At 36.0% G+C, this 127228-nt stretch overlaps 4 protein-coding genes and 2 long non-coding RNA genes across 7 annotated transcripts; 3 read left to right on the top strand and 3 right to left on the bottom strand.

The window, feature by feature from the left end:
• Positions 1 to 17144: 17144 nt before the first annotated feature.
• On the top strand, positions 17145 to 39623 carry LOC121422842 (protein N-terminal asparagine amidohydrolase-like). The gene is made up of 10 exons (XM_041618053.1): positions 17145 to 17177; positions 28878 to 29011; positions 31354 to 31456; positions 33462 to 33636; positions 34410 to 34483; positions 35204 to 35257; positions 35730 to 35783; positions 36256 to 36356; positions 37144 to 37257; positions 39224 to 39623. Exons 2-10 carry the CDS (start codon positions 28931 to 28933, stop codon positions 39443 to 39445), a joined length of 978 nt encoding a protein of 325 aa, XP_041473987.1. The 5' UTR covers positions 17145 to 17177; positions 28878 to 28930; the 3' UTR covers positions 39446 to 39623.
• A 6908-nt stretch (positions 39624 to 46531) lies between these two features.
• LOC121422430 (2-oxoglutarate and iron-dependent oxygenase domain-containing protein 3-like) lies at positions 46532 to 61587 on the bottom strand. Of its 2 annotated transcripts, XM_041617468.1 has the most exons (9): positions 61405 to 61587; positions 57373 to 57584; positions 56512 to 56587; positions 56176 to 56218; positions 55155 to 55219; positions 53116 to 53175; positions 51323 to 51476; positions 50311 to 50434; positions 46532 to 49527 (listed from the first exon to the last, which is right to left on the bottom strand). In XM_041617468.1, the coding sequence occupies exons 1-9, from the start codon at positions 61530 to 61532 to the stop codon at positions 49388 to 49390; spliced, it is 1002 nt and encodes a 333-aa protein (XP_041473402.1). In that variant the 5' UTR covers positions 61533 to 61587; the 3' UTR covers positions 46532 to 49387. The 2 variants fall into 2 exon arrangements, with proteins under 2 accessions (XP_041473402.1, XP_041473403.1); XM_041617469.1 differs by lacking the exons at positions 55155 to 55219; positions 56512 to 56587.
• A 256-nt stretch (positions 61588 to 61843) lies between these two features.
• LOC121422433 lies at positions 61844 to 68267 on the bottom strand. Its single transcript, XR_005971164.1, has 3 exons — positions 68179 to 68267; positions 67462 to 67463; positions 61844 to 61916 (listed from the first exon to the last, which is right to left on the bottom strand). It is a non-coding gene; the product is annotated as an uncharacterized LOC121422433 (long non-coding RNA).
• LOC121422434 lies at positions 64958 to 67210 on the bottom strand. Its single transcript, XR_005971165.1, has 2 exons — positions 65704 to 67210; positions 64958 to 65096 (listed from the first exon to the last, which is right to left on the bottom strand). It is a non-coding gene; the product is annotated as an uncharacterized LOC121422434 (long non-coding RNA).
• On the top strand, positions 68194 to 70268 carry LOC121422432 (probable thioredoxin-2). The gene is made up of 3 exons (XM_041617470.1): positions 68194 to 68330; positions 68831 to 68980; positions 69790 to 70268. The coding sequence occupies exons 1-3, from the start codon at positions 68194 to 68196 to the stop codon at positions 70025 to 70027; spliced, it is 525 nt and encodes a 174-aa protein (XP_041473404.1). The 3' UTR covers positions 70028 to 70268.
• A 15182-nt stretch (positions 70269 to 85450) lies between these two features.
• Positions 85451 to 109416, top strand: LOC445814 (guanine nucleotide-binding protein G(12) alpha). The gene is made up of 3 exons (XM_041618367.1): positions 85451 to 86165; positions 102295 to 102345; positions 106929 to 109416. The coding sequence occupies exons 1-3, from the start codon at positions 85701 to 85703 to the stop codon at positions 107499 to 107501; spliced, it is 1089 nt and encodes a 362-aa protein (XP_041474301.1). The 5' UTR covers positions 85451 to 85700; the 3' UTR covers positions 107502 to 109416.
• The last annotated feature ends 17812 nt before the right edge of the window (positions 109417 to 127228 follow it).

Here is a 127228-nt window from a genome sequence, read left to right as displayed (position 1 = left end):
TGTAGGTATGAGAGGTGGAAGAAAGGAAAATGTTCTCACAATTAAAAATTAATAAAGCAACCGTCTCTTCACCACCCCCCCTTCCCCCTCGATAAAAAAGTTCTTAATAATTTTGTCGGGACACTCCTCTCTCTCGGTCAGGTACTACGCAAGTGTTATGGTGTAAGAGCCTGCCCTGAATCCGATTCTCACTTGTTATGGGGTACGTCCACCCAGGCGCGGATCCATGGGGGGGCCGAGGGGGCCTCGGCCCCCCCCCCCCTTCGGCTAAAAAAAAGAGAGAAGGAAAGAAAGAGAAAAAGAGGGGAAGAGGGGAAAGAAAAGAAGAAAAAGAAGAAAGGAAGAAGGGAAGAAAAAAAGAGAGGAAAAGGGGGGAAAGAAAAGAGGAAAGGAGAGAGAGGAGAGGGGAAAAGAAGAGGGGAAAAGAGAGAGGAAGAGGGGAAGGAGGAAGAGGGAAAAAAAGAGAGAGGAAAGGGGGGAAGAAAAAGGAAAGAGGGGGAAGGAAGGGAAGGAGAGAAAAAGGGGAAAGAAAGAGAAGGAAAAAGAGAGGGAAAGGAAAAGGAGAAAAAAAAAGAGAGAGGAAAAAGAGGAAAGAAAAGGAGGAAGAGAAGAAAAGAAAGGGAGAGGGAGGAAAGAAGAGAAGAAAAAAGAGAGGGAAAAGAAGAAGGGAAAGAAAAAAGGAGAAGAAGAGGGGAAAGAAAGAGAAAAAAGAGGAAGAGGGGGAAGGAAGAGAAGAAAAAGGGAGGGGAGGGAGAAGAAAAAAGAGGAAGAGGGGGAAAGAGAGAGGAAGAGGGGAAAAGGAAAAGGAGAAAAAAGGAAAGAGAGGAAGAGGGAAGAAAAAAGAGAGAGAAGGGGAAAAAAGGGGGAAAGGAAGAGAAGAAAAGGGGAAAGGAAGAGAAGAAAAGGGGAAAGAAAGAGAAGAAAAGGGAGGGGGAGAGGGGGAAGAAAAAAGAGGAAGAGGGGAAAGAAAAGGAGAAAGGGGAAGAGGGAGGAAAGAAAAAAAAGAGAGGGGAAATAAAAGAAGAAAAAAGGGAAAAAGAAGAGGGGAAAGAAAGAGGAAGAGGGGAAGGAAGAGAAGAAAAGGGAGGGGAGGGGGAGAAAAAAAGAGGAAGAGGGGGGGAGGGGAGAGAGAGGAAGAGAGGAAAAGGAGAAAAAATGAAGAAAGAGGAAGAGGGAAGAAAAGAGGGATGAAAAAAGAAAGAGAGAAAGGGGGAAAGAAGAGAAGAAAAGGGGAGAGGAAGACGGGGAAAGAAAATGATGTTCGAACCAAAAGGGCGCTGAAATAATGTTCGAAGAAATGTCAAAATGCTGTTCGAACTGGGGGCAGAATTGATGTTTGAACGGGGGGGGGGGGGGCGAATTGATGTTCGACGTAGGGGCGCCAAATTGATGTTGGACCTACATATAGGAGCGCCGAATCGATATTCGAACTAGAAGGGCGTCAAAATGATGTTCGAATGGATGCCAAAATGATGTTCGAACTGGGGGCCAAATTGATGTTCGAACGGGGGGGGGGGGGGGGGCCGAAGTGATGATCGACCTATATTTAGGGGCGCCGAATTGATATTCGAACTAGGAGGGCGCCGAAATGATGTTCGAAGTGGGGACGCCAAATTGATACTCGAACTAGGGAGGGGGCCGAATTGATGTTCGACGTAGGGGCGCCAAATTGATGTTGGACCTACATGTAGGGGCGCCGAATCGATATTCGAACTAGAAGGGCGTCAAAATGATGTTCGAATGGATGCCAAAATGATGTTCGAACTGGGGGCCAAATTGATGTTCGAACGGGGGGGGGGCCGAAGTGATGATCGACCTATATTTAGGGGCGCCGAATTGATATTCGAACTAGGAGGGCGCCGAAATGATGTTCGAAGTGGGGACGCCAAATTGATACTCGAACTAGGGAGGGGGCCGAATTGATGTTCGACGTAGGGGCGCCAAGTTGATGTAGGGGGCGCCAAATTGATACTCGAGCTAGGGGGGGTGGCGAAATGGTATTCGAACTAAGGGCGCCAAATTGATGTTGGACCTACATGTAGGGGCGCCGAATCGATATTCGAACTAGGAGGGCGCCGAAATGATGTTCGAAGGGATGCGGCCAAAATGATGTTCGAACTGGGGGCCAAATTGATGTTCGAACGGGGGGGGGGGGGCGAAGTGATGATCGACCTACATGTAGGGGCGCCGAATTGATATTCGAACGAGGAGGGCGCCGAAATAAAGTTCGAAGGGATGTTAAAATAATGTTCGAACTGGGGGCGCAAAAATAATACTCGAACTGGGGAGGGGGGCCGAATCGATGTTCGAGCTAGGGGGGCGCCAATTGATACTCAAACTAGGGGGGCACCGAATTGATGTTCGAACTAGGGGGACGCCGAAATGATGTTCGAAGTGGGGGCGCCAAATTGATACTCAAACTAGGGGACGCCGAATTGATGTTCAAACTAGGGGGGGGGGGGGCGCGCAAAATTGATACTCGAGCTAGGGGGGCGAAATGATATTCGAACTAGGGAAGGTAAATTGAGTTCGAAGGGATGTCAAAATGATGTTCGAACTGGGCGCCGAATTAATGTTCGAACGGGGGGGGGGCACATTGATGATCGACCTACATGTAGGGGCGCCAAACTGATATTCGAACTAGGAGGGCGCCGAAATGATGTTCGAAGTGGGGGCGCCAAATTGATACTCAAACTAGGGGGCGCCGAATCGATGTTCAAACTAGGGGGGGGGCGCAAAATTGATACTCGAGCTGGGGGGGGGGGGCGAAATGATATTCGAACTAGGGAAGGTAAATTGAGTTCGAAGGGATGCCAAAATGATGTTCGAACTGGGGGCCGAATTGATGTTCGAACGGGGGGGGGGGCAAATTGATGATCGACTTACATGTAGGGGCGCCGCGCCGTACTGATATTTGAACTGCCGCCTTGTTGTTGGCTCATTGTTCCATATATTGAAAGTTTTTAAATGCCTTGGCCTTGAGGTTTTTAGGCCTTGGGGTTCCATGCCTTGGCCTTGGGGATTGAAGCCTTGGTCTTGGGTATTAAAGCCTTGGCCTTGGAGGTTTGAGCCTTGTCTACAACACTGATGGATATATTGATAGATATTATTTACAGAAATTTTGAAGTTTACTTGCACACACTAAGAAATAAAGGTTTAGAATTGAACCCCAAAAGGTTGATGCAAAATCAGCACCCTATGGGTTCAAAAATTGAACCCCTGATTTGGGGTTCAAAAATTGAACCCTGCGGTTGGGGTTCATTTTTGCACCCTGCGGGTTCAAAACTGCACCCCTAGGTTTCAATTTGAAATTTAGGGGTGCAGTTTTGAACCCGCAGGGTGCAAAAATGAACCCCAACCGCAGGGTTCAATTTTTGAACCCCAAATCAGGGGTTCAAATTTTTAACCCATAGGGTGCTGATTTTGCATCAACCTTTCGGGGTTCAATTTTGAACCTTTATTTCTTGGTGTGCAATATGTAAAAGAATAAATGAAACATTCATTGTAAAGGTGAAAGTTTCGGATGCGTGTTTTATTTTTTGACGAATCGTCAAATACTCAAATAACTGAAATAACTGTATGGTTTTTATTGTTCCTATATTGTTGTTTCATGTAGTAATGCGTAAAAGACAGCTATATACAGTTCATGATACGACACCTTTTCGTTTCCAACCTACAGTGGGAAATCACGTTTTATTATTTTTTAACGAATTCCACTGAAACTATACACAACAAAAAAGTGAGTCCCCCTTAAACAAACATCAATAATTTCCGAACCAGTGCGAGTTTTTAATATATTTTTACATGAGCGTGTAAGTAATTTTATAAGCTTTCCTCTGAGTAAATGTTATGGACGTATTTTACGTCATGCTTTAGTGAGCACCGTCAGAAGGCAAAAATGTCACTTTTCAAAAGTCACAAGCCAAATATCATTACTTTGATTCCATTTTATTGGAGCTAATTCCACATTCTCATCATGAAAAATGGTCAGAAGGCTTGTAAAAGGTACTTTCTAAAAGATGATACAACTTTTCTGACTAAATTTTACGGTTGAATAAACACAAGTCCAAAATTCAATAATTGAATTTTGTACACATTCCTATCAATAAAAATGATAGAATATGATGACAGTTATTTTGGGGGAGAGCATCTTCAACAATAACCATCGTTTCACGGTTCAATGAATATTTATTGAAAACAAAAATACGATTTTATAAATATCATAGGCATGTATTGTTTCATTTTGGTAACTGAAAATTATCTTTTCTCAACATTTTCGTTATGTTCATGACCAATTAACATGCTTCAATGATTCAAAGGCGTTTAATTACACATTCACGCTTGAATGAACATGTGGAATGTGATCAGCTCGTTTTTACGTTATTAGAAAAATGCAATTTGTAACTCTGTATATCTTTCACAAACCTCCTTGCATAGTTCATTTGATTTGATTCTTATGAAAATCCCGATGTTTAATGCATCAGTGAGCACACAATATTCGAAAATTATGCAAATGAGAAAAAAGTTCTAGGCCTTAGCCCCACTCTGTGCCGTATCGAATGATTCTTTTGGTGTGCGCGGCTTTTAGATAGTGTTACCTTGAAGCCATGTGCGAAGTTTCATGAAATATTTGTTGGCAGAAGTAACAAAAACCGTCCATGACACAAACCCTCATTTCATATTTGTTAAAATTTTGACTTCCTCTCTCATAGACTTGTGTACATTAAAGGTGCATATATTTAAGAATAAGTAAGCCCTTATTCAATATGGTGGAACTTTTTTCACGGCTGTCTTTAGCGATGTCACTTGGCAGTAATGTTTATCAACCTATGGGCAGTCTTTCTGTGCAAAAATGAAATCGATTTGTATATTCATGGATGAGCGAGCACGCATCAAAGTGGGAAAATTTGTATTTTCAATGTCAAAGACTCATTTTAAAGGGTAATAAAGTGAATATTAGGGGGCAAATTCGGTTTCAAATGTGACTTTAATTGCTGTTGTCTTATCATCCATCATTTCTATCACTACACACGTTCCGAACTTTAAATATTTTCATGGTTGAGCGAGCACATTCGAAAACTTAGGTATGAATACTCTTTATACTGCATAAATGCATACTTCCCTAACAATTTCTCATAATCAGTTTAATTTATGGACAAATCAGTCTGTCAGTGGTGGATCCAGAATTTCGAAATGGGGGAGGGGCCTATAATCGGGGAAGACATCAACATTTCCAAATTTTAACATGATCTAACAAGTTTTAGAGGATACTACCATAAACCCCTATGATGATACGTCACAATACAGGGGCCGCGGAACGGTTTTGAAAGTGGGAAGGGGGCTGACCATCCAGAAAATCACAATCGTATGATCATTTTTACATTTGTGTACATGCTTTTGGAAAAAAGTGAGGGGCTGAAGCCCCCAGCAACCCCCCCCCCCGCGGCCCCTGCAATACACTGTGCTCACTCAACCATGAACATACAATATCAAAATTGTGTGTGGAGTGGCTAAATGGATAGTAAAACAGCATAACACCATGAAATTCACCTAAAAACAATTTTTGCCCAACTTTGCATATGCACAATCTGAAAATCGATTCTTGTGACTTTCAAAAATAGTAATTTTCAATTCAATCTTTAATCACTCATGCATGACACAACCGATCAATCTCATTTTTCACCAGGAGTTGCTTAATGAGTGTAGAAAACCACCTACGAAATATCATATCTCAAAATAATTCTGTTCAAAAGTTACAGCAATTTGATTTAGGGGGGACTTACTTTTTTTGTTGTGTATTTACTCAGGCCTAAACTGCATTGCTATCATTTACATTTATTGTTACATCTTGAACTAGTTGATGTATACAAGATACATGGGACCTTGGAATTCATGTTTCGCTAGTATCGTATGAAAGAGAGAGATTAGAACTTATCGTCCAAAATGATGCGAACTTAAGAGCATTGTTTTCATATTTATAAAGACACTGATAATAAAGAATATTTTTACAGTATATTTATCTTTAGTATCTTATTTTCTATTTATATACACCGTTTACACGCATTCTGTTTCTTTTGAAAATCTATTTGGAGTATATAAAATTTGAGCAAGATTATAAGATACATAACCTTTTGATACTTTATATGATTTTTGCAAGAGCGGAAGAGCCAATGTTTGTTGATTAGGATTGACAAGACAACTCACTGTTTTGAATGGATTTCAAGCGAATAACAAACGATTATATAATAAATCCAAACACAGATCTAAGTAGGCAGTGCACTCCCAATTAGTAAATGCTGAGTGCTGACTTCGGAGTCTACCTCAACTATATAATAAAAAGCATGTTAATTTATATCTTTTGAAGAATATCTTACCCAAAATAAAATATTAATTTTCTTTCATGCAGAATATGCAATTTAGTTATTGCACAACCAGTTTTCATACGTGGCGATACAGGGGTGTCATCCCCCTAAGATTTTTCAACCCTGAAACAAAAAGTAGAAAAAAAATGGGAGTACCCACAGGAACGAAGAATGCCTACAATGCAAGAGAGGTTTCTGTTAGAATTAACTGAACTAGACATTACCCATTCGGCAATGGGAGTCAATATTTCGGCACGATTATTACTTGACTTGAAATTAGGGCCCCCTAAGAAATCCTGGATCCGCGCCTGGCTCCCGCTCACATAATTCTAGCAGGGCCTACTCTGATGAGAAATTAAACGAAATTGAAAGCATCAAATGATTAAAATGCAAATCGCTCGAGTTTCCCGCTCGCATTGATTATTTTTATAAGTGATATTACATTTATTCATGAACACATTATAAATCCATTATTCATTTGCCTCTTCTTCATGCATAGGCGGATCCATTAACATTTTCCAATTGCGCTGTGCGTTCGCGAATTTGATTTATCAGGTACCTATTATTTTCATGTATTCCATAAAGTTTTCAAAATATCCCTTTTCAGGTCTGATTATCAAAACGCATCAGCTAGCGCCGCTATGCTTGCATTTTTGATTGGCGGGTTATGTATGTCTCAATATTGATTGTATAACAAACTACCTAAAATCCCCTTTTCATGACAGTTTATCAAAAATTTCGGCTCGCGATTTGCGCTCGCATTTATGGTTAAAAATATATCAACTAATTAATGATGCATCCTATTCATAATAAAAAGGTGCTTGAATGTACAGTGTTCAGGCCATAATATCATCAGATTCCGCGCCCTCATTATGCATGTATACTAAGATATCAATTTAATAATTAATTAATCCCTTTTTTAATCTCGCGCTTAGCAAGATGAATAGGAAGATATATAGTCATCATATTCATATGATAACATGTCCTAAGGATGGCAAGGTCCTATGTCTCAAAATTAAAGTAATAATGAAACATATCCGCTCTTTATCAAGTGCGATTTATATCCACCTTACAAGTTTCCTATAAAGTGTTTGAAATATCAGATCGGAATATCAAATATTTTAAGCTCGCTTCGCGCTCGCTTTTATTTTCATGATAAAAGATTATGTAGAATGCCTAGATTATAGGTCTAAATCTGAAACACGCGCGCGCATTTTCATTCACTTATCCAGTTTTAGATCACAATATAAAAAAATTCCGCTCGCCCTTTGTGCTCGAATTATTAATGTAGGAAGATCCCCTTTCTCATCCCTTTCATGATTTAAACATGAATAGAGTATCCCGTTCAAGGTCGAAATCACGATTTTTTTTTACGCTCGCACTTTGCGCTCGCATTATTAATATAGGAAGATTCCATTTTATTCATCTTTTTCATGATTTAGGAAACAAATCTAGAATTTTTCCGCTCGCACATCAATTGATTTGATTTGATTTATTGTTTTCTTCTGCATCCATAACATTCGTATAATACATTTTTCATAACATAATAAACATAATATTAGCATTTTTGGCATGAATCATAAATAAAGAGTACTAAAAAAATAATTCCAGACAAAATTATTAACTATATGATATTCACAATTTGCAGGAGAAGGATTGTCATCATAAGCAGATTGCTTGAAAAAATGACAATCCCAAACTTATACTAATTGAATTAATACATTTATAAAGCAGAATGGGCATATATTTTCAAATACGAAACATGAATTCATGCAATATCATAGTGTGAAGATGAAGATGATAAAGCTGAGGGTGACGGTGATATGATGATGTTGTTGTTGTTGATGATGATGATGATTATGATGATGATGATGATGATAATGAAGGCCATGGAGATGATGGTGGTCATGATGAAGATATTGGTGATGACTAAATCGAAGGAGGAATAAATTCACGATAAAAAGGATACGACACAGAAATTTTACTTCAAATATTCTGATAATAACATAGATTTAACGTTAGCCTTAAATGAGTGAAGAGACGAAGATTGTTTTACAGACTCTGCTGGTAGAGAGTTCCACATATCTGGACCATGGTGTCTGGATCTCTGCGCAATAAGCAGTTTGGGGTTGATTAAATGGAAATTTGAAGTGTAACGGGTAGGGTATGAATGAATAGATGTATTAAGAGTATAAAAATTGTGAAATGAAGGTGGGAGCATGTTATTTACGTACTTAAACATAAGTAGTAAACTTTGAAGTGTATTATGTCAAATACTGTTAGAGTCTTTAGTTTATGTGATAATGGATTTGTGTGTGATAAATATTGGGAATCAGTACAGATTCGAATTGCTTTTTCTGTAATAAGTATATTGTATTAAAGTTTTCCATTCTTTATGTAGAAATGTCAAAAATTTTCAGCTCGCGCTTCGCGCTCGCATTATTTGATTGTTGAAATATGTAATGTCTTCAGGGCTAAATGCAAGCAGTCCTTAAAAGGCACCTTTCGATCAGTTCAAAACGTATACAAACATTTTCTGCTCGCGCTTTGCGCTCGCATTCTAGAATTCGAGATCGCAAATCTAGAATTTTTCCGCCCGGACTTCGCTCTCGCATCACTTGTTAAAGGGGAATCCAACCCAAATCAAAACTTGTTTTTATAAGGAAAAGAAAAATCAGACAAGTTGATAGGTGAAAGTTTGAACAATATAGGACAAACAACAAGAAAGTTATGAATTTTTAAATGTTGTAAATATTGGTAATCACTATACCCATGGAGACTTCAAATTGGCCGCATATGGGATGTAATAGTGATGTAAGGCAAGGACTACTCTTCCATATACTCCAATACATATTATGGCTAAAATGTCATTTTTCCCAAAAGTTTTATTTCAAATTATATTTTTCTTTCATGAGGACATACTACAATATACTACCTGGGTTGTATTTAGATTACTGCCCCAGGGGAATGGGTACTTAGGAGAAAACCACAAATCCCTGATAATAAAGTACATGGCCTATGGGAAAGTTGTCCTTGCCCCTTGTCATAATTTACTTACATAGTTGCCAATTTGAAATCTACATAGTATTAGTGATCTCAATCTTAAAGCAGCTATAACTTTCTCATTGTTTGTCCGATTTCTTTCAAACTTTCACCATTCTGTTTAATTTATTTTTCTCCTTCCCAACATAACATTTTATGACCAAGGCTGGATTCCCCTTTAAGTAATACTGTATAGCAATCCTGTTCATGATTACAAAAAAATAATTAAAATTTTTTATGTAGAAATGTCAAAAATTTTCAGCTCGCGTTTCGCGCTCGCATTATTTGATTGTTGAAATATATCACGTTTTCGTGGCTAACTGTATGCAGTCTTTAACAGGACTGGTAGGCCTACCTTTCCGATCATTTCAAAACGTTTATCACAAATTTCTACTCGCGCTTCGCGTTCGCAGTAATTATTGCAGGCACATCTTTTTTTCAAAAAGTTCAAATTTTAGGAAAAAATTCATGCAATTTAAAAAAAAATTGCTCGCGCTTCGCACAGGCATTATAAAATAAGGATTATGATATTATACATTTATGTTGATTTAAAGAATAAAGCTAAGATGTGACTTGTAAGACTACCCCCTTCAAAGAAACAAACCCAAAAAAAATCTTCGAGCGGCCGATCGGGGAAAATATGGCTGAAAAAAAAAATTGGGGCCCCTTTATTGGCGAAAGCTGGATCCGCCCCTGATTCATGTGCCTATGAAATATAATAATTTAACATGCATTTAAGGCACTTATGATTGCCTGGGGAGGGAGGGGCCGCCATTTTTCCGAAAAGTACACAGGGGCGCCAAAATCAGGTCGAATTTGGGCCCCCCTCCCTACGAAATCCTGGATCCGCGCCTGCGTCCACCAACTATATTTTTTCGAGACCTGCCTAACATGATTTGTTTCGCAATGTGTTCTACACAGTGGCGTAACTAGGGGGGGGGGACGTGCCCCCAATCGGCTGGCAAAAGGGGGGGGGGGTAGAAAAAGAAGGAGAAAGAAACTTGGGGGAAGAATAAATTATTGTATATTATATTATATTTCATATATTCATATCATATTACAGAAAAAAAATGTCATCACTGTATGAAACATATATTTGCCTAGGGCGTTTATAGGGCCTATGTGTTCATCATTCTTGGTGCTCGCATTGTCTAATTAATGAGATAATCCGGTTTACTAAAACGTCCCGTTTTTGTCTCACCTCCATAGCAGAGGGAGACTATAGGCGCCGCTTTTCCGACGGCGGCGGCGTTAACATCAAATCTTAACCTAAGATTAAGTTTTTGAAATGACATAACTTAGAAAGTATATGGACCTAGTTCATGAAACTTGGCCATAAGGTTAATCAAGTATTACTGAACATCCTATTAGAGTTTCATGTCACATGATCAAGGTCAAAGGTCATTTAGGGTCAATGAACTTAGACCATATTGGGGGAATCAACATCAAAATCTTAACCTGAGGTTAAGTTTTTGAAATGTCATCATAACTTGGAAAATATATGGACCTAGTTCATTAGACTTGGACATAAGGTTAATCAAGTATCATCAAACATCCTGCATGAGTTGCACGTCACATGACCGAGGTCAAATGTCATTTAGGGTCAATGAACTTTGGCCGATTTGGGGGTATCTGTTGAATTACAATCAAAACTCTAAAAGTTTTTGGATCTGATTCATGGAACTTGGACATAATAGTAATCAAGTATCACTGAACATCCTGTACAAGTTTCAGGTCACATGATCAAGGTCAAAGGTCATTTAGGGTCAATGAACTTTGGCCGAATCGGGGGTATTTTTTGTATTACCATAAGTTTGAAAGTATGTTGGTCTAGTTCAATAAACTTGGACATAAGAATAATCAAGTATCACTGAACATCATGTGCGCATTTTAGGTCACATGACCAAGGTCAAACGTCAATTAACTTTGGCCATAATGGGGGTATCTGTTGAATTACCATCATCACTTTGCAAGTTTATTGATCTGACTTTTGAAACTTGGACATAAGAGTAATCAAGTATCATGAAATATCCTGTGCAAGTTTCAGGTCACATGATCAAGGTCAAAGGTCATGTGAGGTCAATGAATTTTGGCCACATTTGTATTTGTTGAATTACCATCCTATCTCTGTAAGTGTATTGGTCTAGATCATATAGAACGTGAAAATAACCAAGTATCACTAAACATCTAAATTGTGCGAGTTATAGTAGTTTTCAAAGTCAGCACTGCTGCTATGTTGAATTGCGTGATGCATGTGAGACGGCCAGAGGCATTCCACTTGTCAAGTTTTCAAGACAAATATATTTCCACTTAATTCGAGTTATTATTGTTTTATGTAGTCACATCTGCTTTTTTCATGACTATATAGGCCTACTTAAAGTGATTACGCCCCTTTTAAGGTCTGAATATAGAACATTTCAAGTCCGTGCTTACGCAATTACGTTCGCATTAGTGGACTGGTGAGATATGTCTGCTCTTCATGAATTCCTAAAAATAGTCCTTAAAATGTCCCCGTTTCTATAGTTAGAATATCAAAAAATCTGAGCTCGCGCTTGCATCATTTCGTTAGTGAAATACGTATGGTCTAAGTGAATTCTTACAAACAAGCCTAAGAATGCTCCTCCTGATTCTTCGGGTCTGATTTTCAATTTTTTTCATCTTGCGCTTCGCGCTCGCAATATTTGATTTGTGATGATCATGTTCAGATTACAATGGCTACAAAAGGTGTTTCATGGGTTAAGTGTAATTCTAACAAAATCAGCAAACGCCTGCAAGGCGCTCGCATTTGATGACTATGGTGAGATATGTATGCTCTTTATGAATTTCTAACAAAAAAATCTTTAAAATGTCCCTGTTTAGGGTCAATGTATAAAACATTCAGATCGCGCTTCGCGGTTACATTGTTTGTTTTGTGAGAAAGTTGCATATCATGATGTGTTTATAATGTCCTTGTTTAGGTCTGAATATTTTTTTTGCCCGCGCTTCGCGCTCGAATTAATTGATCAGTGAGATATTATAGAGTCTATCCGTTTAATGGCACAGTCCTTAAAATATCTCCATTAGGTCAGTATACCTGGCAATTGAGCGCGCCTAGTAAGTGGCTCAAAATTTTTCTGGTGCCCCCCCCCCCCCCATGCGGTGACCCACGCCACTGGTTCTACATATTATTAGTTGTAGAATTGATGTTTTCCGAAATCACCATGCTTGACTAGTGTTGGTCTTGGAGTAAGTTAAAAACGGAGAAAATGGGAGTCGGACGTACAAATATGTTTATTACGACCTTATAGGGATGGTCCAGGCTGAGGATATTTATATCTCAATTGATTAATAGAATGAAATTCACAAAGCAAAATGCTGAAAAATTATCGAAATCGGATAAGAAATATCAAAGTTATTGAATTTTTAAGATGTGCATTATTCAGGTGAAAAAGTTCTAGCCATGTCACTTGTTATTTTTATTTTATTATATGAAACTAGGTTAATTTTAAAAAAATTTCTACCAAGACTGCATGAACTAAAATAATTGAGTTGACAACTGATTAGATGCATTAGTTATTTATTGTCGCAATTGATTTTATCGTAATGGAGACACATCATTTCTACATGTATGAAAAAATGAAACATTATTTCATGTAATAACATTAAAAAAAACGAAAGTGGGGATGTGACATCATCATCCCACCTAAAGAATATTCATGACGATGTGCATATTTGTTTTCACAAAATATTTATAAACTTTATAATTCAATAACTTCATTATTTGTTATCCGATTTTGATGAAATTTTCAGCATTGTGCTCGGTGAATTTTACTCAATTTATTTAGATATAAATAGAGACGTCCTTGTAACCAATTAAAAGTGCGATAACGTCCAGGGCTCTGTGGGAGGGATGAAACTTCTTGCACTAGCGCTTCGCGCGCAATAAAAGGGCCTACGTATCGGGTATGAATCCCACATTCTTTCATGGGCCCCGTGCCCACCCCGATCCCGCTCCCGATGAAGATATAATCGATTAGAAAAAGAGTGCTTTACTTTGTTTTCTTTTAACTTTTTCCCTCTTTCTTCCTTTCTTTCTTTCTTTCTTTCTTTCTTTCTTTCTTTCTTTCTTTCTTTCTTTCTTCCTTCCTTCCTTCCTTCCTCCCTTTCTTTCTTTCTTTCTTTTTTCTGCTCTTTCTTTGTTTCTGCTCTTTCTCCTATTTTCTCTTTTCTGGGGTGCGAGCACATTGTACACCTTTGCCACCTCGGTCGATTTTTAAAGGGCAAATCCTCCCGAACAGAAAAGTTCATCTGAATAAAACTAGACAAAATAGCATAATCATGATAATGCTGGCAATGCCAATGAAATCGAATTTGAAATAAAAACGTTATCACATTCACATGTTTCGCCTTATTATTTATTCTAAAATCTGCGCAAAAGTATTCTTTATTTCGTAACTATGTAAAAAAAAAAAACCCCGATCCGTCATTTGCGAGATCAGCGTTTCAAAAAATGCTAATGACACTCTCTAAATGAGTATAAATTGAAAATTATCGAATCATATTTTGTATAAATTTATAATCGTAAACTAGCCGGGAAACTAGTGTTTATGTTTTTACAATGGGCTTAAATTCCATGCGATATTTAAAGTAGGCCAAGTTTTGTGCTTTACGTTGAATAAAGATCCTAACTGGGCCAATAACGTCTTTACTTACCTTTAGAGGACAAGATAATCACGAGATTTTGCCATTAAAAAATTGAAAGAAAACGAGAAGATTTAAAAAGAAGATAAAAAGGGGGAACGATTACTCGGGGACAAGGGCGCCGGAAGCGGGGGGGCAGGGGGGGCACTTGCCCCCCCAAAGAAAATTTTGGGGGGGGCAAAACGAGATTTTGCCCCCCCCCCCAATGTGCCCCCCTAAAAGTAGAAAAAATATATTATTTAAGGACATATGTAAACGATGAAGGCACTTTTCTGCCTAAGAATTGTCATTTCTTTTGTCAAAAATGAAAAAATTTCGCCCCTGACGGGGCAATTACACATCTTAGTAAGCCTTGCGTCTTTTGACGAACATGTCCCTCTGTGAAACATACCTTTGATAAGCCCCTTTTCCATCTTATTACAGTGTGATAACGTTTAACCTTTTAAACCCCCATTCCACAGAGAACAAGACCGCTGGAAGACCTTTGAAAGACCATGAATTTTGGTTGATCTTTCAGAGGTCTCTAAATGAACCTACAATGGTCTTTGAGGTCTTACACGAGTCCTGACCAATCTTTCAGTGGTCTTCGTGGGCTCCAAAACTTTTTGAAACGGTTCAAAACACTCTTACAGCGGTCTTACAGGAAAATTGTCTTTCAGTGGTCTTTCAGCAGTCTTTCAGCGGTCTTTCGATGAACTTTCAAAGGTCTTCATAGTCTTTCATTGATCTTTCGGCAGTCTCTCAAGATTTTTGCGGATCATTGAAAGACCATTGAAAGACCAGGCAAAGTCCATGGAAAGAATTCAGAAAGATCACTTATTGCATAAAAGATCTCTGAAAGACCATTGAAAGATCTCGAGAGGACAAGTCTAAGACCAGTACGACAAGAAATATCCATCATTCTTTCAGAGTTCTTTGAGGGGTCTTTCTGAGCCATTCCACAGAGATGACAAATTTCATTGATCTTGAAAACCGCTGTAAGACCTCACCAATTTTAAGTCTTTCAGTGGTCTTTCAATGGTCTCCGTTCTGTGGAATGGGGGCCTATTAATGAATACATTTCAGACTAAAAAATTTGCATGCTGGCTGTGTCGGCTAACAAACGCGCGGTCGCCCAGAAACGCTCAGACCGGGGTGGTGTTTCATCAATATTTTCGTCCGACAAGTTGTAAGATCTGACAAGTTTCCTGTATTCTGATTGGTTGAGAAGCATTGTTACCATAGTAACTGTCGGATAAAACATGACTTGTCGGATAAAACGTCCTACAAGTCATGAAACGCTCCCCGGACCCGATATCACCAACGCCCGTGAACGCTAGTTACTCGAGCAACATATGGAATCTGGAAATAGCTGTAAAACCGAATAGTTTAAAGAGTTATAGAGGATTGAGTAGTTGCTTATTGGATAAATGAGAAGATGCTAGCTTGAGTCGGCGAATGGAGTGCAGAGCAGGAGTACCTCTATCAACTAATCAAGCCTCTTCTTCAACCTTTTCTGGTTTACTGTCTTTATCAGGACTACGCTCGTTTGAACAAAAAATTACTCGACTATCAACTGTCTACTTCCTCCTATCAATTTCACTTCTTCCTCTATCCACTTTTTTTTCGAAAACTCCATATGGTGTACCGTCAACCACATCCGCTGTTGGAATGTAATTGTTTTCTTCTAAATAATGTTACATAATGTACATTATGAACTGCCGTAGTTTGTTAGTTCATGATTATTTACAAATGAATATTTCCTGGAATTTGATATTCATCATTTCCTAGTTATGGTCACATTTTCCCCAGAAAATATGTAAAGAAAAAAGAAGATTTTGAAGGGGTCATCCAAAAGTGCTTCCCAGCCATACAAAACATGCCAAAGGAAACACATAAATCGAGTAATGTTTTCAATTTTCAGAAAAGTTTTAAATTGTTAGACAATAATTAAGCAGGTCATATTTCTTTTTCCTCCAGTTACAAAATATGAAACGTTTTGCCTATGCATGGATAATCAGGGACTCTCTCCAATGCTGAGGTCAGAAATGATTTAAATAGAATGGGGATTTAAGCGCTTATCGTCGTCTGCCACGTCAGAACAGTATGACATTTTGAATTTAAAAAGACATTCATTAGAATGTATTTTGTTTCTGTTGTTACGCTTCTTCTGCTTAATACACTCCTTGAAACTTATGATAATTGTGCTCTCTCGCGTCGTCCGTGTATGTAAATGTACATAAATAAATATTTCTGAAAGGATATTGCATGAAAAATGTAATTTCTGGTATTTTGAGTCAATATAAGCGTATTACGTAATTTAATTGATCAGACACGAAAACCACATTCCGAATTAAGCGATCGTTTTGCGCGTAGATTTTATAGGTTCTCATAAACTCTGAGTATAGTCTTTCGTAGTGAATTCTATGTTTAATTCTCAAGAAATTTATTTTTGAATTCTCTTAGAAACGCAACTTTTAAACTCCATTTTTACACAAAGTCCTTATCGTACGGGGGGGGGGGTCCCACGCCCTCTCCCCCTCGATCGCTTCGGTATCTCACGCTGTCAAAAATATTGTGCCCCCTTCGGGATTTTGCCCCCCCAAAACTGAAAGTGTTCCGGCGCGCCTGCTCGGGGAGAGTGTTTTCATTCTAAATACACAGTGATATGCATATATCCCACCCCCCCCCCAAAAAAAAAAAATTAATTAATTAAAAAAATAAAATAAAATGAATAAATAAATAAATAAAACATTCATAAATAAATAAATAAAAAATAATAAATAAATAAATAAATAAATAGATAAATAAATAAATTAATAAATAAATGAAAATAAAAGATTAAAAAATGGGGAGGAGAGCCCTCTAGGTCACCTAGATTCTCGCCACATCTGGGGCTATTCATAGAGAATAGAGATGTATACTAGTCATAGAGAGGTATACTAATTAGGCGTTTATTAGTATATATCTCTATGATACTAGTATATATCTCTTGGGGCTATTCCGGGGGCTACTTCAGTTATAAGAGTTTACCTTTTTTAGAATAATCCTGCACAGTTGGCACTCCATAAGATTCTGATATTTCTGATCCTTCCTTTATCATCTCGGGCAAATGTGAGTGTAAATTGATTTTTTTTTATTATTTTAAGGTGTTTTTTTAAAGGTTTTACTTTACCTAAAACGAATTAGAACTTGCATTGTGTTTTACTCTTGGCTTACTTTTTATAATTGGTGTGAGATGAATTTTTTTAGCTGTGAGAATGCGTGAGAATTGATGCAGCATAAATAGGAATCCAGCGATACACTCAGTCATACTCATACAGTCCCATCCGCTCAACGTGGTGTTTGGGGAGGGGGGGGGGGGGGGGGGGGGCATTACATCACACACTGCCACTGGCACTGGATTAAGGCAGAGATGCCAAGTTCAAAGACCAGCTATGCGTGAGATTTTCTGTGAATCTGAGGGAGATCACAGACATTGTGTACAATGTATATGGGGATAGGCTGTGAAGTGTGATACTATCACTGATAGTTGCGTGAGACAGAGATTTGAGTAGCTATGTGCGAATACGGGGCATCGCGAGCGCTGGTTTTGGTGGCACGGTTTTCGCGCGGGTTTTGCTACGAGTGGCATCGCCTCCGTCTGGGGCGGCTCATTGGAAATGGGGTTTAATGCGCATGCGCACATAGTAGGTGCAATCTCGTGCCTTTTAACAGACAGCTGAAGATGTGCTCTTTCTGTACATATAAGTTTCAATGTGGATACTCGCCTGTAAAGTGTGGATATCGGAGCTTGAAAGTTCATCAAATTTTTGGACGCGGAAATGTTCGAAATTTTAAAATGGTAAGTAAAACAAGAATCCGATTAGGTATACAATTTGACTGGAAATATATTTGAATTATCAAAAAATCCAAACTTACGCGATTCTGACGCTGCGCAGTCCAGATATAAGAGATGCCAGCTACCCTTGTCACAGCCGGTCTCTCGGCAGTCGAGCTGCCCGATGCGCCTGCGGTTGGCAGGGCGATGCTACCCTTGTCACAGCCGGTCTCTCGGCAGTCGAGCTGCCCGATGCGCCTGCGGTTGGCAGGGTGATGGGAGCGGTCGATAGTGAGTCGTTCATGCTGGATTGAACTAGATCGTAAATTGCTTACTTGATGATTATGTTGTGCCTTTTTTGGGAAATCTCTGTCATTATACCGTAGATAATTATTCTGATATTGATTTTAATACATACATTTGTCACAGAAAGATTTTATCATCCCAAGGTTATGTGACTCAAGTCAAGAGTCTAGTGTAGGTGGTTGATTATCGTTTCATTTGGAAACTGGATTTGCTTTTGACAGTGGAATATCAATGTTGACTTTTCTAAAATTAAATTCATGGGTGGAAATCCCAGGGGGACACGTCCCCCTACCCAAAATAATAGGGGGACATGTAACAATAATACATTTTTTTTTCTTTTTTGGTCAAACTTTTTGGGGTTAAAATGACCTTACAACAGTTTGGGGATAAACTTTTTTTTTAACTTGTCAGAGTTGCCGGCATCCATAGGCGGCGAAAGCTGGGGGAAGTGTACCCCCCCCCCGCCCTTAATTTGAGGTGGGGGACGATCCCCCCCACCTCAATTTTTTTTTTTTGATAACCTTTTTTTTTTCTTTTCTTTTTTTTTTTGCTTGTCAAATTTAGTTTTCTGCGTCCCCCTATAATTTTTGGTTGATAACCTTTGGTGTATTTTTTTGATTATCAAAATAATTTGGTGGTCCCCCCTAAAATTGTTGGCTTTCGCCGCCGATGCCAGCGTCCCCCTACCTTTGGGGCCAATTTCCGCCCATGATTAAAATGCAAAAAATTTGTTGTTTAATTTTTCACTCTCAGAGGAAATATTTCACTTCCACATGGCTCTATTGTCTATTTTTTTTTCTATGTTATTCATTTTTTTTCTATTTTATTATAATTATTATTTTTTTTTTCAAGAAGGGTGCAGGGGGGGTTGTGTTCATAAGTTGAAATGGGGATGGGATTTGTATAAATTTTTGTGTCACTTTTGTTCTCTTGTTTTGAGTGTTGGAGCTTTGATGCCTGTTTTTGTTGCTGTTCAGAGCTTTATTTATGTGCAGTGATTTCACGCTAGAATATGAACTTATTTTTCATAAAAAAAGGAGTGCTCGAACATGGCCTTTGTTGTAATCATACATATCTAAGAAATGCATATATTAAAGCTTAATTTTTATGTTTCCTTCTTGATACTTGAATTACATGCAATGCTACATCTTTACACCCTCAGACTCTGCTGCTCATCCTTCCTAAAAAAAATTGTAATCGAATGCCCACGGTCTCCAAAATGAAAGCTACATTATCCATCTATAAACAAATTGTTGAAACAATAAAATACATAAAGAATTGGTGAAACAATCAAATACATCAGAAAAGCACACTTGTATTTTTATACCATACAAAGTACATGTACAAAAGGAATGATATTTTTCATTTGTAAAAAAAAGACCCCATACATACATGTACACAATACTAAAGTTGAAAAAGAGCTAATTGTAATTTATATCAGAAAAACAAGGAAATACATTAATAATTACAAAAACAATACTTTAAACTAATTTATTTAGGAAATTATCTACATGATGCTGTTTTGATGCCAACTAAATTATATACAAATTATCTCTCATTATCACCTTCATTTGGCAAAAAAAAGAGGCGAGTAATTGTAATTTGCATAATTAATTAGAATTAATTAAAAGAAATTATTTTACACATAATAAGAAGAAAAATTACCAAGTGAAATGATTACACATCAATTGAGTTTTCTTTCACCTTTCCATTGATACCTAAATTACTTCAAAGGGCTCAAAAACAAAGAAGTTAGAGCCTGTTGAAGACTTGGGTTCAAAATGGTCACAAAATGGTCACAAAAATCGGTTATGCACTCCATTGACTTTACATTAAGACAATGACCACAAATTTGGATAAATATGCGCGACTTAAACTGGAATAACTTTATAATTTCTTGATGAAAATTTGAGTTCTTGGTATCATTTGAAAGGTCTTTTTAAGGGCTTTCAAATGATACCAAATTCATTGAGATTTGAGGATTTTCATTTTTTTTGTCACATACCTAATTTGAGAGGATGAACAAGCGCAAGCACGACAAGAGTCCAAAGGCAAAGCCTTGAATCGGGGACGGGACAACTCGGACCACGGGACATCTCGGACCGCGGGCCGAGTTGTCCCACCCATTACGATATTTTTTTTCTCACAAATTTGCGTCTATTTTTCCGTCATTTCGAAATTTCTTGTAAAGATTTTCTAGAGATATGGTCTGATGGTAATGTTCTTCACTTTCTTTTACTTTTTTTTCGCTGTAATTAAAAAAAAGTGTAATTTTAGGCGTTTTTTCGACAGCTCGCGATTCCCATAGGCGCGCGTGTATTAACTGTGTCGGTGCTCGGCTCGGCCCCGCTCAATAACTGACTTGATTTTGTGATCATTTCTCCTCAAAGTACCACTTTTATCGCAGAAGATGGACTTTGTTGTATTCCATTACCTCCATTTTCTCATCACAAGGATAAAATTTGGTGTATTTGTATGATTTTGTTCAAGTTTTCACCTTTTTCTCTCTGGACGCAAGAAGCGAACAACCGATGAACGGTCCGCTGCTCTTCATCGTAATTCTCCGTAGCTCGGCCGCCTAAACTGGCGGGCTGGGATTCAGCCCGAATCCACAATGGAAGTGGGCGTGCACAGTCAAAGAGCTGAGCTTGACTGAGTGAGAGATAGTGAACTAGAGTTTGAAGCTTGGCAGTGTCGTATAGTCACAAAGGCTCTGCCTTTTTTTTTTGCAAATATATATTTTTCAATTTTTTCTATATTGATTTTCCCTGGTTTCGAGCTCTAGATTGTAATGATATAATATGCTTCAATTTCTTTGACTGAGTGTGACTGTGGTGTGGATGTTTGAGTCGCTCAAAAATATTTTTACGTGGGTGGGGGCTCGGGGCGATTTCACTCTTGCCCCCGAAATGCGAAAAAATATTCGGGGTGTAGCTGTGTGGGCATGCCGGGCTGAGGCTAGCCATCAATAAAAAAATGTTTTGTTTTTTTTGGGGGGGCTTAATTTTTCACTTTAAATTTATTATTTTTAGGGCTATTTTTTTTACATTTTATTTTTTATATTGAATTTCCATGGTGTAGAGTTGAGTTTTAAGTTGCAATAATCAATATGCTTTAATTTCTTTGACTTTGAGTGTGACTGTGGTGTGGATGTTTGAGTCAAACAAAAAATACTTTTACGTGGGTGGGGGCTAGGGGCGATTTCACTCCTGCCCCCGAAATGCGAAAAAATATTCGGGGTGTAGCTGTGTGGGCATGCCGGGCTGAGGCTAGCCATCAATAAAAAAATGTTGGGTTTTTTTTGGGGGGGGCTTAATTTTTCACTTTGAATGTATTATTTTTAGGGCTATTTTTTTTCATTTTATTTTTTATATTGAATTTCCATGGTGTAGAGTTGAGTTTTAAGTTGCAATAATCAATATGCTTTAATTTCTTTGACTTTGAGTGTGACTGTGGTGTGGATGTTTGAGTCAAACAAAAAATACTTTTACGTGGGTGGGGGCTAGGGGTGATTTCACTCCTGCCCCCGAAATGCGAAAAAATATTTGGGGTGTAGCTGTGTGGGCATGCCAATTTCATTTTCAATGTTTATATTGAGTTTCCCTTGTGTAGAGAGCCAAGTTTTGGATAGGGTAAAAGGGACGATGATGTGAGGGATGGCGATGATGGCATACCAGCGATAACGAGGGGTGGGCCTTGATGATGAGAGGGACGAAAGGTTAGTGATGGTGATAAGAGGGATGAAGATCTTTGATGACTCTTGATGAGGGGGGGGGGATGATGAGAGGGACGAAGGGAAAGAGATGGAGATGAGGATGTGAGGGATGGCGATGATAAGGGGTGGGCCTTGATGAGAGGGAAGAGGAGGTGCATGAGGGATATAAATAAGAGAGATGATGATGATGATGAGATGGTGAGAAGGACCAGGATGTGAGGGATGATTATGGGAGGAAATCCGGGGGGGGACGTGTCCCCCTACCATAAATAGGGGGACACAATATCAAATGTCCTCCTACTATTTTTCTTCATGGAAAAAAAAATCATTCACAATTGAAATGATACATGTATTTAGGACTAAATGACCTTATATTATTGAAAACCCCCTCTTTTTTCTTGAAAATTGTTTTTGGGTTAAAAAATTACCCTACATTTGGGCGATAACCTTTATTAAATGTTTGTCAAATTTTCCAGCCTGTGGTCCCCTCTACCTTTGGGGGCAGTTTTGCGCCCAAGGGGATGATGATAGGGACGAGGATGATGGGGAGGGTTTGGGATAATAAGGTGAATAGCCGGCAGAGATAGATTTAAGAAGAAAAATCCGTCCCACGAATGCCGCCATGTAGATTCTGTCCCACATAACCCAAAAATATGGCTTGATTTTTGATCAAAATCATGTCATATGATGAAAAATCATACTAGACCCTACAAGTATTTTGGTTATATTGAAAGAAAATAGGGGTAATCCTTTTTTCCAATTATCAATAAATTAAATTCTTCATTCAATAAAAATGACGAATTTATGATTTTAAATTTCATTTCTTTTACATAGCATGTGGTTTTTCTTTTTTATTAAATTCATTTTATTGCTTTATTTTTTATCACTGTGTCATGATTTTTGTCTCACCTGGATAGCAGAGTGAGACTATAGGCGCCGCTTTTCCGACGGCAGCATCAACATCAAATCTTAACCGAAGGTTATTAAATGACAGCATAACTTAGAAAGTATTTGGACATAGTTCATGAAACTTGTACATAAGACTGAAACTTGTACATAAGACTGAACATCCTGCAGCGAGTTCCAGGTCACATTATCAAGGTCAAGGGTCATTAAGGTCAATGAACTTTGGCCACATTGGGGGCATTTGTTGAATTACCATCATATCTCTTTAATTGTATTGGTATATTATTTCATAAGACATGGAAATAAAAGTAACCCAGTATCACTGAACATCTTGTGCGAGTTATAGTATTTTTCAAAGTCAGCACTATTCTGCTTTATTGAATCACGTGATGCAGGTGAGACCGCCAGAGGCATTCCACTTGTTTTATTGTAGAGACTACTCTTTCTCAAGAAAAAGAAATAATAAATGAAAATATTTATATATAAATAATGTAGACATAGTAACGTTCACATATCAAAGAGCTTATTTCATAAAAATCTGAAAACAAATAGAGGGTTTTTTTAATTCAACGTTTAAAAAATTAATCTAATTTCACATAATAAAATACAAAGAACAAGTGAGGATATGACATCATGTTATTTGTATGAGGTTGCTGATTGAATATCCATGAAGAAACGCCAGACCTGTTTCACCAGAAAAATACAAATCATTCTTTAAAATGCAGCGATATTGTTATTCCTTATCCGATTTTTATCAATTTTTTATTGTTTTCTTTGCTCAAATCATATCATTATCAGCCTGGAGTACCCCATTGTCACTTATATATAACTCATTAATATTGCCACAATTGGGTCCAGTTGTTCAAATTATCTAGTAAATACAATATATTTTGTTAATTGCAGAAGCTTGTCTTAAGAGTCATTGAGAAGGTGATCGTATACCTGCAACTTGCATAATTAGTGTAAATATATATACCAAATGTCAACCATTTTCTAACTGGTACACCTTAAATGATTTCATCCATACATGATACAAGGAACTAGAAAATGTAGATTGGAAAACAACACTAGGGCAACTTAGTGTTAGATACAAAGTTCAGTTTTCTAGAATGGGTGAAACAAAAACAACATCACTCAAAAGGAACTGCAAAAATTATTTGATAAAAACGAAACCCTCTTCATAGTTCCTATTTGCAATATTGTATTGACGACTCTTCTCCTGTTTTCAAACCAAGACAAGAATGACTTGTTTTTACCCCCCCCCCCTCCATGTACCTGTCATTTCTTTGTATTTTCCCTCTTTTTCTTTGTTTTTTTTCTATTGATCGATGTTTCAGTGTTGAGTATTGTCATTTTTTATTCCAGTAATAGAATATAAATTTAATTGAAATGAGAGTGGTGAACATAATGAGAAAGGGAGATAAGAATGGAGATAAAATATGATTTGAAAGTATGACAATTTACAGAATATAACATATATATTTCTATTTATTCAAAGTTCATAATTCATTTTTATTTAGGTTTGCATTTTAAATTCAAACAAGGTAATTAAGTGATGCATTTTGGAACAATACTAAATTAAATACATTTTACTAGTATAAACAATAATTGGTAAAAATGCAAAACATAAAACTTATTTAATTTAGTATTCTTTCCTCCTGTAAAAATTAAAACTAAATAAAATGGACATAAGTTAAAGTGGCAAATCGAGGTAGGGGGCACATTCCCCCCCCCCCCCTTAAAAAGTGCTCTAAAGGCAACTTAGAACCTTTTTTTTCTTTGCTTGTCAAATTTTTCCTGAGAAAAAAATTACTGTGATTTGGCAGTAAAGACCTTTTGTCAAAAATTCCTAGACAAAATGCCCCCGGCCCTTTAGGGAAACTTTAGATCCGCCCCTGATTATATTTCAAATGGGAATAAGACTGAGTGGCCTAAAACTTGATTTAAAAAAAATATTCTGAGCTGTATAGGGCAAGGCTTCAGTCTCCAAGCTCACGACTTTACAAGTACGTCCACTTCCATTGGCAATTCTGGCTGAATTCCATCCTGGCAGCCTGACATCCACCCTTGAGACCAAGAAATGAAATTAAAGATAGTAAATCAGGGGAAAACAAGGAATGGAAAGGGGCACAATGAATTACATCATTTTATTTTAAATCCTGTAAAAAATAAAAATAATAATTCAATTAAAAATCAAGCCCCAAAATAAAACACTTTTTATTGATGGCTAGCCTCAGCCCGGCATGCCCACACAACTACACCCCGAATATATTTTTTTCGCATTTCGGGGGCAGGAGTGAAATCACCCCTAGCCCCCACCCACGTAAAAGTATTTTTTGTTTGACTCAAACATCCACACCACAGTCACACTCAAAGTCAAAGAAATTAAAGCATATTGATTATTGCAACTTAAAACTCAACTCTACACCATGGAAATTCAATATAAAAAATAAAATAAAAAAAAATAGCCCTAAAAATAATAAATTTAAAGTGAAAAATTAAGCCCCCCCCCAAAAAAAAAAAATTTTTTATTGATGGCTAGCCTCAGCCCGGCATGCCCACACAGCTACACCCCGAATATATTTTTTTCGCATTTCGGGGGCAGGAGTGAAATCGCCCCTAGCCCCCACCCACGTAAAAGTATTTTTTGTTTGACTCAAACATCCACACCACAGTCACACTCAAAGTCAAAGAAATCAAAGCATATTGATTATTGCAACTTAAAACTCAACTCTACGCCACGGAAATTCAATATAAAAAATAAAATTAAAAAAAATAGCCCTAAAAATAATAAATTTAAAGTGAAAAATTAAGCCCCCCCCAAAAAAAAAAATTTTTTTTTTATTGATGGCTAGCCTCAGCCCGGCATGCCCACACAGCTACACCCCGAATATATTTTTTTCGCATTTCGGGGGCAAGAGTGAAATCGCCCCGAGCCCCCACCCACGTAAAAATATTTTTGAGCGACTCAAACATCCACACCACAGTCACACTCAGTCAAAGAAATTGAAGCATATCATTACAATCTAGACTAGAGCTCGAAACCAGGGAAAATCAATATAGAAAAAATTGAAAAATATATATTTGCAAAAAAAAAAGGCAGAGCCTTTGTGACTATACGACACTGCCAAGCTTCAAACTCTAGTTCACTATCTCTCACTCAGTCAAGCTCAGCTCTTTGACTGTGCACGCCCACTTCCATTGTGGATTCGGGCTGAATCCCAGCCCGCCAGTTTAGGCGGCCGAGCTACGGAGAATTACGATAAAGAGCAGCGGACCGTTCATCGGTTGTTCGCTTCTTGCGTCCAGAGAGAAAAAGGTGAAAACTTGAACAAAATCATACAAATACACCAAATTTTATCCTTGTGATGAGAAAATGGAGGTAATGGAATACAACAAAGTCCATCTTCTGCGATAAAAGTGGTACTTTGAGGAGAAATGATCACAAAATCAAGTCAGTTATTGAGCGGGGCCGAGCCGAGCACCGACACAGTTAATACACGCGCGCCTATGGGAATCGCGAGCTGTCGAAAAAACGCCTAAAATTACACTTTTTTTTAATTTCAGCGAAAAAAAAGTAAAAGAAAGTGAAGAACATTACCATCAGACCATATCTCTAGAAAATCTTTACAAGAAATTTCGAAATGACGGAAAAATAGACGCAAATTTGTGAGAAAAAAATCTCGTAATGGGTGGGACAACTCGGCCCGCGGTCCGAGATGTCCCGTGGTCCGAGTTGTCCCTGATTCCTTGAATCTCACGCATAATGCGTGAGACTTGGAGCTCTGTTAAGGAAAAAGAAAACTTTTTACTTTTTGAAAGGTAGGTCGGTATTATCCTGGTGCTGTTTATTTCTTCAGGGCTGGTGACTTTTTAAACTCCATTATATTTGGCTTTGTGATTGATTGTAGTTTTTTATACACATTGACATGTACGATAACACAGAGAGGGTAGATTGTGGTCACAAAAGCTAGGAAACAAAACTGTGAAAACAGAAATTATGCACTTACTGTACCACCATTATATGGATGAAGGTCTATTGTGGATCGTGTGGCAGTATCCTGACATGGAGGCACAGACTGGAACCTCAAAAAACGAAAAGTTCTGTTGCGGTAGCTCTTCTTTCAGAATTCATAGCAAAAAAGTGGCCGATCGAGAAAGGTACCGAGGGTGTAGGGCACATACACCAATATGACCAAGTCTATAAGCGCTAGTTCTATAGCCTCGGTCTCGATCTGCCGTTTTGTTTTGAGTTTTGAAAGAAGGAGAGGTATCGCAACAGAAATTTTCGTTTTTTTGACGTTCCAGTCTGCACGTCTGTGCCTCAATGTCAGGATACTGCCACGCGATAGACCTTCATCCATATAATCATGGTAAGTGCATAATTTCTGTTTTCGCAATTTTGTTTCCTAGCTTTTATGACCACAATCTACCCTAGTCCCGTGCGTATGAGTAAGTGCATGGTGAGCTTCTGGACTCCTCCCCGCGAAGCGCGCCGGAGCTCTCTGGGTTATGAGTACGAGTGCGCACACACAAGTAGACCAAAATTAAAAAGCTTCAGTCTCTGTATTTAGTTGTTCCGCTGAACAGCGTTAACATTGGCTCCACTCACCAATACATAGACTGAAGTATTGTTGGCCCGTACATAAATAAAACAACATATTTTTATTGGAAGTAAAAGTTAGAGCTAGACCAAAAGCAAATTGGCATTGCTAATCCCCTAATGGTGGCTGCACATTAGCAGCCGTCTGTGTACGAGGAGAAATAAAAGAAAAATGTTTAAAAACTCCTCAAAACAGACAGCTGCCAGCTGTCTATGTTAAATCTAACATTTGGCAGAAACCTTTCAGATTAATTTTTGTACATAAAATGTCACATTATGAAAAATAAATTACATTTAACTTGACAAGAAAATATAAAATTCAGAAATATCATACCTTAGATTGCACTTACCACTAATTTCTTTAAATTCACTTAATATAATCAATCATTTTTGTGAATTCTGAAAAAATGTTGAATATAAGTTTTGTCTCGAAAACAGAATAAATATCAGGTACGGTATTGTAACCAGATATTTTATATTACTATTGGAAACCTGTTTTTCTTTCAAATATCAATCACATTGAGTTGTACGCCGTGATCAATGTCGGCAGTTGAATTAGTGCTCTTAACTAGGGATGTTTCATAGACAAAATGTTTTTTTTTTTTACTGGTTCTCACCAGTCAAATGTTTAATATTTAATATATATCACCAATGACTGAATATTGACCACTTTAAAGGTAAATGCCAGTTTTGGTGACGATATCAAAATGAGTTCGTACAGAATTCAATGAAATGACCACCAAAGTATATGTTTGTATAAATAAAACATATGTGCCAAAGGATTCTGGAAGGAATTGTGTAATTGCTGAGAAATCAGCAAATAAGCACAGGATTCGGGTCAAGCGTCGGGCCCAACATTCAAAGCAATAATTATACACTGTCCCACATGCGCTTATCTGTGTTGGTGATCTTCAGCATGATTTTTCAGCGTAGATTTCAAGATTTCACAAAGTTCAGTTTATGTGACTGTACCAGATCTAGATCCTCGATGATACTGACAATTAACCCTTGTTTTACAGACTTTCTCATGAAATCAGTGTTTACTGCAACTACTGGCATTTCTCTTTAAGACCTATCTTTCCCTTATCTTTATTAAATCTATCACATGATATTGATTTTCTAACCTTTAACCAACCAAGTAAGAATATGGAAATTAGATAACCATGCAGAGCATCATACCATAATATCATAACTTTATTCACTATAAATAAGTTTGCTTGCCTCATCAGCTCATAACATTACATGGCCATTTTGTTAATGACTCTTGGTTGATCAGCTGCTGTTATACAGTATAACTGCTGTTATACAGTATAACTGCAGCGGATTAACTCTGACAAATTTGTGCAACATTAATGTAAGACCATTGTTGTTCTGAACCTGATTTCAACTTCAGAATAGAGTCAAAGAAATCTAGAATTAGAGGACTAACACAATTCTCTAATAATTTTTTCTTGTACCTTGCAGTGAGAACATAGGAGGTTCAGGTGGATTTGCTGGTTTCCTCCACTCTCTTCATCATGCCTCTCATGATTGATGGACAGCTTTATCATCCCAAGGAGAATGTCATGCAATTGGTTGAAGATTATCCAAAATTTAAGGTACTTTATTTAAGTCTTGAGTAGAATAGCACTAAATGGTGGGTTTCTTTCATGGCTTTATAATCTGCATTGCAATCCCGTGTAGAGAAAGGTAGATGATACTGAAATCCTTTAAGAAACAAGTTAAAGACAGATTTACTGAACAAATACTTAGATCAGTAAACGAATCCCTGCTGGTTATATCTTGTCTAACTTGATAAATTGTATTGTTCCCATAATTATCTATGCAAAAATAGAGCTCTACTACTAATTTTCTTTATTTTTCCTCTTTTCTTTCTTCTTTTTTTAATTTCAGATTCTTATACTTTAGGTCTAATAGAATTTGTTTGCATTCTGCATTTAATTTTTTTTTTTCATTTTGCTTTATAGTGTATCTTTGTAAATATATTTATCAGTACTTTGGTTACTTCAAATTGTTTCAATAACATTCTGGTGGCCTATGGCCCACAAGCTAAGCTTTTTAGTAGGTCACCACATTTCAACCGCGTAGCCAGGATTTCATTTTGGAGGGGGCGGTATAAATGCACGCAAAGCGTGCCAACACTTACAGAGCGCGCGAAGCGCGCTCCCTAGGGGGCGGGTGCAGGGAGGGGGAGTTTCCCCCTCCCGCGCGAAGCTTTTAGTATTTCATAAATTGAAATGAAAAGGAGCCGTTTCTCTTGTCTCTAGTACCTCCAATTTGGTTGACTATATTGCGATTTTGAACCTTGTTTTCAAAAGTGATTGTGAACGCACAAAAGAGGTATACAATGGATGAAATCAAAATTATAACTCCGCGCGAAGCGCGGAAGCTAAAGCGTTTTATCAATTTTTCTTGCCATAAAAAGGGTCCCGAGAAAAGGGTATTCTCAAAGATATATTGAATACTTTCCTTGGAAAGATCAGATTTGATTGCAACTAATTTAGCAACAGTGCATATTTTTAACTCGCAAAACAGAGGAGAAGAAGTGTAGCAGAAGATATTCCTCCCCGCGCAGAGCAATGAAACTCTGAAATTTCCAAGGGCGGACGTTTCATCAAATGTAGATATCTCTAATACCCAATCGGCTCTAATTCAATTGATTTTCTAACATTATTGAACTTAATTACAAGGAAAATATTGCGCAAAAAGTTGAAACTTCTGTGATTTATTGAAATTATCTTTCTATATAAAAAAAGGATCCTGAAGCGCTTCATTTTTAATATAAAGAAACTTAAGTGTCATTCAAAATTTCAAACTGAGGGCGCAAAACAGGACAGGAGATAAATGTATACAGGGAAATGACATGAAATTTAATACAATTTGATAAAAAATATTGTACTTTTTTATTTAATACGACACGAATTTCATACCTTCCTCTTTTTATATTAGGAACCTAATTGCTCCAAAATTATGATTGTTTAGTAATGAGCTGAAAAGCGGGAGAAGTTGACTTTATGGAGGTGACGGCAGAAACTGATATAAAGATTTTACCCGCTCGGAGCCGACCAGACCAGAAGTTGCGCGATCAATTGAAAAAAAAAAAGATAACTTCATATATTTACTTCGGCCTAACCTTACTCAAATTCATGCCCTAATGTATACAATTTTAACTCTAACTGGCAAGAAGCACATAGCTGAGGTGGAAAAACAGGGTTAGAGAAAAGGTGGGGGAAACAATGGCGAACTTCAATATTGTCATTTAACCGCGCACAGCGCGGAAGCAAAATTCATATATAAATTTAGATCAAGAAGAGTGAAGGAGTTTCTCTTTTGAGAAAAAAAAGAATAAAAAGAAAAAAAACACAAAGCTACCTTTCTTCCCTTTCCTCCCTTCCCTTTTCCTTTTCTCTCTTTTTTCCCTTCTTTTTTTTTTCTTTTTGGGGGCATTTTGGGGGGGGGGGCGACCGCCCCCACCGCCCCCCCCCCCTGGCTACGCTCCTGCCACATTTCATTTCCATCTTGTCTGATGGATGTTGCTATATTCCATAAAAAGTAGTGCATGTATTATGTATATTATTCTGTAATTATTTACTTTTGTTCTTTTCTATTTACTTGAATTGCAAAGATTTACTATTGATGTAGTGTAATGTCGGTATTGAAACAAAATAAAGATTAATTAATTCATTTATTCATCCATCCATCCATTCATTCATTCACTATTTCCTCCAAGGAGAGTGAGGGAGGGAGGGGGACTGGTTTGTGGGTTTCACAACGTACTTGGATCAATTACATGTCAACTTTAGGTTCCATAAATAACTCACAGGTCTTCTACTGTAATTGATTGCAAAGTTGCAATGGAGTGCTTCCCTGTTTCTTTTGTTGTTGCTGTTTTTTCGCTCTTTCCTCATTACTCTCCAAATTTAAATGTCATTTCTTGAAGGATGAAGCAGCAGCTTTCTGCACCAAACCAGTGCACCATTGTGAAGCTATAGATCTTCTCTATGTTAATCAGAGGGAATATGCTGTGACTATTCCAAGTGATAGTGAGTATTACATACCTAAGATTGTTATCTCTGATTGGTCAAAACTGCATCATGTGATGCGGTGCTATTCCATCTACTAGTATCATCGTCTAAGGGGTATGACTTACTGTACATTTCTTCCATCAAACCCTCTGATAGTACTCGTAATCCCTGAGAGCAGGACCACAAGTTGTGTTGCTACATGCATATCAAGCTGGCTTGAGCTAACTGGCTGCACTGCTGCTTGGTTATGTACATGTAGCAAACACTGAGCTGGCTGGCCAACTGGATTTATTGGTTGTCCTGGCCAGCAGCAGAGCAGCCCTGGGAGTGCAGCTCATTTGAATTACATCTTACATGATTTAGCAAATCAAAATGAGATTAAAGTTACACTAGCAGTCCTGAAATTTAATCGAATTAGGATAGAGTTATGTGTTATTATTGATGAGTTATATAAAACAAATGTTGATTGCTCTGTATTTCAGATGACAGTGAAAATCATCACTCCCTCTGCTTTTCATACGGGCCCTTGATTCTATCACCCCTCTGCCATGGCTTCGGGGTGATAGAATGGCGGATATGAAATGCACCTCGGGAATGATAATTTACACAGTCATCCTCATGCACACTTTATATTTGTATACTGTTTACCAACATTTCTTCTTAAATTGGCTCTCATGAAACCCAAACTTTTCTCTGCATTTCTTTATCACCTTGGCCCTGAAACACAAAGCTTAGTGACTGATCACACTATTTTTTTTTTATTACCATGAGATAAATTTTGTAGAAAATAATTGGGATGAAAGAGTTGAGGTGATTTAGACCCTGGAATGCTCGAAAGAGCACTGGAAGTGTTGAAACTTATCCACTGTTGCCGATTTAGGCAGTAAGTCGTGAAAGTAGCCCCTGAAATTAAAAGAATTTTTTTTTTGCCTGGTGGAAAGTGAGGCAAGGTGAAAATAAGACTCCATGTTGTAATTTTTTTTTTTTGGGGGGGGTTTACACATGAAGTAGGAATAGATGAAATTAGTGATTACATTACCAGTTGGAATTAGTTTTGACCAGTTGTTGAATTGTAAACTATTATTGAGCACTTTTAGAAATGCACGTCGACATAGTCATCTGGTACGAGATGACGTCATTTTTTAGCGTTCCATACGCCTCAGGTCCTCACACACGTCCACTATCAGAATCGAGAACCTCGCCACATCCATTTTGCGGTTCTCCTAAATCATAGTCGACGTGCACGTGAGTGACGTCATTTAACCAATCAAGCTCAGCATGAAGTTCAACCTTTCCCTTTTAAAACACAGTTTTCAGTAACTTTTTCACAAAATTAATGTAAGTTGTACGATGCATTATGTTTATCATATTTGAAATTGCTTTCTGATCTCCAAAATCTATATCGATATATATCCTACCTCGCGTAAAAAGGAATCAAAGCAAGTGAAAGGGCAAGTGTGCACAAGTCGCACCTTCGCATCACCCGACCGGGTCGCCAGGCGATGGTACGCCCAGATCTTCCGGGTCGGGCAGCGTGTCATGACCCGCTGGTTATCGCGCTGTTTCAAGTGGACGTACGTACACGTACAAGTCGAGTGAAATCTAAAGTCATCCGATCTGTAGTGAACGAGGGCAGACGACGACGTTGACTCGAGCGATCAGAGGACTGCTACGACGTTCTCGTTCACTACTCCTAAAAGTCTCTATTCATCACGAAACTGGTCCTAAAAAGAGGGTCATGGGTTCAAATCCTAACCATGGCATTTTTTCCTTCAGCAAGAAATTTATCCGCACTGCTGCACTCGACCCAGGTTAGGTGAATGGGTACCTGGCAGGATTAATTCCTTACATGCACTGAGAGCCGGTGATTGTAGTTCGAGCTAAAGCCGGGGTAATAATAGCAGCGCTTTGTATCCTCAGGCAAAAGGCGCTTTATAAATACAGCTATTATGATTAAAATGATATTTTTTAATGTATGTTCGACTCCTCTGATGTGTGTCTATCCTTTTTTTGTACCATATAGATATTGTTAAGATCCTTGGTTCTGATGATGCCACTACTTGTCACATCATTGTCCTGCGTCATTCAGGGAGTGGAGCCACAGCTATGGCCCACCTTGATGGCCATGGTATAGAGGGTGGTATCACCAATATGCTTGCTTCAATCTTAACACTCAGTACTGGATGCAGTGAGGGCAGGTTAGTGCTTTACTTATTGGTTAGTGTGGTGTTATACATTTAGAGTGTATGCTATATAAGTTTTAGAATTAAAGACATGTTAAAGGTCAAGTCCACCCCAGAAAAGTCTTAATTTTAATCAATAGAGAAAAATCTAACAAGAATAATGCTCAAAATTTCATCAAAATCTGATGTAACATAAGTAAGTTACGACAATTTAAAGCATTGCTAATTTTTCACAGAACAGTTATATGCACAACCCAGTTACATAGGATGTGAATATACATTAACTGTTCTGTAAAATTAAGTGAATCTTAGAAATGTTATAACTTTCTAGATGAAATTTTCAGTGTTATGATTGTTCGATTTTTCTCTTTTTGTTCAAGTCAAATTTTTGTTGGGGTAGACTTGTCCTTTAAAACATTGTATGCCTTTATATATATCATGAAGATGTCAAGCACTATTTATTACGCCTGGTGCCTTCTTAAAATGGATGATTCTTGTTACAATGTTTACAAACCTATGGAAATGATGAAATTCTGTTTTCACTGGGTGACTAGTTTCCGTAGCAATTAGGGATATTTGACAGCTCATAGGCATGTAACACAATAGATCTACAATTGTGCAATTAAGCTTATGAATAAGTGTATCAGAAAACATGAACCAAAAGTATGTGTATTAATAATTGATGATTCTTTCCCCCTCCTTTCTCCATCTCTCTATCTCTTTGCCCCCTCCCCTGCTCGCTGTCTCCCTTCCGCCTTCCTCCCCATTATTTTTTTTATTTATTATAGACTAGAATTACACATATTTGGTGGCTTCTGTGATAGCCGAGGAGAATCAATAGAGATTTCAGCAAATGTTTTCAGTGAGTATACACATTTTAATATTCTAAACTTGGGTTCGATTCAACTCTGCTCTAAATCTTTGCATTGTTACTCTGGATAGCCAAGCGTGACACAATTATCTAACAAGAGGAGGTTCAATATATGTATATCAACACTCAAATCATTCATTCGTGTCTGGGAATACTTGATTTCTTGATCATTACAGCATGGGAAAAGAATGCAGTAAACATGCAACATAAAGTTTTGACATTCAGGGTTTCCCAAAATTTTCCCACAGATTTAACCATTGCCTAAGTCAAACCAGTTTTCAGAATACAGGCCATACTTTAATAGCCAGAATATATTTTCACAGGTATTTCAAGATCATATGTTAAGTGATATTCAAATCTTGGTCTTTATTGGGGTGGAAAAGTTATGTACAGATGTGGATTTTTCTGATAATATAATATTATGTACATGTTTTGGTCATTTAGTTCTCAGTTTCTCAAAACAAATTCCAGAAAAATGTGTGTGAATCGGGTCAATTTTTCTTACAAATCCAGTCACTCAGTATGAAGTCAGAAATCTTCAATAGTCGTGACATAAGTCACAAAAATAAAAGTATATATGTATAGTCAATACCTTGACCAATAAGTCCAATTATGTAGGTTTACATTCATCTTATCTATAACTGTTCAGTTTTGATATATAACACATCAATTTCATCATTATAAAAGATATATTTCTTGGTTTCTTTGCAGGTATATTTCACAAATGTGTACATGACATTCACCTTGTTACAGCTTGCATGTCAGGTAATATCATGGGGAAGATTCTCCCAATGTTTCAAATTCATATCTGTCAAATCACTTGTGTCACTCTCCCTTTACACACTAATCTCATCTACACTCAGTTTATATCTACTAATGCACAATCTACTGGTGTTAAAAAAAAATCACTTTTTAATTTTGTATTTTTTAGTATAAGAATGTGTGGAATTATCATCAAGGACTCTCTTTTTCATTATGGGAGTGTCAATTTGTAATGTTCTAAGCTGATTGAGTGTTTGACTTTGGAATCACACCAATTTTTCCCAGTATTGTCAATTGCATCAAAACTAACAATTGATAATAATTGTGGCTGTTTTATTGATTTTTCCTATTTCCTTTTTCCCAGATTGTCAATTTTCTACTCATATTCTCTTAGCCTGTAATAGATTGGTAAATAGATTGGTACATTACTTGATATTCAGTTATAAAGTATGTGGAATGTGTTATCTTTTTATAGAATTAAATGATACAGTGAAGGATGGGATACATTGGCCAATACTTTATGGTGTGGGTAAGTTAAAGGGCCACTTTCACTATTTTTTTTTGGCGGAGGGAGAGGAGGAGCAATAAAAGAGCAGCATTTCCTCTCAGATTTGCGCCTATTAACATCTCTTTAAAAAAGTTTTTATATTGAGCATTGAAATGAATATATAATCACAACAAATATTGTTATCTTGGAGAGCCATTCATCAATTTCTGTGTAGCTCACCCAGATATTGAATAAAGTTTTTATTTTGGTTATTTTAGTACCCTGAAAAATACAACAATGCTGTCACAATTAAATTGGCCACCAGGCGACAAGAGTGCTTCTCAGCCAATCAAAATCAAGGAAAGTTGTAGAATCTGACAACTTGTCAGACCAAAAATGATGATGAAACTCTCCCAGAACTAATCATAATCTTTTTGCCCGGAATTAATTTTTATCCTAGACGACCATATTCAACCCAGGATTCATACTCAGATTTTTAAATCCCTTTATACAGCTGTTAATGTCAATAGCGGGGAAATCTTCCCAGCATCCTTTGCTGACAAAGGTCCTGACAAGCCACTTAGAAGCGTCTACACGCTGTTTGGTAACCATCATGTAAGTTTAAAAAATGTCTTCCAGGGTAGGAAATAAGTTTCGAATTTTTTTCTATTGAAAATTATTTGACTTCCTGCTGAAATGGTATAAAACATTGTATGAGAGCTTTGGCAAATATTCATGAGAGAGGGCATATCACTTTATTATGATCATACAAATGATGATTATGAAAATGCCCAAATACGCTATAGCATGCAGTTGTATACTAGTACTTGAACAATTCCTAAAAATTAATACTCTTAAAAAACAAATTAAAAGACGAAATTTCTATATTTATTGAATCAAATCAAATAACAATATTTGCAGGAAATGGGAATGATTGAAATATAGCATTTATGAATAATAGCACAGAATCAGAATTACTCTTGATATACCAAAGCAAGTTATTAAAATGATATACAAGGGCAAGAACTGCAAGGTCTAATAGACAATGTGTGTTAACCTGTGCTCTACCATTGACCATAGAGAGAAAGTGGCAATTGAATCAATGAGGTGTCTTTGAAATTATCCAAGGCATGCAAGAAATAGTACTTCTGGCATTTGTGTGATGTGTTGCCAGTGTGAGGGGCAAAGAGATACTAAAGTAATGCAATCTCAGAACTTGAGCTTTGGTGGCAACACATTTGTGAAGTATTTGTAGAAGACCCTAAAACTGATAAGAGAACACATGTATTGATCTTTATAACATTTCAAACACATTCTGAATCATTTATATTCTGAATGAAAATCATAACTTTCATGAATTTATTCATCATTTCCATTGTGATTCCCCTTTTTACCCTCATAGATGCGTAATGTTTATGATCACACTAGTGGACTCCATGTGATCACTCCGTTCACCTACAGGGCTATGCCTTACATCAGTAACTGGCTGCTACAACCAGATTCATTTATCCGTGAGGTGAGTTCATATCATAAAAGACAGTAACTTTTTCCGGGATTCAAAATAAAGATCCAGCTACTAATTTGTAATTTCAAACTGCTCAGGGCATACAAGAATCGCCTAAGCTTTACAGACTAAGTAGTCAAAGGGGTATTTCATAAAGGGAGTAAAATGTTCGCAGAAGAATGATTCAAAGTCACAATTAAAGAGAAATGCCAGTAGTTGCAGAAAACACTGATTTCATGAGAAAGTCTGTAAAACAAGGCTTAATCGTCAGTATATCATTGAGGATCTAGATCTGGTACAGTCACATTAACTGAACTTTGTGAAATCTTGAAATCTACCTGAAAAATATTCACACTGAAGATCACCAACACAGATAAGCGCACATGGGACAATGTATTATTATTGCTTTAAATGTCGTGCCCGACGTTTGACCCGAATCCTGTGCTTATTTGCTAATTTCTCAGCAATTACACAATTTCTTCCAGAATCCTTTGGCACATATTCTTCATTTATACGAACAGACACTTTGGTGGGCATTGGATTCTGTGCGAACTCAATTTGATATCGTTACCAAAACTAGACTTTACCTTTAAATTAGTGTTGCATGTGGTACATAGCACATCATGTATCCTTTCAGACTCACTGCTGTACATATTTGCGACCAGAAAAATATATTCAAAATAGTTGCTATTGCTATGTAAGGTACGATACATGTATGGCGCACGTATGGTGTCAAGGACTCAAAAACAATAAACACAAAGGTGGTTTTGAAAACCCACCGTTGAGTCCACGGTTTATGCAGATTTTCGATATAAATTACGCTTAATTTAGCCCGTATCGGGTGCATGTATAAAAAATGTCCAATGCTGATGTGCACTTTTGTCTCATTGCGCCAAATTGATGCCTGTTAACATGGTTAGATACGCCATTTATTCATGAGTTCACTCTTTGAAGAGTGGCCTCATGAATAAAAACAATGGACTCGTGAATAAAGTAGCGTGGATAACCACGGCAACAGGCGTCAAGTTGGTGCACTGACAAAAGCAGCGTTGAAATTTTTTATTCATTCACCTGATGCGCGCTAAATTAAGCGTAATTTTTCTAGGAAATCTGCATAAACCATGGACTCAACCGTGGGTTCTCTAAAAACCACCTTTTTGAATTCGGGCAAATGGAGGCAAAAGCGTATTTTCATTACCATTTAGGGGCAACTGTATATTCCATCGACTGGTCTAGATTTCCATAAAGTTCCTTGATTCGGGACGTGTTTTATGCACTTGTTTTAGGGAGTAAAATGTTGACAGAAAGCATGTGGAAACATGCAAATAAGCCTTATTTTTACCAATGGAATAAGGGTTTAGGTTAGGATTTATATGCCTATGGTCATATATCCTTCATAATACAGGTAAGTCTGCCCAAGTCAAATCTCTCGGGACCAGATAAATCAGTTCAACGTAGGAGATGTGTATAACACATGTATAATCTGGTCTAAGATATTGCTTCGTCTTTAATAGGCTATTATTTGACTTAAGGAAGGTTGACTTAGGCAGAGTTACCTGATTTTTTTTTATTCTTCCAAGTGGGTGTTTCATAAAGTTGTTCGTAAGTTAAGAGCGACTTTAAGAACAACTGGTGATCCTTTCTTGTGGTTAGTAGTATACAACATTGGCAATGGTTTAGCACGGAAGAAAGGTTCACCAGTTGTTCTTAAAGTCGCTCTTAAGTTACGAACACCTTTATGAAACGACCCCCCAGGCCTTTTATTTTGAATGTTAAGGCCAGACCAATTTTTAGAAGGCCCATTTTTATATAACATAAAAAAGAGGGCAGGTTAATATCCAAAGCCAGAGAAAAGGATCATTCAAGCCAATCAAGAGGGCATCCATTTAAGCCCTGGCCTCCACCTTACCCTCCCCATCCCAGGACTTGGTCCCATTGATGTTCTTACGATCTTCTGCCACTTTCTTGTTCCTCTCAGCATCTGTCGACATCACCGGAGGTTGAGCCTCCATACTTTGAGGAAGGTATCCGTGATGCCATCCGATGGGTCATGAATCACCCCCACCCCACCCTCACTGTCTTCCCTGGTAATAAACCCAGGGTATATACCAAGAACCAAAATGGATTATGGGTAGATTACTCCCAGGCCCCTGATGATCGGTCATCATCGATGTCCACATCGTCATCGATGTCGTCTTGATAGCAATGGAATTAGTCGGCTGCCACAAACATCTCATAGAATTATGTAAACCTGTAATTTGTCTGATAAAAGGTGTATTTATTGAAATATGTATATTTAATAATGTATTTGAATATAAACCAAAGTTATTTTATTTTTATGTGTTGGATGTCGATAGTTATGTTCATTATTGGGTAGGTAGACACAAATATAATCGAACATGAGTTAACTTGATCATTTTGTCGCAATAGAATATAATTCAGTGGACAAAATACTTTCAACAATGAATTATGATTTCATTCTTGAAAAACGTTCAATAACAATGGACATTCGTTGAATGTATGATAATTCAAAGAAAATGCATTCATGTTTACCCATTTTGAAAGAACTGTTGTAAGTTCTAATGCGTGTTGATAACTTGCATGTGAAAATATATTTAGGCGTAGTCATAAATTGTGAATTATGTGAAATATATATATGTACGCTATGTGACCATTGCAACTTATATGTGCAGAGAGAAAAAGATTTGACAGAAAATAATTATATATGTACATCGAAATACGACAGTATATGACTAAGAAAATTTAGTAATAATGGCTCAATGTGTGTGGAATAATAGGTAATACGTGTAAGTATAGTGTGTGATCATAAAGGAAGGAAAGAAATAACTGCATGTACTCATTACCAAAAACATCTGATTGTTGTAACAATAATCTACAAAGCTGCCAATCAGTGTTATGAATATTATTGTCGTGTTAGACTGTGTGAAACACATGCTGGAGCTGTTATTTGTGATGGATGTTTGTATATCTTGCCTCATCTATTCAGAATGACAAAGAAAGAAATTGTATAACGGGATATGTGATTTATGTCTGTGTATGTTGTTAGACACAGTCAAACTGTGGATAAGATACAGTAAAAACACTAGATGCTGCCTTCTTTATGATAAATTTCATGTAATGTTTTAAGATATAACACAGGAGTAAGGACAGTTGTTCTTAAGGCACCGGATGTACTCATTACAAAGGGCTCGACATCAGTAGGTACCCAGGGTAACTGGGACCCCAAAAGTGGGTCCAAGTGCCCAAGATTGAACATCTTAAACGTAAAGTTCAATTTCTAAGGAGATTTTGGCCAATTACAGAAACAGTTGCTATTGAATGCAACTATGAAAATCACATGAAATATAGCAATTCTTTAATGAAGCAAGTTTGATTTTTTTGGTTACATTTAAATGCAACTCTTATGCAAAAGACCTCGACCCCTGACCGATTGGCTGACATTTCTGACCACTTGTTTGACAAGAGGATTTGCATGCTCCTGGCTACATACAGTGTCTCCCACAAAATTGGAAACATGTTTTCAGAACTAGATTTCACAATTATTTAAAAATGTTTTTACTATAAATTTGATACTTATGATTAATAGTGGAATCTCTTCTATATTTTGAGACCAACAGCTTAGCATGTTAGATTACAAACAATAATATTGAGGCACATCCGAAATGATTTGTGCAGAAACTCCTGTGTGAAGCTGAATCCACTCTCAGTGAGAGGAGCTTATCAAAGAATACAAAAGAAATGCAAATGAGCTAATCGTAGAAAAAGCACAGTTGTCATATCTTGAACCGATCTTGTTCAACTCTTCTGCGCAACCTGATTTTTTGACATCAAACTTTCAAACTCATCTTACTCATTAATGCATGGTATTCGTCTCCTATTGCATGATGTCAATCATAGTTTATTTGCCTTTGAAGAAAAAAAGACATGGGAATCCAAGATTCCTTTTTTTCTGGGACGCACTGTATAGCTTGGCATTGATAACATTATTCATGAAATGTACTAGATATATTTTATACCTATGCTGCTGGTAGGGATCTTGTCTGGTCCATTTCAAAGACAAAAGTTATAGTTTTCTCTTTTTAAAGACTGGTATTGGTAGTAGTAATCTTCCAAATTTAGAAATATCTTTGCCAATTTATGGTGACCTGTGCAACAACTTTGCAAGTAACAATATTTTACAGAATGATTTTTACAATCAACATCAGTTGTAAAGTCTATGGGAATCATGTACTTAAGAATGATATTTGACTGTGTTGATAGTATCAGTTTATGAAACAGGACGTAGATCTTTCAGATTTCTGCAACTTTTAAATCTGTGTACGTTTTCTCTCAGGCCTAAAGTGAACTATTTCTGATTTTATTACTTTCTTTTAGTGATATGTTATTTTGATGTGGCTACTTGATTGGAAAGAATAATGTTTATTCCATACTAACTGTACTTAGTATTAATGATTGCGCAAATAATTTACTCAGACATTGAGTTTACTTACTACCAAATTTATTTACTGGTGCTTTTAGTAGCTAACTTGCTTCACATTTTTGAAAACTCTTCCTCTGTGATGTACTGCCATCAAATATGTAGATGTCTTTTTTTTTCTTCACAATTTTTATGTGGATGAAAGTGATTGTTCATCTTATATCTTCATTTGTTTAAGCATTTTTATTTTCAATGCTATATGATCAACCTCTTTTGTAGAATAGTGTACTCTTGTAGAACTCAACCCAGGTGATGTAAATGGGTACCTGGCAGGAATTTATTCCTTGAAACGCAGCGCGCATAACAGCTGCACTGCTAAAGCCTGGGTAATTATGCTGCATATACTGTAGAGCGCTTAGAGACTTCTGACAAAGTAAGTATTAAGCGCTATATAAGCAAGTATAATTATATGAGATACATGTATTTAGTTGTGTAATCATACAGATGAAGACCTTGCAAATTTTAGTATAATGAAAATGAAATTATAGTTACTTATGACTGCCTTCCATGCTTGCCTTTATACTTACATATATTTTGCTTCTCTTAATAGTTTATTTTTTTACTCTTCAAATGCAAATTGATCCATTTTATAGAAAATTTACATTTTTTATAGTGTTATTAAGTACTATACAAAATTTTGCATACCACATATGTCCACATATGTTCATCTATGTTGATGCCCGATTATTTTTTTTTCTACTGAACTACATGATGCAGCTGGCGTCACTTATTTTGAACTTACATGTGTAAAGCCAGTATACCATGGATACTGTGAAGAGCCAAATCTCAAGACCCAGTCTACTCATAGGCCCAAATTCACAGAGGTGGTTTTGAAAACCCACAGTTGAGTCCATGGTTTATGCAGATTTCCTGTATAAATAACACTATTTTACTGCTTATTTAAAAAAAAATTCCAATGTTGATGCACGCTTTTGTCACAGTGTGCCAAATTGACGCCTGTTGCCACTATTTTTAATAAATGAATCCAGTCTTTAAACGATGGATTTATGTATAAAATAGCGTATCTAACCATGGTAACAGGCTTCAATTTGGCGCACAGTGACAAGATCATGCAACAGCACTGGACATTTTTTTATACACACGCCCGATACGCGGTATATTAAGCATAATTTATACAGGAAATCTGCATAAACCATGGATTCAACCGTGGGTTTTCAAAACCACCTTTGTGAATTTGGGCCATAGGGTTCCTGGAACTTTACCCAGGATTCAACTTTTGATTATTAAGTCTTATGATACATACCTACCAAACAAATTTAATTATTTTCAGTTAATTTTAACAACCTTCATAACACCATATTTGCCAAGAAATTGTTTTCAGTATGCTTTCGAGCATTCCTTAGTTTTTAATAATGACAGAATTAACATAATTTCAACACCAAAATTCACAATACATTTATTTTGTTTTGTGAAAGGGTATATATATATCAAGACTATCCTAATGCACATGTTCTTATGGTAAGGTTCTTGGAGCTAGTTCCACTTGAATTGAAATAGATCATGGTTACAAATACCGATAAGGTGTAACTTGATCTTATTAAAACAGTCACATACTTCATTTGAACTTTTTGCTTCTTAGGTAATCATGTACATTGTACTAATCTTTGTCACATTCGGCTTCTTTAAATAAACTTTGGGAGTGAATTGATCATATGATTATCATCAGTAATATGATGAATGATTTGAGTACACAATTCATTTGAAATTGGTTACTTCAAACCATTGTTGGATCTTCCAACTATTTGTAGATTTACCTACTTATTTTTGCAAACTGCTTATTTGTAGAATTATAAGGGGTGTGTGTAAGTTTCCAAGATAATGGACCAAACCTCTCGTAATTAATGTGGGATGTTTCGTAAAAGGTTGGTTTACGTGATAATATAACCCAATGTGATAACCAAATGGTTTTAAGTGCATGTAAGTAAAGGGTCCCTTGTAACTGAAGGAAAGTGACAATTGTCATGTAATGCATGCTCACTCATCAATGATTTGACTCAGAAATTATGCAACAATTTTTTTTCTAAATTATTTTATTTGAAGGTAAAAAAGCTATTTTGCTCTTGGGTGAAAATACTTATTTTTTTTTTTGACAAGGGAAACAAATCTTCATTTTGCAAATTTAAAATCTAGACAAACATTTGACAAATGAAAAGGTAATGGATTTTTATTAGTTGAATGAGAGTTTCTTTGTCTTTCAGCATTGATATTCAAATGAATAAAGGTATGAATAGCTATTGCATATTATCTTGCCTCATGTGTTTATGTTGTGATAACCCATTTGCTGTACCTGTATCTTCTTTTCTGAAACTATCTTACTCTCCTTCCTTTTCCATCTCTTGGGGTCCCCTCATCAAATCACCCACCTCAAACTTAAAAAGCCTGTCATCCCTCCTCTGCACATGCCCATACCAGTGTACCCCATTCTTCTTCTCCAACTGGTCCACCTATTTCAAACCCAACATCTGCATCATGTCCCCAGGGGGGGGGGCAGTCAAATGTATTGCTGTATACATGCGTGACCAGGTAATTTCCAAACACCATAAATGATTTTTTTCTGTGTGCAAAATAACCCCCTAAACAAGTTTTTCACAGGCTTTATTTACATATTTTGGTCCCTAAACAAGTTGTCGCCAAAATATGACCTCGGGGGGGAGGGAGCATTAAGCTTGGGGGAAAAACATACCTTAATCACGTTTGGCTAGTCTTTAAAAAAAAAAAATTTGGGGAAAGAAACATACCCTAAATGCATTTGACCCAGCAATTGACCAGTTTTTAAAAACCACCCTTTTTCTTTAAACTCTGTGTTTGATACCCATAACGAGTCCACGTGTGGACCGCATCCAAAACTAAAAAAAACCACCCCTTTAAATGCGTTTTTGGGTGACGCACGTGTACAGCAATATGTTGGACCCCCCCCCCCCCCGATCATGTCCTCCATCTTCCATATAACCTCATTGTACAAATTGCTCTTTACCTTGCTCAGTCTGTTTTCCAGTCCCCATCTCATCATTACTGATCTCACACAACTCTTCACCATTCCTCAAAGGAAATCTAAATCTCATCACCCTAACCTCCACCCACCCAAACCTTACTCTAGCTGTCTCGTATCCACTGCTTGCAATCCCCAGGTATGAGAACTCTTTCATTCTTTTCTACCCCAAATTTGCGTCTACCTTCTTCCCACACATGATCCATTATATTTCACCAACAATAGTTCACCCCTTCTATCCCACTCACCATTTTTTTTCCTCTCCAAGACTTGTTACTGTCATATGCTTTCTTCCATTTTCGAAATTGCCTTTATCTCTCCATTGTGCCACTCATTAAAATCAAGTAATAAGCAAATGACTTTGCCAGAACAGTATACACCTATCTCATTATGGTCATGTCAGTCACCTGGAAAACATATTCTATTTTAAAGCACAGGTTGTAAATGTTTATATTACATAGGCTATGTAGATTCGAATCAGTGATAGGTCAATACGCCATCACGTGACCATAGCTGCGAGGATCGCATTTGTTATATTTTAGGTTTTGACGTCACCTCAGGGAATATACTGCGTAGTATTTTCAATTGCGGCGTTATATCACCTAAGGTGACGTCACTCGCTGCATACAAGTTGCGCAACAAGATAGTTTATTTGATGTACGCGCTAGTGTTAAGGCGTCGATTGCATGAAGAACGCGGTTGATGTATTTTCAAAAAAAAAATCTATTATGACGTAGACGGATCAGAGATGTAGCAAGAATTTCGCTCTTGAACCAGATGATGAATGCAATTTCTGATGGCGAATCCACATATACTATATAATATAACAGATATTGCCTGGTCTATCGTTTTAATAAATAACATTTCAACTCCCCTCCGAAGCTATATTTTTCCCTCGGGATAATATTTTCCCTCAGCGCTGCGCGCTTCGGGCAAAATATATTCCCTTGGGAAAAATATAACTCCATCGGGGAGAGGAAATGTTATATTCAAACTCTAGGTAGGCAATATCTGTATAATATCAAACACTTAATAGCACAATATACATGTAAAGTCTGAACGATTTTAGCCCACAAACCAGCAAAAAATATGCGACACCACAGATTACCAGGCAAGCAATAGCATAGAATATAATTTGTACTGATCATAATTTATTCATATCAAAATATACAAAATTAACAGTGAAACAAAACATTTTGATGTAACCAGTAGAATAAAATTTCAATGGATATCAGATTCTTCAACCCAAACATATTCTTTCTTAAAGATCAAGTCCACCTCAGAAAAATGTTGATTAGAATCAATAGAGAAAAATCAGACAAGCATTATGCTGAATATTTCATCAAAATCGGATGTAAAATAAGAAAGTTATGACATTTTAAAGTTTCGCATATTTTTTCACAAAACAGTTATATGCACAATTTAGTCACATGCAAACGAGAGAATTGATGATGTCCCTCACTATTTCTTTTGTTTTTTATTGTGCAAATTATATATTATTACAATTTTTGCAGATTTGACAATGACTAACTTGACTGAACCAAAAAAATGTTAATGGTAATTCAACATGTTCAGGGAGAAAGAAAACTTTGTTTCACAGGACAATGAGAAAGTTAGAATATTTCATATAATAAAATACAAAAAAATAGTGAGTGATGTCATCAGTTCCCTCATTTGCATGCCGGCTGGGATGTGCATAATATAACTGTTTTGTGAAATTAAGCAAAACTTTAAAATGTCATAACTTTCTTATTTTACATCCGATTTTGATGAAATTTTCTGTGTTATGCTTGTTGGATTTTTCTCTTTTTATTCAAATCAACTTTATGTTGGGGTGGACTTTTCCTTTCATCATGTCTTTGGCTAGTCAAATCAATACACATTAACAATGTATGTCATATTCGACCCTTAGCGATTGCATGTATTGCACAATAATATTTGCATGACAAACAGAAAAAAGATGGATAGTACTATCATCCACAATTCAATGGCAAAACAAGTGTAGATCAATAAATGTCAATTATACCTATACATACACAATTATAAAGATGTATTTTTTCTCCATGTTTGTGATTGGTCAATTTAGTTCGAAACCAACATGGTACACTGTATGAAATCTTCTATTTCATGAAATTACAACATTTTTCAATTTCTTTTAAAAAGTACACGGCCTAGTAAAGGACTTCTCAATGTCTCAATGTTAAAATAAACATATTTCCCAAGATTACATTTTATAAGGGAAAAGACAAATATACTTACACCATTAAATATACATGTATATTTTAAAAAGTTTTACTTTCTTTACTTCTCTCACTATCCCAGATTGTCCATATAAGGGAATACAATGTTGTACATCATAAAAGTCAATGGAAAATTTATAAAAGAGCTGTATAATCCACTTCCTCACAACCAATCTTAACTTTCATAGGTAAATATGAGTACTCTCAGGGAATGATGATTTTGAGAGAAAGGCTTTGTTAAAATACAGAACTAATAATGGGAGTCTAGTCTGAAACCCAGGTACGCTGGAAATCATGAATATGGATTAGCACACAATCATGTTCAAGAGTATCACAACTACTTCGAAAAACAACTATTCAACCTGACAAGAATGCCAAGCTTAGTTTGCTTGTTTCTCAGCAAATAATTTCCTCCGATTTATTTGGCACATATTTTCTTATTCAAGCATAGAAGCACAGCTGCTGGTACTTTGTTGAGTTCTGTTTAAATTCATTTTATGATCGTTATTCTGCAATCAAAAAATGGTACTCAATATCAAATCAAAACATGCAACAGCTTTACGTAAGGCACAGAAAGATAATGACGTCATTTCACATTGACACTATGCTGGCAGACAAGATCAGTTTCCAAGCCATCTGTCAACTGTTTTTACTGTTTCAAATACTAGCCACTAATTCAACTCATCAAGAGGTTAGCAGAAAGTTCAATGATAGTGATTTAATGAATGCACTGAACACTCCAGCTGAAGCCTGGGTTAATAATAGTGCAAAATGGAATAGAGGATATTTAGAGGGTTCCATGACATTTGCTCCAGCGACAAGCCATATCTAAAAACTAACCTCCAAAACTAAATAAACTTGAATCCTTATCTTCACATTATTCTGAACCAAAAACTCTATTACAATCCTAATTTACTCTAAACCCTATACTCTCAGATATGACCTGAGTAAATATAGCGGGAGCAAATATTGTCACCAGATAGATGATACCTATAACATACATTTTGGGGGAATTAATCACACCATCAATCATGGATAAAAAAAAATCTATTCAAAGTAATCATGGATAAAAAAGCTATCCAAAGTTCCTTACTGAAATATCTGATTACAAAATGTCCAATTGTCTATTTTTCCCCAGAGGACATAATACTGTTATGCACTGTAACTGACCAAAACATTGTTGACCTTACACAGCCCCTCAGAATGACAGAAATCAATAAATAGGATGGATGAAAAGAAGGGATAGTAACAATTAGGCAATATCACAACATTTCAAAGAAATCATGAACATGGGGCAATTAACTATCAAAATATAACAGAAATATTAATAAACCAAAAATTCATCAAAAAAATGAGCATCACCTTTAAATTGAAATATCGTGCATAAAACTTGCTTTTAATTTATTAAACAGAAAATGGAGACTTATATATCAAGGTAAATGGTATTTTGCCTATGTTGTCTACATATTTATTGTTACCTGGTCATCTAGGTTCCGTTCAGATGAAGTAATCTGGCTAGACTTGTTTGCTCAGTGGCTAAATCACCTGATTTAAGACAAAGTCATTTGTTTGATTTCTTTCTAAATCATACCAATGGCCCTACACTCTAGGACCCTCTGCCTTGGACACTCAGCATAGTTTGGAATGGATAAATGCAATTATGTATAGAGGAGTCACCCCTAGACAGCATTTTGATATTTGAAGCAGGGAAAGGCCTAAGCTACACATGGCATTTTGTCCCAATAAATTATGGTGAGCCACAAACACTTCAAATCATTTTAAACGTGTCACTTCAATAATCACCTGGAATGCCACTATATTAAACATTTTTTTAACGAAAGTACATTTTTACCCAATCTAATCTAGATTATCAGAAATACCATTTTTTTGTTATTTCAGCAATTATTTACGGAATCAAATTTAGTGCTCCATACTCCAAGTTTTAATAAAACCATTTATAACTTCACAAAAAGATTTAATAAGAAACACCCCCTTGGTAAATTATTAATTTAATAGCCAGCTGCAAGTGCCCCAAGGAAGTCATTCACATGGCTATTAGTAATTTATAAATGATTGGATTATGAAGTGCTTAGTTCTTTATACTGAGTGTTACTGCGATCAAACTGTGGCAAAAAAATTTGAATTCTACATCCAAATATTTTATTATTGCTGTGATTGAAAAAAAAATGTTTAAACCCACTTGGCCTACCAGTCAATTCATTCACTTTTTGGTGATGTGAATGAATTCATTATTTTTTACTGATGTGATTGAATACAATTCAAAATCTCACATGGCTTGTCATAGTCAATTCATTAGTGAAGGCAATGTATCTCCTGGTGATTTATTGCTCGCTTTGAGATGCTTGGTCACATGACTGATCAGGTGATTATATGTTAGCTGCCCATTTTAGGATACTGGATGGCATGTTTCTTGTCACAGGTAAAAGAGACGGTGATGGCGTATCGGGTTCCACTTGAGACTTTCTCCACAAAATGGGTGTTCTCAGAGCCAGAGGTAAAGAATGACAAGCGACCTGGGTGATTAATGTACAAAAGGAATCATATTCAATATTAATGCACTTGGAGGCTACCAGCCTGGGCTCCATTGCATAAAAGTTTAATACCATTATGGCAACTTTGCCAAGCAATGGTAACTTGCATGGCATCCTTGATTTTGATTGGCTGTTGATCATCATTACCATATTAGTTACAATTGGATAGCAAAGTTACCAGAATAGTAACTTGTATGCAATTGGGCCCTGGTCATATATTATACTGGATCAAAACTATATATTTGAACAAAAACTTCTCATAGAAACATCATCACTTCTAACAAGCAAGAGAAAGATTTGTCCACTGATGGATTTCAAGACATTGCTGAATGAAAATCTCAGTTACAATTCATTAGTGCTCATATGTGTATTCAGTTTAATTGAAAATGCCATAAACACAAGCAGATTGAGAAGTACAGTATGGACAATTCATTTCTTTATTCAGTTATTCCTTCAATGAGCAGACTCTCTTTCTGAACACTTGTAACCCACCATCCCTTTACCCTGATTACACAAAAATAACATTCCATAATTTCTTGCAATGCCCCACAAAACTTGAGAATCCACATCTAGTCAGAGTTTCCAAGCCTACATATTATAATATAATAACAATTTTATTTACCGCAAATTGCCTCTAAGCGGTTAAGACTAACTTAAGAGAAAGGAAATATGAAGTATGAAGGAAATAGAAATAAATATTATCAAATCTGTATCATTCAGTCAGCAAAATATCAGGATTGGCACATCATGCTAACAACACCTCACCTAATTTTGGTTCTACCGTTGAATTTGCTTTTTCATCAATGAAGACAAAGCGTCCTCCTTTAAAATCTACTCCATAGTTGGTCAGATAGAGCAAAGATGTGTAGTCAAATGTCTCATATGTTTTCTGTTTCAAAGAGGGAGAAGACAAACAATTACAGTCGGAAATTCAATTTATATTACAATTATTTCAAATTTCAAATTTTCCATACATTTCATTCCCAGGAAATACAACACAAAAATAATGATTTATGTGTATATAAAGCAATCAACTACAAGTAAATTGGGATTACCATAATTAATCCTTTTAAACAGGCATGATATTCCCCTCTGCAAAAAAATCTGAAAAATAGTCAAGGATCGCTAAGTCACCGCCACGGTCGGGGTTACAAGGTCTTGCATAGTAAAGAAATCGAAACTGATTTTTCAAGGTGAGTCTGCATAATAGTGTTATCATTTGACTTCAAAGAGCAGTAAACACAGCATGAGAATATTCTTGGGCAAAGGAAAGCACGTAAAAACAAAAAGTGGGTCTCCTCTGAAGACCCACTTAAATTAACATATCCAACAAAAAGAAAACAGACTGGAGATAGAACATTCACTGTTGCATCCTCTATGGAATGGAAACAAGCTCCCTCTTGCAATAAGACAATCCCCAACAATCAAGTCTTTTAAGAAAGTCACTTAAAACTCTCTTGTTCTAGGCAATTGCCTTTATTTAATATGTCATTCTGATTTTTTGTTTGTATCTTTTATATGTTAATTGAAATTGTGAGCGCTTTGGGCCATTTGGGAAAAGCGCGTTATAAATATTGAGTATTATTATTATTATTATTATTATTAAATTATCTAAAAAATCGAAATTCGGGTATAAATCAGGAGAATATCATGACTGTTTTAAAATAGACTTGCTTTTCAGCAGTTGTAATCAAGAGTGACCGGGGCCCTATTTCATTAACAGAATATGCCCCAGTGTAAAGATGGAAAATGCAAAATTTCAGCAGTCATTTCTCACCTTATCAACATGTGAATGCCAGTATTCATCATGTATTGTTTTAGCTTTCTTGTTGTTCATCCTTGAGAAGAATGTTGGATGGGTCAGGTAGAGTTTCTGAGCAGGGATCTGGAACCGAGCTGCTATGGCCCTTTTGATCGTATCTGCTACTTTCCTGTGGTAAGGGGGAGAAATAGAAACCGTCCATTTTGAAAGAGCAGTGTTGGTTGATCACATGACCAAGTCAACTGCTGGTCCCTGTAAAACAAAGACTTGCGATGGATTGCAGATAGGAAAGCAACATTCCGAATGGTTCCTGGGCAGTATTTTGGACAAAATATGTATACATTGATGTTCTGGATTTCATTTTGAAATCTCAATTTAGCAATAAGTGATTGATTATAAACTTTTATGTTGCATAGGATGATAAACTCAAACTTTTCTTCATTTTTTTCCAAAATGAAATGGTAGGCCTATCAGATTTAGTATTATCATGATTATGTTTGGAATTATTCAGGATTTTTCGCTTACGCTTTAGAGATTGGCCCCAACCTAATATTTGTAAACTTGTGCATGTATGAATAACTCTTTTTCTTTTTTTTCTCTAATATCTACCCCAACGTTGTCTGTTATCATTTCATATTTCTTTTTTTTATATTTTATATGTCTATGTTATGTACCTGTTGCATCAAATTTGTATATTAAGTTTTACACGGGGTTTTACACTTCTGCCCTGCATCGACAGTTATGCGTCATGATCTGGGCGTATCTTAATTTTTTTTATTATGTTTTGTATTGACTTTGTAAATTTCTTTCCTTTATTGTGATTTCAATAAAATGATATCAAATCAAATCATTTTCTTTTAGAAATGAAAGCAAACTCCAGGGGTGGTATTCTGTAACTCTGTCATAACTTTTGTCATAAATTTTGTCATTTCTCTCCGAGATGTGACACCGCTATGATTGTCACAAATCGGTATTCTGAACATTGTCTTTTCCCTGTCATATCTCTCAAAGTTCCCACCCATCTTTTCGGAAGCAAACCAATCAAAATCATCGTTAGTTCCCAGTTGGAGCCCTTCTAGCCAATAGGAAAGCCCCGTGGCCAGTAGGGCGTATCCCCAAAACAGTTGCTGGCATCGCGCAACTACGCGAATGTTGATGCGCTTAATTACAAAGAGAGACAGGGAGCTGTGAAGAATTTTAAAGGAGAAGTAGAAAAGTAAGGAAAACAGAGAAAAAGAGGAGGAATAAATATGTAGGGCCTAACTAATTGTAGCATGAAAAAATAATTTTGAAAATTGTCATGGAAGATGAGTGAAACTAATACCACAAGCTAATCTAAATTATATAATTATTTGCTTGACATTCAGTCGGAAGGGTATCGGGATATTTGGTACTAAAAGATATGACAAAATTTATGACTGCTACCCCCCTGTCATAACTTTTGTCACATCTTTTGCTTGTATAAAAGGATTACGCGCATTTAAAGCCGCGTATTTTTGCTGCGCGCTAAAGAGAAGAGACAAAATTTATGACAATTTTTGTGACAAAAGTTATGACATCCACCAGAATACCGATTTTGTCATATCTCTGAGATAAGATAAAATATGGAGAAAAGACAATGTTCAGAATACCGCCCCAGGTGTTTCACTATGCAATTCATTGCACCGAAAAGCATGAGAGTGAAAAAAATATAAAACCTCTAAAATGAATAATTTTTTATTTTCAAAATGCAGAACAAATTCAGGATACAAAGCATCATAGCAAATGGATAAATTAAAGCAAACTGATACATTAAAACAAAATCATACCTGTATAGCTTGATATCCTCAGAACTAAAAACATTTCCTAGATTGTTGTGTTCAAGGTATCTGTGGAGACAGAGAAAATGAGAGGGAGAAAAGGGGAGAGGGGGGAAGGAGATTGGAAGGGAGATCAGGGGGAAGGGGGAGAAAGAAGGGGAAGGGGAGAGTAGGGTGATAGAGGGAGAAGGGAGTGATTGAGAGAAAGAGAGAGTTAAATGTATTCAAATATGCCAATACTATCTTTTTTTTAAAAGGACAAGTCCACCCAAACAAAAATTTGATTTGAATAAAAAAAAAAATCCAACAAGCATAAAAATTTCATCAAGCATGAAAATTTCATCAAACTCAGATGTAAAATAAGAAAGGTATGACATTTTAAAATTTCGCTTAATTTCACAAAGTAGCTATATGCACATCCCTGTCACTGTCAGTATGCAAATGTGGGAACTGATGAATTCACTCCCTCACTATTTCTTTGCATTTTATCATATGAAATATTCTTTTTTTTTTTTGCTTGTCCTGTAAAATAAAGTTTTATTTCTTCCTGAATATTTGGAATTATCATTCTTTAATATTTTATGGTTCAGTCAAGTTGATCCTTACTGTCAAATCTGTAAAAATTGAAATATTGTTTAATTCAAACAATAAAAAACAAATGAAATATTGAGTGAGGGAAATCATTGATTCTCTCATTTGCATGTGACTAAATTGTGCATATATAACTATTTTGTGAAAAATAAGCGAAACTTTAAAATGTCATAACTTTCTAATGTTACATCTGATTTTGATGAAATTTTTAGCATTATGCTTGTCTGATTTTTCTATATTGATTTAAATCACCATTTTTCTGAGGTGGACTTGACCTTTCATTAAAATTCATGTCTTAATTTTTTCAGTTTGTATTCATTACATGTTGCATCTTGCTAACTCTGGCAAGTTTTCAAAACAACTTCAATTAAAATGAGTACTTGCGGCATAAGATTTAAATATGTAATAAAATGGTTCATGTGGAAATGAAAATAGAAATACAATTCAAATACCCAAGTGCATCTTAAAATCAGGGTGAAATTGCTTCTCATCACATTAATCCTCTACAATGTTCCAACATATATCACAATGTGATTACATTCTGCATTTGCATCATGCAAAATATTCATTACATTTCCCGAAATACAGTTTTTTCATGATTCTAGTCAGATATAGTTCATCTGAATTGTAATATCTTGTTTAAGAATTATATGATGAATTTCTTGAGATTTGATATAGGTCAGTTTCAAAATTGAAACTTTATTTGAAATTGAGTGGCATAAATGAGACCCATCACTGTAAAACAACCAATAAAACTAGAGAGTTAATATTCTTTCTCCTGAAAGCAGACATTTCAAGCTTTCCAATAATCCTCCACCAGAGTTCCTAGCATGATCACATCAATTACTACCTTTCAAAAGAAAAGCCATTGATCTTCAGAACAATTGAAAGCTGGTAAAAAGTTGCCTTTCTTCAACCAAGCAAAACAGGATGTGCCATTGTTAATAGAAAATGGCATGAATAAGGGATGACCATTAATTGGGTCACAACTAAAGAATGAGACTTCCTTGTATTCAGAGACTTTAACAGGAGGCAACAAGGTGTTTCATACATATTGCAAATACAAATAAAGCCATTCTAAAGGTGACTAATCCTTTGAATGTGGTAGAATTCTAACATAACTACATTTCTATACAAACAAAAAAATCAACTAACTCCATCATTTTTTTCATCATGATATACCTGACATTTTCATCAACTAAAAGGTCATTGTAAAAGAAGTCAAATTAGTTAATCAAGTTAGGTTTGGTGCTGTTCCAATACACAATCTCATTGCCTCTCCCCTAGTCTAAAATTCAGAATGTGCAGCATGGTAACATTACCTTTTTTTGCTACATATGGCAATTTTTCAGTTATCATAAAGAGACCATAGCTTAAATTTTTGGGTGCTGTTCCAGTACACTATTCAAATACCTCTCTCAAACTATGATCTATAAATGAAATGATTATACACTTACTGATAGATATTGATAAAAGAATCTCCTTTTGATAAGGCACCGGAATGAAGGTCAAGAATAGATGCCTGAAGAGAAAAAAAAGCATAGTAATGCAAGCTTCTCAATAAATCCAATGATCTATTAACAGGGTTGTGAGTGGTCACAAATAAAAAGATCTGAAAAAGCTGAAAAGTGTTGAAAAGGTCTAAATCAGAAAGAGCTCCCATACTGTTTGTACAGAGAAAAGCTACAAATAAGAAAATCAAAACAAAAAATCTGAAATCATCTAAAAATCTGAACTCTCACACCCCTGTATAAAGTGCTAAATAAAACCCCAGCTTTAGCATGACTGTGAAAGTATCCCCTACTTACACATTAACCCAAAAGCATTAATGATAGCAAATGTGAATTTCCTTGTTATTTGCTGAGAGGGAAAAGTGAGATGATAAACTTTAAAATTTTGTGTAATGTACCTGTTTTTTGTGTTTTTTTTTTGCTAACCTCCTGCCCCCTCCCCAAAAGAAAACACTTTCAAATAAAATTAAATGTGATAAAGACAGAAAGGTAACTTTTCAGAATAAGGAAGAATTAGGGCCTCAAAGAACAAGGTTAACTACTTGACTGTTCCAACTCGATAATTTCAAAAATAATCTGACCAAAATCAATCATTCCCATATTCTAAAACAGTAACAGATACTTCACTACAAAAGCAATTGTTGCTCTAAATTCTGACCATGACAAGAATGCAATGCTGAACCAAATGCCCATACATCTTTATTGTTATTTTAGTAACATGAAAGTTCAGTCTAAATATATATATATATATACACACATTCCTAATCTTAACAGCATTGCAAACAATTCTACATTGAACGTCTGGCACTTTTCTTAAAGGTTCATTTGGAATAATAGTATGCAGACTCTTTGATTCCTGATTAATGTAAGTGCGATCTCACTAATATTGAAACTAGAATTTTCATTATACAATAAGATGATAAATAAAATCAAATACATATCAAATAAACATTCAATATTCACTCACCCCTCCATTAGACCCTCCATATGATAATCCTTTCTTAGCAACTCTGTCAATGAACAAAATATAATACAGAGAACAATAAAAGTATCTAATAGACAGAATGAAATAAAATAAGAGTTCATAAAAGAGAAGGGGTATAGGAAAAGAAGGAAGAAAGAGAGACAGACAGCTAGAGGATGGACAGACAGTAAGAGAATGGGAGTAGGTATCTTGAAAAATAGATATAATTATAGATATCCATTATAAATGATATTATCATAGAGTTACACGATCAGCTGATATTTTTATTTTAGACTTCTACTGTTTAAACATGGCATTGAATCAATGATTTATACTTACTCTACTAACTGTCTAGCTTCTTTTTCTGAAACAATAGTATCCATGACACCTCGCCCACATACCTTTGGAGCACATTCTATTAAAGGGGGAAAAACAAGAAATGATAAAACTAGGATTATGAGTTATAAATACTCCTGGACGTTTGATTGTACTTCATGGAATTGAGAAACGATAAAGAGATCATGGCCTGTGACACAAAGGTTAGCAATTAATTGCAGATTTGAAAGAACAATTCTGATTGGTTCCTAGTCAGTCTACGGAACAAAATTTGCATGTAATCATAATCTTGATAGGCCATTTCATTCAGCGATTAATCGCTATTAAAACTTTATTACAAGGGGCCATATCATTGCAAAATATATATTTCAGAAGAAATGTACATGGACAAGTTTAACTTGTATCTTAATTTATTTGTTGAAGCATATTAATATTGGAGAGCAGCAAGTAAAGTGCGTAGAGCATTTCTAATTGATTACGCGCAATATAATGCTGGAGCCAGGCTTGCCTATATCCCTTACAAATGCCCTAACTTTTCAGAGCAGAACAAAATATGATTCCAACATCTCTATCTAAGTGCTGTCTATTCTGAGCCGATCTGCACATGAATTTGCTAATGGTAATGTACAGAATGCTTAACGATAAAAAAATATATTAATTTTGTTCCCAAAAATGTGAGAATAAATTATATGTCACACTCTCCTTGATATAAGTTCCCGACTTGCCTCAGAAAAAGTTCCAAATTCTCAAAAGGTTTACAGAAATAATTTACAAATATTATTTCATTTACACAAATAATTAAAAGTACTCTATAATGAGTTACCCACATGAACTCTTAAAAAGCGGACCATGTTATCTGTTTACCTGGAAAACTTGTCCTGTCTGCCTCAAAATCGTCTGAACACTTGACGTAGATGAATTTAGCAGGTAGAGTCTCGGTCTGCTTGGCAAATGGTTTCAAGGTGCTCTGATCTTGGCCAAAGTAAAGATGAGCCCCTACCAGAAGCGCCGCAATGGTTGAGAGCCTGATGAGAATCCTACGACCAGTAGACCTGTACTTGGATGGAGGATCATTCCTGAATGTGAACAATTGAAGAAAAAAAAGTAGCCTCAGAGTTTAACAACTTGTCAATATCAGCTGAGGACTACAGATACACTTATGGTACTTTGTAATATGAATATCAGCAGCCACAACATCTAACATACACAGTAAGTCTGCTAAAATAAAACTTGTTAAACTTTAAATATGATGTATAGCCATGCATTATTGCTTTGACAATTCAGTGTTCTTTACTTTATTATAACACTGATGGACTTCCAAAGTTGAGGTAGATTGGTATTTGGTACAACTCTTTGGAAGACATGATGGTCCAGGTGGAGCAATGCTGGAGAGTAGGCTGTCAAAACTGGTCGATTTCAGACAACCAGTTTCTTGCTCTGCAGCTATTATTGGGGAATGGGTTTAAGTTTCTGAGAGTGAGAGAAACTTTAGTATCAGGCATGCATCCCCTGCCACAGAATAGTAGAGAGAAGCTGTTGGTCAAGAGAAGTAGCATTGGTTCCTCAGGAGAATTTTCTAGCTTCTACAACAAGGGTTATTCCAAAATTTTCAAAAATTTAAAAACTTTAGTATAAATAATTATTATCATAATCAAGATCCAAATTTTATTATTTGTTTAATAATTATTCTTATCTATAAATTGTTCTTCAAGACGGCATTTTGTAACATCGCTAATCACCAAGCTACGTCATAACAAAAACTTCAAGGGTCAAGCCTAAATTTGCGGTGTTTACGAATGGATCAAGGGATCCAGATCTACAGCTACACGAGATGGGTCTGGTAAGAAACCTCTCATTTTTCATATTCATACTAACAATATTTTAACCCATACGCATTAGGCATATGAAGGTTCATAGATAAACAAAATCAAGAGAAACAAACCAATTTCACCCTCTAATTCTAAATATGGATTTCCTAGGGAAATCCAGCCTTGTATACAAGTCTCGCTTAAGCTAATATGGCAACCATTTCAAGGCTCCATGATGAAAAAGTATATGTAAAAATATTTCAAAATATCATCACCGAGTCCTTTTAAGTTTTAAGGCTAGATCCGCCAGATATAAATCCCTGGCTGTCAAGGGCGGAAATCTCTCCCCAAAGGACCAGTTTAAAAGGTAGGGGGGCCAGGGCCAGGAAAAACTTGACAAGCAAAAGAAAGAAAAAAGGTTATAATGTCATGTAATGTAAGGTCATTTCGACCAAAATTAATTTGATAAGCAGAAAAAAAAAGGTTATCACCCCCAAAGTTGCCAAAAATAAGGTTATCTCACCTAGCCTGGAGGCGTCTGGGGAGTGAAAGTCATATACTGTACGTATGGTCACTCCCCTAACGCCTGGCGCTCGAATACGTAGGCTCCCACGTACCGAGGGAAAAGGCAACTATACAAATGCACCGATCTGCTAGTTACGTTTAGAATCTGAGGTTAACACTTCTGTACATGGGTAAAAATATTGGTGGGCAACGTTTGGCAAAAAATGTATAGTTATGGTTAAAAAATATTGCAGAAATGAGATAGAAAATACGTATTTCAGTGGTTGAAGCGGGACATTTTAGCACTTTTCAATCTAGCACCGCTCATGATTTTGCCGCCCTCTATACGCATCACGTAACTAGTTTGCATTAACAATGGATCAAAGATTGCAATGACAACAAATGTGAGTAAACTCTCTTCTACTTTTATTTTTCTATCTCATTTCTGCAATATTATTTAACCATAACTATCCATTTTTGCCAAACGTTGCCAACCGATATGTTTACCCATGTAGTGATGTACAGGTACAGAAGTGTTAACCTCAGATTCTAAACATAACTAGCAATGGCAGTTTGGTGCATTTGTATAGCTGCATTTTCCCTCGGTACGGTCGTGGAAGCCTCTGTTTCGAGCGCCAGGCGTTAGGCCAAGTAAAATAAGAAAGTAGTTGATTGTCGTCGCGCGCATCACTTTTGGCCGCCGCATGAAAATTTTTGCTACTTACTATTTTCTTAAAAAAATAAATAAATAAAAAAAAATTGGGTTGCTTCTCGTCCGCGCCATCTTCCCTTTTTGATTGCAGCATCAATTTTCTTGTTATTAACTATTTCTATGGCTGCTGAATAACAAAAAAATTCACAAGATTACTCTGGGATCCGTCTCTCGCAACTTCAAAAACAATTGCAAAGTCCGATATCGCCGTAATTGCAAGAAAGAAAAAAATTCTGATTTGGTTTTTTATTGGAATTTTGAAGATACCTTCATATATTAGCCAGGAAATAATGTTTGCAAGTGACGCTACGGTCTGCTGACTCTGGCGCGGAGTCACATGGAAAGACGTGATTGGCGTTCATTCGCCTGATGAAGCCAACAGCGGTTGGTGAAACGTCGCGACGACAGAGAATTGTAAGTTAATACTTTCAATTTTCAACAAATTCCAGTAGATGATTCAATTTTTGACTGTTATTTCAAGATTACTGGATGAATCATAATATTAATGAATGTTTGCAAACTCGGATAAGATCACAGATTTCTTCATTTTTAGTGCATTTTCGGGGACCCCGCTTACTGAATCTGAACTAATCCGTCGCGTGCTCTGGAAATATGGCGCAGATAAATCAATTCTAATGACGTAATTTGTATTTCAGCTGGGTTTTTTGGTGAGTGATAGCGCCTGTACTTAGATGTGTGTTACGGTGATTGTGTGCTTGTGACTCTGTTGGGTGAACTGCATGTGTGCTAGGATGAAGTGATTGACTGTGCTGGCGTGACATGTGAAATGCATTGAATTTTCTGGTGAGTTTTCTAATATCAGGAGGCAATGCATCGAATATTCAATGAGGGATTTAATATTCAATATCAATTTTAAAAATGAATAAAAATTGAACAGTAGTATTAAACATTATGTAAACGAACAAGCAGCTGAAAACTGCGATGCGAAACCATGCCCAGAGGCAGAGCTAAAAATGAGATTGGCTCTGGAAAATTGAACAAGACTCCATGGTAATAAAAAGAGACCCCCCATGCATTTTTTTACCCTTACATAAATTAAAATGTTTAAATTATTCACTTGACATTAACATTCTGTTTGGCAATACAGTATCAGTAAACATCAGTAATTAATAGATTTTTATCGCACAATACATTTTCCATAGATTTCCAATTGTAGATATTTATACATATATAATAATTAATATATATATATTTCTACTCATTTATTATTAATATTGAGTATACATCGATCACATAATTCGAGCTTGAGATGGCCTGACAATCATTTGAATTAAAAATAGCAAAAAAAATAGTAAATAGTAAGGACCTCCCTCATCACTGATGTCAAAAATCGGGCCGAGAAAATGCCTCCTTGTTCTTAAAAAAAATAGTAAGATAGCAAATAGCAAGGACCTCCCTCATCACCACTCTCAAAAAACCCGGGCGATCAACTACTTTCTTTTTTTACTTGGCCTTAGGGGAGTGACGTAGAAGACTTCACTCCCCAAAGGCCAAACGCCTCCAGGCTAATCTCACCCCAAAAAATACCTGTTTTAACTTTTATTTCGATTTTGAATGTTATTGATGTATTTCTATTTCTTCCCATCATAAAAGAACAAAAATTGTAGGGGGATATTGTGTCGCCCCTACTATTTTGGGTAGGGAGGACGCGTACGCGTCCCCTCTGCCCTCGGATTTCCGAGTACCGGCTGTTCAGTGCCGCTTTGCAGCGGAACTCGGAGGTAGAGCGGAGCCCCACATGAGCCCCGGCCGCGCCGCCATGCAGACCAACAACCAATAAACTAGACACGAAAGCAATCAGGTGGGTCAATGGTTGAGTTCTGCCAACATGGTACGGCAGTCTATACTCGCCTTTTATCTTGTAATTCTCCGTGCGCATCCACATCAGGATTCAAATTTTTGTCATTCGAATCATTTTTCTTTTTTCCCTTTGGGTCTTGTTGCTTTTTGGAGCTCACTTTCCGCTTTTCAGCAGGCATTATTGACTTCTGTTCTTATCTACTTTAATAATAATAGTTTCCCTTCCTCTGGCTCTGCTCTACTGTCGAGATTAGACGTGAGATCCAGGCACTGAACTGATATGATAAGCATGATCAAATTCAAATATCGAATACACGTGTACGTATTCACTAGATTTATGGACTGGTACTTTACGTCAATATAGACTGGATTTAAGTCTATACAGTTACCAATATTGCATAATCACTAGCCAGGGTGGTATTTGTGAGTCGAGTTGGATCTGAGCTAGATTTGCTTTCAAAAACTTCTTCTAAAAATCTTTTTCTAGATATTCGACTTAGTCTTTGGACTGGGCTCTGAGTGAACGATTAGAAGAACGACCAGAACTAGAAGATCTCAAGGAACTTAATAAGGTAGATTCGAAGTGAAGATTAAGTAGCATATTCATTCAATTTCAATGAACAACTTCATGTTATGACAACATTGTTCTCGACTCAAGTCTATGTTTGGCAAAATAAGGTTGACAATGTTTGGAATATTTTCTCTTTTTCTTTTGGACAGAAGCTTGATTTTTTTACACTGTCAGTTTCCATTTCAGCTTTTCATCATATAACTTGGCTCTTAAGTAAATTCAATTTAAATTATTTTTTCTTTGTTAAAAATAGACTATAACTAGTAAAACTAGATCTAGAGCTTGAAAAATGAAATTTCTCTACTAAAGTACTTTCCACCAATAGGGGGCGTACACAAAAATATGCCCCAAATTTAAGTTTTTGAGTGCTCTGGTCAATACAAAAATTATTCTAAGTTACTAAATGAAAATTGAATTGCAACTGTATGGAAATTAATGATTTTTGTTACAAAAGAAATATTTTATTTTTAATGATTTTTTAAAGTGTGTGCTCAATACCTGTAACGTTAGATTCTCCACAGGCAGGATGGTAGCAGGGTCATTCCACGGGGTTGGGGCAACAGCACTTTTTTGTGTTCCTTATGAATTGTTAGCTTTATCCTGAAAATGTGTTTGGTGTTTTGATGTTGCAATGTGGTTTTGTTGGAAGGCAGTTATGTAAGCAATTACTTGATGCAGAAATAAAAATGTTGAACTGCAAGAATTATTGATGGTGGGACTTTAAATGATGATGTCCAGACTCTTTTTTGGGGTACCAAGTGTGACATCCAAAATGGTCATTTTCAGTTGAAGATATCTAATCAAAAGATAAACTTAGTCAAATTCAAATGGCCATAATTGATAAAGCAACATTTGTTTAATAACAAAACAGTAATGGGATAGCAAATGAAAAGAGGCTTCATATCATAAATCATTCCTACAACTCGGCATACCACCGTTACATGCGATGTCCGCGTTTATTTTTTTCTGTAACGGCGGTAAAGTGGTAAATAACTAAAAGTCAGGTTTCATTTTTTCCAAAGTTATGTGTCAGAAATAAAGGGCAGGCAGTAAGCAACTTTTCATCAAAAGATTAGCTTTGAAAACCTATGATAATGTCATTTAAATTAATCGATTGTCGCCGATGTTTTGGGCGATGTCCGGGTCAAATTTGTAACGGTGGATCACATTTCATCGCGTATGTAAGAAGGAGACACCGGAGAAGAGACCGTCGTTGTATCAGACGGACGGGATGTTAGCCGCGATCCACATGCACATGAACAGCCACGATGTCGGGCGTTTTGAAGCATCGCAGTTGGGAATCTTCCTGCGATGTCCGTGAAACGGTGGATTGGATCTCCACGATGTTTTCCCTTTCAAAGCAACGTAAGTACGGAGATTTATCCCGATACTCGTATTTTGAAATTAGTTAAACCTTATCTTTAAAATGTGGAACTATATTACCATGCAGAAAGTGTTTTTAAGTTTGAAAAATCTCGCTAATATTCCATTATCTTTCACTTCGGTCCCACATGTAGCTTCTTGTGTAAGTAAAATATGTAAATTAAGACATCGCCGTGTTTGTTTCCAGATTTGCTGAATGGTTCCAAAGAAAATGTTTTTATCACTGTGATTCCGTGCAAACATGTTTTGAATGCTAGCTGACATGATTCAATCGTAATTTATTTGATTTTTTTTCACCGAAATATGTTGATTCAATAGGCCAATGGATACTCAGAAACAGCTCTTTCACTGGTGATCATGACGATCACGATGACATCTCAATTTGGTACAAAATTTCTCCTTGTTTAAATTGGCTCCTACTGATTCTAGGAAATATGGGTATCAAAGACCTGAGGATCAAATTTGAATTTGCAAAAAAAATGAGAATTTAGAACCAGTGGCAGCGCCACGGGGGAGGCAGACCCCCCCCAAAAAAAAAAAAAAAAAAATTTCTGCTTGTCAGCTGATCCCAGCCCGAAAGGAGGGGGGGGGGGGGGCAAAATAATTTTTCTGTTACTACCCCCTACACATAGTAGATGTGCTTTGTGTATGATGAAGCATGGGAATAATTCAATTACTAGTAATTCTTAGCTGTAGGCCTAACCTTCCCAAAACGTTTCATCTTGTTGAATGTTGGTATACTTTTCAGCACTTATTCTTTTTCCCTCATTTCTTTCTCCGTTTTTTCAATTGTATTTTTTTTATTTCTATATATTCAATTGTTAGGGACTTTTTCAATCGTATTTTAATTTCTATTTATTCAATTGCTAGGAGAGGGGGTGGGTATTTGTTTTATCAAAAAGCAAAAGCCTGTGTGATTGTTTTCAATGTGATTTTTTTTATTGCAATATAACGACATTTTAAAAACATGTACAAGTGAACAAAAGAAAATGTGACACAATCAAGTTTGTTTCACAAGAGTTTATTTGCTGTATCAAAAGGTAAATTGCAGATTTGAATTCCATTTATTCATTTAATTCCAATAAAACATGAATATATTATGTAATTGCTTGAACAATAAAACTTCAGAGATGAAAATTAAATAGGATGGTCATACAGAACTAAATGGAATTGTCAAGAACCACCCTTGATTATAATGCAGAATAAAATTAGATTAAATTCATCCATTGAGAAACGAAATTGAAGTAAAGATAATTTATGAAAAGGTACAGGTAATGGGCAAGTAATTGTATTGTCAAAACAAAGTAGAACACAAAAGCAAATAAAAAATCCTTGTATAAAACATAACTTTATATTTAATTTATGAACTATGAAATGATGAATTCTATTTGCTATGAAAAAATACAAAGTGAGGGTTCTTGTGTATTTTGCAAGAACAGATCAGATTCCTTGTCATTGCCCTAGTAATCCACCCCCCTTACTTTAATGAGAAAATGTCAAGACATGTACATGAGTAAATGATTTCATATAATATAAAATATCATGGAAACAATCCAGCAAGTTTTGTTGATTAAAATGTAATAATTTGAATTGTGTAAAAAAAATAGTCAAACTTCCAAATACTATTTTTCTCAAATAACTACAGGTAGCCTCTGTTGAAGGTTAAAATGTATATCTTCAGTACATGAAGTGTCAATCTGGTGACCTGTACTCCTGGCCTGATGGCGAGGCACAATTCTACCTCTATCCATTTGGTCACCGATCTTCTTGAAGTTCATAAACTTGTAACCTGAATGCAGAGAGAAATATTGCATGTTATTTCTAATAGTCAGGTTTAGTGTACAGTGTAATACATTTTTTACATTTGCCAGTAAGAAGTTTACCATATAGTTTTTAACTAAAGGAAAAGATTGTACTTTGCAGTTTTATACTTGAACATTTATTAGAATAGCTTAGTAGAAATAGTACATTTTACTCTCTCATTCACAACTCTATGTTCAAACAACAGGTGTAAGTTTTTTTTTATTCAATTTGTCCACTAAGTACTTTACAATTGTCCTTTTGGCATGCTGGAACTTAATGTTTTATCCAATGCATTTATTCCAGTGATGACATGATTATATTTTAATTAATGTCACTTAGAACTACATTACCATGTAACTGAGGTAAAATAAGTTAGAGTAAACAAATTGAACAAGTTATATATGTGTAAGTTATTAATGCATTGTCCATGAATTGCATGCCAACTTTGTCTTGTTTTGTCTTGAAAAACCATACATGTAGCTTAGAAGAACTAAATTAGTACCTTTTCCCTACATCTTTTTCACCCGAGTATTGTATCAAAGGTATCAAAATTATAATCGTGTACATGTATGAATAAAAAAAAAACATTTTACCTGTTCATTGATGCATTTTAGAAGCTTGCCTGTAGATGTTGTATTTCTACACTTGAGTAAGATGAGTTAACTCGCATTTAGTGTGTTGATACTAAAAGAATGGCAAATACATGTTATACTATTCAATATGATCATTACAAGGACATGATGTCCATGTAACGGAGGTATGTACATTTGAAAGTAATATTGTGAAGGAGATATTTTAAAGTAATAAAGATTTGGAGATCATAAGCTAGCACTCTTGTTTTTCCCCTTTAGACAGAAACATTTGTTTCCAGAGATAGACGGAAGTGGAACCTTGAGGATTACCTTAGTATTATTTTAAATATAAATTTATCAATAATTTTTGTACATTTTTCCTTTGTTTAAACTCTTATTTAAATTGCTTTTATTTGCAAAGAATTTGACATGAAAAATGTTTTTTAGTATAATCAATTGATCTTGTGCAAATATTCTAAGGCATGAAGTGGAATTTGGTGTTTAATGGCCATTAATGGACCTTAACTTAGCAATGCTTCAAAGTATACCTCTGTTACTGAGACATGATGTCCATGTAACGGTGGTACGTACATTTGAAAGTAATATCTTGAAGGAGTTATTTTAAAGTAAAAAGAATTGGAGATCATAAGATAGCACTGTTTCATATTTTTTCCTTTAGGCAGAAACATAAATGTTTCCAGAGGTAGACGGAAGTGGAAACTTGAGGATTATCGTAGTATGATTTTAAATATAATTTGTCAATAATTTTGTACATTTTTCCTTGTTTAAACTCTAACTTAATTTGCGTTTATTAGCAAAGAATTTGACACTCAAATGTTTTTCTTTAGTGTAATCAATTGATCTTGTGCAAATATTCTAAGGCATGAAGTGGAATTTGGTGTGTAATGGCCATTAATGGACATTAACTTAACATTGCTTCTAAGTATACCTCTGTTACTGAGACATGATGTCCATGTAACGGTGGTAACACCAAAAATAGAAGGTTAGGCCAGAAAAAGTAGTTTAGTTTTTCCAAAGAGAATATTCCATTCTGTTGAGGCATGACTTCTCTCAACTATTTAGTTCTACATGCCATCATAAATTCAATTTTCTAGACTGGTGAGAAAAAAGAAAGACACAGAACATGGCACTGGTATACACACAGAGCATCAAGTTCCATTTATTGATGCTAAATCTTTCAAAATATATATGCCATGTTGGAAAGTGTGGAATAAAGTGACTAACAATGTTGTTAGCAAAATATTTATCAAGAGTAATGGAGATCAACCCCTTTATTTTGACAGTGGGAGAGCATAGTCTTAGTAAGGATGATAAATGATGTCCATGTAACGGTGGTATTTTGTCAAATCTTATTTCTCACTTTACTCCAATATGCAGGGTGGTATGAAATGCCTGTAAGTGGATTTAGTTGAAGGATTGTCCCATGAAACATATAAGAAATAAAACATTTCATTTATTACATTTCTATTTTTTGACCCTGATGTCACAATTTTTGCCCCAACCCCATGGAATGACCCAGCAGTGAACAAGTGATAAGTTGTGTTGAATTGCCACAGCATATATGGTATAGCCTATGGAATTTAGCGTAGCTAGCCATACTAACCTATGCGCCTAGGGAGGCAGCGTAGCTCAGTCGGTTAGACCGCATGTTTCGGATAAGATCGTAGATCTCAACGTGAGGGGTTCGAGTCCCGCTCATGCCGAAACGCGTCTAACAAAAAATCTGATGCTATAGCATTGTGTGTTAGCATGCCTCACTACTTTATTCAGTGCAGGTGTGAATGCAGTTGGAAAACACTCCGTCCATCGGAAAGGACGCAAATGTTGGTCCCGTGTATAGGAGAGTTACAACCTATGCACTTTAAAACCAATACACTATTCGTCAAAGAGTAGGGTGTTCACCCGGTGTATTGCACCTGCCGGTCCTGGCAAAATTCAAGTCAATCTTGATGTTCATATGCCATAATAATCAAATAATGATTGTGGGCATTAACGGAAAGACAAAGACAGGTCCTAGGATAGCCCAGGCCCAATTAACGTATGTTAACTTGAGGAGGGGAATATAACCAGGCATGCACTGCATTGCACTACCACTGGCACTAAACTGTTTCAAATGTTAGCAATGTCATCATGGTCATCTTCTCTTCTGTGTAGTGAAGCAGCAGTTCTGTCAATAATTGGTGGGTTAATGTCAGTCTTACTAGAGTTAGATCTACATGTCTAACGATGTTGTTCATTAATAATTTGAGTTTAAAATTATGCTCAGTCTTTTCTGATTCTGATGAGTGATAAAAGAATCGTCTATAGGGCCTACCTAAATCACAAACTGAACTGGTATTCATGGTATTCATTGATTTTATAAGCCAAATCTAGCTCTAGATGTACAGGAACTGGATAATTTCTAGTATTTCTACCCTTCACTATAATAAGCTTCATTAGTGTGATAATTTTTTGCATTTTGTAATACAACCTTACAGGACAATTTGAAGAATGGCAGCAAGACTGTTCCTGAACAGAGGGCTAGTAATGAGACCAACAGCTTGGACCTTTGCGAGAAAGGCTTCTCATGGACCAGGACCAATGATACTTGGTCTCAAACCTGCATCAATAGCACCGGCCGTACAGAGGTATTTTTAGTGTCCTGTACTGTAGTCTGTAGATTACCATATAAGTTATTATATGGTAATCTACAGACTTATAACCCATTTTTGTGTTATGATTATTGTTTTATATGAGGGCATTATTTCTGAAGCACAAGTTTGAATAGTAAAACAAGCTTTGTTCTTTATTCTGAAATTTTTTAAATTTTGAAGTCTAAAATTACATACATTCTAGGCCTAGATGTCTACTTCTTGATTGAAAGATTAAGCAACGAGAGTGAATGTAACTTATTGGATTATTTATTGATCATCTTAATTCAAACTTCATTCTGCCAAAGTAATAGGGCCATATGACTGAGTTTTATACCTATTTTGATTTTGATATTCTCATTATTTTTGTTTATTAATCATTTAATTTGATTCAAATCACTTACAAATAGAGCTTACAAGATATCAATTTCATGTGAGTTGTGTTGTAAGATGTATAATTTTTTACTAACGGTCTATTATCTATCAACCCTGTACAGATTCCCTCAGATTCTTGTCAATTCTTCAGCGCCATTTCACAACAGCAGCCATCTCCTTGATGAGAATAACTTCATCATCCAAGATAGGGATGACTTCCAGAAGAAGGTTCTTGAGAGTGAATGTGTGGTCATTGTTGACTTCCATGCAGAGTAAGCATCCTGGGGAGGGAACATATATGCATAATTCAGTTTTCATGGGAGTAGACAGCAGTTGCTGCACCATGGCATACATACAGTTGTACAGATAATATGGTATGGGTTATTATCCCACCGCTGCCACAATGCAATACTTAGGATGTGACCCTTCAAAAATTAGAATCTCTTTAAAGAATAAATGATGAAATTTGAATGATACCACAATTAGTTTCTTAGACAATTTAAAACTTACACCATCAAGTAGGCAAAACAGTAAGAGGTTCCCGACTTTTCTTCCACTGCGCATTGAATACCTGTAGTAGGTGAACTGTCAGTAAGATATGTGTCTGTAAATCAATGCCATTGTGAGCAATGCTTCATTTATGTTGCTTCGGTTAAAGAAATTGTGTGAAATGCTTTAGGTCTGGCATTTGCTAAATAATGCTCTTTTAGAGTAGGAGGTTATCAGATGAAGAAAAACAACCATACTGTGAAACAGAAGCATTGGGTTTTGTTTTGCTATCTCATTTTTTCCTTATTCATGGTGTAATGTATTGAGCTTGTAAGTGGTGAAGTGAACATCCAACAATGTTGAATAATATTTTCAGATCATTGTTGCTCAGTGATGCATGGTATCAAAGTATCCTTAATAATGAGTTGTGCTTTTAGGACATCAAACTTTAATTATGACTCAATTATTTGGTTTCAGCACACTCATGGAACAACATGGAAGTTGAAGGTCAGGGTTTATGTAATTTTAAAATGATGAAGTTATGTTTCCTGTTCCTGACGCACCCTGTACAATGATCATTATCCACCCACAGATGGTGCAACCCCTGCAAGGCTCTCGCTCCAGTCCTTGACACAGTCCTGCAGAACACCAAGGGTCAGGTCAAGCTAGCCAAGGTTGACATTGATGAACTCCAAGACCTCGCCATCGGCTTTGGAGTGGACTCCGTACCCACAGTGATGGCCTTTAAGGGGGGTCAGAAGGTGTCTAAGTTCATTGGTTATCAGAGCCAGGACAAGGTGGAGGCTTTTGTAGAAAAACTACTCACATGAAAAAGGACATCCATTGAGACTGGCTTTCATGAACTGGTAAAATTCTCTTTGACAATTGAAGAAGAGAAAATTATCTTGACTTGACTATTATAGATGATTTTGCAAGATTGTGATAGGATAGTTATAATTTTGCCAAAGAGCGGATTATGAACAACAGTCAAATTTGATTCAGTGAACTGTATACTCGGTATTTATAGATTATAAAATGAAGACTATTCTTGAAAATTAAAGAAATTACTGACAAATATTTGAAAAAGACAAGCTCAAGAGATGATCTGAACCACTTTATATAAAAGTAGATATTCGAATAGCCTTCCTGGTGTTATGTCATCTGGAAATAAGACAAAATGGGTTTACGCCAAGTAGTTAAAAACTTTACCAGCTTTCCTTTCTGAATGGCCCTATTCTTATCTTAATCAATGAAGTGGCAAAATCGTGCAAAATAAACATTAAAATATGTTGATTAAAGATATGTTGATGTATGTAACAGGCATCACGCATACAGATTTGTGTCTCAGTTGACAGCTGAGATGGAAGCCTGGGACAGAGTCAAATTAAAATGAAAGGTCCCAATTAGTTTAGCAGATCTGAAGTCTGTGATTTGTAACAGATTTTTTTCCTTTATTTGCTATGTGGATGGATCTAACCTTGCACAAAACTCGTATGCAGTCAGTGTGTTGATGCCATTGAACAGAACATGTATCTTTATTATAAAAATTTATATGACACCTATATAGATCCTTGTGATTTGATTGGTTGTTCGATATCGTTCATTCAGCCCATTTTGCAATGACGTCATCAACCGTGCAATTTCGGATCCATTCATTTTGCAATTTTGGATCCATACGGTTTTGTCCATTGCACGCGTGCACCGAGGCTGCTGCAGCTGCAGGCACCGGCAGTGCGCATGTTGTAATGACATAACAACAGACAGAACTCGCACTGCATGAGCATGTACTGTATCGAAATTCATAAATTTTATATGAAAGAAAATATCAATTTTTAGGTGTCATATAAACCAAATAATGATTTTTTTTTTCATTCATGCAATGGACAGAATATTTAGTCAGTGAAAGATGAAGTAATGATCCATTCAACTCGGCTATGCCTTGTTGAATGGATTGTTTCATCTTTCACCTCATGAAGTATTAAGTCCATTGCACTCATAAACATTCATTATTTGTATACTAGTGGTCTTTGAAAAAAAAAAATTCCCTTGATTCAGTGCCAGTATAATTTACCATCTACTTCCGATGGATCATATAGTGTTCAGAGTCCGCGGAACAGTTTTCAAAGTGGGGGGGGGGCTGACCATGCAAGAAATCACAATCTTATGGTCATTTTTATGTTTTTGTACAGGTTTGGGAAAAAAAGTGGGGGTGGCTGAAGCCCCTCCAGCCCCCACCCCCCACTTCCGCGGCCCCTGGTGTTGACTATGTTGAAATGGGACTTTTACTGTTTCATGAGCAATGACTATTTACCAGTGATATTTCCAGAAATTTCTTTTTTTCAGTCTGACATGTCCAGTTGTTAAATTTTATGGTAAATAGACTCAAATTTGTTTGAAGAAAATCTCCCTCACTTGCCCTATACATAACCTGTATGAGAATCTGCTTCAAGCGAATGTTAGATATAATGATTAAAATCTATTCACTATTTTATACACTTTTATTGTGAGCATATTTCTATAAAGATTTCTGTAAAGAATTCATATGTTGATTATTTTTGTCTATGATATGAATTCTGTATGATAATTTTCAGATGATGAATATCTAAAATCCATTCTTTTTCACATTATTTGTAAGGTGTTAAATGAATTTGAATGCTTTATTGTTATAATGATAGTGTATGATTGGTATGAAAACAGCATTAAAGGGATGGTCCGGGCTGAAAGTATTTATAGCTTATAAATAGAGTAGAATTCACTGAGCAAAATGCCAAAATTTCATCATAATCGGATAACAAATAACATTATTAAATTGTAAAGTTAAGCAATATTTTGTGAAAACAGTCTTCATGAATATTCATAAGGTGGGCTGATGATGTCACATCCCCACTTGTTCTTATGTATTTTATTATATGAAATTAGGTTTATTCAAATTTTTTCCTCCCAGAACTAGAAAATTTGGATTGACAACTGATTTATTGCATTAGATATTTATTGCTGCAACTTCTTTCATTATAAGGGAGACATTATTCACACTAGGTCATTTTCAAACAAAAGTGGACATGAGGGTGAAAATTAAAACTTGGTAGAAATCATTAGGCATCAATGTTTTTTTAAACTAGACATCTTAAAGTATATTTTTCCATTTCATTTACATAAAAGTATCAATTATGTCTTGAGATACAGTGAATTTTATGCAAGGGAAATTAAATGTTACAAAATGTTGATTTTTGCATTAAAATTCACATATTGCCTATCACAATATAAAATTTGTATTAGAAGCACATTTGTTGGCAAGATACAAGCTGTGTATTGTATCTAACTCCTAAATAGCAAAAAAAAAATTCTGTGAAGTGTTTTTCTGAAAAAAAATTTGTTTCGAAGTTTTCAAAACTGGTTGTCGTGTCACTCACGTTTTAAATGCATAAAGTTTTCTAGAGCTGTGTATTCTGATAATCAATTTATCCCAGTACTGGAGCAAATACAGTTTATCTGTACCTTATTGTATATAAAGTTACTTGGTCCAATGTGTTAAGGTAAAGCTAAAATTAACTGTTAAAGTTGTGTCGTGTCACTCACAATGTCGTGTCACTCACGAAATGTTGTGTCACTCACGGTATTATATTGTGTATAAAAAAGGACATCCAGTAATTTTTGAAGCGCTTTACCAGGGATACAGTCAAAATGTTGTTCCTGACATCATTTAGGCCTATTTTAGGCTAATAATTTCCTCCATCTTCCTAATTTTACTCTTTTTTATGGAAATATTGAATTTGACATTTGAGTTCATCTATTTTCTCTCCTCTCCGTGGTTGCCTTGGTTTAAAAATCCTGACAATTTTCCATTGGTGTGAAGACTCGGATCCTAATTCATATTATGGTGAATGTACTGTGATTAAGAATATAACAACATAATCAATCAACACAAAATTATGAATGTATCAAGAGAAAAACCACTATACTTTAGCAAAGGACATATTTACAATGCATAAAGGGTTGGTGATGGTGACGTTTCAAGTCATACCTACATGTAGGTATTACTCGAACATTCTCTGTCTCCATTTACAGAAATGAACAGAAAGTTCACCTTTCTTTTGAGCAATGTTATTTCTTTGTTATACTCATAGAGCTTTAGAAAAGTCAGGGATCCTTTTTTTAAATTTGAAGAAATTTAGTGGTAAAGTAGTGTACATGAGATATAAGAGATCACCATGAACACCAAACATTTTTTCAAATTCGGAAAAGAAAATATTTTTCTTTTCCTTCTGATTGATTAAATCAACCTTTTCATTTGCCATAAAGCTGGTATTCCAGGACATGAAATAAACAAATTTGCAAGAAAACATAAACATTTCAGGTGAGAATGTACTGAGATTTGATAGAACATTTTGGATATTGCTTGAAGCAGCTACATGTACATGCCAAGTTCAAAATCATTATTTGTTCGGCCACCATTCATACCGCTAGTGATTAACTACATGTAGGGTCTGAACAGCAAATTACCGTAAGCGGGCCAATGTGTGTTCAGAGCAGGTTTGCATTTACACATATTCATTACAACAAAATGATGCATGTTCATGTAGGTCCCAACAAGTCCCAACCAATTTGAGCAACTTTGGATGGGTTGCCATGTACCCGTAGATCAATTTTTTTTTGGGGGGGGGGTACCCTGGTAAGAACAGAGCTGGACCTCGAGGGGAAAAAGCTATTGAGGTATAAAGGGAGCCTGGTTCGGATGCTGAATTGGATTTTAGTGTGACATCCAAGGGCTTAGAAAAGGAAAGGCTAATAACTTGTAGTTGTTATGTAATAGTAGCAGACTGCAAGAATCAGGTACTGACTGCGTCTTTCACCTTGTGGCTTTCCCTGGATTCCCGTGGTATGGTATATGATCAAATAATTAGCAATGAAAAGGTGCTTACAAGATTCCAGCTAAAAGCATAGCTCTGAATTTTGGTACAGTGCCTACAGTACATGTACTGCCTTGGGAGGGTCCACATACAAGCAGTGTTCAGGAGAAAACCTATGCTTGTTGAGATGAATTCCCAAGTTTCTCAAGGATTTGCTGATAGTCCATCTGAAGTGTGCAGCAACGTGATTGGGGTTTGGTACCAAAAAAACATTGAAACTGCCATGTCCTATTTGGACAATGCCTAAAATATTAAAGGAGGATAATATTGTAATCCAATATTTCAAGAAAAAGGAGTCATACATGACATCATTGGCTACCAGACCATGCCAGATGATGTGACTATTGAGAATACCTTTCTTACAAGGAAAAATTATTCCGTCCGTTGTGGATGCTGAATTGTATGAACCTGTAAACTTTCAGAAAGAGTTAAAGTTTTGAATGATATCAGGCCACAAAAAGAATGTTTGAGTTGATGTCAATGCCAAGACCTCATAACACCTCCTTCAAGTGTCCCCTCCTCCTCTAAAGAGGAGAGTGGTAGAAGCCCTAGTGTGACAATGTCGTATGGTATAGGGAATGTTAGTTGATGGGCAAATATGACCATAAACCAAGAATAAAAATCAGGATGACATATTATGAACTTTAAAGAAAGCAGTTATTATGTAATTAAGCTTGTTTTTTGGTTAATGGTATTTTACTCTTCTAGATCATGCAAAAAATACTTTCAATGTTGAGATAAATGTTGTATTTTTGCACTTGTCGTGTCACTCACGTTTTGGATGTCGTGTCACTCACGGTATATAGGAAGGTACCATTTTCCATAGAGAAGGTTTGACTGATTTTGACTATATGTGTTAGATAGGTACACTATTTATGTAGATTTACTGGTACTCACAGTACTCCATGACAACTACTTGGGCACGAATCCAACCATATGTCTTAGTGGTCAGAAACCCATGTCCAAAATTTGTCGTGTCACTCACGCACCGTTTTTTAATCATATCTACTAAACGAATTGTTGAATTCAAATCAAAATCGCAGTGGCCCATGCCAGTCCTACATTGTATATAATATAGTAGTCATGATTGATTCATAACCTTTAAGTTTGAAGATATGAGCCCTTAAACCTCTCCGATTGTCGTGTCACTCACGTTTGAAAATGACCACAAGTATGAAATAATGAAAAAATTATGTAATAACATAAGAAAACGGAAAGTGGGGATGTGACATCATCAGCCCACCTAATGAATATTCATGACAACTGTTTCAACAAAATATTGCTAAACAATAACTTTGTTATACGATTTTTGTCATTTTGGGCATTTTGCTCAGTGAATTCTTCTCTATGTATTAAGATATAAATATTTTCAGCCTGGACCATCCCTTTAATTTAAGAAATTTAGGTCTGATGACACTTTTAAAAGAGAGAAGGAGGGAGAGAAATGAAGAGAGGGGATGACAGGGAGTGAAAGAGGGAGTGAAAAATAAGGGAGGTAAGGAGCAGAATGATGAAACGAGTGAAGAAAATGAAACTGTCTCAATTTTCAAAATGATTGGTCACTGAGGGAACATTGTTCTGTCCAGATAATGTATATTCTTTTGATAAAGTAAGGAGCCTGAAGTTTTTAAAAATGATGGGGGGATGTGCGGCTGAATGTTCAAAACCCATACCCATATTTATGAGTCAATTTGGCTAAAAAGGTACCCTTTGTTAAGGATTCATTAAAATTTGACAAGGTTATCACCCAAAATTGGAGGAGCTATGGACTCGTGTTTAACCCTATCTAGGCTGGGGTATTTTGGGAGTTCCTATGGCCGGGGGGGCCTCCCAGGCCCCCCCCCTAAGATCTCGGCCGTCGACCGCGCGATCGCGCCGAAAATTGGCACGCGGGTCGCCTGGGACATAATCTACAAGATCGTATAGTAATTTATTTCATGCGAATTGTTATTAAGTGATTATGCTAATTTATGCGTAATTAGTATGCGAAATCATACTTTTTCCTCTAACTCCCTAAATAAAGCTCCAAATGTACTAATTTTTGGTATAGAAACTCTTTGTGGTGTCTTTAGCAAGTGTACATGAAAAAAATTGTGATATCAAATCGTTTTCTTATGTATTATATTGTTTTTTGCAATTTCTTATGTATTTCTTTGTTTTTTGACCTTTGGTTTTTCATTGTTTTTTTCAATGAAATTTGTTGGGGACTCTTCTGTGATCATAAAAAGCATAAAATGAATACATTTAGACAAGCAAAACTAAAAATAATCATACATTTATGAATTTTGGTTGAAAACACAATTTGCATTGACTTTGTACACGAAATCACGTTTATGAGCAATTTTCGGTCTGACATGCACTTACATAATGTTGCGTAATTTCGGAACCACATACCTGGGTGACGCAAAATTGGTCTCAAAAGTTGCGCAAGACTTGAAAGTAAAAAGTCAGCGAGCGGCGCGGTCAAAAAATTTCGCACGGCGAAAATATCGCGCGATTTGTTGAGGGGGGCCTCGGAGCCCCCCCCCCCCGGCCTAGATAGGGTTAAGGCCAGTATCTAAAAATTGGGGTTATGTTTAGGGACTTTCCAGCATAAAATCGTACCCTATGTTTAGGGATTTCTTCCAAAAAAGCGACCCATTCCAGCGGCACATCCCCGTATGCCTTATTTAGTGAGTACCACCGCTCCCCCCCCCGGCAACCGGGGCTGCGCCGCACAGATCCAGATCACGGAAAAGTTTTTTATTTCCGTGATCCAGATCAGTTTCTAGGACACATGTATGTAGTTAGCAAGAGAGGGCGCTTGACAACTATGGGGAAAGGCAAGCCAAGATGATTATTTTGTGTATAAGCTTATACCTTTTTCATACAACTTCAATAATAGGCATCTAGAAATTGCCTTTTTTCCAGTGCACTATGCAAAATGCCCGAAAGATCCAAGATTGTTTTAAGGGATTTATACTTCACCGATCCAACTAGTTTCTCCATTCAAACTTTTAATACAATTTAGGGAAGTTCACCCTAACGAAAATGTTATTGTAAAAATAACAAAAAATATTGGTGAAGATTTGAGGAAATCCATTAAAGATTAAGAAAGTCAAGTTTTTGATTTGTGTCTCCATAAACGAGCAGCTGCCCCGTACGTGTGTTATGTAATATAAAATGCATAGATTTCTTTTTTATTGTTAATGATTCGTGATTACTTTTTTCTTTCTTTTAAGGAGCGGATGTGAAATCATTTGTGTATTATTGATATACTGATGGTACAACAAAAAAAAAAATTCAGTTTTCTGAGAATATGACATTTTAATTGTTTTTTCCCCATACGATATGTAAAAACTGCTCGCATATGATGTCACGAATAAAAAAAAATTATAGCGTATAGCACGAGCTAAGATTTTTAATTATACTGGCTGCAAAAAGACTTGTTAAAGACTGTTCGCAGTGATCCATGATTTCTCTCAAAGCCAAAATTGCGAGCGCGAAGCGCTAGCTAAATCAGTTCATATTTCTACCTGAAAACTCCATTGCAACCATGAAGAGAATAATAACAATAATTGGTGCGACCGCGAAGCTCGAGCTGAAAATTTTGATTTCCGACATTTAGTAAGCAATTTTTGTATAAACAATAAATCTGTAACTAAGCAATTCATGCTAGCGCGAGCTGAAACTTTTAATTAACTGTTCTGAAATAGGGACATGTTAATTGTTTGCAGTGAATCATTTACACTTTTATCAAATAGAGCAAGTGCAAAGTGAGAACTGAAACAAAATCATACTCCGACCTAAAAATTCGATTGTAACCAATGAAGAATGTAGATTCATCAACCAAACAGTTGATGCGAGCGCGAAGGGCGAGCTGAAAATTTTATTTCGGACCAGAAAATTTGACATTCTAAGCACATTTTAGATGAATAATACGCGTATGTAACAATTCATGCGAGCGTAAGCTGATACTTTAATAAATTAACCTTTCCGAAAAAGGACATGTTGATCAACTGTTTGCAGTGACTCATGAATACAATACTTTTCTCACTAAACTAAACAAATGTTGCGAGAGCGAACTGTTTTTTAACCTAAAAATTTGACATTTTAAACACTTTTTGCAATCATGAACATGATCTCATCAAATTTAGATTTTTTGGCGGACATTCTTACATTTTTGTAATCGTAAAAGGAAGGGTATCACTGAATGGTGGGAGCATTCAAACAAACTCAGTTTCTGCATCTGTAATTGAACAAGCTGAGTATTTCAATAATCATAATCGAGCGCGAAGCGAGAGCTGAAAATTTTGGATACTCTGACTTCGGTTGAAAATTAAACTTTTTTAAAACATGATTTTACATTAAACAAACTCAGTTTATGGTGCATCTGTAATTTGACAAGCTGTGTATCTAAATAGACTTAATGCGAGCGCGAGCTGAAATTTTTTATTTACTGACCCGAAAGGGAACATTTTAAGCACTGTCAAACATGAAGGAAAGTGGTTCACTGTCGCTACAGAAGTGTGGGTTGACAACTCTTTATATTTTTACTTGAAAACTTAACATTTCCAAACTTTTTGTATAAAAAGCAAACTTAGATTCCGCATCTTGAACAAGTTGTGTATCTCAATAAACATGATGAGAATGCAAAGCGCGAGTTGATTTTTTTTTTGAGATTTCGACCTGAAAGGAAGCACTGCCCTTCAGGAAAATTGTGGAGAGAATAGTGATCTCACTTAATAGCAGTTGTTGTAGTCAAGGCTCCAAACCTCCAAGGCCAAGTCTTTAATACCCCGGGGGGGCCACTTACATTGACGAGTGGATACCATGCGCGACCAAAAAACACGTAAAAAGGATGTCTTTTTCACGATAGGGCACGTTACGTACGTAACGTGATAAGGGTGTCAAAAACACAAAAATAATGAAAAAAGGGTATCTATTCCGCTAGGGAAATTACGTGTTGAGGGTCGAATTTGCGGGGTCGATAAAACAAAATTAAATGTTTTATAAAGGATGTCCTTTTTGCCCCAACACTACGTGTTTAGAGTCCGATTTGCGCGAGGTGTAGAAGGTGGGGTCGTACAAAACCAAATAAGGTAAAGCCGACGACCGAAGGACCCGTAACAATAAAACATTCCTGTACTTGTTTAGGGGTTCATTTCAGGGAATATTTGCCAAGAGTATCGTTTTGTTTCCAATACTTGTTAAGGGTAGGGTTTCACACGCCCATACTTGTTAAGGGGTGCATTTTCAGAATATGGAAATTACGTGTTTAGGGTGCTTTTCGAGACCCCATGGTCGCGCATGGTATCCACTCGTGAATGGAAGTGGCCCCCCCCCCCCCGGTTTAATACCCAAGGCCAAGGCTTCAATAACCAAGGCTGAGGCCATGCAAGGCATGGAAACCCAAGGCCAAGGCCTGAAAACATCAAGGCCAAGGAATTTCAATTGTACAATATATGGGAAAAAATTAGACAACAATGCTCAGGCGGCATACATGACACACAGGACCAAATGTATACAAGGTGTGAGCGAGCAAAATTTTTGACCCTTGTACATTTAAAACGAAAATAATTTCATGATAGATCATGTAGATTTAGACATAAAAAACATTTAATTATTGTTCTAGGCGATTCACATTGCAATAATTATTATTACCAAGGTGATCTGATCCTCGCATGCCCATTCTCAACATATGTCTTTCTCCTCTACCTGGTACAGGGGAGGCAGAATGTATTTTTATTTTTTTTTGGGGGGGGGAGGTCAAAGCCAAAAATGCACTTACAAAGTCAAAATGAGAATTTTGGTGCAGTTCAGCAAAGCTTTTTTAAGTGATTTCTAATTGATAAGACAGATATTTTGATCTAGGCTTTAATTTCCCGCTATAAAGCATAGCGAACAAGTGGTTTTGTAAAAAAAAAAATCAATTTTGAAGTTGTGAAACTCGATTTTGGGTCAATTATGGTGCTAATCACTGTTAAAAGGGCATCCTTGCGAGATGTTGTAATAAGATGTAATAAGAAATGAAATTGAAATATTTCGAGCTGTTTTTGTAATCATAAAAAAAGGTGTGCATCTTACTAAACAAATTAACGCGAGCACAAAACACAAGTTAAATTTTTTACTGATCACAAAAGGAAGCTGTTCTGGACTGCATTTAGTGACTCATAACTAGGATACATAACTCACCAATCAAATAATGCGAGCGCAAAGCGCGAGCTCAAAAATTTGTAATATTCCGACCTAAAAACTAGACATTCTAAGCATTTTTTATGTGTAAATTGAATGCGAACCTTAACAATAATTTATTCAAGCACAATCCAAAAATTTGTTGATTTTGAAACCTAAAATTTTGCTCTGTATGCCATGCTTGGTCCCTCAAAATTTTTTTGGCTCATGCCATTGATGCCATAGCCCATTTGGAAATGACGAAATTGAAGTTTGTGTTCAAGTTTACCGAATCTTTTCAGAATATCATTAAGACTTAAAACATTCTTGTTGGTCAAAGAAAATAATACAAGGAAAACCTAATGGAATAGAAATCAACCTTGTTATCATTCTTTAGAGTAAGCTACTTTTAAAGTATGAAAATTGTTGTCAAAATTGCAGTCAGATCTGTCAGAATTATAAAATCACTATAATCAGTGGCGTACCGTGGGTCACGGCATTGGGGGCACCAGCAAAAACTTGGAACTGCCTAGTGAGCTCGCGAAGCGCGCCCAGTTGCCAGGTATACTGACCTAATAGAGATATTTTTATAAGGACAGTGCCAATAAACGGACATGTATCTCACTAGTCAAATAATGCGAGCGCGAAGCGCGAGCTTAAAATTTTTGATATTCAAACCTAAAAAGGGACATTACAATCAATCTTTTGTAATCATGATACTACCTGTCTCGCTAAATAATGCGAGCGCAAAGCGCGAACTGAAATTTTGTCATTTTGCCTCCGAAGAAGATTCTGCTAGGATCGAAAGCTTAGGCCCCTTTTGACTCTCTTAACTGAAATTTTTGTAAATATTGACCCCAAACAGGAAGATTTTAAGGACTATATTTTAGGAATCTTTTATCTATTAAGATTATACACATCTCACCATAGTCATTTAATGGGAGTGCCAATAAGCGCTTGCTGATTTTGTTAGAATTACATCTAAACATGCACATAAAGCACTTGTAATCATGATTAACATACCCATCTCACTAATCAAATCTTGCGAGCGCGAAGCGCGAGCTGAAAATTTAGGAAATTCAGACCTGAAGAGGGGCATTTTAAGGCTTGTTTGTAGGAATTCAAGAAGACCTTACGTAGTTCACTAACCAAATGATGCGAGCGCGAACTGAAAATGTTTGATATTCAGATCAGAAAACAGAAAAAGGGACATTTTAACTAGGATCTGATGGAGAACAGACATCTTTCACCAATCCACTACTGCGAACGTAAGCACGGACAGGAAATGTTTTATATTAAGACCTTAAAATGGGACAATCACTTAAAGTATTCATGAAAAAGAAGCATACTATTGTACATGTAAAAGAATAACTCGAAGTGCGAGGAAATATATTTGGTAGTTTGGTGTATATTGACTTGAAAACGGGAGGTTTTAGTATAACAGGATTATATATCTCGGTAAACAGACAATGGAAGAACCAGGAACAATGAAGACATAATATGCCCTGAGTCAATTATGTTTCATTTATATTTATATTTATGTAATGTAACATAACATAATTATAACATTATAATGAACATTAATGTCTTCTTTCCCCACTACGTTTCTCTTCCTTTCTCCCTCTTTTTCTCCTTTTTTTTAGTCAGCCGATTGGGGGAGGGGGGGGGGGGGCACGTGCCCCCATGCCCCCCTGTAGTTACGCCACTGACTATAATCCTAATCATAATTATTATCATTATTATTGATATTGTCATTATCCTTATTAGTCATGATTACATCATATTACCAATAAATAATATTAATTTTCATCACTTCTCTTTGTTACATACTGTAATTATGTGATGATAATTGCAATTGATGGCACTGCTAAGTACACTTACTGCTTCTGCTGCTGCTGACTGGTAGTATTTAGTGTCATTAGATATACAGAACAATTGAAACATAATTACTTTTATAAAACAAATGAAAGTACAAAATACAAAATGCCTTGAAAATTCAAGGCTCAAAATCCTCAAGGCCAAGGCTTGAATGTTCAAGGCCAAGGCTTTGAAAAAATAGGCCTTAAGGCGCCTTAAGGCCAAGGCCGAGCATCAAGGCACTACAACACTGCTGAATAGGCCTACATGATGGGAGCGCGAAGCGCGAACTGATTTTTTTTTTAGATTTCGACTTTAAACCGGGACATTCTTATCACTGTTACAGAAGCGCTAGATGAAAACTTATGATATTTTGAAATGAAAACTTGTAACATTTTCACACGTTTTTATATAAAGAACAAACTCAGATGCGGCATAGGCAATGTAACATTCTGTGTATCTTAATGCGAACGCGAAGCGCGAGCGGAAATTTTTGCTATTCTGAGGGAAATTTTCAGCAAAAATTATTATCACTATAAATATAATGATGCGACCACGAAGCGCGAGCTTTTTTTTTTCTTCAGATTTAGACCTTAAAGGAGAATGAAACCATTGGAACAAGATAGCTTGTGTGAAAACAGAAAAATCAAAGAAACAGATCAACAAAAGTTTGAGAAAAATCGGACAAAATAATGAGAAAGTTTTGAGCATTTGAATATTGCGATCACTAATGCTATGGAGATAGCAAATTGGCAATGCGACAAAGATGTGTGATGTCACTTGTAACTCTCCCCATTACTTTAGTATATATTTTACTTAAACTGCCTCTTTTATCACGTCTATCAGTAGATCATGTGTTCTTTCTATAGGAGGGCATGTAATACACAATCATTTTTAAAGAATACATCATGGATAAAGAGTTGGTATCATCACAAGAAAAAGCAAAAAGAGACATTTTGAGGGTATTTTATAGTCCACCAAAGGGAAAGTTGTTCATCAGTGACATCAAACATCCTTGTCGCATTGCCGATTGGAGGATCTCCATAGCATTAGTGATTGCAATATTCAAATGCTCATAACTTTCTCATTATTTGTCCTATTTTTCTCAAACTTTCTTTATTCTTATTCTTTGATTTTTCTGTTTCTACACAAGCCTATTTGTTCCAAAGGTTTCATTCCCCTTTAAATTGGGACTTTCTAATCATGTCGGTATATCCTACAGAGAGATTCCCACTATCGTATTGTGATTTATTTTTCTACATCTCAGACTCTCTTTAACTACACCGACACACAGTTTACCTAATCAAAATCTTGTCTATCCCATTCTCTCTCTGATTTGTCTCCTTCCTTTTGTCATCCTCATTCTCTTTTTCTTTCTTTCCTTCTTTTTCCCGATGAAAGCACTGATCGATTTACCTATATATCACCAGTCGTTCTTATAAGTCGCTCTTAATTTAGTCAGCTTAATTGTAAAACGGTCCCTGAAATCATAAACTTTTAAGCACTTTTAGGTTTCAAATCGAGTATAGGCCCTAGCTACTAAAATTATGCGAGTGGAAGCTGTTATTTCTTGAGCATGTTGAGCGGATCCAGCTTTCGCGAAGAGGGGGGGGGGGGATATTTTCATCTATATGTTTTCCGATCGGATAGTCTTCGCACTTTTTGTAACCGTGAACACGATATGGGTATACGTATATCTAAAAAAAATCGATAAGAGTGCGACACGCGAGCTGAAATTTGTTTATATTCTGACCTCAAATTTGGAAAAGTATGTAAGTACTTTTGGTAATCAGGATCGAAGGGGATGGGTATCTATCTCAACATTGTATGTGAGCGCAAATGAATTTCCGACCCAAAACTGGACAGTCTAAACACTTGTAACCATGGACAGGATGGGTGTCTTTAGAAAACAATTGATGCGAGTGTGAAGTGCGAGCTGAAAATTTTCTATATCCTTACCTGAAATTTCTAAGCACTTTTGGTAATCATGAACTGGATGGGCATCTAACGAGCGCGAGCGCCAAATTCAGTAAAACACGATTTTAGCGCCCCTGGGGCCCGTTGAAGAAAGAGTTGCAATCAATCGCAACTCTAAAAATCAGGCGTAACTTGATTTTCAACCAATCAAAAGCGCGCATTTGGGACTTGCGATTGATTTTTCTTGGTTGCGTTTAAACGCAACTCTTTCTGCAAGGGCCCCAGGTCACACATCAAATTGGCGCCCCAATTGTCGAATGTTAATTTAGCGCCCCCCCCCCTAGGTTGAACATGAATTTGGCGACCCATGACAAACATCTAATTGGCGCCCCAAAGGTCGAATATGAATTTTGCGCCCCTCCCTATATTGGTTGAACATGCAATTTGGCGCCCTAAGGACAAACACCGAATTGGTGCTCCTATATGTCGAATATCGATTCGGCGCTCCTTAAAAAAAATACATTCAGCGCCCCTTATGTCGAACATATCAAATTCGGCGCACCTAAGTAGAACATCAATTCGGCGCCCTTAGGTCGAACACCAATTCGGCGCCCTTAGGTCGAACACCAATTCGGCGCCCCTAGGTCTGAGAACCTCCGCTTCGACACCTCTATAAGGCCGCCTTTAATTCGCCCCCCCAGGTCGAACATATTAAATTCGGCGCCCCCTATATCCAACTACGATTCGGCGTACGTATAGGGAGTCCATAAATTCGGCGCCACCTAGGTCGAACAACAGTCCCCCCCCCCCCCAGTTCGAACATCAGTTCGGCGCCCCCTTCCCTCTTTTTTTCTTCTCTATATATCGGCCTTTTTCTCTTCTCTTGTTAATTTCCCTCCTTTTTTCCTTCTTTTTGGCGCGCCATTTTCGCCTACCCGGGGGCCTGGGCCCCGAAAGCACCCCAGAATACGCGCATGCCCCAACGGATATATTTTCTTTAAAATTTGTATCTACTGATATCTGTTTCGGGAACTATAGATGCATCAAATTATGGAACATGCGTACAAGCTATGCTTTATAAAAGTTTAAAGTTTCTTTTCAATAGGCCTATTTCAAATGTCCTGTACTTTCTGCTAATATTTTATTTAATTATTCATCAATCAATTGAAAATAAACAAAAAAGTGTTATGTAAAGTTAAATAAAAAACATTAATAAGTGTTATATGTAAAGTCTTATGCAAACAAATGCAATCTAATTAAAAGAACAACACGCAAGTTGAAGGCCGTATCAGTCTGAATTGTTCATTACTGTCACATATTTATTTATTTATTATTTTTATGTTATATCTTCCAACAAGTTCAAAGTATGACGATGATTAATCCATAAATATTGGGCAACATTTTCCAGTTGATGGAATCGCACAGTTTTACTTCCGGTTCGTGACGTCATGGGTGTGGTATGAAGTATTCAATGCACACACACGTTATACACGCCATAGATAGACCGATTGACATGATCGCGATGGATGGGTCAAAAACGCGCTGTCAATCTGCCCCGTAACGTCCCGTGTGTTCTCCGTAAGCTCGATTGGAATAGGTTTTGCAGGTGACCGTCGAAAGAAACACGAAGTTCTCCAAAAGAACTGGCAAGAATCGTCTACCAATCAAGATGGCAGGCACTTTACTGACCTGCTGTCTTTCGCCAACGGATAAACAAGCGTTGAATCACAGCAAAGATATCGACAAACAGCTTCAGAGGGATAAAAATTACATTCGGAGAGAGGTGAAGGTTTTGCTTCTCGGTGCTGGCGAGAGTGGGAAAAGCACGTTTCTGAAACAGATGAAAATTATCCATGAACAAGAATTTACGGACCAAGAGGTGAAAGATTTCCGTAACATCATCTATGGAAATATAATCAAGGGTATGAAGGTGTTGGCAGATGCCCGTGACAAGTTGGGAATACCATGGGGTGATCCGGGGAACGAGAAACATGCAGAGTTTGTCATGAGTTACAACGTTCAAGGTGGCCAGCTCGAGCCATCTGTGTTTGTCCAATACGTGCAGCCCTGTATTGAACTGTGGAAAGACAGTGGCATTCAAACAGCTTTTGATAGGAGAAGGGAATTTCAACTGGTGAGTGGGGTTAGAAGTATACTATAACGACTTTAAGGGGGATCAAGATAAGGGTGGGTGTTGAACATTTTGACCAAATCCAAATGAAAAAATGTTGTGATCAGTCTCCAACTCTCATTGGCCTAACTTTGTTCAAATTCAGTCTCGGGACTTGTGGTCGTGGAGCTGTGACTGCACTGGTGACCCTTTTTATTTACATGTAGGCCTAGGTGGGTTGTGTGGGAACTTGTCTTGTGTGTGTGTCTGCGTTCACCAGCAGCACTGACATTGACAAAGAAGACAACACCATGAACACTCACAGTGAAATGCTTCTCATGTCTTTGAATCCTTGACATGCTTGAACTATTAATGTTATGGATTGGTGTTACTGACTCAGACAGACTTGACTTGACCAGGCCATGAACTTAACTGACCTGTCTCATATACAGTGTAATTAAAAGGCTGGGATCCTATCAGCACAATTTGAATAACCCTATATCTTATAAACATGACTTTCAAATACTTATGTCTTAGTTCATAGTATGGTAGTGGATCGTATTACCGAACACTTTTCATGAATTTGATCATATCAAACACATTATTCCAATAAAATTCACCAAACTTTCACCATAAATACACAAATACCTACAAAATATAAATATGCAGAAATTTTGCCGAAATTGATTTTCATTTTTACGACATCAGCTTCCAATCGGACCCCTCTTCGGAAGTGAAATATTTTGGTCACTTGAAAAGGTATCGTATTACCGAACGTGTGTTTTCTATGGGAAAAGTTGGGAAAACAACATAGTCACTCATGAGCTATTTTGACCATATTTTATTGTTTTGAGGATATAAAGACTTCGAAATTGTGTTTTTGATAATTTTTCATCATTTTTCTATTTAAGTTCCCTTTGGAAGGAAGTTGCAAAGGTTTCAGCGTATTTGATTATTTTCTGACGCATATGATGCGCGCGTTCGGTAATACAAGGCCGGTCGGTAATACAATCACTCACTATACCGGTAATCAGTTTACATACAGGTACATTACATTCAGCCGATTATTGTGTGGTTGAAAAAATAGCTCAAGTCAGGACATCAGGGAAATAGCAAAAATTGTAGCTTAGTCAATTGGAGTGCTTTTTATGGGATAAGATATTCAAATATTCAACCTGGGCTGTGGATAACCACTGATCCTCGAATATTTGGTCCTGAAGAACAACGGAGAGAAAGAAGATATCAACAGTCAACACTCCTATAAATGTGCTTGTTTGTAAAAAGAAGTACAGATCTATTTAATAAAATTAAGTGATTTGGAGTTTTGACTTAAAAAAAATCTGTTTCTAACTTTCTACACCAAAATCATTAATTCAGTCACTTTAAACAAAACAGAAACCAAGGGTCTGTTTAAAGTTTTCCACAATGTGTTCCAGACCTGTCTTGTCATTTACCCACATTCATTAATAAAAAATATCAGCATGTTTCAAAGACATGCATTGAGATCAGGCATAAAGTGAAACAGGGCAGAGCTACCACGTCTGGACTCTTGTTCATCCCCTCAAATCTCTGTCTCCTGCACGCAACTATCACAGCCCATCCCCATATACATTGTACACAATGTCTATGATCTCACTCAGATTCACAGAAAATCTCACGCATAGCTGGTCTTTGAACTTGGCATCTCTGAGAGGGCGATGTACCTTGAAAGGGGATGATGATATGAGGTGCATCTAGTTTTACTGCATATAAGGCATACATGTAGATGGAAATCTTCCCGCCACATTGGGTACATGTAGATCGTTTAATCACGGAAAACTGAAAATGTATCCTAGATAAGGACTGGTGCATGTATTCTCCAAGATCGTTGGAACTCGACCCGAGAGCTGTCTGGATGAGGAAGGTCCAATCTGTTTTGCCAGTGTTGTATATCAGTGTCATATATGTACATGTAATGTATGTAAAGTTGGATCCCATCAAACAAGCAAATTCCCTAATACATGTACATGTAGGATCAGGAAGTTGGAGATGTTCCAGTAAATTAATTATATGAATACACTCAATTACGGTACCGGTACTTTGTAATAATAATGAGTGCCATAGTCAAGTCCTTCCAAGATATCAAATATAAATTACTGCAACATTGTGCATGTATGGGTTACAGTGGATATTGAATATTCTCTAATGATATGACTGGAATAGTCTACCTGAAGACTTGATGATACAAATTATGCAAACAAAAGACAAAATGATAAATACTGGCAAAGTAAGCACTTTGAGCTTCCATTTCTCCTCATGCAAGCTCATGAAGTACATTGAAATGACCAGGAGTTTTCCAGACTCACAATATACACCTTTTTCCCATAATACCAGGTGATGATTTTTAACCCCTTGATCAGGCTGGCTGCTTTAATACGTCCTTTCATTCTACCAACAAGTAACTGTGATTCACCTGTACATGTATGCAATAGTTGGATGAATACAATTCATTACATTTTCAAACACTTGCTGGTCCTCACTTCTTTATTTTTCTATTATTTTTGAGATATGTGGTTACAGTGAGTAATCTTACCTCATACTGGTGTGATTGATGGTGGTAAAACTAGTACTACATAATACATCTTGGCCATACTGCAAAACAGATATATCTTGATGCCAGCAAAATTGTGACATGCCTTGTACAGGTATATTACATTGTGTCACCCTGCTACATGTACATGTAGGTATTAAAGGCAAGTGTTGATTTGCACCTATATTTCAGAATGAATGAAGTCGGGTGGTGACTGGTCGCAGACAAACACCCAATTAATCTTTTTCAACATGTACACTGTATCCTGGAAATTTTCCTTCCATTTTTACCAAAGATCTCGCTCCATTCTCAGTAAATTCTCTGTAAAAGGTGAAAAGTTGGCAGCCCTTGGACAATTCTATTACATGTTTGTTGCAATCTGTTAATACATACATGTAAATAATCATTGCAGCATATGTACTTGTATGAATGCTGAATCCTTGAAAATGAGATGTTCTGGAAAACAAGGGTTTCCTGTACTGATCTGTTACTTTGGTAGACTGCTGATTCGTTTATTACCTACTTGTCCATTTATCACATGGTTTACCTTCATTTAGTCTAATGTCATTCCGTCCAATATTTCGTCTAACAATCATTTGGTCCAATAATCACTTTGTCTATGACCATTTCGTCAAATAACCAGTTGGTCTTATACCCGTTTTCTTTTCATTCATTGTGCCCAATTACCCAACTAGTCCAAATGGTTTATGGACTATTAAATGTCTATTACATGTGTAGACCAATTGGTTATTAAATGAAATGAAAATGAGACCATGTGGATAGTGGACAATTTGATGATAGATAGACCAAATGATGGTAGATGAGTTGGTAATCAAACAAATTGGCATTTGACCAATTGGAAATGACCATCTGTTTCATTTTGTAAAGTAGAATGGAACATTGTAAAATCATGGAGGTAGGAAGAAGGCCTACATGTACCAAGTAGCTTTAATGCTTTATCTCTTGCAGTCAGCAGGTGAATATAGTGACACATCTTTTACATGTACATACATACAGTATTTAATAAACTGTACTTTCATACATGTACATGTATGGTCATTACCATCGTACTATGACTTGCACCATTCACAAAATTCAATATTTTGGGTGATGCATGTTGACGTTGGTTCAACCAACTTGAAATGTCTACATGTAGGCCTACATGTACATGTACATGTAACTACTTCACAAGTTCACATTTACATGTATGTACATTGTACAATGTACATGTTTCCATGTAATGGAGCTCCATACTAGTCATATGAATTCATGTTGTGGGATGACTGTACTTCGACAGAGATCAAATAAAGCATACATCTACAGTAGGACAGTGCACATACATGTTCATGTATTCCAGGAATCCAGTGACTCCTGTCACTGCAGGGCATTAGAATTTATGACCTGAAGTAACCTGATTGACAAAATATGATTCATTCAAGCAATACCAGTGATGTTTATGGACAATTTCATGATAAATGTTACATGTACATACATGTATGTACATTAAAGCTTTTACTTCATGGTTGTCTTCAATCTGAAGATGCTTTGATTTCTGTACTCGTAATTAAAGTGTTGATGCACTGTACCTGGACAAAACCAACCTCACATCATCAAATAGAATCCTGAGACAAATTTCAGTTAGCGATGATACTAAGAAGTAAATATCAGTTGTAGTAGTTTACAAATATAGGACATGAACAATGGAGACATGGGTTTGTCCTCAAAGTTTCCTCAAACCAATATGAATGACCAGTTCTTGGGAATGCTTTAATTTCTGCCCGTATTGTATGAACGCAGCTCAACTTTGAGCCTAGCCCTGTTCAATTTTCAACCGTGAACACAATTGAATGGTGTTCATGGTTGATAATTGTATTAAGTTGAATCATACATCCTTGAAGTGCAGTCAATGTTCTGTGATTGATTGATAGACCACTGCTGATGATTGTAGGCTGTAACTGGATACTACACACCTGTGGCAATAAATGTACCAGTATAAAATTAAATGCTTGTTTCATACATGTAGGCAATCCAAGGAGTTTCATTTGACAATCTTCATGCAGACATTGTACATGTCATGTGCATGAGATACTATTTAACATGAGTACAGTACTTGTACTGTACTGTACATGTACATTAAGGTCTAGTCTACTTGTATTGTAGGTCTACATCTTGACAGATTTTTGTCTCGCCTGCATGTACATGTAACAGCACAAGACTATATGTACATGTACATGTAGTTGCGTTTTGACGGCAGGGTGGCCTCAATTTTGATATACATACCAAGGTTTTCAAATGCCATCCTATTTGAAAGTATTTGAATTTTTTAGGAGATGTGGGTGAAAGGGTAATACTAATAAAGTTTATGACTGACTATCTTGCTTGACTTTCAGGGCACTTGATCAAGGTCAAAGGTCATTCGGGGTCACTGAACTTTTATACCATCTTGTATTGTTGGGGTATCAACATTGAGATCTCTAACTACATGTAGCAAAGTTAAGTTTTTGAAATGTAATCAATCAAGTAAATGGCTGTATTTCATGGATATACATGTTCTTGGACTTCTTAACCAATAGGGGATTTGGGTCACATGACCTGTAGGCCTACATGTATGTCATATACTGTACATGTACATGTATTATACATTGCCTACGGTGCATACATGTCCACGCTTCATAGAAGTATTGTTGCCAAAATGTATTTTTGACACATGTTCCTTCTTCATGTAGCCTATTTACTTAAAAACAAAAATATACTAAATATTGTACATCATGCACATGAACATATACATGGCATTGCAAGCTATTGAACACGGGTAATTGAGGCAAACTCACACAGCAGTTGACTCTGATTCATAGAAATGCAGAGAATCATTGTACAGGCACTTACATGTAACCGTAGAACCCGTTATGCACAGGTCTAGAATCAATTGTACAGAACCCCTACTGTTGATTTTTAACTATGGAACCGAGTTCAGACAAAAAGATAACAATTAGGTGAACTTTGAGCTTGCTCAAAAAATGGTTTTCACTCATTTCCTTTTTGTACACGTACATATACTGTACATCAGCACATGTATTGAAATGAAAAGAAATTTTGTTCAATGAGTCGCTGGGGATTTGGAGCTCATTTTTGTCTCACCTGCGAAGCAAAGTGAGACTATAGGCGCCGCTTTTCCGACGGCGGCGGCGGCGGCGGCGTCAACATCAAATCTTAACCTGAGGTTAAGTTTTTGAAATGACGTTATAACTTAGAAAGTATATGGACCTAGTGAATAAAACTTGGCCATAAGGTTAATCAAGTATTACTGAACATCCTTTTAGAGTTTCGCATCACATGACCAAGGTCAAAGGTCATTTAGGGTCAATGAACTTAGACCATGTTGGAGGAATCAACATCGAAATCTTAACCTGAGGTTAAGTTTTTGAAATGTCATCATAACTTAGAAAATATATGGACCTAGTTCATGAAACTTGGACATAAGGTTAATCAAGTATCACTGAACATCCTGCATGAGTTTCACGTCACACGACCAAGGTCAAAGGTCATTTAGGGTCAATGAACTTTGGCCGAATTGGGGATATCTGTTGAATTCCCATCATAACTTTGAAAGTTTATGGATCTGATTCATGAAACTTGGACATAATAGTAATCAAGCATCACTGAAAATTTTGTGCAAGTTTCAGGTCTCATGATGAAGGTCAAAGGTCATTTAGGGTCAATGAACTTTGGCCGAATCGGGGGTATCTGTTGAATTACCATCATAACTTTGAAAGTTTATTGGTCTAGTTCATTAAACTTGGACATTAGAGTAATCAAGTATCACTGAACATCCTGTGCGCGTTTCAGGTCACATGACCAAGGTCAAAGGTCAATGAACTTTGGCCGAATTGGGTGTATCTGTTGAATTACCATCATAACTTTGAAAGTTTATGGATCTGATTCATGAAACTTGTACATAAGAGTAATCAAGTATCACTGAACATCCTGTTTGAGTTTCAGGTCACATGATCAAGGTCAAAGGTCATGTAAGGTCAATGAACTTTGGCCATGTTGGGGTTTTTTGTTGAATAACCATCATATCTCTGTAAGTTTATTGGTCTAGTTCATAAAAAGTGGACATAAGAGTAACCATGTATCACTGAACATCTTGTGCGAGTTAGAGTAGTATTCAAAGTCAACACTGCTGCTATATTGAACCGCGTGATGCAGGTGAGACGGCCAGAGGCATTCCACTTGTTTTCATGTCTGATTATCATTTTCTTGGCTCGCCTGCAGAGCAGAGCAAGACTACATGTATGTAGGCACCCCTTTTCCGACGGCGGCAACATCAAATCTTAGCCTATATGGTTAAGTTTTTTAATTGACATCGTAACCTGTTCATGAAATTTGGACAAGCATGAATACTGAACATTCTGCCTGGATTTCAGGTCACATGATGAAGGTCAAGGCCTCAATTAGGGTTAATTAACGTGGACCATGTTTGGGGATCAATATCGAAATCTTGACTTAAACTATTAAAGCTTAAGTTTTTGAAATGTCATAACTTAAGAAGTATATGGACTAGCTAGTTCATGAAACTTACACATAAGGGTAATGAAGGTATTACTGAACATCCTGTACAAGTTTCAGGTCACATGACCGAGGTTGAAGGTCAATGAACTTTGGCCATTTTGTGAGTAATTTTTGAATTGCCATTATAACTTTGAAAGTTTATGGATGTGTACTACATGTACATGTAGGGGAAGGCGGGGTAAGTTGAGCATAGGGGCAAGTTGAGCCACCAGCCCCAGGCCAATAATGAATGAGTCAGACATTGTGGTGGTGTCATGTATTGATGACCCATAGCATAACCCCTTACCCCACCACATTGTTTCCAACTTTGAAACAAAAAGTAGTTTTTTAGAGGGAAAAATATGAATTTCAGCCAAAAAAGTAAAAAAGGGTGTGAAATAGATAAGTGCTTTATAAACACACACGTCTTTAAATATAATAAAGACATGATAACAACATTATTAGTCCAGGTATGGATCTTCATTCTTGTCATAGTCTTTTATATGATGGATGCATAATAAATGTGTGGATATGAAATTATCGTACTAAGTTCGGACTGGGGTAAGTTGAGCCACACAGCATGGGGCAAGTTGAGCCATGGTAATTCATATGGTAATGTATCTTAAAAAACAAACAAACCATAAAAATCGATTGAAATGCAGGCTGAAAGGAGCAAATTTACATGACTGCTCTTTTCCTTTTACAGGATGTTAGTATTTATAGAGAATTAGCAAGTGAAAAGACTTTAAACAAAAAATTGACATGCTGGTTCTCCCCCATACATTTTGTACATAGTTTTTGTGGCTCAACTTACCCCAGAAGGTGGCTCAAACTTACCCCATATATGGGGCAAGTTGAGCCATTTGACATCGTTTTTTTCAAAGGTCACGATGACTTTCAGTTTGGGGATAGAAAGTTATATATAGGTGGAAAATATTTCAGAAGAATTAAATTTCAAGGCAAGGTACTTATTTCGACAAGATTATTAATCATATCAATTCTAACATGCAAAAAGCAAAAACTGTCACAACTTACCCCGCCTTCCCCTACATGTAAGTGGGTAATCCAGTATTATTGATCAAGTCAATTGATCAAGATCAAATGTCAATAGGGTCAATGAACATACATGTAGTATCGTATGATTATGTGAATGTTGTTTTTGTGAATAATTATTTTATAGTCATTTTCAAAGTCAACACTGCTTCTATGTTGAATTGCGTAATGCAGGCAAGACTGCCAGAGGCGCTCCACTTGATTTTATAATACAAATGTTCTTTATGTACATGTACATGTAGTTTAATATATTTTTCATTATTTTGTTATGAATAGAATACCAAAAACACCTGTATGTACATGTAGATTAAAAATGGTTTAAATGTAAGTGTAAGTAATTAGGGCCTACATGTACATGTACATTATTTAAACTATATTATCATTTTTGTTTATTGTTATTATTTTTAAAAATTGATTTATCATAACTAAAAATTTTCCTCCCTGTATCTGCAAATACCCACAAGATCTGATGTATAGAACTATTTTACAGATCATGCAAACATTTGTCAGCCTGGCAGCTACATGTATAGGCCTACACTGTAGCTACTGTACATGTTGCATGTACACTATCAATGCATGACATGTATTGTAAACAACCTCCCACTCAGGCCAAACAGCACAAATTTGTGGTAAAAAGTTGAAAACATCAATAAATTACAAAAGTCAAAGTGTTAACTTGTTTTTTCTGAGTCAGTTGTTTCAACTGGTTTGTTATCATTGTTACTTCGTGAGGCTAGTTACATGTACATGTACATGTATTAAGACAGGGAAAAATGTATGCGACAAGTTTGAGGTACCGGTACGGTACATGGAAGGTCCCATGTTATTTGGGGGACAGTGTTTGAAAGCTTGAGGCCCGAAAATGGCATGTACATAGGTACATGTAACATAGTGCTTATTTGGAAATCTTACAAATGACAATAATTGTAGGGAAAAAATCTTAATTGCGCAGGTATTAAAGGACAATCAAAATATACTTATATGTATTGAAATATCTTTGGGTCAGGAAATAAATATTTTCATGTAAATAAATAAACTGTCATGATGAACTACCCCTATAATACAGTACATGTATGTAGGTACTGGTGTGGTTTGACTTCACTTCAATCAATACACAATCTGTTAGTGTTATTTTGACTTACCCGGTACGTCTCGGCCCTACCTTATGGGGGCAGCTCTGAGCCCAGGTTAATCTTTAAAGCGATCCACACAAAAAAAGAAGAAAAAAGGCCTTTTTATTTTCTGTTTAATCAATTAGGTAGGTTGAAATGGTTGATATTGATCACTGACCAAAGTGGCCTTATAGTGAAATTTATTGTCAATATTGGCCTGTTATTTGAGCCTATTGAAAGTTAGTCTGCAGGCACAGACCCTGATCTTTCATCGACAATTGGGTCTTCATAAAAGACCAGAGACGAGCATGTGTAAATGTCAAACTTTCTTTTAGTGATACAGAGGCTGCAGAACTGGAGGGGGGGGGGGGGGCATTCAGTGGCTTCAGCCCCCACTTTTTTTTCTCCAAAATCATGTACAATAATGTTAAAACGACCAACAGATTTTGTTTATTCATCATCCCTCCCCACATTCAAAGTAGGCGTTGTACATGTACGATTGTCACTGATCATTTGGTAGCATTTCAGTACATTTTATCAAGGTCAACTTTCAGGTAATATTAATTGACAATTTGTCCTTTAATCTTTTGCTTAAATTCAATTAATCCCTTTTTACACCAAAAACAAATAGGCTGTGGTATTTTAAAAATCAATATGGAGTGTGAATTTTGACAATACTCTGACCTAAGATGGTGTCTTTGACAGTGAGTGTATACAATGTATGTTCAAGGATTCAAGGGGTAATAATGTATCTGTAAAGCGCTTAGACACGTCGTTCCAATGTATTAAGCGCTATATAAAAGCGGATTATTATTATTATTATTCACAATGGAAAAAAGCTGGAATGCCCATGAATTTATGAAAGTGAAAAGTACAGCAAGCCATGTGTACAGTTTGTACATTGTACATGTGTAGACCTACATGTTATACATGTAGGCTACATATTCACTGGCTCAACCACCTGTGAAGATCATGTTTTGGCTTTGTCAGTGAAACTTGAGATTCCACATAGTATTTGACCTGACACCAGGAGAAGGTGTCATTCAAGACCCTGTGAATTGAGTGCGAACCTTCTTTAATGTGCAGAATGTGAGTTATGAATGCTGGTGATTGCAGTTGAAGAGGTGAGGAATGAGAGGTTGATTCCCTCACCCCAACAAGTGTTTCCAAACTGTTGCATAGCAAAAATAGTTTGTGGAGGGTTTACACAGTATAGTAGACATTAAGGCCGTCTGCACCATCCCGAGTTTTCAAATTAGCGCGCTATTTCTGATCTGGCAAATTATCCCGATCTGAACAATCTCGAGATTATTTGCAATGCAGACGCAGTTATCGCGCTATTTCGTAGGATTTATCTCGAGATTGCAATCCCAAGTCAACTTGGGATTATTTGAAAAATAGCGCGCTATTTGACGAATTATCGCGCTAATTCGTAGGTGCTGACACACTCGGGTTTATTTATACACGGCAATGCATCGATGACTCGCTCGAGCAGGAATTGCTCTTCTTGCGATGGTGGAGACGGGGTTTCTTGAATCTCGAGATTACTCGGGAAGAGGGCCGATCGGGCTAAAATCTTGAGATTGGGCAAACTCGGGATGGTGCAGCACCGCCTATAGAGCATGTAGAGTGACAGCAAGATTACATTGTACATCCATAGAGATAGCTCTATGCTACATCCTCTAATTTTGGGGATAATCCTCCTTCAGGGAATACCCCAGACAGCTTTTTCCTACTGCACACATATGGGTAATATGTACATGTATATGTTGATATTGAAGCATGTTGATAACTTGATACTACATGTTTAAAATATTTTAATTGATATGACATTCCGGACCAGACGAAAGTTGATTTGTTTCAAAAAAAGTTTGTAATTAAAACTCTGTGAATTGGAATAAGCTGGAAATCTCTCATCATGTTTTCATCTTGTATCTTATCAAGTTTCATTAGCCATGAATGAAATGATAGAACTCATTGGTGTTATTTTGTAATAGCTCAAAATATAAACAACCGCGCTGTGACATATGGGACATGTGACGTACGGGACATTTGTCCATGTGTAAAACGAATGGGGAAAGTGAAATTTCATCAAAATTTATAAGTAACTTGATGCAAACCAAAGTAAGTTACATGTAAGTTTTACATGGATTATCATGATTGATACATATCTCTTTAAAAGCACACTCTGAAACAAAACATAGCAAACACTTTACGACTTTATAAATATTATGAAAGATGTCTTGCAAATAATTCCATGTGTAATAATATATCTGTAAAGCGCTTAGAAACGTCGTTCCGATGGATTAAGCGCTATATAAAAGCGGATTATTATTATTATGTGTTAAATGAATGGGGAAATTGAAATTTCATCAAAATTTATAAATAACTGGATGTAAACCAAAGTAAGTTTCACATGGATTATTATGATTTATATATATTTCTATTACAGTATATGATTAAACAAAAAATAAAAACTTTTATGACCTTATAATTATGAAAGATTTAATTAATAACTTAACTAATTAATTCTAATTAATGTTATTGCAAATTGTAACGTTATCTGCCTTTTACCAATATGCAACCACTGATATGATATTATTTATTTCAATTTACATTATCTTTGCTTCTTAAAAAAAATAACCCTAATTAAAAGTACATAGAAATCTTATGTCCGGTACGTCACGCATTTGTCCTGTACGTCACAAAACTTAATTAGCTGATATAATGAAACATGAAATTAATTCAGTAAATTCACTTTAATTTTTGGATGTATAGTAATATAATGAGAACTCTCCAAAGTTTGAAGAAAACTGTTCAACTTTTTCTTAATTAGAATCTAAAAAGCATATGCTAAATCGCGATGTACGGGACACTGCCTTTTGGACACCAGATGATTAATTTAATAGCTTTCAAAATCATTTTTTTCTCAAATGTTTGCATGAACTTACATGTAGCACAACAAGTCCCCACAGAAATATTTTCAAATACATACATGTAATTTGCATTATCTGCAGATCAAAAAATTTGATGTCCCGTACATGTACGTCACGCTAATTAATGATTTCTTAGAATCGTGACCTTGGCATTCATTAACTTTATGTTTTCAGAAGAAAAAAAATAAAGGGCAAAAAACTTCACAATATAAGCTTTAAAGAGAAATTCCAGTTGTTGCAGGAAACACTGATTTCATGAGAAAGTCTTTAAAACAAGGCTTAATTGTCAGTATATCATCGAGGATCTAGATCTGGTACAGTTACATTAACTGAACTTTGTGAAATCTTGAAATCTACATGTATGCTGAAAAATTTTCACACCGAAGATCCCCAACACAGATAAGCGCACGTGGGACAATGTATAATTATTGCTTAGAGCGTCGGGCCCGACGTTCTACCCGAATCCTGTGCTTATTTGCTGATTTCTCAGCAATTACACAATTTCTTCCAGAATCCTTTGGCACATGCTTTTTATTTATACAAACAGACACTTTGGTGGTCATTTCATTGGATTCTGTACGAACTCATTTTGACATTGTTACCAAAACTAGCATTTACCTTTAAAATGACATACAATATGTTGGATTTAGGCAAAGATTTAATTTTGGCTTCAGAGGGGACAATAGCTTGGACCTGCCCTGTTGCTTTATACATGTACATGTACTTGCATAATTCAGGAATTATTAGAAAGCTCAAGGAATACCCAGTGTTCTTTTTCAGGAGTGTGCTTGAGAAGTGTACTGTGTAGAATTACATGTAGTATCTAGTGCAGGGAGGTACTCTTCTCTAACAAGTTAAACATCATTAAACCGCTCTGTCATGATGTGAAACCAATGTACATGTAACAATCATGTTGGTGTGCACATTTATTATGCTGTATACTTGTATTGTAGGTCTACATGTAAGTGTTAACTACACATAAAAAATGTAGGGTTTGGTTGATGGGGAAGGAATTGGGGTCTTTGGAGTTTTTTTTTAATAGAAATCTGCAAATTGCTATGCATTCCAGAAGAATTCTGAACCTTCATTTCAAAATAACATGAGAAACTTGTCTTTATTCATGATGTGTACTGTGTAGCACATGTAGATATTTTAATCATTCTGGTTTTAAAGTGGGAAAAAACATTTGATCATGTACAATGTGTATGCGCTTGTCATACTATACGTGCTATCCAATCCAAACACAATTTGAAGTGAAGTATATACACTTAAAGCATTATGTGAATGTTGTTTATACTTCCCTTTTCTGCTCTGATTTATCAAGGATGTACTTGCATTTACAAGTTCAAATAGGGAAGTGCCACAACAAAATTGAATAAGAAAAAAAAATCTCTGTAGATTAGAATCGAGGGGGGGGTCTTGTCAGGATTTTTTTTGTTACCATGGCAATATACACCCACTGCATCATCTCCTTTCATTGAGAAGAAATGATATACCGGTATATGTAATCCTGCGGGATGTCTTTTTTTGTTTAAAATTGCTCTCATTTCATGCGAAAGAAAAACAAATATTTGCACTCTTTGGCTGTAAATGTTCACCTTCAGTGTTCATGAGTCTGTATGGGACTGTGCAAAGTTTTGCAAGATTTCCACTGGTCAGTTGTTTACATGAAGAGTATGCACATGTATGTAGCTTGTAGCAAAACTTTTCAGCACCATCATTTGTAAGAAATGTAACATACATGTAGATTTATTTAAGTATGCTTTAGTGAGCTCAGGTGTAAATGTATTAAGCAAAATTACAGTACTTTGGGATGTTTGAAAGGTTCATACTTCAAGTTTGATTTTCTCTTGCAAGGGTGAAATCTGTATTTTATAATTTCATGGTATGTACATTGTTTGTGAATGCATTGCCTTTATGATTACTTCCAAACAATTTATGACTTAAATGTATTTTTGATAGTTTATTGAGAAAAAGATTTATTAAAAGAAAAAAAAGTTAAACAGGTAACAGCAATTTTTTGAAATTATACTGAAAACATGTAGATGCAAAAATAGAGGGCATGGGATAAGAGTAAAAATAAACCACTCTTACTTAGACTTTGCCTCAATATCTACAAGTAAAAGAAGTTTTGCCAGATAAGTTCATAGAGCATGACTGAGCACACATGGCTAGATATCACATTTTAAAAGGAAACCCATCCAACAAATTTGATTTGAATGAAAAGAGAAAGGTGATACATAGAGCTGAAATTTTCATAAAAATCCAGTGTGCAATTTAAAAAGTTTTACATTTCAAAGTTTCATACACAAAATACAAATATACACGCAAATCCGGGACAGTATGCAAACAAGGGCCTTGTTGCATAAAAGTTACTATTATGGTAACTTTGCGATCCTTTTCATGAAATCCTTGATTTTGATTGGCTGTTGACCATTGTTGCTATGGTAGTTACAACAGGACCAAGGTTATAGGGATCCTATGATTCCACCAACTCTATACTGTATTTTATTGTAAAAAACTGATATGTTCATCTTTATTATGTGAAACAACATGATGCATCTTAAGTGCGGATTACAATTTTTCCAACTTTTTGTGATTCAGTGAAGTTGTTTCCTTTTTGTCAAATCTGCTATAAAAATTGAATAATTCTTTGAATGAAATATCAAAATGATATTGAGTGGGTGACATCTTAGTCTCTCATTTTCATAATACTTGTGTTGTGCAATCACTGTTGTGTAAACTTTAAATATCAGAAGGCCTCAGATATAAATGATATTTTAAGCATTATGCCTTATTTATTTTTTATTTATATTTTCTTATTCAAACTCCATTTTTTGGTGGACTTATGCATGATGTATTCTTTCACAGCTTGAGATACAGTGAAAGATCCGCCTGGTGATGGGTATTCCAATAGGCTTTTTACACAGGATTTTCTTAACCCCGGACTATCGCTAACCCTGTACTATCCTTAACCCCGTACTATTTATTTTCCTTTTCACACATGTCAAATTGTTTTTGCTAATCCCGGATAAGGAATGCTTGCTTTTTACACACGAAACTCGCTAACCCCGGACTATTGGTAGCTCATGAATATTCACGAGCGCACTGAGGGGTCATTCGGGTCATATCCAAAATTGCTGACTTCTGGCGCGCACTTATTTTTCATCGCCGTGATCGCTGTTCATGAATATTCATTATACTTACCTCTGATTGGACAACAGGGCCGGCTCTGTTGCGGGGCATGAATGGGAGCGCTTAGCCCACTTTCGTTTTACACATGCGATCTTAACCCCGTACTATTGCTCTTAGCACCGCAATTGGTGGGATAACCCTGCTTTTTTGCAGGGCCAAATAATCCCGTACTATAGGTGGGGTTAGCCCACTTTGCAAAAACGCTGTGTAAAACGAAAGTGGGCTAAGCTTAACCCCGTACTATAGGTGGGGCTAAATTGCCATTTAGCCCCACCAATAGTACGGGGTTAAGGAAATTTTAGCCTGTCTAAAAAGGGTACAAGTGTATTCTTGGTTTGATCCCTCAGGTGTTGTGCATCCATTTTGCCTTTGAGCTAGGAAACATTGCTCTCCTTCAGGGATTTGTCATATCGCCCTTCTATAGTTGTACAGTATGTGCATGTGCATTGAGAACAATATTCACATCTCCATTTTGGTCTACCATTATGTCAAACAAATCAATATTGAAATAGTAATTTGCTCATTTGTGTTGCAAACTTGGATTAATAGGCACAAGAAGGTTTAAAACATGTACATAAGTGTCTTGGGAATATTGTAGAGATAAAAGGGAAGGAAAAGACCTAAAATAGTACTGAAATGAAATAAAAATAAACAACATTGTTATTTGAAAATATTTCCTCATTGTTTTCTTATTTTTTACCAATGTCTTAACATACCACTTGTCTTTTGTTTTTCAGGCTGACTCAGTTAGATACTTCTTGGATGGGATTGATCGAGTAGGCAAAAAGGTAAGTTGAGACCAATTACAAACCTAGATTGATTCAAAGTTTGGATGATATCCAAATTGTTTTATACATGTATCACTAGCCCTAAATAATGTACACAATATTTGCAAATAAAATCCATGCTCAAAACTCAAAAAGTATCACTCTCCAATATAGCAAAATGTTTAAATCGTCATTCTGTTTTTCCATGTTGCTTTTTAATAATACATGTAGGACTTACATGTACTTGTATATGAATGCTAGCTCATTACATGTAACATATTTTTTTGCTTGGCACAATTGAATTGTTTTTGAAGCCCCAATTTAATAAGATTTTATTGATTTTTGAGAAATTCTTCACTTTTGCAACTTTTCTTTTTATTGAAAAGTATTTCATTTTTAAATTCCACCGTACATGTACATATTGTATGAAGATCTCTGCAAACTTTCGGGGGGGGGGGGGGGGGGGACCTACCATTACAAGTGGGCATTCCATGAATCTACCTGCTGCAAAATGGGTGAAGACTTGTGCTGAAATGCTTCAGAAAATGATAGAGAATAGATTTAGAAATTAAACATCTGTGGTGATTTGATTTAAAAAAATTAAATTCATGTAGATTTCATGAATATTTTTAATGAGCACAGAGATTATAGAATTAAACAAAACACTAAAGGGCAAGTCCAAGGAAAGGTCACCCTAGGAGGCAAAATTTCATCTTTACTTTAAGAAGTTATCTTTGGTGGGGTAAGAAAGCCCAAATGTTGAATTTTAAAATTTTATTCAAAAAAATTTGATAATATGCATATTTATGCTAATTTGGGGCACCTAATTTGCATAATTGGTGAAATGGGCGTTACGTATGGGACAATTATAAAAACTCATAGAAAATAAAAAGAAAACTTGTGAGATTTAGTCATAGGTGGGACATGGACCCCCTAACATCTTATTACTTTTGGGGAAAAAAAAGTGGTGTCATCTAATTAATTATGCAAATTAGGTCTTGTCCAAGGATGGAATGTCCCATACGTAACATTTTGAGGATGTTTTTTAAGTTATTTCTCATAATACAATACTTGTATTGTTGCTTCTCTGGGAAGTTCTAATTTCTAAAGTATGAAAATGTTATACCCAAAAAAGTTTCAAAAATAGAGTTTACTTTTTAATTAAAAGTTAATTAAAAAATTGTTACGTATGGGACAACATGTTACGTATGGGACATTTACACACAATGTCAATGGGGAGATTTGTGTACAAAGTGAATGGAGAAAAACAAATTTCAAGAGTGCTCTAAAAAGTGATTATTTACCTTTTCTTTAGTTTTAAAGACTGATTTGTTATGAATACTGATTAATGAAAACAATTGAAGTAAAAAAATTGTGAAAATGGAAAAATATGAAAAAAATGAAAAACAATAGAAATACATAAGAAATTCATGAAACCATGAAAAACAAGAAAAAAAATAATGAAATGGCTAATTTCCTCTTCAGTCATATCAAATATGTCTCAATAGAACATTTTAAAAGACAGAAACTCTTTTGTTATTTCCATATTTTAAATTATTTCAATTTTTTTAATTATGGGGAAAATTGTGTACGTTCTCTATGGGGACAAAATGTCCCATACGTAACATGTCATTAATTTGTTTAATTAGAGTCTGTAATTAGAGGGATTTGGCTTATGACATGAAACTTGCCTTAGATATACTAGAGTATTGTGACTTCTATCACACTAAGTTACAAGTTGTCAAATGAAATACTTTCAGAGAATCCTCAACTTGAAAAAAATGTTTCAAAAGTTGTCTTTTTTCTGCGTCCCATACGTAACAGCCCATCTTTTCTCTCTAAAAGGTCAAGGTCGAGGTCAAATGTCACCATTTTTTGCATGATTATTCTTCTCCTAGATGTCTACCATCATGAGGGTATTCAATCTAATCAAAGTCAATTAACACTATTTTTCAGGTCATTAAAGCCTCTGAAATGTCCCATACGTAACACGCGCGAATTCTTGGACTTGCCCTAAACTCATCAAGACCAGATTAAAAAATTTAAAATAATGAATTTATGGCTTTTTTAAGTTGCATTTTTCTGATGAAATGTTTTGAAATAAAAATTATGCCATGATCAAGATGGTCATGCCACCTTGCCAGATAATTTTTAGATTCTGCTCACAGTAAAGTTGGTGAAAATCCAATTGACCTTCCACAATAAGGTAGAAAATAATAATATTGATATTTCAACGAAAGAAGAGAAAATGAAGGTGAATGACATCACCAGCTTGCTGAGAATGTCTGTTTCACTGAAATATTGTAACAGAATCCAATAACTTAATTTTAAGATTGATGATATCATCAGCATGAGATTTAACTCTATTTTTGCCTGAAGTACCCCTTTAAAGCCAGCATGCTGTCTGCATACGTTTAAAACATATAGATGTATTTAACTCTCATTGACTGTGTATATCTTCACCCAGCTAACAGATTGATGTAAATTAACCTGGTCTGATCATTTTCCAAATTATGAGAGCTGCCCTGGTCCAGAGATGTGGAACAGATCAGAGCCAGCCCAGACCATAAAATTGAAATAACATTGGTCTAAATTTCATGATTGTCCTGATGGAGAATATATTTACACTTTTTGGTTTATTGCTTTTGTCTTGCTACCAACAAGCTGAAATCAAGGCAATGTGAAAGTTTTTTTTTAGTGCATCCCAGACTTGAGAGAGTAGACATGTATTAAACTAAGCCTAAATGAATATATATATATATATATATATATATTTTTAACTACTTAAGTTTGTCAGGAAGTAAAAAATCTTTTGGCAGGCACAAATAAATGTTGTTACAGCTACATGTTGATCCATGGGAAAACACAAATTCCCATGACTGTCGACATGTACTGTACATCTACGCACATACATGTACATGCGTACAGTAGTGCACTCTCCCGACATACAGTACATATACACTGTAGTATAGACCTACCATGGTACTTGTTCTTGTTGGCAGGAGGTCTCTCAAAGAAAACATGAATTTTAAAAGAAATGTTTGATTTTGGAGGGGAAAAAATGAATCATTCAGGTATACATGTATGTACCACCTTGAGATCAAATGTTGAATCAGTGGGAGCTGAACAATTGGCTACGGTATTGACATTTGACACTAACATAGATATTGGGACTTCAACATACATGATATAGTGATTTCTCTCAAACTAGAGCCTCTTCATGGTTTGTGGAACTACTGGTACGTTTTAAAGGGTGAGCAAGGAGGAGGAATGGGGCCACTCAATGAACATTTTTTATTATTATTAGGGTCAGATGTATGAAAAGTAGCAATTACTTGTGCTAGGCTTTTATGGCTTTTCTTTTGCTTGATTCCTCATGCATAAAAAATGAGCAAGTAAATACTTTTGCTAGTAGATTAAGCTATTGCTTAAAATCATAGGCATATTAAAAGCGAACCTTTTGCTTTTGCATTTAAGCATTTGCTTGAGGTTTTTTCAAGCTCTGTCAGAGCAGCTTGAGCATTTGCTTGATCAGGACGTTTGCATTTTATAATCATATATATGCACCCGAGAAAGGTGTACAGGAGCCTACATGTAGACAATTTCTTCCTCGTAAAGTGCAAACCGAATGCGAATTATGTAAAGTTATGGTCGCCAAACAAAGTCAAAGGAATGGGTTGACACCACATCTTAGGAAAAGTTTATGTGAGAGATATGGTATTTTGCACTGCCACACCTTCGCATTTGAGTCCTGCCTTTGTTCTGTGAGTCGTGTTCATGCTAGTATGATGTTGCTATTTTTCAAACTGTGAGCAGTTGCTTTCTGAAGGCAAGGAAAGGGTCTAAGCAAAGGAAAGGGTCTAAGCAAAGCAAAGGGTTATGCATAAAAGCAATTGCTATTAAGGCAAAATCTTTGGCTTGGCTGGAGATTGATTGTGCTCGAATACTCTTTATGCATCTGACCTATTTATTTTCATCCTTCACATCATAAATGTTTTAGAGCACTCATTTTCAGATAGCCTACATACATGTACCAATGAATTGGAATAGTTACAGACTTACAGTATACACTTTGGTAGATTTACCAATAAAAAAGAAAGGCTTTAAAGACCATTTTCAAGTTCTCACCTACATTCTGTAAGTGTATTAAAGCACTCACTTTACATTTGACTCATTGGCCCATATTCTGAAGTCGAGTTTAATTTAAACTCTGGTCTAAAGCAGTGGTTTAACTATGGATAGCTAATGGTGACATAAATCTCAAACAGTAGAGGTTCAGTTTACCAGCTCATTCAACTCTCATATCATTCTTAATTTGTTTGTGGAGGATAAATCTTCATCATGAAAACATTTAATAGGGAAGAGCACCATAAACATAATAAACATACAATTAAAACACTAGATTGAAAATTTTTGGCTTCCCATACATGTACATGTAATTTTCGCACAGTGTTAGACCATGGTCTAACTTAAACCTGACTTCAGAATATGGACCTTTGCGAACTTTCCCTTTTCTCCCATGTAATAATGCATTTTTTGCATGCAGATGTGAATTCATTCCGTTTCATCTCCTTTAATATTTTCTCTCAACTTTATCCATCCAGGACTACACTCCAAGCTTGACTGATATCCTTCACTCTCGAAAGGCCACTAAAACCATCCAGGAGCATGTCATCGACATTAGGAATGTGCCATTCCGCTTCGTTGACGTCGGCGGCCAGCGGTCGCACAGGCAGAAGTGGTTCCAGTGTTTCGAGAGCGTGACTTCCATCCTCTTTCTGGCATCATCGAGTGAATTCGACCAAGTCCTTATGGAGGATCGCATCACCAATCGTCTCCTGGAGTCGTGCAACATCTTTGACACCATCGTCAACCACAAGTGCTTTGCCACTATTTCCATAATCCTCTTTCTCAACAAAACGGACTTGCTAGAGGAGAAGATCCAGCATGTTAGCATAAAGGACTACTTCCCCAACTTCCAGGGGAACCCGCACGTTCTGACCGATGTTCAGAATTTCATCCTCAAGATGTTTGATGTAAGGCGCAGGGAACGCGGCAGCAAGGCACTCTTCCACTACTTCACAACAGCTGTGGACACTAACAACATCAGATATGTGTTTCAAGCAGTACGGGACACTATCCTTCAAGAAAACCTCAAGCGATTGATGTTGCAGTGATGCAAACTCTCCTTTCTTTTCCTAGTGCCTAGTCCCGTATATATCCATCTGTATAAGTTTGGTGGAATCCACCTGGCAATTTTTATACCTACATCTACAGAGCAGTTGGAAATCAAATTTTGTCACAAAGGGAGATCAAAACAAGATTGGAACAAACGAAAGGACAGAAAAAGGATGTACAGTGTAAGAGCCAAATTGCAAAGATCAGATCAGCTTTGATTGATCAATTCTGATTGATTGATTCTGGGATCGCATTTTCTTCTTGATCTTCATGCTGTTTTTTTTTCCATTTTTATTATTTTTTGCTGTTATACAATATATTCTTTGTGTTTTACATGTATATCTGTGGAAATCAATTTGCAATTAACTATACTGCTTTATAAATGTATTGTATGTATGTGTGTCCGGCTGTCATATCATGGTGGTGATGAGACTCCTAACTCTTGTTCAGATTGGATATTAATGATGCCCCTTTATTTCTACATCATGTACCAGTAGAAGGTAGGTTAAACTCATCTTACAAAATCAGTTTTAGAGCTTATTGTGTACTCAAAGAAATGCTTCGTTGACACTCTGTGATCATGATGATGATATTAAATTTGCTTATACGTTAAAGCCTCTGCTTTGGTTACACCACAGTATTCTTTTCCTTTTGTAAAAGTATACCAGTTCATGGGCACCACTGCAAGAATATCTGATGTCCCTGAATACATTTTGCATGAAACATGTGATTCGGATCATCTAGCGACATTGACATAGCTTTATGGGTAAACACAATGATAGTTGAGTTCCTTCCTCTTTCCCTAACATTTACTGTACATAATGTACATGTATAGTGCCAATGCTTTTCAGTAGTGCTTGCACATTTAGAGTTAAATGTACATGTACATCCTCCGTGGTTTTGGCATGGAATCTCATAATTTCATTAGAAATGTCAGAAGCATGCTAATTCACGGATATCCCTGGAGAAAGATGAACGTACCCTTGGAACAAAATCAGTCTTGCTAGCTGTAATTTGGATTGACTAAGCCAGACTTGACCTATAATTTCTCTTCCCAATCTATATTGAGATAGGTGGAAAATGGACTTTGAATTGAAGAGCTCCCGCATTACACCCCCACTGCACCAACATTTAGGGAAGCGGATGTGAGGGTTTCGTTTGAAGCCTGGGGCTCTGAGATTTAATAGGAACTGTGTGAATGTGAGGAATGGTCTTAAAGGGCAACATCAATCAAAAACTTGCTAGGTTTGTCAAATTGGCTTGCGTTAAGCCACAATCAAAGTTAGAAATGTGTGCTTACAACTCCTTTATTTTTTATAATTGACGAGATAGCAATAGGCCAGTTTCCGTAGGAATTGCAATAAAAACGACTATTTTATAATTTTAATGCATAATCCGAAGGCAACACGATTTTCAACTAATCAGGCATATTGTTTTGACTTGTGTTTTATACATTCAAAATAAAACACAACTCTTTTATGCAACGGGCTCAAGGAGACACATGTACATGTAGCCTACCTCTCTGTCTAAATGCCAATTTAAAGTATCACAATCTTGTTTTAAAAAAACACAAAAACCCATATACGTGTACTAGTACCAATCAAACCTGTCTGTGCAGGCCACCCAAGAAAAATAGAAATAGTGGCCGCTGGAGACAGGTGGCCATTATAGACAGGTTCTTTATTCCTTTCAGTTGGGAGACAATTTTCGGTGGTCATTAAAGACAGGATTTCACCATAGAAAGGTGGCTGCTAAAACAGGTTTGACTGTACATGTAATTCATAGTGTCTTTTTTTTACATCAATAGACTACAGGCACAAGTTCTTCATGTAATGCAGGCACATAAGGCATAAGCCTATTTGTTTCAAGGTTTGATGACATACCTGGCAGACCTAGAGACAGCGGTTTTGAAGATCTTGCAAGAAAAAGGCTATAATTCCACTATTGACAGTAACATCAGCCGTTAGAGAAAAAAGCAGTAAAAACAGAATTTACATTTAGACAGGTAATGAGAAAGTGATAATAAAAGGTGCAGACTTTGTAGGCCTAATTACTATAAACAAATAAAGCTTGGTGCTTATGTTCAATGAATGGACCTAACAATGGTTTGATATTTAAATTTTCATTGAAAATTGGACTTATGACCTTATGGTGCCAACTCTCCGTTTGATGCCAATAAATGAAATTACTTCACAAGGGCATGTAGATTTAAAGTATTCCATATTGGGATAGAATGAACTCATTTTTGCTGGTAGTTCACAAGCAAGAGCCACTTCACATCAGTCTTCAAAGTATGACCCAAGTACATGGAATGATACTAGATTGCAGTGCTGTGTTTTTTTTTCTTCAGAATTATAGAGCTTGTCTGCCATTGAGTACATGATGTAGCTGTATGATAGATGCCTGCTTGTATACATGTGTAATTTGTGTCTGGGTTGACAATTGAAGTAGATTCTATATACATGTACTCAGTAAATAATTTGCAATACAGACTGCAATGAGCATTCAGGAAGGCTGCCTTACTCCAAACAAAGTGAAATATACATGTAGGCCTTTAAAGGGCGGAGCCACTCCCTCTTTGTCCCATTGCCCAGCCCCTCAAAAGGGAATGAGAGGGTTAAAAAATTCAAGAAATTGAAGTGAACTGTGGAGCGTTTCATGAAAGGACTTGTCGGACATTTTATCCGACAAGTCCCATTTTATCCGACAGTTACCATAGGAACAGTGCCTCTCAGCCAATCAAATTCATGGAAAGATGTCAGATCTGACAACTTGTCGGATGAAAATATTGATGAAACGCCCCCCAGGAGTGTAGTAATAATGGCCCATCCAGAAAATCTTGCTATTTCCCTGGAACCTAGGCTAGGATGTACATTGGTATCAGTACCCCCTCCTCTTCCTCTGGCCCCCTCACCCACTCCCTCCACACACAGCCACCTCAGGTTTTTAGTGTTGTTTGCATTGCGTGGTCATCACTTGCAGAAATTGTTTTCGTGTGGGAGAGGGTGCTAAATCCTATAAATCATAGTTAAGCAAGGGAACGAAGCGACAAAGCTGCTCACCAGGGCGTTTTTGCATGCCCCCATGCCACCATCTTTGGCCATTCTGTATAAATTGTATGTACAGTACATGTATGTGGCATACAGTGAGCGTATGACGCCTTTCTGGAGGGAATTCCCGAAAGTTGGCCATGCAGGGATTAAGAGAGATAAAGACAGGTTGTATGTACAGTACAGTGTACTGTACAATATACATGTTCGTGCATTGCTATCTATCTGGCTGTGACAATTTTGGAGTGTGTACCGACAGGATTTCCTTGTCATGTGATTACAATCGTTATGAAAACATATCCATCAAGTGATAGTTTGATTTGATTGAATGTCCAATCAAACGCAGCAACGCTTTGTATTGTTTTAATGGAGAGTCGAATTCCCTTTCTCTGCTGGCTCAATGTGGATTGTTATAGGGAAGTGGGTTCATGGAATGGTTTAAGACAGTGAGCCTTGAGCTTTTCTGAAAATGTAGGGCATTTTTCTATGCTGGCTTTGGATACACAGCATGCCATGTACTTTTAAGGTACTGACAGTCAATGTGCAACAGTTGTGGAATACATGTAGTGTCTCATAAAATTGTTCAGAAGACTGACAAAGTTTGCATTTGTATGCTTGTCCCTACAATAACAATATTAATATTTTAAGATCTGATTTAGACTTAAGCTCATGGAATCAAAATGATTGAGAATCCAATTGAACACCAAAAACACATACCAAAGTTTCTGTATAGAAAAAGCCTCATGACCCCACCCCTCCCCTTCTCTTTGATATACATGTATTGTCTGGCTTGAGACACCCACCAAGTACATGTACACGTAGTGCTGCTCCTGGCAACGATTCACCTTGGGAGCATTTCATGAAACAAGCAGTGATATTTACCGAGTATTGTTATAAGCTAGTATAATCCTTTGATCTGATTGGTTAAGAGCAAACTAGTCGGTGAAAATCACAAATTGTTTCATGAGACACTCCCCATGTCCCGTGTCCAGACTGTTTGTACCTCTCTCTCTCACTGGGAGGGTGCCGAAGAGTTCCTTCTTGTCACGTTGAATATGTCAAGAGGTAACGAGATTAGTCTCCTCGTATCCCCTCACCCCAAGATGAAATCAGTGATCCAGCCTAAATTTGATTTCTCCTTTCTCTCTCGCCGGCTTCATCGCTGTTCTCTAAGATTATCATCATCTTTGAGTAATGACTCAGCATTCACAAACGGAACTGGTGTTCGTGGAAGATTTGAGAGATGAATTGCCACCCTCTTACCTGTCCTTATAGCTTTGATACCAAAGGTTTCTGGTGAAAAAGAAATTGCTTAGCTCATTCAATGAAAGTGAATACCAAGAATCTCTCACAAAATTATGTTTTATATCTTCTGGGGAAAGTTGGTAAAATTGCATCATGGACAATGTGAAACAGTATTTCTAAGTCCTACGTTTTGCATAAAATATATATTTTTTTCTGATCAAGGAGTGAAAAGAAAATTGGTTAGTTCATTTTTTAAGGGGTGAACATAATTTAATTTTACTTCATAAAATTTTTAATAGTCCCTAGCTCAAGCATAGGGCTTTATGAGTTAACCTGATACGTAGAGCTGTAGATACATACATGTATCTGTATAATATGTTCATTGTACTAATATGACACTAATATGACATCACATACATGAAAGTATATAGCCAAGTCTATCTGTTAGGAATTATGTAATACTCTTTCAGTAGATTTATTCCGCATTTTCTTCTCCATTTTTCATCTTCCCTTCCATCTTCATGCCTCTACTATTGCTGTGAGACTTGTTTGATTATAAAATTTCTCAAATAATCCTGAGGTATGTTGTTGAACAAAGCTTTGACTTGAATATCAATGTGAAATACACAGAATCAAAAGATTACTAAAAAATTCCACCCTCCTTTCTTGTTTCCCCCTAGCTTCCGATGACACTATTGAATAGAATCCTAATCCCTTTTGCTTTATTCACCTGAAGAAACCGTTGGAATTCATTCTAAATTGTTTGCCTTCTGTGTTTATAACTGTCTACTATGCTTCAATGAATTAAACAATGGTTTGGACATGCCCAAGAAATTCCTGCTTTTTCTTATAAAGCTGGTCACAATAATTGATCATGTTTTTTTTATTCAAAACTTTTCCCTAACTACCTGTAGGTCACTCTTGCTGTTTGTCATTCATAAAAATTCAGTGTTCTTTTTTTCTTGATATGGATTATTATTTTCCTTTGATGAAAATGATGTATGTTTTTTTTTTAAATTGACATCCTTTTCTTTTTGTTTCAATCCATTTTTTATTACTTGAGTGTACATACACTAGGTCTTGAAGAAATTCTGCTGATGTGTTGAAAAACATGTTGCATTTGATCATTTTTTCCATATTTTTTTCCATGGGGCCCTTTTGATAATAAATATGAACCGCATAATTTGAGGAAAGTGGTCAGAATCTGCAGGCTATTGGTTCTGACAGGGACTTAATGATCCATGGAACAACAGGTTTTATTTATTCTACATGTAGGCTTTGTCTAGAGACCCATTCTTTCATAAAGTCAAGGAACTTTCCTTGATTAAATAAAGTCTGTCTTCTGAATTACTATTATTTATTATAAGGCCTTGTAACATAAAAGATAAAGCAATTGTAATTAAGCGTAATGATATGTACGAAACCTTGTAATCATTCATTAAACAATACATGATGAACTGTGAAGCCTCTACACTGATTCTTTTCTATGGAAACCTTAAAAAGTTACGTAAGTCTATTTACATTAGACCCCTCCCCCTTTCATAAAGTTTGCAATCCCTTCCAGCACTGCAGCCACATACTACAGTGCGTCCCAGAAAAAACGAAACCGAGATTTAGCGATCATTTATCATTACTTAATCATAAATAAGATAGACAAATGACCTACCAATTTAAAGCTTAGAATCTCCTCTTTCATCTGATATTACTTAGATTATTTCTCAATCATGCATGAGTGAGCAAAAACAATTTGAAAAAAGGATACCAAAAACTCATTTGGCGGGGGTATCTGGGTTTCAAAAAGAAAACCACATTTTTGAAAAGTTCAATATCTCCTCTTTAATTTGATACCTAAATTACAGAAAATGGTCGAGAAATAACAAAGTTCTGGTCATTTAAAATAAGGCTTGAATTTCAATAATTTCATAAAATGAAGAAGTTCTCCAGGCTGGCTTTCAAACTCACTCGACACTCTGTTTTGTTGAAGATCAGTCATGCATTAAATCTTTTGTTCACCATGCGAAAGCTTCTGTGGGAAACCGGTGAAAACACGTTTATCTCATGAAATTATGGAAATAGAAGCCTTATTTCAAATGACCAGAACTTTTTTATTTCTTGACCATTTTCTGTAATTTAGGCACCAAATTGAAGAGCAGATATTGAACTTTTCAGAAATGTGGTTTTCCTTTTGAAACCCAGATACCCCCCGCCAAATGAGTTTTTGGTATCCTTTCTTCAAATTGTTTTTGCTCACTCATGCGTGAATAAGAAATAACCTAAGTAATATCAGATGAAAGAGGAGATTCTCAGCTTTAAATTGGTAGGTCATTTGTCTATTCTATTTATGATTAAGTTATGATAAATGATCGCTAAATCTCGGTTTCGTTTATTCTGGGACGCACTGTACATATACATTATGACCCATTGAATGCATGTTTTTCAGGGTGACATTGCCAAAATCTTCACAAATGAAACATAGTGTAGAATAGAAAGATTTGAATGCAGCATTTCCTGCTTCAATAGATATCATACTTGAGCTCTGAGCATGTATTGTGCTGCAGCTATTTTTAATCCGTGACCTCAGTGTGAGAGATGTGGGGCAATAAATTTATGTCTTCATAGTCTTGCCTCCTCTCATTACTAAAGACAAGAGTTGGGAGTCTCAGTCATAGGTCAAAGGTCACCACTTGATATGATACAAACCACTACCAAGCAGTACAGGGGCTATATACTTTGTAGTTCAGAATGTTTTGACTGTGTCTCAATCCACTTGTAAATCATTTTTTTTGTTCATGCTGTTGAATGTTTCTGTCTTTGTACATGTAGTATTTGAGCTGTAAAGATTGTAGAAATTTTGAGCCTACCATTTATTAATATTTTGTACAGCCAACTATATATTTTTGCATAATGATTTATTATATAATTCTAGCTGTGGCTGTGATTGTGATAATGGGGAATTGTTGATTTAAAAGTAAATTTTTGAAATGTAAAAAATCACAAAAGACAAAAAGATCATGTATAAAGAGTGGTAAATCTTTGGCTTCCTGTATCTTCTCGGTTGTCAACTTGTCATTGTTGTTCTTATGAAAACAAGGAATAATCATAATTTAATGTTTTTTTAGTTTGATGGAACATGAAAAAGGAACAAAAGTGTTTGCCGATGCACTCACATTCTATAACACTCGTTTTTGTTGTTTTTTCCATTTCACAGGCTCTTCATATATGTAGATTTTGTATTAAAGCGCACGTGGGTGTTAATCCATTTTATATGTCACAAGCATTTAAAATATATGTGATAGGTGTAGATACATGTAGGAGAGAGGCAGACAGACAAGGTCCTGGAACATCCATGGTTTTATATAAATTGAATATTAAAGGTATCATAATAAAGAAAATCTTTCACTAGCAAATATATTTTACTTTCAGAAGAAATACATGTACTTCAATATAAATGCAGGGTTCTTTTTATTTTAAGCCTATAGCACATCTCATCAGCTCAACCCTCTGTGATATCATCTCTTCAAAAAGAGTAATTGGTAACTTGTACATTGGTATTGATTTGTGTACAGTAATGCATTCTTTGAAATGCACGGCTGTATACAAATCAATGAGTAGAAGTTGTTATTATTGATGAATAGTGGTTCTTTGGTTTGTTTTCCATCTAAAGAGATCTGTATCATCAGAGAATCCATTCAAGATTAGACAACCCCTTTCTGATGAATTCCTCTCAGATAGACGATTGACAAAATTATAGAAATTTTCACATCACTTCCCCGGTTTAGTGTGCCGTCAAAGTTTAGTAGGCAAGTGTGAAATGGCCTAATGCTGTCTTCATATTGCTTGTCTTTCACATTGTCTTATGAAACATTACATAAATTACTGGTACATGCAACTCTTGAAAGAAGGTAAAGTCCTACTGCTCCCTATCTTGACTCAAGAGGTGGCGCTGCACCGTCCAGGGTTTGCTCAATCTCAAGATTTTAGCCTGATTGGCCCTCTTCGTGATTAATCTCGAGAGTAAAAAAAAACGTCTCCACCACCACAAGAAGAGCGATTCCTGCTCGAGTGAGGCATCGATGCATTATGGTCTGATGCCGTGAATAAATAATCCCGAGTGTGTCTGCACCTACCGCCATTTTAAAAATTATCGCGTTAATTCGTAGGACTGTCCTACGAATTAACGTGATAATTTTTAAAATGGCATGCTATTTTGCAAATAATCCCAAGTTGACTTGGGATTGCAATCTCGAGATTAATCCTACGAACTAGTGCGATAATTACTTCTCCATTGCAAATAATCTTGAGATTGTTCACATTGGGATAATTTGCCGGATCAGAAATAGCGCGCTAATTTGAAAACTTTGGATGGTGCAGACGGCCCTTATGTTGTGGTTTTATGGCTAGATCCATGTCCCCTCTACATAATTTGTTCTGAATTTTGTTGAAAAATTTCCTGCAAATGAAAAAAAACTTTTTAGTTGCAATTGTATAATAGTAGAAGTATACTTTTTTTCATACTCCCATTCTATTATATAGCATGCTGGTATAAGTTATTAGCCTGTGATACTAGTTGTCAAGCTCGCACATGTTAAAGTCTCTGTTGCAATGTGTAATATATATTTACTTAAGTTAAAAGATCTTAAAACATTTTGGTGCATTTGTCTCTGTACATAGGCTATCAATAGTAACCACATGTTTCTAACAAACCATTTTTAATTTTCATATGCACTTTTTCAAATCTTATTGTTTAGTAATTACATGTTCATGTAATATCAACATATCAAATTACACATTTCAGATTTTCATCACAGGACAAAACCCAAAAATGTAACAATTAAAATCTATTTTGATATATTTTTTTGTTTGAATGGCTAAATGAAAGGGCCATCTATTTGGATTAAACCATATTTCCATGTTATTGTAATGACTACCATGTATTGTAAATTTGGCTGTATTTGAATATACAGTACATGTACATGTACCTACATGTATATCATGAAACTTGGGATTTAAAAAAAAGATATCCCTTTGATATATCTGCTTTATTTGAATGAGCACTCATATTCTGTCCTGATTACTGCATGTCCTCGTCATTTTTCTATTCATATTTTTGGGGGTAAGAGCTGTTAGAAATATGCATTTTCCTTTAATAGTGTGATATATAAACACTCTAAAACAGTGCACATGGACATGTTGATCGTATCTCCAGTAATGAAAATGTGAACACACTCCGGGGATGTTGTACATACAGGTACATGTGTACAAAGCAGATGCATGTAGTGTGAACACCTTGAAAATCAGACAAAAGGAAAATTCACTCTAGAGGAGTTGATCCAACACATCAATTGATAGGGCCATTGTGGTCACTCGGGTGAACACAAGACTGCTAATAGTAATTTAGTATTGAGGAAGTACTTAGAAATATATCATGTTTGCCACTTTTGATTGGTCATTTTGATTTAATCGATGTTTCAAAACTAATAATACAATACAAGTCTTTTGTTATGATTTTTACCCCTATTGTTGTGTGAATAAATCATTTTATGGCCTGATAATTTTGGGAGTTTGAAATTGTGACACTAGTACTTGTTACTTGTCTCACGAATCTCTCAACAGCTCCCAAGAGGCAATACCCTCCTCAAATGATTATATTCAATCGCTACATTGTAATCTACCATCATGAATTACTTTCTGCCATTCAAATCATTATGAAGACTATTGTCACTGCACGTTATAATTCAATAATCCACAACCATTCACCTTATCTGGGGTTTAATAGCATTAGTAGACCGGAGAAGAATGCACTTTTACAGCCAAACCCTTGCGCGTTTGGCAGAGACATTTACCTTGTAATGCGTGAAGTCTGCTTTCCACCGAGTTATCTTCTTTTTCCACTCCATTACGTCCATTCATTCTCCACCTGATCTGTGGGTTCCACTGAAAACCTTGTCTTCCCTGCCGAGTCCTCCATGGACTGCAGGTGTCTGTATTGATGGGTACAGTGTGAAGGGCATCCTGTATTGATTGAAGCCATCCCCTCTATTGGATTTCAATGCATGGGACTAAGAGTTTGTAGGGGACATAGTGTGATCGAGATACAGATAGTCCTTCCTCAAAGGAGAATGAAACCATTAAAACCGGTCCAGTGGTTTAATCAAAAAGATAATGATAAAAAAATGAAAAATATGAAAAGGTCTATGAAAGTTCGAGATGAATTGAATTTACATGTACGTGTACATGTATGGTATTAAATGAGGATTTGAATGTTGATTATGAGCATTTGAATGTTGTGATCATTGATGCAATTGAGATAAACCAAGATAGGTGATTCCTTTTTAACAGATTTCATTTAAATTGTTTCATTCTCCTTTAAATGTTGGTAAGTTTGTGGATGTTTGTGTGAATAATTTGATTGAATGTTTGTGGCAAATGGTCATGTGCAGATGGATAAAAACCACTTGAATACCTTTGGTCATCTTTATACAGATTTGAATGTACATACTGTATACACTCTAGACCTCGGGTTTTCAACTCAATCGACTAACATTTTTAATTAAATTTAATGAGAAAGAAATAATCATTCTCAAGTAACTACTCTAGATATAAATTTATTGTTTTTATACACTGTGAAATCCATCAAGTTGTATTTGGTTGAAGGTGAACTATTTCAGAGCATTCTTCCTTCAGGCTTGCTTGATTTTTTTTCTTTCAATTTAGAAATTAAAGGCTTTCAGAAAAAAAACAGTATTTTTCAACTCTGGAAACATTGTATTCTTCCATTTCTTTATACAGTTGCTTCATTTTGTAATACGAATGAAACTTTCTTTTTGAATAAAAAAAAATAAAACTAGTCTGCTTCTTTCTCACTTCAACTTGAGACTATGGGAGATGGTAATATCTTTCCTTTTAACCTGTTAGATTTCTGTTTAGTGTTTAAATGAATAACCAGTCTCCAAAATTAAGGATATACTGTAGCATTTCACAGTGATTATAATGATTGTAGTTCTTTTGTGATATATATCTTCTCAATGTAAGTCAAATTTAAAAATCTTGTTTACTTATTGCTGTGTGAGAAATTGATTCAAGTGGAAAGTAATTTTATTTCTGTTAAAAGAAGAATGTTTTTTGCTGTTGCATCATGATACATTTTTGTGTAGTATGGTGTTATTATCAATCAGATTGCTGCATCTCATTAGAAATAATGTTCTCAGTGTTTCTAATTAAGGCAAAATGTTGTGAAAGGAAGAAACCAATACATACTGTAGTAAATGTAGAAAGAATGGAACATTGTAAAAGCTGAAATTGCATTCGATCGTGATGCCTATTATGTAATGTAATATTGAAAAAAGAGTAAATACTTAAAACTTTCATGATGTAATATTGTTAACTTTTTGTAACTCGCATAATTGTATATATCCCGCTGTCATTTTGACTGAACAAAATGAAGATTAAAAAATGTGTTTATTACTTGTATGTGAAAATCCAGTGCCAGATTTCATGTTTATATTACACAGAATACATTTATATGTAATGTACTATTCATTCTTCATGAACCATCACTTGAAGTTTGTTTTATATATAAATATATGTATTATTGTATACAGAAACCATATGTTTACATTACTATGCAAGCTTGCGATGGGGAGTCCTGTATTAATTACATCTACGAAGGAGGAAAATGGAATGAGTTTGCTTGCATAGGAAAAAAAAATCAATTTGAAGGATCTATCAGAAAATGATCTCCTTTTAAGGGTACAAGAGTCAATGAATGTTTATTATTTTGATGGATAAAGATATTTTTGATCTCTTATTATCAGTACATAAGTAGAGTGTCTTGTATGTATATGTAAGTGTAATATCTTATAGCAACTATTGTAGAATTATATTTAGAAGTCTAGGCACCAGGCACTGGGCATGCACCGGCCAAGCTCTGGTACTTTTCTGTAGCGAATCAGCCGTAAACTGAAATCTACTTCTACTGCTAGTAGTTTTGAATAATTTGAAAGCTTTGTACAGGTACATGTAGGAGATCATGTGTCTTTTATTGTATGAAGACTTTATTTCATGGCTGTCTCCATGCTTTTGATGATAAACTTCGAAATACAGAAAATAATTTTAAGAAATTAAAACTAAGTCTTGGGTAATGGTGAATTCACATGCGTTGTTGTTGTCTTCATTTTCTTGTTCTTTGACTGGGAAATGAGAATAAAACCTTTTGAAACCAGTTTAGTATTAGTTCATATACATAGGCGGCGGAAGCGGGGGGGACAGGGGGGACGTGTCCCCCCCTAAATTTGGGGAGGGGGGGACGGTCCCCCCCTAAATTTCTTGTTGATGACCTCTTTTTTTTTTTTTTTTTTTTTTTTTTTTTTTTTTTTTTTTTTTTTTTTTGCTTGTCTAGTTTTTTCCTACGTCCTCCCTAAAATTTTGGGTTGAGAACCTTTTTTTTTTCTTTTGGCTTGTCAAAAAAATTTCGGTTGTCCCCTCCTTAAATTTTTTGCTTCCGCCGCCAATGTTCATATATAAATAATGATGTTTGAGAAGATTCAATAAATAATAAGAAACTCGTGCATGGGCATTTGAATGTTGAGATCAGCGAGACACCATTCTCATCTACATCCTTTAACTAGTTTTATTGGGAAACCAACCAGTTTAATGTGTGATGGGGATGCTCAAAGCGGTCTTGGAAGCGATCTTAAAGGAGAATGAAACCTTTGGAACAACATAGCTTGTGTGAAAACAGAAAAAATCAAAGAAATAGATCAACAAAAGTTTGAGAAAAATCAGACAAATAATGAGAATGTTATGAGCATTTTGAGTATTGCGATCACTAATGCTATGGAGATCCTCCAATTGGCAATGCCACAAAGTTGTGTGATGTCACTTGTGAACAACTCTCCCCATTACTTTAGTATATATTTCACTTAAATTGCCTTTTTTATCACATCTATCAGTAGATCATGTGTTCTTTCTATAGGAGGGCATGTAATACATATTTCTAAAGAATACATCTTGGATAAATAGTTTGTATCACCATAAGAAAAAGCCAACCGCGTAGCCAGGATTTCATTTTGGAGGGGGCGGTAAATGCATGCGAAGCGTGCCAACACTTACAGAGCGCGCGAAGCGCGCTCCCTAGGGGGTGGGTGCAGGGAGGGGGAGTTTTTCCCGCGCGAAGCTTTTAGTGTTTCATAAATTAAAATGAAAAGGAGCCGTTTCTCTTGTCTCTAGTACCTCCAATTCGGTTGACTATATTGCGATTTTGAACCTTGTTTTCAAAAGTGATTGTGAACGCACAAAAGAGGTATACAATGGAGGAAATTAAAATGATAATAACTCCGCGCGAAGCGCGGAAGCTAAAGTGTTTTATCAATAAATAGGGTCCCGAGAAAAGGGTATTCTCAAAGATATATTGAAACTTTCTTTGGAAAGATCAGATTTGATTACAAACAATTTAGCATCAGTGCATATTTTTAACTCGCAAAACAGAGAAGATTGGTAGAGGAAGATATTCCTCTCCGCGCAGAGCAATGAAACTCTGAAATTTCAAAGGGCGGACGTTTCATCAAATGTAGATATCTCTAATACCCAATCGTCTCTAATTCAATTGATTTTCTAAGATTATTGAACTTCATTACAAGGAAAATAGTGCGCATAAAGTTGAAACTTCTGTGATTTATTGATATCTATCTATGTAATAAAGGATGATTAATTTTTTTGACTTATCCTGAAGCGCTTCATTTTGAATATAAAGAAACTTAAGTGTCATTCAAAATTTCAAACTGAGGGCGCAAAACAGGACAGGAGATGAATGTATACAGGGAAATGACATGAAGTTTAATACAATTTGATAATCAATTAAAAATATTGTACTTTTTTTATTTAATACGACACGAATTCCATACCTTCCTCTTTTTAAATTAGGAACCTGTTTGCCCCCAAATTATGGTTGTTTATAGTAATGAGCTGAAAAGCGGGAGAAGCTGACTTTATGGAGGTGACGGCAGAAACTGATATAAAGATTTTACCCGCTCGGAGCCGACCAGACCAGAAGTTGCGCGATCAATTGAAAAAAAAGATAACTTCATATATTTACTTCGGCCTAACCTTACTCAAATTCATGCCCTAATGTATACAATTTTAACTTTAACTGGCAAGAAGCACATAGCTGAGGTGGAAAAACAGGGTTAGAGAAAAGGTGGGGGAACAATGGAGAACTTCAATATTGTCATTTAACCGTGCACAGCGCGGAAGCAAAATTCATATATGAATTTAGAGCAAGAAGAGTGAAGGAGTTTCTCTTTTGAGAAAAAAAAGAATAAAAAGAAAAAAAAACACAAAGCTACCTTTCTTCCCTTTCTTCCCTTCCCTTTTCCTTTTCTCCTCTTTTCTCCCTTCTTTTTTTTTTTGGGGGGGGACGTTTTGGGGGGGGGGCGACTGCCCCCACCGCCCCCCCCTGGCTACGCGCCTGGAAAAAGCAAAAAGAGATATTTTGAGGACATTTTATAGTCCATCAAAGGGAAAGTTGTTCACATGTGACATCACACATCCTTGTCACATTGCCAATGGGAGGATCTCCATAGCATTAGTGATTGCAATATTCAAATGCTCATAACTTTCTCATTGTTTGCCTGATTTTTCTCAAACATTCTTTGTTTTTATTCTTTGATTTTTCTGTTTTGACACAACCCTACTTGTTCCAAGGGTTTCATTTCCCTTTAACCTTTTGATGTGGGTTTTCAAGACTGCTTTACCCTGCTTAACTGGTTTTAGCATAGGTAAGGACACAGCCTTTCTTCAGAAATGATCATTGCATTTAAGTATGAGAGTGTGTGCATATTGGGCGTGCTGCTCTGTGTTCTCCACCGAGAGCATTCCCATAGAAACAAGACCACTTAATGTGAAGTGGTTCTAGAAACCAGTTCAGGAGACAGTGATGAGGATGCGATCTTCTAAACTGGTTTCCTAAACAGGTTTAAAGGACAAGTTCACCCAAACAAAAAGTTGATTTGAATAAAAAGAGAAAAATCCAACAAGCATAACACTAAAAATTTCATCAAAATCTGATGTAAAATAAGACAAAATATGACATTTTTAAAGTTTTGCTTAATTTAGAAAACAGTTATATGCACATCCTGGTCGGTATGCAAATTAGGAGACCGATTACATCATCCACTTCTCTTTTCTATTTTAGTATATGATATAGGGAATATTCTATTTTTCTCATTGTCAAGTGAAACAATTAATTCCTCCCTGAACGTGTAGAATTAACATTGTTTAATACTATTTGATTCAGTTAAGTTGGTCCATATTGTCAAATCAATAAAAATTGAAATATTGTATACCGGTAATCCAAACAATAAAAAAAAAGAAATTTATTTAGGGACATCATCAACTGTCTCATTAGAGTTGTGCATATCAATGTTTTGTGAAAAATAAGCAAAACTCTAAAATGTGATAACTTTTTTCATTTTACAATCCGATTTTGATGAAATTTTCAATGTTGTGCTTGTTTGATTTTTAGTTCATCCGGCCCGAAGGGCAAGATGAGCCTATGCCGTGGCATGGCGTCCGTCCACAATTTCAAAATGCTACTACTTCGCCATTACATGTCCGATTTCAATTCTGTTTGCTTTATATGATAGCACTAGGTTGGGCATTCAAAACTTCTACACAGAATTTTGAAATTCATTAAATATATCCACAACTAATCTTACACTAAATGTAGGTAATGATGTCATTCCATTGTCACGTAGTGTAGTCAATCTTGGTGTTACTCTAGATTCATCCTTTTCTTTGACCATCCATATTAGCAATGTAGTACGCACATGCAATTATCATATAATAAACATGTGGCGAATAAGACGATTTATAGATCAGAAGACATATCATCATGCTGTTCAAGCTCTGATAATTTCCAGACTCGATTACTGTAATGGTCTGTTTTCTCTCGTCTGCCAAAGATGTAAAGCGCCTACAAGGTGTCCAAAATCAGGCAGCCAGTCTTATTTTTAAGTTAGGACGGCAAGCACAAACTTCTTCTTATTTAAGACAATTACACTGGCTGCCTATTGCTCGTAGAATTGATTTCAAACTTTGTCTATATGTACATAAATTTTTCACCAATCAAACTCCATCTTATTTCAACAACAATCTATCAGTCTATACACACACTCCGATCATCAGATGACAAGACCCAATTATTAAAACCAAGATTCCTCTTCACACTCGTCGGCAAACGCTTTGGAATAGCAGCACCCAATATTTGGAATAACATACCGAAAAGCACTTGTGAAATTGCCAATACCCCTACGTTGAAGAAACACCTGAAGTCATATTTCTTTAATGCATGATTTATTTTTGTTTTGTATGGTTTATGAATTTATGATTATGTTGTATCATTATATTCGATGCAAATTTTTGTAAAGCGCTATGGTACAAACATGAATAGCGTTTTTTAAATACAAGTATTATTATAAATATGCTAATTTATGCGCATTTTTCAAAATTCACAAAAAAATGCTACTTCTTCTTTATTTGTTGACCCATTTTGATTTTTTTGCTTCCATCTGTTAGAACTTCATGAGGTACACCAAACTTCTACACAGAATTTTGAAATTTTGACCAGAACAATTTTTATGCTAATTTATGCAAAATTAATTTATGCATATTTTTAAAAATTCACATAAATGCTTCTTCTTTATTTGTTGACCGAGTTTGAATTTTTTGCTTCCATCTGGTAGAGCTTCATGAGGTACACCAATCTTCGACACAGAAGTTTGACATTTTGACCAGAACAATTTTTATGCTAATTTATGCGAAATTGATTTATGCATATTTTTAAAAATTCACATAAAATGCTTCTTCTTTATTTGTTGACCGATTTTGATTTTTTTTTCCATCTGGTAGAGCTTCATGAGGCTCAACAGTCTTGTACGTAGAATTTTGAAATTTTGTCTGGAAAATTAGTTATTCTAATTTATGCAAAATGTATTCATAAATCACAGAAAATTCCTTTTTCTTTATTTGTTGACAGATTTTGATTTTTTTTTCTTCCATCTGGTAGAGCTGCATGAGGTTCACCAAACTTGTACACAAAATTTTGAAATTTTGTCTGGAAAATTATATATTCTAATTTATGTAAAGTTTACTCATAAATCACAAAAAATGTTTTTTCTTCTTCATTTGTTGATCAATTTCAGTTTTGTTTGCTTTATATAATAGCTCGAGGTGGTGATACAAGATTTAAACATAGAATTTTGAAACTCTTTGAATCTGCTATTTATTCATATATTTTAAACACTCACAAATTGCTTACTTATTTGTTGATTGAGTTTGGTTATTTCTGTTCCATCTGAGAGCTACATTAGGTTCACCAAGGTTCTACACAGAGTTAAGAAACTTTGACTAGATAATAATTAATACTTAATTCATATGAAATTTATTCATTGATCACAAAAAAATGCTTCTATGTCATTTCTTCATTAATTTCAATTCTATATCCTCATTTTATGTCACCAATATAATTCACTAAAGTGTCAACTGGGCTGAAATTAAAATTGTGTTAAATTGTGTTGTGAGATGCCGGATGAGCTCCACACCATTGATGTGCTAGTTCTCTTGTTTATTCAAATCAACATTTTTCTGGGGTGGATTTGACCTTTGAGGGAAACCAGTTCAAGAAAGTATACTGAGCAGGGGCAGCGGAAGGGAGGGGGGGCTTCAGCCCCCCACTTTTTTCCAAAACCGTGTATAAAAACCTAAAAATGACCATAGGATTGTGATTTTTTGCGTGATCAGCCCCCCACCCTTTGAAAACCATTCTGCGGCCCTTGTTGAGAACAGGGTTCGATATTATATGGAGATCATTCATTTGGCAATGTGACATAGATGTGTGGTGTCACACATGAATAACCCTCCATTTTAGTTCTATTTATCAGAGGATACATGCTTCATAAAATATTTCATGAACAAAGAGTATGTACTATCATGAGAATGGGCATGAAGTGGTGTGTTGTATCAATGTGGGTAGTTCTCATGTATGACTTGTCTCTTGGTCACCAATTGGAGGATCTTTCTAGCATAAACAATGTTAAAATTCTAATGTTACAAATTTCTCTTTGTTTCTCCAATTTTTCCTGTTTTTTTTTCCTTGGGTTTTTACCTGTTTTCATATAAATGAACTAGTTTCGATGATTACTTTCTCATTTAACCCTTTAACTGGAGGGTCAATTTGACCCCCTTCGACAAATTTTGTCACTATGCCGCCATGCAAATTTTTTTAACGTGCTGCTCACTGACATTTTACTTTCAAGTCTTGCACATATTTGTGATCAAATTTGCGACGCCTGGTTACGCGGTTTTGAGATCATTTTGTAAGTGCATATCAGACCCAAAATTGCTCAAAAACGCGATTATGTGTACAGCCAATGCAAATTGTGTTATTCAACCAAAAATCATAAATGTAGGATTAATTATATTTTTTTTATTTAAAGGACAAGTCCACCCCAACAAAAAGTTGATTTGAATAAAAAGAGAAAAATCCAACAAGCATAACACTGAAAATTTCATCAAAATCTGATGTAAAACAAGAAAGTTATGGTATTTTAAAGTTTCGCTTAATTTCACAATACAGTTACAATGTATATGCACATCCTGGTTGGTATGCAAATGAGGAGACTGATGACATCATCCACTCACTATTTCATATGTATTTTATTATATGAAATATGAATTATTCTAATTTTCTCCTTATTGTCAAGTGAAACAGTGATTAATTCCTCCCTAAACATGTGATATTAGCATTGCTTAATACTATATGATTCAGTCAAAACGGTCCCTATGGTCATATCTGTAAAAAATGAAATATTGTATAATTCAAACAATAAAAAACAAAGGAAATAGTGAGTGATGAACATCATCGTCTGACTCATTTGCACGTCACTGGGTTGAGCATATTACTGTTTTGTGAAAAATAAGCGAAACTTTAAATTGCCATAACTTTCTTATTTTACATCCGATTTTGATGAAATTTTCAGTGTTATGTTAGTTTGATTTTTCTCTATTTATTCAAATCAACATTTTGCCGGGGTGGACTTGACCTTTAAATGGATTTATCTGATTTTATTTATGATTGCAAAAGGGCCCCCTAAAAAGTTTTGACAATTTTTTTGTAGATATTTTTTAGAAATATGAAAATGGGAGATTTTTACCCCCCAAAAGCACTCTACTAGCGATATAAAGTGAGTAAAGGCAAAAACATACACAAATAAAAAAAATTTAGATAAAATATTTCATTAACTTATTTCTGTAATTAATATAAGATTATAAATAATTTGAAAATTTTACTATGCTACTTTGGAGTTTGGTTATATTTTTATTTATGCCCCGGGAGAATAGGTACTTTGGAGAAAACATGAATCCATAATTGAGTA

The sequence above is a fragment of the Lytechinus variegatus genome, chromosome 10, assembly GCF_018143015.1.
Source record: "Lytechinus variegatus isolate NC3 chromosome 10, Lvar_3.0, whole genome shotgun sequence".
Lineage (NCBI taxonomy): Eukaryota > Metazoa > Echinodermata > Echinoidea > Temnopleuroida > Toxopneustidae > Lytechinus > Lytechinus variegatus.
Note: the sequence above shows the minus strand (reverse complement) of the source record. Positions and strands in the feature narration are given on the sequence as shown.

Excerpts from the sequence above, each read along its gene's own strand:
- LOC445814 (XM_041618367.1), top strand. The coding sequence starts at position 85,701 with ATGGCAGGCACTTTACTGACCTGCTGTCTTTCGCCAACGGATAAACAA. Across the intron at positions 86,166-102,294 it reads GGAGAAGGGAATTTCAACTG|GCTGACTCAGTTAGATACTT; the intron begins GTGAGTGGGGTT and ends TTTGTTTTTCAG. Across the intron at positions 102,346-106,928 it reads TTGATCGAGTAGGCAAAAAG|GACTACACTCCAAGCTTGAC; the intron begins GTAAGTTGAGAC and ends TTATCCATCCAG.
- LOC121422430 (XM_041617468.1), bottom strand. The coding sequence starts at position 61,532 with ATGCCTGCTGAAAAGCGGAAAGTGAGCTCCAAAAAGCAACAAGACCCA. Across the intron at positions 50,435-51,322 it reads GGCATTCACATGTTGATAAG|AAAACATATGAGACATTTGA; the intron begins GTGAGAAATGAC and ends TCTTTGAAACAG. Across the intron at positions 49,528-50,310 it reads AACGGTAGAACCAAAATTAG|GTCGCTTGTCATTCTTTACC; the intron begins GTGAGGTGTTGT and ends TTAATCACCCAG.
- LOC121422432 (XM_041617470.1), top strand. The coding sequence starts at position 68,194 with ATGGCAGCAAGACTGTTCCTGAACAGAGGGCTAGTAATGAGACCAACA. Across the intron at positions 68,331-68,830 it reads ATAGCACCGGCCGTACAGAG|ATTCCCTCAGATTCTTGTCA; the intron begins GTATTTTTAGTG and ends AACCCTGTACAG. Across the intron at positions 68,981-69,789 it reads ATTGTTGACTTCCATGCAGA|ATGGTGCAACCCCTGCAAGG; the intron begins GTAAGCATCCTG and ends ATCCACCCACAG.
- LOC121422842 (XM_041618053.1), top strand. The coding sequence starts at position 28,931 with ATGCCTCTCATGATTGATGGACAGCTTTATCATCCCAAGGAGAATGTC. Across the intron at positions 31,457-33,461 it reads TGTGACTATTCCAAGTGATA|ATATTGTTAAGATCCTTGGT; the intron begins GTGAGTATTACA and ends TGTACCATATAG. Across the intron at positions 34,484-35,203 it reads GATTTCAGCAAATGTTTTCA|GTATATTTCACAAATGTGTA; the intron begins GTGAGTATACAC and ends GTTTCTTTGCAG.